At 32.4% G+C, this 144,179-nt stretch overlaps 6 protein-coding genes and 2 long non-coding RNA genes across 8 annotated transcripts; 5 read left to right on the forward strand and 3 right to left on the reverse strand.

Annotated features, from left to right (window-relative positions):
• Positions 1–869: 869 nt before the first annotated feature.
• Positions 870–8,295, forward strand: LOC111986294 (probable inactive purple acid phosphatase 27). The gene is given in 14 exon segments (XM_065769548.1): positions 870–1,508; positions 1,626–1,713; positions 3,246–3,512; positions 3,645–3,756; positions 4,138–4,252; positions 4,438–4,570; positions 5,545–5,698; positions 5,829–5,853; positions 6,080–6,275; positions 6,398–6,468; positions 7,004–7,094; positions 7,189–7,377; positions 7,857–7,937; positions 8,056–8,295. Coding segments are annotated over 14 exon segments (1,917 nt in total). The 5' UTR covers positions 870–1,167; the 3' UTR covers positions 8,110–8,295.
• Positions 8,296–20,975: 12,680 nt separating this feature from the next.
• LOC112034873 (calmodulin-like protein 30) lies at positions 20,976–21,332 on the forward strand. Its single transcript, XM_024067683.2, has one exon. The coding sequence runs from the start codon at positions 20,976–20,978 to the stop codon at positions 21,330–21,332; it is 357 nt and encodes a 118-aa protein (XP_023923451.2).
• Positions 21,333–33,839: 12,507 nt separating this feature from the next.
• LOC111988947 (probable inactive purple acid phosphatase 27) lies at positions 33,840–45,063 on the forward strand. The gene is made up of 13 exons (XM_065769951.1): positions 33,840–34,318; positions 34,438–34,525; positions 39,416–39,682; positions 39,856–39,977; positions 40,187–40,288; positions 40,804–40,936; positions 41,352–41,539; positions 42,100–42,286; positions 42,393–42,460; positions 42,825–42,915; positions 42,996–43,187; positions 43,307–43,387; positions 44,842–45,063. The coding sequence occupies exons 1-13, from the start codon at positions 33,972–33,974 to the stop codon at positions 44,983–44,985; spliced, it is 2,010 nt and encodes a 669-aa protein (XP_065626023.1). The 5' UTR covers positions 33,840–33,971; the 3' UTR covers positions 44,986–45,063.
• Positions 45,064–59,324: 14,261 nt separating this feature from the next.
• LOC111988954 (probable inactive purple acid phosphatase 27) lies at positions 59,325–71,563 on the forward strand. Its single transcript, XM_024020759.2, has 13 exons — positions 59,325–59,918; positions 60,029–60,116; positions 67,292–67,558; positions 67,792–67,900; positions 68,251–68,365; positions 68,821–68,953; positions 69,288–69,475; positions 69,830–70,016; positions 70,144–70,211; positions 70,622–70,712; positions 70,805–70,993; positions 71,173–71,259; positions 71,474–71,563. Exons 1-13 carry the CDS (start codon positions 59,566–59,568, stop codon positions 71,528–71,530), a joined length of 1,932 nt encoding a protein of 643 aa, XP_023876527.2. The 5' UTR covers positions 59,325–59,565; the 3' UTR covers positions 71,531–71,563.
• A 1,138-nt stretch (positions 71,564–72,701) lies between these two features.
• LOC112030433 (crossover junction endonuclease MUS81) lies at positions 72,702–91,063 on the reverse strand. The gene is made up of 15 exons (XM_065769556.1): positions 90,770–91,063; positions 86,873–86,961; positions 86,679–86,757; positions 86,518–86,604; positions 86,296–86,421; positions 85,502–85,730; positions 83,919–84,120; positions 83,724–83,842; positions 78,693–78,841; positions 77,763–77,820; positions 76,661–76,819; positions 75,081–75,160; positions 74,679–74,916; positions 74,079–74,165; positions 72,702–73,841 (listed from the first exon to the last, which is right to left on the reverse strand). The coding sequence occupies exons 1-15, from the start codon at positions 90,964–90,966 to the stop codon at positions 73,737–73,739; spliced, it is 2,004 nt and encodes a 667-aa protein (XP_065625628.1). The 5' UTR covers positions 90,967–91,063; the 3' UTR covers positions 72,702–73,736.
• An 18,058-nt stretch (positions 91,064–109,121) lies between these two features.
• On the reverse strand, positions 109,122–110,975 carry LOC136066101 (uncharacterized). The gene is made up of 3 exons (XR_010627602.1): positions 110,902–110,975; positions 110,220–110,274; positions 109,122–109,289 (listed from the first exon to the last, which is right to left on the reverse strand). It is a non-coding gene; the product is annotated as an uncharacterized LOC136066101 (long non-coding RNA).
• A 10,664-nt stretch (positions 110,976–121,639) lies between these two features.
• LOC136066106 (uncharacterized) lies at positions 121,640–122,595 on the reverse strand. Its single transcript, XR_010627605.1, has 2 exons — positions 122,298–122,595; positions 121,640–122,206 (listed from the first exon to the last, which is right to left on the reverse strand). It is a non-coding gene; the product is annotated as an uncharacterized LOC136066106 (long non-coding RNA).
• A 781-nt stretch (positions 122,596–123,376) lies between these two features.
• LOC112004949 (uncharacterized) lies at positions 123,377–124,694 on the forward strand. Its single transcript, XM_024037188.2, has 2 exons — positions 123,377–123,707; positions 124,657–124,694. The coding sequence occupies exons 1-2, from the start codon at positions 123,377–123,379 to the stop codon at positions 124,692–124,694; spliced, it is 369 nt and encodes a 122-aa protein (XP_023892956.2).
• The last annotated feature ends 19,485 nt before the right edge of the window (positions 124,695–144,179 follow it).

Below are 144,179 nucleotides of genomic sequence, written 5' to 3' on the forward strand. Positions count from 1 at the left end.
TTCTTAATTTATCTTATTTAGCTTAGTATGAAATAGAGTTGTTTTCCATTGATTTTTTTTTTTTTTTTATTTTTTTTAACCAGCGCCTATTACACTGTTTAGGGGACATGAATAGTGCAAATAGGCAAATAAACAGTGCTAAACAGTAGTGAACAGTAGTCAGAAATGATTTTTTTTATTGTTTTTAGTTTTCAGCAAAATAAACGGTATTCAAACACACCCATAATCTTTGTATAAGCTATAATAGACAAGCTCTAGTTGAAAACGATTCCATTCGCAAATGAATATCCACATTAGAAATTTAAAAAAGGAATTTTTTTTTTCATCACCTCCTTCTAGAATGAATATAATTAAACTATGTTATTTGAGGACCAATTAACCATGTAAAAGTTAAAGACAACTCCTTTGATGGCATTAATCTTGCTAACTTGCAACTATAGAAGCGAAAATTATACCATGTTTTGGTTACAAATAGTCTCTCTCTTAGAGTAGGTGGCCCCCACCAATGTGTGGGACCCACTTGTCCTGAAAGAGAGAATACATATAGCTAATACATGATATACCTCCTCCTAAATAAATCATCACTTTTTTTAGTAATTATCCAGTTTTGAAGTCAAATACAAACCCTTAATTAAATGGAATATTACCAATAGATAAACAATCTAAAATGTATTTGTTTAGACAAATAGGAGTCTTGGACAAAACTTTCTATGGATTATATATATATATATATATATATGAGGTGATAATGAAAAAGAAGTCAAAGTAAAGAGGCACACATCAGCACGTGCATCAAGACAATTCATACAAGTAAAAAGAAAAAGAAAAAAAGACTATTTGTCAGAGTTGCCATATCTCAATCATAAATCATTAACACAACCAGCAATATCATGATATGAAGCCAAACTTCCCTAGTACAAATCACCTAGATATGTATGCATTAGCTGTGTTTATGCATTATACATATAGTATCCTAAGCAGCATCATTCTCCAAATTTTGGATCTACCATTCCTTAGTTTCAATACTGACAACGACATAAAAGGAGAGGTAGTAAAACAAATGCAAAGTTAAGAGAACTCAAAAACCATAACAATTTCTTCAACTCTAGACAAGAGCTTTTGAGTTATTCTTAGTCTTTTTTTCTTGGTCCATTGCCGCCTTCTTTAATGGAAAACTCCACCCCTTGGTTGCTTAAAATTTTCTTCTTACTCATTATCATTCTTGGTTATTCATCTTCTTCTTCTTCTTCTTCTTCATCTTCTTCACGGTTGCATCCTTTGGCTAGCATCTCCATGGCTGAGCACCGGAATTACACTGCAATATCGGACTTTCGTGTACTAAATAGAAGGAAGTTGCTCAAGTGTGATGATCCAAACCCTTATCTAAAAATTAGTGTTGATCCAAACTCTTCCCTGTCAAATGAAGAATACCTCACGGTTACTGTTAGTGGAGTTTTGCTTCCTTCTAGTAGTGATTGGGTTGCCATGATTTCACCATCTTCTTCCAAGTAAGAATTATATAGAAACCTTTTACAAAACTTACGCATTTAATTTCATCTATATATTCTTTAGATTATATGTTACTAAGTTTGTTTATTAATTTGTTCTCTAATATATAAATGCAGTGTCACAGATTGTCCATTGAGCGAGGCTTATTATGCACAAACTGGTGACCTTAGTGATCTTCCTTTACTATGCCAATATCCTGTTAAGGTATTACGATTCTAAATTTGAAAGTCAAGCATGCACTAGTAAAGATGCAGATTGTATAGAAGGTTTTTAATTTTTACTTTTTATGAAATCAAGAAAATAAATGAAAAAGGGAATGACTGTCATGTTTTGTTAGATTATAGCAATAGTTGAAGGACACAAAAATTTGAAGTCTTTAACTTTTTGTTGACCTCTTCAAAACTTGTCATATCATTATTTTTTTTAAAATAATAATAATCATAGAAGGGACCGCATAAATTGGTATTTGTATTCTCATTGGTGAAAAAAAAACGTATTTTCAATGGTGAGTTTATGTTAAAGTGAGGTTGCTCAAATGAAATAATGATATGCTTTGTTAAAAAGCAATAATGTTCTGTTTGTTTTGATTGAAAATTTTATATGAATATAATTTTTATTGTTTGCTGATATTTGGTAGTATTATAAAAAAAATAAGTTAAAGGAAAATTATCTCTTAATTTTCATTATTTAATTAGCTTGGTATGAGATAAAGTTATTTCCACTAAATTTTTTTTTGAAAAACAACTCTATATTACATTAGACTAAATAAGAAAAGTTAAGATATAGTTTTCTTTAAGGTTGATACCAAACATAAAAAAATGAGATAATTTCTAAAATATTCTTTTTTTAAAAATGAATTATTCTTCAAAAAATGTTAATGTCGAAACAAATTGAATGATAATAATAATAATTGTTGAGGTGACATGTGTGTTCTCATTGGTGCAAATAAACATAATTCCAATTAAAATTTGTCATGTCAATAATTATAAAACTGATAGTGAAAATTATGAAGGGTAATAATAGAATACTATGGAGGTGCAATAATTGCATACTCCCTTTTACATAATAGCATGTCACACTTATTAAATTTATGGTAAGATCAATTATTATTTATTCATGTGATAGGAATGAACATGCATTTATTTTACTTTCAAAATATTCTATAATTTTTCATAAAAAGGGTGAAGATTATTTTGTAGCATTACTGGCTAAAGAATATTAGCTATAAATTTGTAGTTGACTAGTTGTGCATTGCCACGTCATTTGGGAAGGAAAATCAAGTAAAAATTATATAAGGAGAAGCTATATAATAGGAATGTAGAAAAACATAATAGAGGAAGAAAATACTTCCATATACTTAATGTTTAGGACGGCCGCATATATTTAATACATTCAGGTAGGTAGGTAATATGTCATAATTAACTAAAAAAGTCCGAGCAAGTAATTGAAATTGCATTGGAGTGACTTGAACAATTGACTATAACATTATTATAAACATATGTATCATTCTATCTCATAATAATGTACATTCCTTGTGGTTTTTCACATATGTAGTTGATTGTCCAGGCCATTGAATTACATAATTGATATATATGGTTTCTTTTACTTATAGAGAAGAATATAACTAAACACAAAACATGGATATTCTAGCTACCAAAATAACTTTGAACTTATAAATTTATGCATAAAATTGACTTCTAAAACTATATATTATATATGTTTATGTAAAATCTCAGGCTCAATACGTGAAAAATGATCCAGACTACCTCAATTGCACGAAGAAGGATTGCCAGGAATCTGTGCTTGGTAAATGTGTGGTGGCCACTTGCAGTGGTTCCCTAACATTTCATGTTATTAATATAAGAACCAACATTGAATTTGTGTTCTTTGCTGGTGGCTTCGACACACCTTGCATTCTGACTAGGTCGAACCCTTTGGATTTTACTAATCCAAATATGGCACTATATGGACATCTCTCAAGCATAGATTCAACTGGGAAATCGGTAAGGAGCTTTTAAAATAAAAAATAAAAAATACTTGTTCTTGATTTGGTTTTCAAACAGAGATAGATACAAAGAGAAAAGCCAACATAAGGTCCCTTATTTTGAACATTTACAAATTGGTTATTGGTACAGATGAGATTAACATGGGTTAGTGGGGATGACAAGCCTCAACAAGTGCAATATGGAGATGGCATGTCACAAAATTCTGTAGTTACTACATTTACACAAGATGATATGTGCAGTAGTGAGTTCCCTTCTCCATAGTTTTTATTGTTACCTTCTAATTAGGCAAACAATGGTATGTTAAAGATTTCTTTTATATCATCTTAAGAGGTTGGCTAAGTGGTTCTTATGTTTTCATGATATTTTAAATTCGAAACCTCTTGCCAGCATTTTGGGGAGGGATTCCTCTTAGTAATAACCTAGTGTGTGTGGGACGGGAGGACTGCACATGCTTAAGGAAATAGTCAAATATTTGAAGAGGTCTGAATATCCTTATATATATATAATATTTATTTTATATATTAAGCCAATTTGATTTTCTCTTTTTTTTTTTTTTTCCTCCAATTAATTGTCCATCTTCTACTTAATTAGATTTTTTTTGTGTATGAAACTGAAATTATAGGTTCGACTCTACCAAGTCCAGCCAAAGACTTCGGGTGGCATGATCCAGGCTTCATTCATACAGCAGTGATGACAGGACTTCAGCCTTCAAGCAACTTCTCCTACAAATATGGAAGGTATGGTTAGCATCTCTCAATTTATCACGTAATTTACTATGTCATCAAATGTTCATCTGTCAAATAGTTCTGAACAAAGTTTTTATTTATTTATTATTTATTTTTATTTTTTAAGATTAACTTAATTAATGATCATATATAATAAATGTAAATAGCTAACATATCTGGCATTACGTACAATGCAGTGATTCAGTTAGTTGGAGTAATCAAATCCAATTCAAGACTCCACCAGATGCAGGATCAGATAAACTCTATTTTATTGCATATGGTGATATGGGAAAGGCTCCTCTTGATTCTTCAGTTGAACACTACATTCAGGTAGGATGTGTTCAATATACATAGTACCCTTATCTTATGGTTATAAATTCTAACTATAAATTAAAAGGTTTGAATGTATAGATTAAGAAATATTAAATCTTCGATTATCATACTACAAATTTAGTATTAAAAAAAAAAATTCTCAGTGATTCATGGTGGTGTGCACACAAATTTAAAATTACTTTAAAAAAAAATATTTGCAAATAATTTGACATTCTTTAAGACAAGTAAAAAAATAAAATAAAAAATAATAGAGCATTATATTCACATAATTTTTTTTGTCCTTATGACATTCATTAAAAAAATCCAATAGTAAACTATAAAATTCATTGGTGTTTTAGCATGACAATAAAAAAAATAATCATTGAAGGGACCACATAAATTTTAAATTCTATAATGTATATATTAAAAAAAGGGAAATTCTAACGAGCGCCTTTAGGGCATAGGTTAATAATTCATTTTTGGAAAGTTTTTTATATCACTTTTATGGAAAATGAAAAAAGCTGTCAAAATATTAATTTTTTTTTTTTCATAAAAACTTTTTTCTGAATTGCTAACCAATATTCTAAGGACACTTGTTAGCATGACCCTTAAAAAAATATAGTTAAATGTCAAAACTTTATGTGCATTGATTACACATTTTTCATCTACCAATGTACAATTATCACACCTTCATGAGTGGATTAAGGGTATCAGTTTAACAAAGACTAATATGGGTCTTATAAAAATCTTAGGGAGTTGGCTTAGTAGTTTTTAAGGTCTCATGAAATCTTTGAGGTTTTGGGTTCGAAACATCTAACCCCCATATTAGTGTTACACCTAAATTAAAGGATTTCTCCCTATAATTGAAACTCTTTTTTGCAAAAAGAAAGAAAGTTACATCCTCACCAAAGTGATGAAAGTATAATCTATTAATTATATGTTCTTCATATTTTCATATTTAGGGTGTTCTTAATAATTTCCTGAACTTATAGCCAGGATCGGTCTCAGTGATTAAAGCTGTGACTGATGAAGTGAATTCTGTAAATGTGGACTCCATCTTCCATATTGGAGACATAAGCTACGCTACAGGTTTCTTAGTAGAATGGGACTTTTTCCTTGAGCTTATCAACCCAGTGGCCTCTCAAAGTTAAACAATTTATCAATTATTTATGACATTATTTTTTTTTGTATCATTATTTTGATTTAGTTTTTATGGTATTCTTCAACCTCCAAATGAAGCTCAAAGAATTAATTGAAGCACTTAAATTAGCTTGAGATCCATTTAATTGAGCAATCATTAAAACTTCTATTATGTTTTTGTTACTTATTCACAACAAATGTAATTCTTGAACAACACATTATTTAATCAGTTTTAGTTTCTAAATCTCAAATTGGTTGCTAGGCATATATATGTGACCGGAAATACATATACATACAAACACATACATAATTGCTGCTGTTGTTATTATTACATATGGTAATCCTAAGAACTATTGGGATTGACTAAATTTTTTTTTTTTTTTTTTTTTTGGTTAGGGACTATGTAGACTCAGGATCAGTATATGTAACTCCTGATTCAGGTGGAGAATGTGGAGTTGCTTATGAGACTTATTTTCCAATGCCAACTTCGGCAAAGGATAAGCCTTGGTATTCCATTGAACAAGCTAGTGTTCACTTCACAATAATTTCAACTGAGCATGATTGGTCAGTGAATTCAGAGCAGGTAATTACAAAAAGATAATATCTTGTGTTATTATCATTCATTTTTTCAATGGAGTTCTCCATTATTTGATTTGATGTTGCCTTTTCTCTTACTCATCATTTCATGGACAAAATGTAATACAGTATCTATGGATGGAAGAGGACATGGGTTCAGTGTAATCGATCAAAACTCCATGGTTGATTTTTTGGGGTAGGTATATTTCATATACATTGAAAAAGAGAGGGAGGATGGGTGCACAAAATTACGAATTTATCCTCAAACTATATAGTTTAAGTTCAATTTAATCACTTAACTATTAATTGTGTCGATTTAGTCCCCACGCTTTCAAAACTAAGTCAATGTCATTCTTAAATTTCCTATTTGTTCAATTTTAATGAAATTATATAGTTAATTTAGAAAATGGGGCACAAGTCAAAAACTTATTTTAGAATGTGTACAAAAGTCTATATTAAATTAATTTCAGCTATTAACTCTATTAAAATTTAAAAGGATAGGATCGACCAAATAATCAAAATTCACTTGATTTTGAAAGTTGTGAGACTAAATTGACATGGTTGATAGTTGGAGGATCAAAATTGAACTTTATCCAACAGTTGGATAACCAATTAGTTAATTAACAAAGAAAAAAAAAACCCTTCAACTTTATGGAAGTGCTATATAGGAGTGTATGTCAAAACAATTGGCCTATGTAGTAGCTTAATAAGTGGTGTAAAATTTGCCAATTGCAGGCACCGACCAATGTACACTTCTTCAAACGCTGACACTAGTGTTGATCCACAATTTGTTAATGCTGTGGAACCATTACTGCTCCAGTACAAGGTACATTCCTCGATCGAGCTTGTATGATGAATTATCAAATTGGTCATTTTTTGTTTGTTGCCTTTCTCATTTGCAATGTGGGAATATGAACAAGGTCGACTTGGTCTTGTTCGGTCATGTTCATAATTATGAGAGAACTTGTGCTGTTTACCAAGGAGAATGCAAGGCCATGCCTACAAAAGATGCAAATGGGGTAGATACATATAACAACCGCAATTACAGTGCCCCAGTGCAGGCAGTGATTGGTATGGCTGGTTTTTCCTTAGACAAATTCACAACTGATGTAAGTTGCTCTCTGTCTTCACATGTATACATTGTTAAATTACCAATTCCTCTAAAAGTTTAAACTATTGGAATATGATATATTTAATCATTCAACCAATACTTCTATCCTTCTCAAAAAAAAAAAAAAAAAAAACCAATACTTCTAACACTCCCTTCTTGTGTGGGCTCAAATTCCCTTTTAATAGGTAAGGCTCAATACTTGGGATTTTAAATGAAAGGTAAAGTGAAGTAAACAGAGATCGAATTTAGGATCTCCTACTCTTTTTTTCTTTTATGGGATATGATCTTCTACTTTGATACCATATTAAATTAACGATTTTCCCAAAAGCTATATTAAATTACCGATTGTTACAAAAGTATAAACTATTAAAATATGGTAAATTTTATCATTTAACCAATACTTCTAACATACGTATATTTGTGTATAATTGTATGTTTATGATGAATGAACTTGCAAATTACTTTGTTTATGCACAGTCAAATAGCTGGAGTTTATCTAGGATTTCAGAATTCGGTTATGTAAGAGGGAATGCAACAAAGGATGGGTTATATTTTGAGGTCAGTATGCTCAATTCAACTTTAGGATTTGACTATAGAATTTATAGACACATTTTTTTTTGCTTGTATTCTATGTGTATATATGTTTGTGTCTTATCCTTGTCCTTTGTTTTGGCAGTTTGTGAACGCAAATACAAGAAATGTTGGTGATAGCTTTCGCATTATTAAATAGCAAGGTCCCTCATAATCATCATGTATAGAACCTTATCCATTTCCATTACCCACACATATATGGGCCTCCCAAGGTCTTTACTGTACATCAATTATTTTCAAATAAAAACCCCCATGTCTTCGCAAAAAATACAATGAAATAAACTATTGTTTACGAATATATATAGGACTGGCTTTTATAAACAAATGGAAGAGATTATTTAGGGTTTGGGAATGGCTAGTTTATTATATAGATTGATGTGATTAATTTCTAATTCTTTCTCTCTTTTCTATTTATTTATTTCTTGTATATAAGAGTAATGCTTTATTAAGATTCTATAAAAGAGTTATTTCTGCATGTGTTGAAACAGTAGTTCTATGAATATATCTTTTATCAAATTCAAGCTATATTTTATTAATTAGCTAGAAGTATAGAAATATAACAAAACTTTTTTTTCTTTCTTTTTGAAATGTGTTAGATAGGCAATAGAATTGTGGCTGAATTTCTTAATCTATATGTCCTGCCAGTCCTGGTGTTTCTTGATAGTTTTATTTATTTATTTATTATTATTATTATTATTTTTTAGAGATTCTTGATAGTTATTGTAGAGTAAGATCTACTTAATTAGAAAAAAGGGTTTTTCTAATTCAAGCTAATCCTATAGATGGGGTTTCAAACTAAGGAGCATTAATCCTTTAAATATTTTAGAAGGAACATTTGTATGTGGCTTAGTAGTCAAGAGTTTGATTTTCCTACAATTGGTTCGTCTTAATGGGACAAAAAATGAAAGAGTATATTCCCAATCAAATATTAGTCAATATTGGAAAACTTTTTTTTTATTTTTTTATATACTAATCTTTGCAGTTTAAGGATTTCATCATAATCTCTTTTTATTCACATTTTGTTTATAGTTTGTGAAATATCTAAAGTTAAAGAGCTACATGGTGATAATATGCTTTATTTATTGCTTTCACATTTGATACGACGTTCAATTTTAGTTCTAATAAGTAGTAATATCAAATGAGCCAATCAAAGAATTTTGAGGATCAGCCAAGTTATAGCTATTTTGTGTGTGAGCTTTGTTAAGTTAAGCTCAAGCGTAAAGACATTAATGGGCGGCACCAAATTGTTTTGTGCCTCCAAACCCAATGACGGTTAATCAATGTGGCTTTGTTGGAACTCCAGGGACCAACAAACCTATTGAGGAAGGCTACTCAAAGCCCCACATTTACGTGGACTATTTTGAAGCCTATAATTTTCATCTGGAAGCCCTGACATTTTGTGCGCTAAATCTAAAAACAAATACAGGCAGAATCATCTTGAAGAAAGAATTAATCCTTGTGAGTCGTGCTCAATGGCAAACCTCTAATTTACTAGCCTGCTTGAGGTGTCATGGCCGTTATTGTTTTTATTTAAACTAGTTGCTGAGACTGCATAATGCGGATAATATTTTTAGGGTAGCCTCGTTATTTTTTTTTTTTTTGACTAATTTAATAAATAGTAAAGTAATTTATAATCATATTTTCATTTATTATATAATTTTTCTCAAGAATTCAGAAGGTAAATTATCAAAAATATTAATTTTGCAATAAAATTTATTTATAATATTTTGTGTATCATTAAAAGTATATAAAATTTAGAAATTATTCTTTTAGTTTTAGACAAACTTTCTCAAACTCAATTTTTTGAACCATACAATCAAAAACACCAAGAAAATTATCTAAATATATATATATATATATATATAAAACTCAACAAAACCACAATTCAAAATAAAAAAAGAAAGGGAAAATAAAAATATTGTAACTCTTTTTCCTTTAAAATTTAGACAAACTTTCTCAAACTCAATTTTTTGAACCATACAATCAAAAACACCAAGAAAATTATCTAAATATATATATATATATATATATAAAACTCAACAAAACCACAATTCAAAATAAAAAAAGAAAGGGAAAATAAAAATATTGTAACTCTTTTTCCTTTAAAAAAAAACATTTTTGATCCTTATATTTTGGGTCAATTCTCATTTTGGTCTCTATTTTGATTTTACTACTATTCCAGTTCCAAAAACCAAAAAATCAATTCTATTTTTGTCTTTGCAGTCACAGAAAATGCATACGTGACAAACAGTTTAACATGTTTATGTATAAATATATGCTTATAAAAGGATAGTTCAGCACTTGTACAGCTAAGAACAATCCATTCCAAAAGTCTGAAACTTAACAATTGCTTGCATATCACTAAAACCGATCCAACAACAATTAAAATATAAATAAGACTTAATTTAACTTACACACGCTAAGAAAGTTCCCAAGTCCTCTCCCCCATATGAAAAATCCTAAATTAATGCTTTAGCCCTAGAACTAGCCTTCCCTGTCTTCTAATAAGTCTTCAAACTAGGCTATGCCCAAGTCATTGTATTTCATACTAGCTAGTACCTTGTTTTCCTTGTGAAGATCTTAGTATGAAGATGCAATGCCACTAATACACAAAGGACTAACCATTCATTTCACGTGTCTAAAGCATTTATACATTGTGTTTGTTTCATTATTTGTTAAAATTTGATTTATTATATATGCTAAGTTTGATTCAATTGTTTCCCTAAATGAGAATGCAATGTACGTAGTTATAGTTGTACTGTGTGTGGATTTTTTGTATTGAATATATATTTATTTTGATGTTAGTGTTTTAAGAAATTGTGTTACTTCTTAGCGAATAAAAAAAATTAAAAAAAAGAAGAAGAAAAGAAATTGCATTACAATGTCATTGTCTTCTCAATCATTGTTGTGTTACTTTTATCAAGGCTGTTATCATTTTTATTTAAATTGCAAAAAAAAAAAAAAAAGGGATGGAATAAGAAATTCATCTTTGGGGTTATAGTAAAAACAATATTTCTTTCATCATTTTGGAATGAAAATTTATAAAGAGATTCAATATTAAATTAATGTAGAAAAAAAAGTTAGCACCTATTTAATGTTAACAAAATATAAATAAAACAAAAAGACACAAGGATTTGCAACTAGAGAGAAGGGAGAAGACTCTTTGAAGATGGATTCAATAGGTGAGAACTCAAGGAAGAGGTCGGGAAGTCGATTAACAATGAGGTCAGGAGTAGAAATATCTTGCGTTCCCACTATACCATATGAAGGAAGATCCAAAGTCATGCAACTAGATCATAATAACATCTAGATCTTTTTTGTTAAATGCTATAGCCAAGGAAGTGGTGTTTGAGGTGACAAAACAACTAAGAAATGGAAAAGGGTTTTTCTGGAGTCTAGGCTCTATTACTAGGGTAAAGTCTATAAATTGAATTGTGTAAAATATTGTACAAGGTATTGCCTTTATAGAATAACATTTTAAGTTCTAACACAATGAATTAAGATAGTCTATAGAGAGAGCACAATTGGTTGAGTACTATGTCCAATGAAATATAATCCATTAAAAGCAATATATATATATATATAAGGAAAATGGTAAAGCAACAAACTATTTCACAAACTGTTAACATGGTGAATGGTTATAGGTAAGTAAAAAGTGATGTTTAGTGGCAAGTCCAAATGAGAACCAGTAAGAATCTATCACACCAATAATTTGTAAAAATGCCATAAAATAGTTTTTAACTATAGTATTACTCAATATTTTAACATAAATGCAATATTTGTTAAGGTGTAACACTAAATGAAGAGTATCAAAAAACTTGCCGCATGACAAAAACTTAGGTTATTTCCTTAATATTCTTCTACAAAAAAAGGTTTATTTCCCTAATATCATAATATGTGAATTTACTCAATTGGTGCATTCAAAGATCTACTACTATGATATAAATGCAAATTTTATTAAGGTTGAAGCTTAAATGAAGAGAGTATCAAGGAAAGTTCCATATGGCATAACCTTATACTCTGCCACATGTGGCTGTGGCATTTTTCCAAAATATTAGTTCACTGAACGTTTTAATGAAGTAAATACACAAATTAACTATCAATAGGTGTACATTAATTCCTATATTAAAAAAAGGTGTACATTAATTATTTATATAAAAATTGTTTACACGGTTAATTTTTTTTAAAAGAATTATGTAAGAAAGCATAATCTTATGTAGGAGATCATGAGGTTACATCCAGTGATGCTTTGTTATATAATAATTTTTCATTTAGCTTTCCACCATACATTCTAAAAAAAAAAAAAAAAAAAAAGTTAATCTCTAGTTAGTCTTACTTAAATTAGCTTTGATGAAAGACCATCAAGAAAGAAAGTCCCACATCTAATCATCTTAGAGGTTATTTTCTTAACTCAAGTCCACGAATTGGGCTCCATTGACTTCATTTCTGTTGATGAGTTTCACGTACAATGCAATTATCCATTTCATTCCCTTCATTTCCTTCTTTGACATTGGATATGCCAAGAGGTTAAAGCTTTAGTATTTGGGGTTGTAAACTCCAGAAATACTATTTTTTTAGCATCAAACCACCAAATACATGCATTACCCAGTGTAAACATTGCATTTTTTACCCCTTACAACGTGGGCCCCTATTCCCCAATGATGTAAGAATTCTAAAGCCAGAGGTTAGTTTAGGGCCCGATTAGATGAAATTTGACTTGAGAAAAGTATTTATGGAAAATATAACTATTTTTTGGACCATATAAACTATTTTTGAAAAAGAAAGGCCATGAAAAACCCTAGGGCATACGTACGCATACACGCGTATGTGCATGCATGCTCAAGGTCTGTGTGCACATGCTTCATGCATGTGTACGCATACACGGGCATGCATGCACATGTTAGGGTTTCGAAAACCAAAAAGGAAATGTTTCTACATTAAAATTTGGTTTGGAACAAATCTCACATCGTTTGGGAGCTATCCTAAACCCCTATTTTCAATTATGTAAAGCCATACATGGTAGGATTTTAGAGGGAGAAGAATTCTGGTGGTAAAGCACATAAGATTCACTAGAAAATAGTGAATCAAAGAGGGAGTTTTTTACAAAACATTCTCAAGTCAAATTTTACTTCATTAGGACCTATTCTGATTTTGATCTTTAAGTTCTAAGTTTACTAACTCGTTTTTTAATTAGTTATGACTAGATAGATTAAGGGGAATGGTCGAAATCAAACTCTAGAGAGTTCTTGTGTGGGGGTAAAGGTTCTATCTTTGGCTTTTCACTTTTCTTAGTTTTTTTGTAATTCTTTGGTTTGTTTATATGTTTTAATGCTCTAATATGTTTGTTTAGTCTAGGCTTGCTTTACTTTTATATTTTGAGCATGTTAGGTTGTTAGATTCTTTGTTTTTGTGTTTTTGCTTTGTACTTTTCTGAGTTAGGGTTCTTAGGGTGTGAGTATGCATGCAACTTGCATGCGTGCACATACTCGTAGTATGCGTACACATACAGTTGGGTGGCTGCGCATGCATACCCTATGTATTCGTATGCATATTCTTGCCCAGAAACCCTAATTTCATCTTTTGCTTGTTTTCTTTTGTTTTTATTCACATGTTTATCCTCTTTTAAGCCTAGTTTTCACATCTGTACATATTTGTTTGCTCTGTTTTATCTTGTTTGTTTTGTTTTGGCCTTTTAATTGTTTATCAGGGTTCTAGGTTGTGTGAATACCATGAACATGCATTCACCATGAATATTCATATGCATTCATATGAACATGCATTGGTTTGAATATAAGTTTGTTTTGATTAAATAATATGAATATGCTTGGGTTGAATGCCATGTCTTTGATGTTTGGATGTCATAAACATGCTTGTTTGATTTTGCCATGCGATGCTTTCTATCCTTGGATATGTTTGCTCAATGCCATGATAGATGAATGATTAGGCTTGGGATGATTGATGCCATGTTGTATGCCTTAGATGCATGCTCGAGAGTTTGTGAGTTAGAATGATGTATTAAAGTTGTCTTTAATGAGATTAAGATTTAGAACACAATGAGTGCAAGCTAACCAACGAATCAGATGGGGTTGGGTGCCTAACACCTTTCCATCCCCATATCGAAACTCTGGACACTTGCTTTGGTAAAAGACCAATCCTTCCACAAAGGACGCTATATTTATGATTCCTAGACCTAATCTAAGTGGCGACTCCATTTTTCTTCGTCATGGTCCACCTTAGGCCAAGACGTACTTCCCATAGATTTGGGGAAACCCAAATGCCATACTATTTGATAAAATTTTTACAATCCTACTACAGTACACTTCTAAATATCATTATTTTATTTTGAGACTCTCTTATCTATCTTTTCCTCACTCACTTCTCTTCTCCCTCTTCTCTCTGTTTCTCCCCTTCTCTCTGTTTGTCTTCTCTTCGTTTCTCTCTCTTTTCTATTGCTCTCTCTCTTTCTCTCTGGTTGTAGTCATGGGTGGGTTTGCTACCATGGGTCAGTTTAGGTCATAGGTTGGTGGATTTTAGTCTTAGGTTTTGCTACCATGGGTAATGGGTTTACTGTTCAGCGTGGTGGCGTGGTGAGGTGGGGATCGGCGTGGTGGTGTGGTTGTCAACGAGATTGACATGATGGGTTTCTTTGTGTTTTTTTTTTCTCTCTCTTGGTGGTTCTTGTGGTGGCTGTTTCTTGCGATTGTGTTATTGGTGGTGGTTTTTCATGGTTTCTCTGTGTGTGTGCGTTTGTGTTTGTGTGTGTGTGTGTGTGTGTGTTTTTTTTTTCTTGGTGTTTCTTGCGGTTGTTGTTGGTGGCAATTTTGGTGGCTTTTTAAAAACAGGGAACCAATTGTGGCAGAAGCAACAAGAATTTAATGGGCAGTACAATCGGCAAAGTTGGAACAATCTTAGAGAATCATAGTGGAAGGGGCTGCTAAAATATATATTGATGCTTTAAATGGAGATTCGGTTGATGTGTGTCTAAGGCAATTTTAACCCTTTGTAATGATTCTAGGGAACTTAGTCACCGTCTGATAATTGTTATGGTAGCACATGCTTTAACCAAGTTTGTAGCCCATGCTAGGTTATCTTTATGTTGTAATAATTCCTCTCTATCCCAATTGTTTTGGAAGCTTAGAGGAGAGGTGTTGCTAGTCCTTGATTTCATCTTTTGTGAGACTTATTTTGTGAGAAAGACTGAGAGTCACACCTTGGAAAAATGAAAGAGAATGTAATACTCTCTTTTATAAATACCACACTCAATCATGAATTTCAAACATTGAATATATGAGCTAGCTTCCATTCTTGGGTCCCTCATAAAAAATTACTAAAGTTTATATCAACCTAAAGGGTTTTGGTTCCCTATCAAAGATCTACGAGTCTTAAGTTTATTAGTTTTTCTACATACGTAACTTTTACCCCAACTTGAATATTATTCCAAACCCAACTAAGATTGATGGGGTTCAAGTAGGAGACAAGCTCATGATTTGCAAGGTTGTAACTTGTAAGCACTTTGAAAGCTAAACTTCCCATTTCCAATGTCACCCCAGGATAGGGAATCCTTGCCCTTTGTGTGGATTAGATTGAGAAAATGGCAGTTAACTTTAAATGAATTCAATGAAATTCATATTTGGATCTTGTGCAATAGTTAGAGTTATTGTACCATGCAATTACCACATCTATATGAGATGTAAAAATTAATGATGTAAATTTTAAAAAATAATAATAGAACTTATTTATTTATTTTGCCTTATTGACTATTTGACCCTACATCCATGTGGTAATTGCTAGGTGTATTAGCCTCAATCCGTGAAATCTATGGGGAGAGAGAGGGACCGGGGTCAAAGAGAGGTGCGTTTACCTTAGACAACAATTGATCACTAAAGGGGCTAGCTACTCAAGCTCTAATGGTTCCTAAAGGAGCCCAATCATGACAAGAAATGGGCCGTCCATGAGGTACAGATGGCTCACCCAATTCCTTTGATGACAAATAGGTCAGCCCAATATTAGGGCAATATCTTTCGTACAAAAAATGTCTCTGAGCAGTGAGCACCTAACAAACAATCCGGTTGAGGTTGATTACTAAGAGCATCAGCAGCGGGCCTCCTATATGCCAAATGCAAGGCACAATTGGCATTCAAGCCCAAATACTGATCAGCAACGGAAATGTCATATGCTAAAAGGCTAAATATTTTTGAGATATAGCTACAGTACCATCTCAAATGTAAGATGGTACTGTAGCTGAATGTTATAAAAAAAAATTAATTTTTTAATACTTGAGGCGTTTTTAACCCGGGAATTTCTCTCTCCACTCTCATTTTTTCTGTTCTTTTCTCTCTCTTCCTTCTCTCTTTCTCATCTGCTCTCTTCGGACTCAAGACTCTCTCCGATGCTCCTCTCTCTTCGATAAGTTAGATGCTTCATGGGCATCAGCGTGGAGATCGGCGTGAGGTGAGATCAGATTCGTGTAGATCGGCGTGGAGATCGGATTTGTGGAGATCGACGTGAGGTGAGATCGGATTCGTGGAGATCGGCGTGAGGTGAGATTGGATTCATGGGCATCGGCGTGGAGATCGGACTCGTGGGCATTGGAGGTGAGATCGAATTCGTGGGGTTTGGGTTGCTGCTTTTATGATTTGTGAGGTGAGATCAGATTGTCAGTTTTGTGATTTGTGGCTTGCTGGGTTTTGGTATGGTGGGTGGGTCTCAGGTGGTGTGGCCGTGGGTTTCGTGGGTTTCAGGTGAGGTTTCGTGGGTTGCAGATGGGTGTGGCCGTGGGTCTCAGGTGCGTTTGGAATGGGTCACAAAGGGTGCACGGTGGTTGAGAATTTGTGGGTTTTTTTGCCACCGGTGGTGGTGGCTGGCAGTGGCTAGTTGCAGGTTGCTGGGGTTGGTACTCTTTGCCGGGTTTGGTTGCAGGTTGCTGGGGATGTGGGGTTTTTTTTTTTTTTTTTTTTTTTTTTTTTTTTTTTTTTTTTGTTTTTGGTTGGTTCTGATTTGCAGAATGTGGTTTTTGGTGATTTTGGCAGGACGTTGGAAATAAATAATAAAAAAAGATTAAAAAAATAATATTTTAATAAAATGGTAAAAATAATAGAGTTTTGGGTTGTTAGGATATTGTAAAATGGTATGGTATAATTGATAAAGTAAGTTTTTAGGATGGTAAAATAAGATGGGATAGGAAAACCGGATGCGGATGCTCTAAGGGTCTTATTGTTTTTGTTTAAAATTTCAGTTTATATTTTCTTTTACTTTATTTACAATTTTCAAAATTTTTTTTAAGTGTAATTGTACTCTCTACCGTTTATTTATTTATTTAAAAAATTAATTGATAAAATTAATCTATTTCAAACACCCAAATGACATGTGGAAAGTGGGTCAAATTTATCAGTTGGATAGGTTTTGGGTTGGGTCATAAACGGGTTGGATACAGCATTACCCAATTATCCATTTATTAATAATATAATATAAATTAAATATCTATTACCCACCCAACCCATTTAAGCCAACCTATTTAATCTCCAACCAACCCATTTAACCCATTGGACAATTAGGACTACATTTTCTAAAAAAAAAAAATAATAATAAAAAAGGTCAATTATTTTAAGAGAAAGTTCAAAACATCGTACTTGACTTATATTTTCCAACATTTTCTCTTGAGCCAAACAATACGTTAACTTATATATTCCTCAATTTTCTCGTGAAACAAACAAGATACTGGCCATCATGATAATATCATAGAGGTCATTGAGGGTTGAAAATGGCTCTACAAGTGAACAACCTCTTAACCACAAGATGATTTCAGTGCTAGATTTAGAGTCGGAGACGAGGGATTCGCCGAAGGAGATGATGGAGGAGATGAAGTTGTAAACACAAAATTTCTCAATTACAAAAAATCAAACAATTGAAAAGAAATATGGTTTGCAAATATAAATTTTTATTGATGAATAATGAGTACAATCTCTATTTCAATTTTTTTACAAAAGAATACCCTCTGATTCTATCTTCTTTGAACTTGACTCGAACAAGAAATCTTCTTAACTTTAATCGGAAGATGGATTGATCGGTTTTCACAATAAATTTCTAGCTTTGAGCTTATTAGAGATTTATTGTCCATCAAGTTCTTCAAGCCATTCGAATGTTCTTCAAGTTCTTCAAAGATTCTTGAGACAGAATTTCTCTAGAGCTTAGGCCTCTTGAAAACTTGGTGTTGAAAATGAGAGGGGATGTCCTCTATTTCTAGTGATTTTAGAGGATAAGTTCCATTTCGAATTGATATACTTGAAAGTATGTAGTAGACTTTTGATTTGCCTAAATTCTTCTTAGAGATAATTATCTCTATTTATCTATTTTGATAAAGATCATATTTTGATAAAGATAATGATCAACAAAGATAAATAATTATCTCTATTTATTTTATTTTAATAAAAATAATTATCTATCAATTTTGATTAGAAAATTTATCTTTATTTTATTTATTTATAAAGATAATTATCCAGAAATTTTGAATAGGAAATTTATCTTTATCTTGTGAGGCAAATGACATGTGGCAAATTTCAATATGTCAATATAATATCAATTTGGATGACACATGTCATCATTTGATTTAATTAATTTAATGACATTAATTTAAAATTTGCCACTGAATTTTGATGTGCCATTTTATAATTGGCTTAAAATTTTGCCTCATACAGAAGTCAGCATTGAATTCACTAGAGAATCTCCTGGTGTCAAAACAAACATCCATAGAAAGATCAAAACACACAAATTGTGAGCAAAGAAAGAAGAAAATTCATAATCACAGATCCAAACACAGATCGAGAGCAAAGGATGAAGAAAATGAAGAAAATGAACAACAAGATTGAGATCTAAATCGGAAATAGATGAGAGAGAAGAAATGACCAACCTGAAGCCATTTTGACAAGATCATTGCACAAGAAAGAGAGAGAGACAGGGAGGTTGAGATCTTGGCTAAAGAGAAAGAGAGAGTTAGAGGAACCAGACAATCTTAGGATATGTAAGTGAGAAGAAAATTCAAAAAAATCAATAAGAAAATTTCTCGTTAGGGTTTAATTTTTCTCTTAGGAGACGGAGGGCGCATGGAGTATGGCAGCTATGTTTAGAAATTATTTTTTCTTATTACTTTTTGGGTCACGCTAACGAGTGTCATTAAGGCATTGATTAACAATACATTTTAAGAAAGTTTTAACACAATTTTTATGAAAAATGAAAAAAACTATTAAAACATTAATTGTTTTTTTTTTCCCATAAAAACATTAATTGCTGTCAAAACATAAATAAATAAAGATGGGTTACCAAGAGTACTCAATAGGTTTACCCATTAAAACTCATTTAATTATTTTACCTAATGGGTCTTTACCCATTTAACCCAAATGTTTAATTGGGTTGGGTCAAAGCTTACCCAAATTAGGTGGATAATAGATGGCTTAATGGATATGGATATAGATAAAAAAATTTCCACTCCTACCATCGACAGAGGGTGAGAGACGTAAGTCTAAAAAATAAGGGGGTGTAGTGCATTTATATGGGAGCAAAGAAAAACAAGTATTCTTTCTTCAGCCGGAAGACATGCAAGGAGATTGGGGGTTTCCACTTCCGCTAGAAAGAATTTTTGGTGTGTCCAATCACAGATAGAGGAGTTTATATTAATTCTTAGAGGATTGTTATTTTGTATTTGTTATTCACTCAAGTTTTGGGTATAAAGTTGAAAAGATATCATGATTGATTTTATAGTTGTGAATTTATTTGGGGTTATCACATTTTATTTTTCTTTTTAAGAAGAAAATAGTTTTCACATAAATTTGTTCATTCTTGGATGCGATTGATATTTTTTTAACAAAGTTTGTGGCAACAAACTTTGTTATAGCTAGCGTACGCCTACAACTCCACTCAATATTTTTTAATTAAATGTAAATTTTGAAAAATCTGTCATTAATTTAATTATATTTTTTTTCTTATATCCTCCATAGATCAATAGTTACGTCATTAATCAAATTTAAATTTCAAATTTTTATAGTTTAGAATTATGCATAAAAAATAAGTTTATGAATCTAATAATAAATAACACTTAATTAATACAATATTTAACATGTGTATTTTTTTTTTATATACAAGATAGAAATTCTACTATAGCCTAATCTAAGTGTATATGTGTATGAAACTCCATTCTGGAGACTTGAACCTTGGCTCTTACCCCTCACACTTCACAAGCACTTATAAACATTTATATTTGTAAAGTGACCACCACATCAGGGGTGTGCGGTGGTAACAAGTGTATTAAAAACATTAAAACCATGCAATTTAATAAGTAAAATTTTAAAATATATAACCACATTAATTTTTTAATAACAGTTGTAGTTAGGCTACAATCAAGTTTGTAGCAAAATTTTGTTAATTTTTTTTAATTTTATTAACTTGATAATTTTGGTTATAATACTTTTTTGGGATAATGATTGAAATTTTAAAATCACATATATAATATTAGATTGTAGGCGGTGAACGGTTGAAGATCCTCCTATATACGTAATAGACTCTCTTTCTGCTTTATTCGCCGTGTGGCAAGAGGGGAGAATCAACAAGACGCGTTTCAACTTGTTAGGGAGAATATCTTTTTTTCTGCGTCAACCTCGCACTAATTTAGCCTACTTCTTCTTTATCTCTCTGGTGATAATGTCCACGAACTTAGAATGGAAGTTTTAGGCAAGTGGCAAAATGAAAGTGGTTAACCAAAAAGAAAAAGAAAAAGAAAAAAAAAAAAATGAAAGTGATTGTTTGTACGCGTTCTTACAAATTAATTAGAATGAGAATGAGAATAAACTAGAGCACAATCTTCTTTCTTATAAGATGAAAGGGACGAATATTTCAAAGCTTGTATATATATATATATATATATGAAGGATGAATGGTCTTTGATAGTGTAAAAGTAAACTATCTTTTCTCTGTGTGACTTTTTCTTGCAACACAGCTCCTTTAATCATATTAATAATGTCGAACTTGAGTTTTCTGAATTTCCAATATGGAGTTTCAAGAAAACCTTCACTAAAACCAGCCCAGAGGCCAAGCATCTCCAAGGAAAGACAACGCTCTAGCAAGAGCATGTCATCAAGTGGTAATTTCCAGGCAAACGTGGAAGAGTTAAGATGGGTTTTCAATAAATATGATACCAACAAAGATGGGAAAATCTCCCAGGAGGAGTACAAGTTAGCCCTGAAGGCTTTGGATTCAGGAATTTCTGAAACTGAGGTGGCCAAGGCATTTCAGAGCATTGATTCTGACGGAGATGGCTTCGTTGATAAACATTTCCTCAATTCAGAACTAATTATTCATGATTTTATACTTTAGTATCAATTAAAAGAAAAAGAAAAAAACATAATATAAAAAATAAAAAGCTTAAAAGTTATCATTGCATACTAAGAAAACAAATAGTACTAATAATTTAATACAAATAAGTTATCATTCTGCCCTAAAAAAAATTTAAAAATTACAAAACTTCAAAAAAAAAAAAAAAACTTTTTTCTGTACCGGCTTACCGGCCGGTACCGGCCGGTATTGCTCGAAATTGGCCGGTATGGCCGGTACATGGCCGGTACGGCCGGTATTTAAACCGGTACGAAACGTTGATGTTTCGATACCGGTATGCAGCCAGTACGGTATGTACTGGCCGGTACGGCCGGTACCGGTACGGTATCGACCACCTTGGTTTGAGGTGACAAAACAACTAAGAAATGGAAAAGGGTTTTTCTGGAGTCTAGGCTCTATTACTAGGGTAAAGTCTATAAATTGAATTGTGTAAAATATTGTACAAGGTATTGCCTTTATAGAATAACATTTTAAGTTCTAACACAATGAATTAAGATAGTCTATAGAGAGAGCACAATTGGTTGAGTACTATGTCCAATGAAATATAATCCATTAAAAGCAATATATATATATATATATATATATAAGAAAAATGGTAAAGCGACAAACTATTTCACAAACTGTTAACATGGTGAATAGTTATGGATAAGTAAAAAGTGATGTTTAGTGGCAAGTCCAAATGAGAACCAGTAAGAATCTATCACACCAATAATTTGTAAAAATGTCATAAAATAGTTTTTAACTGTAGTATTACTCAATATTTTAACATAAATGCAATATTTGTTAAGGTGTAACACTAAATGAAGAGTATCAAAAAACTTGCCGCATGACAAAAACTTAGGTTATTTCCTTAATATTCTTCTACAAAAAAAGGTTTATTTCCCTAATATCATAATATGTGAATTTACTCAATTGGTGCATTCAAAGATCTAATAGTATGATATAAATGCAAATTTTATTAAGGTTGAAGCTTAAATGAAGAGAGTATCAAGGAATGTTCCATACGGCATAACCTTATACTCTGCCACATGTGGCTGTGGCATTTTTCCAAAATATTAGTTCACTGAACGTTTTAATGAAGTAAATGCACAGATTAACTATCAATAGGTGTACATTAATTCCTATATTAAAAAAAATGTACATTAATTATTTATATAAAAATTGTTTACGTGGTCAATTTTTTTTAAAAGAATTATGTAAGAAAACATAATCTTATGTAGGAGATCATGAGGTTATGTCCAGTGAAGCTTTGTTATATAATAATTTTTCATTTAGCTTTCCACCATACATTAATTCTAAAAAAAAAAAAAAGTTAATCTCCAGTTAGTCTTACTTAAATTAGCTTTGATGAAAGACCATCAAGAAAGAAAGTCCCACATCTAATCATCTTAGAGGTTATTTTCTTAACTCAAGTCCACGAATTGGGCTCCATTGACTTCATTTGTGTTGATGAGTTTCACGTACAATGCAATTATCCATTTCGTTCCCTTCATTTCCTTCTTTGACATTGGATATGCCAAGAGGTTAAAGCTTTAGTATTTGGGGTTGTAAACTCCAGAAATACTATTTTTTTAGCATCAAACCACCAAATACATGCATTACCTAGTGTAGACATTGCATTTTTTACCCTTTACAACCTGGGCTCCTATTCCCCAATGATGTAAGAATTCTAGAGCCAGAGGTTGGTTTAGGGCCCGATTAAATGAAATTTGACTTGAGGAAAGTATTTATGGAAAATATAACTATTTTTTGGACCATATAAACTATTTTTGAAAAAGAAAGACTATGAAAAATCCTAGGGCATGCATACGCATACACGCGTATGCGCATGCATGCTCAAGGTCTATGTGCACATGCTTCATGCATGTGTACTCATACACAGGCTTGGCCTTTTAATTGTTTATACAGGGTTCTAGGTTATGTGAATACCATGAACATGCATTCACCACGAACATTCATATGCATTATATACATGCATTGGTTTAAATATACAGTTTTTTTTTAATTAAATAATATGAATATGCTTAGGTTGAATGCCATGCCTCTGATGTTTGGATGTCATAAACATGCTTGTTTGATTTGCCATGCAATGCTTTCTGTCCTTGGATATGTTTGCTCAATGCCATGATAGATGAATGATTAGGCTTGGGATAATTGATGCCATGTTGTATGCCTTAGATGCATGCTAAGGAGTTTGTGAGTTAGGATGATGTATTAAAGCTGCCTTTAATAAGATTAAGATTTAGAACACAATGAGTGGAAGCCGACTAATGGTTTAGATGGGGTTGGGTGTCTAACACCTTCCCATCCCTATACCGAAACTTTGGACACTTGCTTTGGTAAAAGCCAGTCCTTCCACAAAGGACGTTATATTTATGATTCCTAGACCTAATCTAAGTGGCGATTTCATTTTTCTCCATCATGGTCCACCCTGGCCAAGACATACTTCCACAGATTTGGGGAAACCCAAATGCCATCCTATTTGATAAAATTTTTACAATCCTGTTACAATACACTTCTAAATATCATTATTTATTTTGACACTCTCTCTTATCTATCTTTTCCTCACTCACTTCTCTTTCCCTCTTCTCTCTGTTTCTCCCCTTCTTTCTGTCTGTCTTCTCTCCGTTTTCTCTCTTCTCTGTTGCTCTCTCTCTCTGGTTGTAGTCGTGGGTGGGTTTGCTACCATGGTCAGTTTAGGTCATAGGTTGGTGGATTTTAGTCTTAGGTTTGCTACCATGGGTAATGGGCTTGCTGATCAACATGGTGGCGTGGTGAGGTGGGGATCGGCGTGGTGGTGTGGTTGTCAACGAGATTGACATGATGGGTTTCTTTGTGTTTTTTTTCTCTCTCTTGGTGGTTCTTATGGTGGCTGTTTCTTGTGATTGTGGTTGTTGGTGGTGGTTTTCATGGTTTCTTGTGCTTGTGTGTGTGTGTGTGGTGTTTTTTTTTTTTTTTTTTTTTTTTTTTTGTGTTGTTATTGGTGGCAATTTTGGTGGTTTTTTAAAATGGGTTTTGGTGGTTGGCATGGTGGTGGCTATTGTGGTATTGTGGTGGTGGTTGTTGGCTGGTGGGTTTGCTAGATGACAATGGTGGTTAGTTTTTTTTTTTTTTTTTTTTTTTTACTTGTTGGCTGGATTATATATATATATATATATATATATATTTTTTTTTTATGGTGGCAGTAATCTTTTAGATACAATGAAATGGAGAGGAAGAGTGGGCTAATGGTGGTGGTTTGGTTGTGTTGATGGCAGTGGTGGTTATTTTTTTTCCTATTGGTGGTTGGATTTTTTTAATTATTTTTTATGAAGAGGAAGAGAGAGAAAGAGTTGGTGAAATTATTATTTTAATGAATAGATGAGATAAATAAGAAATGAGATGTTGGGTGTATTACAAAATAATATAATATAATAGATAATGTAACTTTTAAAATAGTAAAATGATAGTATATTTTTAATTTAGAGACCGATGTTAATGCTCTAATTAGTACCTTTTTGTTTTTTGGCTGAATGCCAAAGAGCTGTAATTGATGTCGCTATATATGTCAAATGTTCCTGTCGTGCACGTAATGGACAGTCTTGTAAATTTGGCTTGTGACTCATTGAGTATGCAAATATTGGTTGTCACATATTATAGATTTAAAAAGAAAAATTTAAATGAATGTCACATATTAGTATTACAATTAATCTTTTTATTATTTAATAATTCAATAGTTGGGAGAAATAAAATTTGAACAACAACAATATATAATTGTGGGGCCCGTGGGCCTGATAACCACAGCCCATCGCATAGTAGGCCCAAGGCTCATGCCAAGGAACACAGACTATCCAAGGCTAAATTGGGGAAAGCCTCTTTTCTCAATCCACGCCGAGGACCTCCTTATCCTCGGCCTGACAAGGATGATTTTTGGGAAAGACTAACCCCGAAGTAAGCTGTCACCCTCGCATTTAATGCATTCAACTAACCCCCCTGGCCGCATTAATGGGGAGGTAACCCCTTGGCAGGGCAACGTCGATCAGAGTGAACCACTTGAGTACTGATAAGGCCTCTGATGGGACGGACGGCCAGAAGAAAGGCAAATGGATGATCAACAGATGGAATAAGGAGATAGGCAGATGAAAACTATATAAGAAAAGCAAGTAAAGTAAAAGGGTGGAGGGGAAAAAAAAAGAAAGAAGAAAAGGGTCTCCTCGGCCACGGGCCGAGGAGCATCCTCCCATTTGTAAAGAAACTCTTAGTATTTTTTATAAAAGAAAGTTCATGCATGGTGATCGACGGCCAGCACCTAAACCTTTAACCCACTCTTTATAAATTTATTGTTTGGGCTGGATTGGGCTAAAAACCCATTCATATTCAGGGTCAATCCAAATTGAGTCCCTACAATAACTTTCGACGCATATTACAGAGTTGGTATTATATTAGAATAATCAAATTGATATATTACTAAACAAAAATATATGTCTACAAATATATATTTATTCACACATAATTACATAGATTATTAAGTTGATAAGTTATTATTGGTGTGTAAAAAATTTGGAAAAATTTCATTTTAAATTCTATAATTTAGGTATATTCTAAATTAAACTTTATAGTCTTAAAATTAATGTACAAATTAAATCTTAAATTTTGAAAGATAACAAATTAATTAAGGGTCATGTTAACAAGTGCCTTTAGGGTATTTGTTAATAGACCATTTAAAATTTTTTTTAATATCACTTATATGAGAAATATAAAAAATTGTAAAAAAATTAGTTATAAAAAATTTTAAAAACTATTTCATAAACTAATATTCTTAAAGTATTCGTTAACTTTTTCTCATTAATTAAACATCCTAGATTGCACGCCAGTCACCCCTTGCCCACACGCTCCGTTGATTGCCGCAAGCTTCCATCCATCACACTCAATTAAGCAATTTTTAAATTTTTTTTTTTTCGTTCTTTATAAAAATGGATTTTGGTATAATGTTGACTATAGGCATAATGTCTTCAAAGAGTAGGGTCTTTTGGTTTTATTTTTACTTCGTTGTTTGAAAAAGTGATCAACGAAGGTTGATTAAAGTTTTTACCTTAGATCTCAAATTGAATTGAAACAGCCCTAACATTATTGGGTGCAAATGTTTATGAAAAATTCCACAATTGGCAATATTGCGCATGAAATCCAAAGTAAAATGAATTTGGACTACCCTGTACAGCTAGTTCCTTCTGGGCGATATGTCCAGCTGCAGATGGGTTGCCCTACAATTGAAGGGCATACTAATTCTCTAAACCCTTTGCAACAGTTCCTGTAATGTTGTTTTGACAAAGTTGAAGAAGATGAAGCTTGGCTTGGTCAGATTTCCAAGTTGATCAATGATAGAAAAAGTTCCTATCGTACTTTCCTAATTAACTTTAGCATGCCATACTGCTGATTTGATCAATAAGGCAATCATGTTCCCATCATAATCCACACCGACCTAACCTAAACATGCCTACTTTTTTTTTTGGTGAACACGTGCCAATAAAAACCGGTTGTTCCCCTACATGCCCAAACATATGTACCATTTTTCAATTAAAAAAAAATGTTAATTGATAAATCATTATCCGGAGGTTAATCAAAAGTAACCTTTTTTTAAATCCAAAAACCACTCATTTGAAATCTCTCAGGCCGTTTGGTTAGAGTATTTTAGTATTATTGTTTAAGTGTTGTAAAAATATGTATGAATTAAAAAATATTGTAAAAATACGTGTAAGTTAATCAATAATGCTCTTTTTTAAAATTCAAAAACCACTCATTTGAAATCTCTCATGCTTGTTTGGTTAGAGATTTTTGTTATTGTTTAAATGTTGTGGAAATAAATATATGTTAAAAAATGTTGTGAAAACACTTACTTCATTGTTTAAATACTAAAAATTATTGTTTAAACAACTGTACCAAACACCCCCAACACGTTTAATACATAAACTTTAGTATCCATCAGTGTATTTATACATTTATAATAATCACCTCCAGTCCTTCGCATCGATGAAAAAAAAAATACAAAATACTAGTAAATAGTACTATCTGCTGGCATTAAAATACTAATTTTCCATGTTTTACAGTACTATTGCTTTTCTCTTAAAACGACATGTCAATTTTTTCCAGCATGCACCAGTTCCTAGGTTTTGTCCTTGGAATATTCTTCCAGCAACAAGCATATCCTAGCGTGTGAAAATTTTTATGTAGCCGATTTTCCCGGTTCTTTTATGACAGAGAGAGAGAGAGAGAGAGAGAGAGAGGCAGCATCTTTTATGAAAGCCTGTCAATTGTCTTAACAAAGTTTTGAATGAGTTGTGTTTACATTGAAGGTTGGACTTTGTAGCTCGTATGGTTGCTTAATTTTGATACCCGAACCATCTTCCATTGAGTAGATCCCAATAAGGCATACAGCACATAAAGGTATATTCTGTTTTGAGTGAATACAACAAATAATTATACTCTACTCAAATTCGAATTTTTTGACAAGAAGAAAATACAGTAGTATTATATGGTGGCACTTCAATTGACCCGATCCGTTTTTAGACGGTATAAATAATAAAATGACTCATTTTGACTTAAATTCGACCCGACTCATTAGCAAAGTTCAAACTTATTTTGGAGAAAATTAAGAGGAGTTTTACGTTCATAATATTTTCACAATAAATTATATGTGTTAAATTGTTATTCATTCTAATTTGAATCCGTAACTTAAATTACTTTTTTACTTATCCATAACAATCAGTAACAACCTGCCATTTAAGATTTGTTGTAAAAGTATTGTGAAAATGTTGTAAATATAGTATTTCTAAAAATTAACTGCAACATATATGTGAATTTAGCATTTTTCAGCAAAAATATAATAATAAAAAAATTACTTGCAGATAGATATTAGCATTTAGGGTATAAAATAAAACCTTTTTGACATTCTGAATGCTAAAGCTCTAAGTAGTGCAATTTCCATACATTTGCTGGCTTCTCAATGCTATAAACTATATGCTTTAACTTGACGACACCTACCTAGATAACCACCAACTTAAATTAAAGGATCATTCTTTAAGAGGTTTAAAAGTTGTGTTTAGAACTAAAACTATACAATTTAGTCACGAAATGTAAACGAAAAAAAGGAATATTAATTATGGTCTTATAATATATATTGATAGTAAGACCTAGAACCACAAGGAAGCATATGCCATTGGACAATAAGATCACAAGACTTTTTAAATGGATGCATTTTAGTATCCAAAATCTTGCTTTTATCACAATTATTGTTCTAATTAAAAAATGTTGTGTCAAGAGTTTAGTTATTTTAATTACTTTGGTTAAAATTCATAATCAAATCATCATTTGAATCTATAACTTAAATTATTTTTTTACCTACACATAACAACTAATAACAACCTATATAATATAATAGATAATGTAACTTTTAAAATAGTAAAATGATAGTATATTTTTAATTTAGAGACCGATGTTAATGCTCTAATTAGTACCTTTTTGTTTTTTGGCTGAATGCCAAAGAGCTGTAATTGATGTCGCTATATATGTCAAATGTTCCTGTCGTGCACGTAATGGACAGTCTTGTAAATTTGGCTTGTGACTCATTGAGTATGCAAATATTGGTTGTCACATATTATAGATTTAAAAAGAAAAATTTAAATGAATGTCACATATTAGTATTACAATTAATCTTTTTATTATTTAATAATTCAATAGTTGGGAGAAATAAAATTTGAACAACAACAATATATAATTGTGGGGCCCGTGGGCCTGATAACCACAGCCCATCGCATAGTAGGCCCAAGGCTCATGCCAAGGAACACAGACTATCCAAGGCTAAATTGGGGAAAGCCTCTTTTCTCAATCCACGCCGAGGACCTCCTTATCCTCGGCCTGACAAGGATGATTTTTGGGAAAGACTAACCCCGAAGTAAGCTGTCACCCTCGCATTTAATGCATTCAACTAACCCCCCTGGCCGCATTAATGGGGAGGTAACCCCTTGGCAGGGCAACGTCGATCAGAGTGAACCACTTGAGTACTGATAAGGCCTCTGATGGGACGGACGGCCAGAAGAAAGGCAAATGGATGATCAACAGATGGAATAAGGAGATAGGCAGATGAAAACTATATAAGAAAAGCAAGTAAAGTAAAAGGGTGGAGGGGAAAAAAAAAGAAAGAAGAAAAGGGTCTCCTCGGCCACGGGCCGAGGAGCATCCTCCCATTTGTAAAGAAACTCTTAGTATTTTTTATAAAAGAAAGTTCATGCATGGTGATCGACGGCCAGCACCTAAACCTTTAACCCACTCTTTATAAATTTATTGTTTGGGCTGGATTGGGCTAAAAACCCATTCATATTCAGGGTCAATCCAAATTGAGTCCCTACAATAACTTTCGACGCATATTACAGAGTTGGTATTATATTAGAATAATCAAATTGATATATTACTAAACAAAAATATATGTCTACAAATATATATTTATTCACACATAATTACATAGATTATTAAGTTGATAAGTTATTATTGGTGTGTAAAAAATTTGGAAAAATTTCATTTTAAATTCTATAATTTAGGTATATTCTAAATTAAACTTTATAGTCTTAAAATTAATGTACAAATTAAATCTTAAATTTTGAAAGATAACAAATTAATTAAGGGTCATGTTAACAAGTGCCTTTAGGGTATTTGTTAATAGACCATTTAAAATTTTTTTTAATATCACTTATATGAGAAATATAAAAAATTGTAAAAAAATTAGTTATAAAAAATTTTAAAAACTATTTCATAAACTAATATTCTTAAAGTATTCGTTAACTTTTTCTCATTAATTAAACATCCTAGATTGCACGCCAGTCACCCCTTGCCCACACGCTCCGTTGATTGCCGCAAGCTTCCATCCATCACACTCAATTAAGCAATTTTTAAATTTTTTTTTTTTCGTTCTTTATAAAAATGGATTTTGGTATAATGTTGACTATAGGCATAATGTCTTCAAAGAGTAGGGTCTTTTGGTTTTATTTTTACTTCGTTGTTTGAAAAAGTGATCAACGAAGGTTGATTAAAGTTTTTACCTTAGATCTCAAATTGAATTGAAACAGCCCTAACATTATTGGGTGCAAATGTTTATGAAAAATTCCACAATTGGCAATATTGCGCATGAAATCCAAAGTAAAATGAATTTGGACTACCCTGTACAGCTAGTTCCTTCTGGGCGATATGTCCAGCTGCAGATGGGTTGCCCTACAATTGAAGGGCATACTAATTCTCTAAACCCTTTGCAACAGTTCCTGTAATGTTGTTTTGACAAAGTTGAAGAAGATGAAGCTTGGCTTGGTCAGATTTCCAAGTTGATCAATGATAGAAAAAGTTCCTATCGTACTTTCCTAATTAACTTTAGCATGCCATACTGCTGATTTGATCAATAAGGCAATCATGTTCCCATCATAATCCACACCGACCTAACCTAAACATGCCTACTTTTTTTTTTGGTGAACACGTGCCAATAAAAACCGGTTGTTCCCCTACATGCCCAAACATATGTACCATTTTTCAATTAAAAAAAAATGTTAATTGATAAATCATTATCCGGAGGTTAATCAAAAGTAACCTTTTTTTAAATCCAAAAACCACTCATTTGAAATCTCTCAGGCCGTTTGGTTAGAGTATTTTAGTATTATTGTTTAAGTGTTGTAAAAATATGTATGAATTAAAAAATATTGTAAAAATACGTGTAAGTTAATCAATAATGCTCTTTTTTAAAATTCAAAAACCACTCATTTGAAATCTCTCATGCTTGTTTGGTTAGAGATTTTTGTTATTGTTTAAATGTTGTGGAAATAAATATATGTTAAAAAATGTTGTGAAAACACTTACTTCATTGTTTAAATACTAAAAATTATTGTTTAAACAACTGTACCAAACACCCCCAACACGTTTAATACATAAACTTTAGTATCCATCAGTGTATTTATACATTTATAATAATCACCTCCAGTCCTTCGCATCGATGAAAAAAAAAATACAAAATACTAGTAAATAGTACTATCTGCTGGCATTAAAATACTAATTTTCCATGTTTTACAGTACTATTGCTTTTCTCTTAAAACGACATGTCAATTTTTTCCAGCATGCACCAGTTCCTAGGTTTTGTCCTTGGAATATTCTTCCAGCAACAAGCATATCCTAGCGTGTGAAAATTTTTATGTAGCCGATTTTCCCGGTTCTTTTATGACAGAGAGAGAGAGAGAGAGAGAGAGAGAGGCAGCATCTTTTATGAAAGCCTGTCAATTGTCTTAACAAAGTTTTGAATGAGTTGTGTTTACATTGAAGGTTGGACTTTGTAGCTCGTATGGTTGCTTAATTTTGATACCCGAACCATCTTCCATTGAGTAGATCCCAATAAGGCATACAGCACATAAAGGTATATTCTGTTTTGAGTGAATACAACAAATAATTATACTCTACTCAAATTCGAATTTTTTGACAAGAAGAAAATACAGTAGTATTATATGGTGGCACTTCAATTGACCCGATCCGTTTTTAGACGGTATAAATAATAAAATGACTCATTTTGACTTAAATTCGACCCGACTCATTAGCAAAGTTCAAACTTATTTTGGAGAAAATTAAGAGGAGTTTTACGTTCATAATATTTTCACAATAAATTATATGTGTTAAATTGTTATTCATTCTAATTTGAATCCGTAACTTAAATTACTTTTTTACTTATCCATAACAATCAGTAACAACCTGCCATTTAAGATTTGTTGTAAAAGTATTGTGAAAATGTTGTAAATATAGTATTTCTAAAAATTAACTGCAACATATATGTGAATTTAGCATTTTTCAGCAAAAATATAATAATAAAAAAATTACTTGCAGATAGATATTAGCATTTAGGGTATAAAATAAAACCTTTTTGACATTCTGAATGCTAAAGCTCTAAGTAGTGCAATTTCCATACATTTGCTGGCTTCTCAATGCTATAAACTATATGCTTTAACTTGACGACACCTACCTAGATAACCACCAACTTAAATTAAAGGATCATTCTTTAAGAGGTTTAAAAGTTGTGTTTAGAACTAAAACTATTCAATTTAGTCACGAAATGTAAACGAAAAAAAGGAATATTAATTATGGTCTTATAATATATATTGATAGTAAGACCTAGAACCACAAGGAAGCATATGCCATTGGACAATAAGATCACAAGACTTTTTAAATGGATGCATTTTAGTATCCAAAATCTTGCTTTTATCACAATTATTGTTCTAATTAAAAAATGTTGTGTCAAGAGTTTAGTTATTTTAATTACTTTGGTTAAAATTCATAATCAAATCATCATTTGAATCTATAACTTAAATTATTTTTTTACCTACACATAACAACTAATAACAACCTGCCATTTAAGATTTGTTATGAAAATATTGTGAAAATATTGTTAACATAGCATTTCTTGAAAATTAACTACGACATGTATGTGAAATTAGCATTTTTCAGCAAAAATATAATAATAAAAAAAAATACTTGCAGATAAATATTAGCATTTAGGGTATAAAATATAACTTTTATGACATTCCAGATGTTAATGCTCTAACTAGTGCAATTTCCGTACATTTGCTGGCTTCTCAATGCTATAAACTATATGCTTTAACTTGACGACACCTACCTAGATAGCCACCAACTTAAATTCAAGGACCATTCTTTAAGAGGTTTAAAAGTTGTGTTTGGAAAAAAAAAAAAAAACTATTCAATTTAGCCACGAAATGTAAACGAAAAAAAGGAATATTAATTATGGTCTTATAATATATATTGATAGTAAGACCTAGAACCACAAGGAAGCATATGCCATTGGACAATAAGATCACAAGACTTTTTCAATGGATTTTAGCATTTTAGTATCCAAAATCTTGCTTTTATCACAATTAATGTTCTAATTAAAAAATTTTGTGTCAAGAGTTTAGTTATTTTAATTACTTTGGTTAAAATTCATAATCAAATCATCATTTGAAATTTCAAAAGGAACTTTTGGATGTTTGATCTTTTAATTCTTAAAATAAATTTTTTTTTTTCAAGATACTATAATGATCACTAACATACAGAATTTTAACTAAATCAGCGTAGAAAAGAAAATTTCACCAAAATTTTGAAAAAAATTTCCTTTTCATTAGTCATGGTGGACTCAAGTGAATTGAAGATAAGAGGGTGTGAAAAATACGATACATTTGTTTTGTGTAGGAGTAGAACTCAAATAAAATGTGAAACACTCAAACACACAAAAGTCAATAAACTAAGTAAGGCCAAAAAATATGGCAAAGACAAGAGTAATCAATAGAACTGTCAATCTTATGTACGCAACTCTAACCCCACATTTAAAACTTTTTTTTTTTGATAGAACACATTTAAAACATTTGGCCAAACATACAAACTCCTATCTTCCACATATATAGGACCCTTACCCACATATTCTTGTACTACCTTAATATCCTCTCACAAAGTTTTCTTATATTCTTTACCAACAAAATCTCTAAAAAAACTCAAAATAACAACATACTCGAATAGACTAGAGAATCAAAAGCCTTGTTTTCTGCTTCAGAAATTCTCTAACCTAGCTACCTAGTGTATATGCACTTTCCTCTTATGGAAACTTCAAGCTCTTCTTGGGTTTTCAAATTTTTCTTTGCCTGTTTACTCATTTTCTTTCTTTCTTCTTCTCCTTGCTTTTCATGGAGGTTGCATCCTTCGATTATCAACTCTACCATTGAACACCAAAATCACACATTTATATCGGAATTCCGGGTAGTAACTAGAAGACTCTTAAACGAGTGTCCTGATCCAAACCCTTATCTCCAAATAGAAGTTACTCCAAATTCCAACCTTGCCGACGAAGAGTATGTCACGGTTACAATTAGCGGAGTTTTGGTTCCTGATGAGCATGATTGGGTTGCCATGATTTCACCTTCTAATTCAGAGTAAGATTAACATATAAGAACCCATTTTCTAACTTTATATATACTTTCTTTGTGTTGTAATTATCTCAACTAAAGGTTGGTGTTCACTTTTTTTTTTTTTTTTTTCAATGAAAATGCAGTATCTCAAAATGTCCATTGAATGAAGTTCTATATATAGAGACCGGAGATCTGACTAAACTTCCATTACTGTGCCATTATCCTATCAAGGTAAGAAAAATATTAGAATGAATAGAGAGACCTCAAATAGTTTTGCTAACATATGTCTTACAATTAAAACCTCAAATAGTTTGCTGGTTGTAATTTTGTAATTATTTAAAATATTTTACCTCTTGGTTTGCATTTCCCACCTGGAAGACCAACTTCTTCCATTTTTTTTTTTTTTTTTCGTGAAAATAAGTATATATAGATTTTCGTAGTAAAATATAACAACATTAGTGATATATGGTTCCTTTTTTATTTTTTTTCCCAAATAAAAGGAGGCATTGTTTGGTTTCATAAGTTTGTTACTAACTTAATTACATGTCATTGTTTTAGCTATTTCTCATGGAACCGGAAAATTTTTCTTTTCCATGTAATCATTTTTCATTTATATTTGGAATGAATATATTCTTTGCTTTTTATTTTTCCACATGATAATTGATAGATGAACGGCCTCTAACCTCCCAAACAGAGATGGAGCCAGGATTTGTAGTTAGGGTGGGCGGCTTTGCTACTAGTTGTATATGGTGGCTTAGCCATTGAGTTTTTTTTTTTTTTTTTTTTCCTCCTGACTTTGATGCGTGTTATTGGGTAAGGCCAATTATTTTGTTTGAAATATTTAAAAGGTCGTGCTATTTGTTTTAGGTAAAATTGGCTTATTAGACTTAATTTTTTTTTTAAAATTTCATTATTGGTAATTTTTGTTGTTGGGCTAATTTTTTTGAGCTTGTATATTTTGTTTTAAATTTTAAATTTATAGATTTTTATGGTCTTTAAAAAGAACAAAATGCTAGAGCTATAATTTTTTATTTTATTTTACAAATTAGTGATGTGGTGAGTGATTATTGATAAGTAAAAAAGTGGTGAGCCTAAATGCGAACCAATAAGAATTTGTTATCTCAAGAGTTTGCAAAAATTTTGTAGAAAATTTTGTAGCTATAATATCACTCTTAAAAAAATTAATGATATTATTAAGGAGGCAAAGTGTAATTTTATAGAATAAAATTACCAAAATTAATACCTAGTATATATTCAAATATTTTTTTAAAAAAAAATAGGTGGGGCAATCCAAAGGCTACCTCCGTCCCTGCTCCCAAATATCACCAATATAAAAGTTTGATCCAAGTTTTCCTACATTGACAACAATAAGAGTCATCACTTTTTTATTGTTTTGTTTTTTGTGATAGTTACAATATGTTGTTAACATCGCAGTTTGAATCCTTCTCCCCTTAGATTCCTAAGTATTTTGTGCACGAGGATATATCAATTAAACTACAAGTTTTTAGACATCAAGAACCATCACTTAACCACATACTTTGGTGCTAATTTTTTCCCTGGTCAATGCTCTATCCTAATTAATTTTAATATTGAATAGAACTTTACTTTAAAATTTGATTCAATGAATCCGTATATGTATACATGTATACGTCTATCATTATTTTTAAGGTTAATTTATTTATGTATTAGAGCTAGCGTCATGATAATCATATATGTGTGTTTAACTCAATTCTTTACACCAATCCAAGAAAAAAAAATCAATTTTTAGACCTACTTAGTTACTCTTCTTCGAATTGTTTCACAACCCTTTGAATGATGTTACTTGTTAACTTGTTATTTACTAATTTATAAAAACTGCATGCAATAATGTGCTCTCACTATCATATATTCCTCTCTTTGTTGTTGTTGTTGTTGTTTTTTTTTTTTTTTTTTTTAAATATCTGTCAGCTAACCCATTTGCATAGGAATATAATCCCTTCCTGTAACCTATTTCAAAAGAGAGAACATTTTTTCATCAAAAAAAAAAAAAAAAAAAAAAAGAGAACATTTTGAAGCGTAGTCTATCTTTTACCATCGCTAACTAAAAAAAAAAAAAGGGAAAAATTATACATTATTTTGGAAATACAATAACGACATATAATATTATAACTTATCATATTAGGAGGACCACATTCAATTTACATTTTTATTTTGGAAGACCATTATAATATTTCACTAGAAATTACCTTGTTCTTGCAATTTGAAAATCTAACTCTGGGAAATTTTAAAAACTTATTTTTTCTGATGGAAAATTTTTAAAACTTTGAAGCCTACGGTCCCCCACCATGTGGTATATATATGTGGTCCCTGCCTGTTGTGCCTACACGATCATATCACTTAAGAGAGGCAAACCAATCAGCTTCATAGTCAAAGGGAAAATAATCTTTTTTACATATGTTTAAGTATGAGATTTGAGGTCCGTTTACTTTAATTTAAAATGTTCTAACTTATCTATAATTACATCTGTAACGTAATTATCAGTCATCAATAGAAGCCAAAAACGTTCACGCAATATGGAAAATGGCTGGTAATGCAGTGGCCTCAAATGGTCTAATGCCTAATTATTTGTGAAAAAAAAAAAAAAAAAAAAAAAAAAAACAGAAAAAAATTATTTGTAAGGAATTATTCCATCATTCCAATGGTTTATTCCTTGTTGGTAATGATGGCATTTCTAGTCATATTCTTTTCTTCCAATTTTTACATGAAAAAGCAAATCATAATAGCTAGGCTACACTTGCAAAATAGGAAACCCTCCACTTGAAACAAGGAAATCTTAAACCTTTTTCAATAGGAATCATACTGCAGGCATAGAGATGATAGAAGATGGATTCATGGGGCAAAGTTTGTACCTTTCTCTTATTAAGTTTGAAATTTCTCTTTTATAATTAATGGACCTTTTATTGAAGCATACGTGCCTCAATTGTCTACTCCATTGTAAAAAAAAAAAAAAAAAAAAAAAAAAAAAAAAAAAAAAAAAAAAAAAAAAAAACTGGCTATCATCATTGAGTATTAATATAATGTTGCTGAGATTAAAGTGATAGTCTAACAGTAATGGTATTTTCTATGTTGCCCCATTATATAGTCCGAAATTCACCTATCCTTCTCCACTATTTACCTATTTCAAAAAGTCAATGTTGCCATACTTAAGCTATTATTTGCCTGCCTCAATTTGTATACAATTTTTCATTAAAGAAGAAGGTAGGCGCCTAATTTATTTATTTTTATACAAGATAAAATTTCTACTTTAGTCTAATCTAAATATATATGTGTGTGAAACTCTTTTATGGAGACTTGAACCTCAACCCTTGCCCCCCACACTCCACAAGCACTTATACTTGTGGAGTGACCACCGCACTAAAGGTGCACGGTGGTGCGCCTAACTTATAATTTGTACCCTAACTATACAAATTTTTATTAAACCTGAAGGTAGGCGGCTAACTTATAATAAATGAGGTTTTATCCAATTATGACTTTTAAGGTTTAACGGTTCTTTTATATATAGGGCCAAAAGATAAATCTCTACACTACTTGTTGGGTTATTGACTCATCCCAATAAGAAATCATAACAAGTGAAAAAATGTGTTGACTTTTTCCTTGCAATATAAAAATAAAAATAATAATTATCAAATTGGTTGGCACCTTCATCTAAGGTTTAAATTTCCTCTCTCCTGTTGTAATATCGAATTATCAAAAAATAAATTGATAAAATATTTAAAATTTAAGTATTTTTTACATTAAAATTATACATGAAATATGAGTTTACAAAGAAAATGGTAAATTGGGGTTGGAAGGATTTGAACCATGAATGTCTATTTTTGAAAACACTAAAATGCACTAATAAGTTAAGCTGCAAGACTCTTAACAAAAACAAGAACCTTTGATCCAATAATAATTACTAAGTGGTGCCACATTAATGAAGATTTGCATTATGTTAGGTGTACCTTGATATGTCCCAATTTATATAAAATCATGATCAAGTTATGTCACTTATTAACTTTTATTTTATTAATTAATATTTAAAAAAAATATTTTATTCATATTAAAAAAATCATGTTCAGGTAACCCTATCAATTAGGTGTAACATTAATAATGATGTGCAAGTTAAGAATAACAAAAACTTGTAATCTAGTTGTAGGATTTTCAAAAAATAAAATAAAATTATTTAAGTTTTTTTTTTTTTAGAATCAAATAAATTATTTTAGTGGTGTAATATTATTGAATAATTATATCAAATAATATTTTTCCTTAACCCATAAAATTTCAAAGAATTATGTCATATATAAAAAAAAATAAAAATTAAGTGGTAATTATTTCTTGTAGAAAGGAGAAAAAATTAAGAACTCTCGGCCATTATAATTTCAACCACGGGCCTGTTAGCAAATTAGAAGGAAGGAAAAAAGAAAAGTATGCATTTAGGTAAGCTCTTTGGAACATGTCAATAAGCTAGAGCCAAAATTACAAAAATGAAAGTGGTTATTTTCCTTTGAACTCAAATGCCAATGATCCATTGGTTCAGTTGTCACCTTCTCCAATGATGATGTTCAGGGTTTCAATCCTCACCCCATATTATGACAATGGTGGTCATATAATTAATGGTATTTGTTTTTCATTTCAAAATGTAGGTAATTGGTTGACACCATTATGAATGCTGATTTATGGGGGTATCATGAATCATCATTTGTTAAAATTCCTTGAAAAAAGAAGGTTCTTTCATTTACAATTTCAAATTCTTCTACATGGGACAATTACATATTAGCAGCTTTTTCCCTGGTCAAAGAAAATAAATAACACCTATAGCTAGCACACTTCTAAGTGAAACTAGGAGTCAATATTTCGTTTGCAAACTTAAAAATAAAATAGAAGAGAATGCTAAGATTATTTTTATGTTTGTAATTTCAGGCACAGTACCTGGGCGTTGATCAAGACTATCTCAAATGCACAAAGAAAGAATGCAAGGAATATGACAAATAACACCTATAGCTAGCACACTTCTAAGTGAAACTAGGAGTCAATATTTCGTTTGCAAACTTAAAAATAAAATAGAAGAGAATGCTAAGATTATTTTTATGTTTGTAATTTCAGGCACAGTACCTGGGCGTTGATCAAGACTATCTCAAATGCACAAAGAAAGAATGCAAGGAATATGACAATGGCAAATGTGTGTTAAACACTTGCAGTGGCTCATTGAAGTTTCATGTCATTAATATTAGAACAGAAATTGAATTTGTGTTCTTCGCTGGTGGATTCGATACACCTTGCATTTTGACAAGGTCAAACCCTGTGAAGTTTGCTAATCCAAAACAACCATTATATGGACATCTCTCAAGCATAGATTCAACTGGAACATCAGTAAGCAACAAATATTTTGCTATGACACTTGTTTATTTTCAGTTACATAGAGCAGACCAAAACAAGTTTATTGTAGTCCATACATCTATGTCTCCAAAAGAAGTAAATAAATTTATATAATAAAAAAATTTGCATGCTTAGAAACTAATTGGAACATTGTTATGGTGGTGCAGATGAGATTAACATGGGTTAGCGGCGATAAGGAGCCTCAGCAAGTACAATATGAGAATAGAAAACAGACATCAGAAGTTACTACATATACACAAGATGATATGTGTAGTGAGTCACTAATCCCATTTCCATTCAATACATATATAATCAATTATTTATGGTAACAATGTGCTTCTCTCTTGCCCAAATTATTAAGTGAAGGATTTTTTGGTACCCTTTGCATCTTGAATTTATTGAAAACAAATAGTTGTTCACATGCTTCTTCTATAATGGCTATCAATCTTCTACTTAGAATTTCTTGGTGACTGTGAAATGGATAGGTTTTCTTGTAACAAGTCCAGCCAAGGACTTTGGGTGGCATGACCCAGGGTTCATTCATTCCACAGTGATGACAGGACTTCAGCCTTCAAGCATCTACTCCTACAAATATGGAAGGTATAGCAATAATAGCATTTAATTTTGTTGGTTGTTGTTTCAGACCTTTTTTCAAGTGAAATATTCCCCTCCCAAAATGATACACAAATTAGTTTAAAGCACAAAAGACATACATGCACTTTTTGCAAAACATTGAGGGAACAAAAGAGATATATACTTCATTTTACAGCTATTGAAGACCATACTCATGGACAAATTTTAATCCATACAACTCACCCAACACTGAACTCAAGTTAACTAAATTTAACTCTTTTTAAAAACTAACTAGGCTTATACTATATTGTGTGAACAGTGTCAATAATGAGATGCATGTTTTTACAGCACATATTGCTGTTGAAAATTATGTATCATGGTATTAAAAATGAAAAAAATTAAGTTAAAAATAACACAAAAAGTTTGCACCAATATAAAAGTTTGATCAATGTGTTCAAATTATGATTCCATGAATCAAGAATGGTATTGGTGGGAATTATATATGGTTCCTGATAACTTTTTTTTTTTTTGTTCATACTAAGTGATTCTGTTGGTTGGAGCAATCAATTCCAATTCCTGACTCCACCTGCAGGAGGATCAAATGAACTTAAATTTCTTGTATATGGTGATATGGGAAAGGCTCCTCATGATGCTTCTATTGAACACTACATTCAGGTATGCATATTATTAAGAATGATCTATTGGTACATCAAAAAGCCAGAATTAAGAGATTATTTGGCAGCTCAATTTTCGCTATTTCCTTGTTTAGGGCATAAGAAATCTAATACTTGAAACTTGAAAGGACATCCACCTGCTTTCAAAAAATCCCACCTCTTTATAGTGAAATTCATTTATCTTTCTAACTATGAGTTTCTCATACATCAATCATAGTTACTTGTTACTTCAATATTGATAAATACAAGTAGCAAGTACAAGAATATCAATTAAAACTCTTAAATTCATAGTATTTCAATTTGCACCTACTACAGGCAGGTGCAATTGAACTAAATTGAAGAAATATATACAAAATGTTTCCACTAAAATGAACCAAAAATGTCATAAATTTTAACTAATTTTATGATACATATAGCCAGGAGCCCTCTCAGTGGTTCAAGCTCTGACTGATGAAGTAGACTCTGGAAATGTTGAATCCATCTTCCATATTGGAGACATTAGTTATGCCACGGGATTCTTAGTAGAATGGGATTTTTTCCTTCAACTTATAAGCCCGGTTGCTTCCCAAGTTTCTTACATGACTGCTATTGGAAACCATGAGAGGTATTTTTTCTTTTTGATTCTCTTCAAATTATTTGCTGTACGTTGTTGATGCAAATACTTGCATACATGAACAAGGTCTTGTTAAAACTATTGGAACATTTTGAAAAATTCACCATCTCTTACAATGCTCAAAAACTTTAGCACATATATATGTTCTTCATCTCTTTATGATGCTCAAAAAATTCTGGAGAAATAACATTTTCCTGACATGTATTTTATTAGTCAACCAAATTAATTGTTGAACAGTTTATGCCAGTTATTTCAAAATTAAGTGGCAAACTTTTTCATTCCATATTATCTGGTTAGCACTTGGGTTGAAAATTAAGACTGGCTTCAAGTAGTGTCTAAATTTCAAATTGGTTGCCAGTTTTAGGCATGCATGATTACAAAACCTGTGTAAATCCACATATGGGAATTAGTTGCTACAAATTATGCACGAATTTGTTTTCCAAGAATTATGTACCATTTGCACGTGGCTAACCTTGACTAATCTATTAAGGATCTATAGTCGATCCCAACATTTTGGGACTAAATATTGGTTGTTGTTGTTGTTGTTGCAGGGATTATCAAGAGTCAGGGTCAGTATACATTACTCCTGATTCAGGAGGAGAATGTGGAGTTCCTTATGAGACTTATTTTCCAATGCCAACTGCAGCAAAGGATAAGCCATGGTATTCAATAGAGCAAGCAAGTGTTCACTTCACAATAATTTCAACCGAGCATAACTGGTCGGAAAATTCTGAGCAGGTTAGATGGAACAAGTACTTCTATTCACTTCGTATTTAACTGGGATTTAATTACTTAATGTTTGTTTATCTCTTACTTGTGCCACTGGCATAATGTACTATCACAGTATGAATGGATGAAAAGGGACATGGCTACTGTTGATAGATCAAAAACTCCTTGGTTAATTTTTATGGGGTATGTAGACATCAATTATTTTTCTTTTTGTTTTATGAAATGTTTCCTTAATAGGCCACTACTCTATGTGCATAGCTTATTTGTCAATGGATTTTGAGTAAAATATTTATTTCTTATATCTAAAAGTGTACGTAATGTCATGTCATTTTATATGGCATGGTACTAAAGACAACTTTAAACTTGAAATATTTATTTGAACCATGAAATGAAAAGGATTTTGTTCCTTGTCAGTGTGCTCGTCTCATTTCACAAATTCCTCCATATATGTGAACTATCATTAAAGTGCAACCGAAAACAAAGTTGTCTAATTTCAATTGCAAACTGAATTTTCTGCTAGAAATAAGTATAAAATTTGCTGATGCAGGCACAGACCCATGTATACTTCAACAGACGGAGTCTTTAGTGTGGATAAGAATTTTGTAAAAGATGTAGAACCATTGCTACTTGACAACAAGGTAAGCTCCCTTGCCTTCTTGAATTCTTATTAAGCCGTTTTTGGTTTCACTAATCTGATAGTGTTAGGACTATAAATTAGGTTGATTTGGCTTTCTTCGGCCATGTTCATAATTACGAGAGAACTTGTGCTGTTTATCAAGAAGAATGCAAGGCCATACCTACAATAGATGAAAATGGCATCAGCACATATGATAACAACAATTACAGTGCTCCAGTGCATGCAGTTATGGGTATGGCTGGCTTCACCTTGGACAAGTTCAAAACTGATGATGTAAGTAGATCTCTCTCTCTTTCCCAATTATCTATGTATGAAATATATATATATGTATGCCTTTGTATGTAGTAGCAAGGAGGGCTTTTAAATTAAATGTTCTTTGGTTTCTTGGACAGGTGGACAGTTGGAGTTTACGCAGGATTTCTAACTTTGGTTATGTAAGAGGGCATGCAACAAAGGAAGAGATACATTTTGAGGTTAGTTTGCTCAAGTTTAATATTCAAACTCAGACTAGATGTATATATTGAGGTTAATTCAAAAAGGAAATCAGATATTTTTGTCTCCACACTTAGGAGTTCTTTTTTTTTTTTTTTTTTTTTCTTGTTCTTCCCTATCTACACTTGGTTTTTTCTTCAAAGAATTTTTCAAGTATAATCAACTCAAACATAATGTTATGTAATTTGAAATGCTCTATTGTGAAATAATCTGATTAAGTAAGATTAAAGAAGAGAAAAGAGATGAATCAACAAGGTGGTTTGGCAACTTGCCTACATCCGCATAAGTGAGCGGCTAATAATCTACTATATGAGAAATTAAATGGAGTTACAACAAGTGTTTATATAATAGAACCCTACCTAATGCAAATTCCAAAATTACCCCTGTTATTCATCTTGACAAACAGACTCTAATTAGATGCTCAAGGCCTTATGGATTTCACTCCATTCCAATCACTCTACTCTACTCTCAATACGCCCATAAGGCCCACAACTCTGGCCCAATATCAAATTTGAGCCTACTACAACATGCACTCGTAGAAAATTAAGAAAAGTTAGATTATTATGTACTTTCATTTATTAGTTTGGTATGAGAGACTCTGAGACTAATCAAGGCATTGATGATGAATCTGGTCAAATTTGCACAACATTCATTCCAAAAGTATTAGAATGATAATCCTTCCCTGCTGCAAGGGCTGCAACATATATATAAAGGTTTTCCATAAGAAATATTATTTGAAAGATAGACAGATACAAATTCATTCATTGCAAAAGTACTATAATGACATCCTAAGCCAAGGTCTGTGGCCTACGTACTATATAAAAGCAAATCATCAATGGGGTATCTTTAAATATTCTTATATGGACTTTTGGATTTAAGTTCTATTCAAGTTAGAACTTAGAACTTAGAAAGCGATGTACCTTCCTATCTATATTGGTGAAATGTACATTTTTGCACATAACCCCCTAATAGTCTACTGGCTTGAATAATTAGGTTTAATTGACAAGCTAGCTAAAGCACCATCCTATTGAATTTAAGATGTGCCTTTGCCAAGAGCATTGTAACTTAATTGGCATTTTTTGGTGTTTTCAATAGAATCATTCAGAGTTCAAATTCTTCCTTCCTCAACTATCGATGTATCAACAAAAAAAACAAATTGCTTTTACAAGCATTGTTTTCTATTTAATGTGAATCAACACAATTTTGACATGTTTTAATAGTAAGAGTTTCCAATCCATTTATGAACCCTATATATAACAACTTACGAACTGTAGAATGGTGGTACACAACACAAACATATATTATGTTCCTTTGTTTGCTGATGACACATACATTATGCTTCTTTGTTTGCTGATGACACATACTTTATGCTTCTTTGTATGTCTATTTGAACATGTCTAAAAGTTGTCTAACCCACTTTCATTGGATTTTTCAGTTTGTAAATGCAAACACAAGGCAAATTGAGGACAGCTTCCGCATAATTAAAAGGCAAAGTTCTGAATTTGTAGATGTCTCACAAATAATGAATCGCTTTGCCGGGATGCCAATGGATGAGCCCAACACACAGAGTCACAAATAGTACCTCTTCTTTCTATCTATAGGATGATCTTCAAAGAATCTCTCATACGAATTCTTTAGGATTTTGTTAAAGAGAGACTAAGGGCACAAATTAATGTGTATTTGATTTAAAAAATAAAAAATAAAGTCAAATTGTATATACAAATATCAAAGAAAAAAACACACACACACACACTCACCTTAATTTTGTGCACCCAATAAACTATTAAAAGGTATAGTTGTTTTATAATTCATAATTTAATGTTAATTATATTTATTTATTTTTATAAATATAATTTCAATTTATGACGTAAACAAAAAAAAAAAAAAAATTGCTTTTACAAGCATTGTTTTCTATTTAATGTGAATCAACACAATTTTGACATGTTTTAATAGTAAGAGTTTCCAATCCATTTATGAACCCTATATATAACAACTTACGAACTGTAGAATGGTGGTACACAACACAAACATATATTATGTTCCTTTGTTTGCTGATGACACATACATTATGCTTCTTTGTTTGCTGATGACACATACTTTATGCTTCTTTGTATGTCTATTTGAACATGTCTAAAAGTTGTCTAACCCACTTTCATTGGATTTTTCAGTTTGTAAATGCAAACACAAGGCAAATTGAGGACAGCTTCCGCATAATTAAAAGGCAAAGTTCTGAATTTGTAGATGTCTCACAAATAATGAATCGCTTTGCCGGGATGCCAATGGATGAGCCCAACACACAGAGTCACAAATAGTACCTCTTCTTTCTATCTATAGGATGATCTTCAAAGAATCTCTCATACGAATTCTTTAGGATTTTGTTAAAGAGAGACTAAGGGCACAAATTAATGTGTATTTGATTTAAAAAAATAAAAATAAAGTCAAATTGTATATACAAATATCAAAGAAAAAAAAAACACACACACACACACTCACCTTAATTTTGTGCACCCAATAAACTATTAAAAGGTATAGTTGTTTTATAATTCATAATTTAATGTTAATTATTTTTATAAATATAATTTCAATTTATGACGTTCGTTTTATGATGATTACTCTTCATCATCAGGTTAAGACATTAATTGATTTTTAGTGTATTTTGGATTCAAACACAAGAGACTTTACAAGTTGAAAATTTTCAATTTGTACTTTTGGCTCCAAACTTGTTTGGAGCTATATTGTTCCAACCCATGATGTGGATTGAAGAAAACATCATGTGTAGTGTTTGTTTGTTTAGACCCCTTGAAAACAAATTAGTTTAACCTAATGAATTAGCCAAGTATTTACTTAGGTTAATTATGAGATCTAGGTTAAACACATGCAAACATATTACTTAGTGCGGAAAGGTAAAGAAGACAGTAAATGATAACCCAAGAAAACTAATGAAATCAACAATTTCAAAGTAAAAATATAGGGAGGATTTAACTTAACTATCCTCAAAGTAAACAAATTCACTATGATAAAATGAAGATTATAATAGATTTAAACTCTAAATCCAAAGTTACCTTATGTAGAACTTACTAATATGACCACATGCAGCTCTAACTTCATAGACACTTCCATCTTGGATTTGCTAAACACAAACTCCCCATTTATGGCTTTAAGATCCCATTCAAAGGTTTCAGATCACCATATATAGTAGATTTTTATGTAGCAACTTATTTCCACCAATTCTTGATTGCAGATCTCATTCTTGTAGAAGCTTGTAGAAATAAAAAGTTATAAATCCTCATAAATCTCACAGGAGTAATTCACAAGACTTCCAAAAGCTTATAAAACGTAAGTAGGGTTTTTTTTTTATACCTTGTAGTGTTGGACTGAAACCCTAAATGTTTTCGTGGGCTTAGGCTTGATTTAAAATCTACAGAGCATGATTTTCGATCGGTTAAACCTATCTTTCGATTAGTCAAACCTATCTTTTGATTGGTCGAGCTTGACAGAAATTGAACTCTTCTTTTGACAGCTTACATGTTTTTGAATTTTGATTTGAACCATCATGAGCAATGTCTAATACCTAATCTAGACATGTTTTGATCTTGGTAGGTCAACATACATAAATTTAGAAATCTAAACATTTAATCCTAAATATTTAGAACCTTACATGTAGTTTTAGTCACATTATTTTTTAAATGAGTCATGTGACTTGCTTAAATAATACATATGGATAGTCTTCTAAATCACCACATAATGGATAAGAAAAAATAACTTCAAACCAATTAAGAGCCAAGCTTTGTCCGATTTACATATACCATTGGTCCTTTGACAAATTGTGGTTTGCAAATACATCTCAACAAATTTGATTAATATTTTACTTTGATTAGAGTGTAAGAGACAATCAGGTTTTACACAAAATAGTCAAATCTGAGTTGGTTTAGAAGAAAACCATGACCATAGGAAAATTGAGTTTAGAGTGTAAGAGATTTGATATTCTATTTCAAGTAGAAGTCAATTGAAAATATAGACACAAAGCAAATTGAGGGTAGCTTGGTTAATAAATTCAACTCAATTTTAAAATTGGATTTTGGCAATGACTGGGTTGTAAAATTTTCCCAACAAATAGCAAAGTTATATGGAAAAGAAGATAGAGTAATTAATGGAGGAGGAGTAATAGTAAGGTGTGAAATTATGAGGGAGAAAAAGAATCGAAAAAGAGAGAATATTAATGGTTGAACAAAGTGCAACAATAATCTAAGACCGAAGTGGAAGGTAGGGTAAGAGTATATGGTAGGTTGTAGAATTATGGGGGAGAAGAAGAATAAAAGAATATGGAGATGAAAAGTTGTATAAAGTGCAACTATATAAATTGGAAAATTAAATTGCGAAAAATTTAAAATAACATAAATCGATATGCTAGTGACACAACAGATGTTGCCAGTGACATGGCGGAACAGAAACTTAACAAAATTAAATACAAAATATCTATTACGATATATTGTACAGACAATTGAATATTGAATATTTTTTTATTGTACTTTAGGACTTCAGTTAAGAAGACCCTAGGTTATTTGATAATTGCATTAACATATACCACTGGTTTTATATGACAAATGGATGTTTGGTTTGCAAATAGATTTCAACAAGTTTGATGGATATTTTACCTAGTTTAATGTGCAAGAGACAATCAGGTTCTACGTAACCAAAATTGTCAAATCTAAGTTGGTTTAGAAGAAAACCATAGGTAGCAAATTTGAGTTGATCAATCCGCAAGAGGATTACTGGAACTCTAGAACTAATTTAAGTATGCATGTGCTATCATAAACAAACTTGGACATGTTTAGTTAAACTCGAGAACAATTTTAGTAGATTTGAGAAAATAAAAGAAGAGTTTGATATCGATGTTGTTCAATAATGGCACACTCATAAATATAGAGAATTGATAAGTAAGCCATATGACAAAAAAAGTTTAATGATCAAAATTAGCAGAAAAACTATTCATTATTCTGGGAAAAATGCTATCTTCTCTTACTTCAATAGTAAATCCCACCCTGAATTTAGTTATTAGCCAGCCACCCTCCTAGTATTAGAACTTCAAAAAATCCAACAAGGCTAGATACGTACTCATGCATTTCTATATATATGAAACCATCAAATCTTCATTATTAATGTAAGCTTCCTATTCCTCCTTCCTTTCCTTCTCTAATGGAGTCCTTCACTATGGTTTCAAAATTTTCTTTTTCTTACTCCTTGTATCTCTTGCTTCTTCTTCTTCTTCTACAAATATCACGGATTGTCCCAACGTGAGCCCTTATCAAATAATTACAGTCACTCCCAGTTCCAACCATGGAGGTGAAGTGTACGTTAATGTAACGGTTAGCGGAATTTTGAATCCTTCAGAGTGTGATTGGGTTGGCATGATTGCAGCTTCTCATACTGTTAAGGTAATACAAATGATTGAATGCTATGTACGCATGTGATAGAGTTCCTTCTATTTAGTTATTTTCAAGTATGCATGTGCTATTATAAACAAACAATTCGCTTGAGCTTGATATCATTAATATTAATTCTTCACTTGGTTTGTGAGTCAAAGTTTATGGTTTGGTGGTATTATCTAGTCTCTCTAGCTCATAGGGAAAACTTGAAATCGATTCCCCCTCGCCTACTTGTTGTAAACAAAAAATAGGGAAGGGGGAAAGGGGGTAAGTAATATTACATTCCTCATTTAGATTAAAGCTCAGCTGAGGTTAAAAAGGCAACCACTTTTTTTTTTTTTTTTTTCCTTAGTCTTTTCTGAGGAATCAAATATATATGGGGTGGAGAATGGAGCTAAGATTCTTTTTGGGCAGGTCAGGTGGATGTTCGGGTTGGGTTCGAGTCTTGTGCTCAGGAATTTTCGGATTTTGGATTGGTCTCGGGTTTAATCCGACCTGCCTAATCCTGAAAATTTTTTTCCCCTCTCTTGAGTTTTTACACCTTTGACGGGTTTCCTCTTATTTCCTAATATAGCGTTCTCCACGAAAAAAAAAAAAAAAAAACCGATTTTTGAAAGTTTTTATTTCTGAATATAAATATAAAACAAATTCCTATTATAGATTTTCCACTTATTTCCTTTTCCAACTTAAAACCTTGACCAAATCTCAACCCAAACATCTTTTATAATTTCCATGTTTATTTCTAATTCAAATTTGAATTAAACCTTAAAAGGAATTCTCTTGGCATTAATGACTTATTTGAGTTAACATATCAGATTTTGGTGCATTAAACTTGAATTAGGAAACTTGCAATTCACTCACCAGTTAAAGCCAATTTGATTTCCTTACACATATGACTGAATTTAAAGGGATTAATTGGTTTCCCTAATTTACTAAACTTTAATTAAAAATACTTACTGTGTGCAATTAGACAAGTAATACACATAAAAATATAAAAGAATACGAATTATACCCTTAAAAAATAGTTTCTTCATGATTCAATTGTGAAGGTGTCTATTCACTAGTACTACTGGGTTAGCATTTTATCATCATTGTTTTTTAAGAGAGAAATAATAATGTGAAACAGTGATATATGATGTATCAATTTCATTTTTTAAATGTATATTTGGTATATCTAATGTTATATACTTATATTCCTAATATAGTGTTCTGAAAAAAAAAATTTATTTCTAATATAGATTTCCTTCTTAACTTATGACATTTATTCAATTTTTTGCCAACCATAACGATCTCTTGAAATTAAAGTTTCTGAATTACATCTTCCTCCATTAAACTTTTATTCAAAGAGAAAAGATTATTCAATCACTCATTAAAAACTTTCATAATATAAATGTCAAATTAAATTTGAAAATAAGAGCCTAATTTCAATGGAAAGATCTTATCTTTAATTACCTCATGTCTGCATTTTCCAAATTGATTTTTAGGATTCAAATATAAAATCCAAACATTGATGACCTGAGTCTATTTGGAAACACGTAATAAAAACTACCATTTTTGGTCATTTCACGTGTCAACATTTTAAAACTACCATTATTTGACAAGCAGTACACATAGAAATGAAAAAAGAGTGGGTTCCAATTAGTTTAGTTGGTAAAATCTCTAATAGTTGAATAAATGATTTGAGGTTCAATTTCTGCCTACACCAAAATCGATTGGTGTCTTGGTCTGATGATAAAAAACTATTATTAAAAGTGGACGTCATAGGTTGAAACTCTCTTTCTCTCTCTCTCTCTCTCTCTCTCTCTATATATATATATATATGAATTACACCCTTTAATTAAAATTGATTTTTATAAAACTAAAAGAAGGACTTGATCCAGGACCCGAAAACCCACCCGAGATCCGACCCAGCCCAACACTTGTAAATTCAGGTGAGCAGATTTCCGAGACACTATTATTGGGTCAGGTTTTGGGACAGGTCTAACCCCGACTCGTGCTCAATCCTAGCAGGTTTGATGCTATCCGGACCCCAATAGAATGGGTTTAGGTTTGAGCTTTAAAACCTAATAGACTTTATATGAATTGAATTATTGATATTGTTTAATTTATGTTTATGATTTAATTAGTGGTCTTACAGTGCTTCATTAATGTCTGAGTGTAACTACTAATAATGTTAGGTTAACTCTATCCAAGAACAAGAAAATTATATCACAAGCAACTTGGGACAGGTCCAGTTGCTTAGGTTTCTTAAATATATATAAGTGAAATGAGTTTTTGGATTGAATTTTGCTAGAGTCTATTTGAGTTTCGGAAGGTCCTCTCATCCTAAAGCCAATCATTGTTGTTTTAGTGAAATGTCCTTATTTTCAGAACTATAGAACAAATTAGGAGGTCTAAATATTCATGAAAAAAATAAAAATGTCTCAACCTATGCTTTGTCATACACTGGTTGATGGGTGAATGTAAGAAGAAGGTATAGTACATCAGGTTTATATATGGTGGTGAAATTCATTTTTTATAGACTTTTCAACTTTGTCATTTTCTCTTTAAGCCTCCATTGTCTTTAATTGATTTGTTAACGTTTTGGACCATAAATGTTAATTTTGATTTTCGATGATCTCCCATGTTAATATTGGTTTTTTTTTTTTTAATTTTTTTTTTAACACAAATTAAGTAAAGAGTAAATGTGTAGTGAATACCTGCAGTGGTACATTAGCATCTATGTATATCAAATATTAACATTATGTATATGTTTACATTAAAATTGCAGGCAATGTACATGAGTAACGATCCTGACTATCTTAGTTGCAACAAGCACGAATGCAAGAATGAATGTATAGTGAGGACTTGCAGTGGTACATTAACATTTCATGTTATTAACATCAGAACAGACATCGAATTTGTGTTGTATAGTGGGGGATTCAAGACGCCTTGCATTCTAGGTAGGGTAGGCCCCTTCAATTTTGCCAATCCAAAGAAACTTATGTACAACAGATCGTCATGGCCTTAATTTTTAGACTCTCAAGCGTGTTTGAAATTACTGCACAAGGCAAAAAGATACTAGTAGAAATCATTTAGGCTTCGAAAATTGCATTTTTGCCGTTTATAGTAATATTTGTTTCCTTAATAACTTTTTGCTCAAAAGTTAGAATAAAGTCTTGCTTGTTTTGGGACAACCCTTAAAGTCAGTAGTTTATGAGTCTGCATTAAACTCAATTTTGCCATTTTTGGTAAATTTTGGTATTTTGTCACCTAATCACATAATTAATGTGAATTAGCGTTTTAGACGTTTTTCTCAGTATTTATATGTTTTGTAGCCATCAGAGACAAGATAGACTATTATTAATAAAATTTCAAAGTTTTTCTTAAATTTCTCTCTGGTGGATTCCAGTTTATCTCCTTGTAAATTTAGGGAACCCCTCATGGATTCAAGATTTACTATCCAAAAATTAATAGTTTCGTTTCTGTCTATCAAAGAGAGCATCCATTGTGCTTTCTTTAGGCTTCCGCCACATCATAACCCTTATATGAACATCTCTCAAGTGTAGATTTAATAGGACGTTCGGTAAGCTAAATTAGCATTATTTGATATATGGATTAGGGAATCTACTTAAAACAAAATAATTAATTAACTAGATTAATAGTTATTATCTTGCAATGAGACTATATTCTTATTTACAAAAGTGAGTTCTAGAAATAATAACAGTTGCTTTAACTTAATTAACAAATTGCCAAATCCTAAGCTAAATGAATCATTATTCTAACTAGTTGCTAACCTAAGTGATGCACTAGATAGTTGAACAAAAGTTATATACATTCATTTTTATTGGTACAATCATTTGAAACCAATCAAATTAGATAATTCTAATTCTAAATAATTGTTGAAAATATGTATAAATAGATTAGTCAAATAGACAACATTCATCTAAAAGCCACAATGATATGGTTCAAGCATGTTCCAATAAAAAACATTTTCAAATAATTACAACATATCAATTTCTGGAAAGAAACCTCATCCTCAAGAAATAATGAGCTATCCACATCAAACATTATATTACTTTCTCTTTTTTAAATTATCCACATAAAAAACATAAAAATAAAAAATAAGCTGACTCCATACAACCTAGATCATTACCAATTATCACAATCAATGATATGACCAAAAATGAAGTTGGATAAATACTAACAAAATTATATAAATCACAACAATGAGCTATTATACATTTATAGGGTTTGAATACCACATGATTTAAAAAGAGGCTGAGCTTAAGAGTAAAATAGTGATCCTAGACCAATTAAATATTTTATTAAGCCAGTCTACCACTCTCTATGTCCTCAAATTACAAAAAAAAAAATGAAGCCCATTAAACACACTCAATTCAAATCCACTAATTCCAAAGAATTTCCAAATATTATTTTCTATACTACAAGCAACATGCAATGCCTTATCTACTTTTGACTTCCATCAAGTGTAACAATTTATATTTTGATAATAAACAAATCCAAGAGAATCAAATTTTACAAAAATATTTCATCTTGATAAATTTATTTTTATTTATTCATTTAGAAAAAAAAAATCTATACTATGGAAAAAACTAATCAATTTATACAATGCAAATGATTGGGCTCTCTTAATTGTTAGACAATATGCCTTACATTTAACTTGTGTAAAGATTCTAATCCCAAACAACATGTGTTTGTTTAATACATAAATTATAGACAACTTTTAGCCTATGAACAATATGTATGTTTGTAGTCTTGGCATATATTACAGAAAAATTTTAGCCTTTGAACACAACATCATCTAATGTTAGTTGGTATGAGAGAAGTCTTTTGCTTCAAGAATTCCATCGACAAAAAAATATTTCCCATAAAAAGCATAAGTCTAGAAATAATCAATTATATGTTGAAGAAACTGCAATTACTCATTTTTCTTATTCTATTGCAACTCTCGCATCCAAGAAATAGACATTGGACGAAATGATCTAGATGAATTTCATATTCCAATTTTCTTTGTCTCTTTGTTTTTCTCTTGTCAACTATCATTTAGCCAATCCTTGCAATTTGAGTTACTTCTCTAGTCACCTCTTTCTATTTTATCGTAGTTTAAATTAAAGAGTATAAAATATTTACAAAGGGAAAAAAAATTAAAGATTATATAATATTTACAAAGGGGAAAAAATCATATAATGAGCCAATGAGGTTTAGGCTTTAGCTCAAATGACCCTTCCTCTTCCTATAAAAGCAAGGTGATGTATAATTTTCCAATTAAAAAAAAATGCAAATGGAAATTAAATAAAGAACTTGAAAAATATTGATTCTTTTTTTTAGGAGAATTTTTTTTATTTATGTTAAATAGAGTTCAATACTATAGTGGTAGTTGGGGTTGTAATAACGGTGGATTGTGACCAATCCAAAAATTCCTATCAACCAAATGAACAAAAAATATAGGTAAAAAATGTGATGCTGCGCTTGCAACTCCATGTTATTCAACCAAGATAAAAACTCTAATTATCAATTCAATAATCAAAGCATGTGAAACATGTTATTATACTAATTCTAGGCATAAACATGTGAAAATTAGACTCAACAAAGACTTAAGTAGAGGATTTAGAACTAAGCAAAACAATCAAAATTGCAAGAACCCTAAATATGTATTTCTGGGCACGAGTATGCGTACGCAAACATGAGTATTCGTATGTGCACGCATATATACCCATAAACATAGTTTTAAAGCAAGCAACAAAATAACAATCAAACCAAACTTAACATGTTTCTAATATAAAACTAAACAATCCTAAACTAACAACAAAGATATCAAAGATAAACAAAACAAAATTTATTCCTAAACATGCATTGGATCTAACAACAAACAAGAGTAACACTTAACACATCAAAACATATTCATCAATATAACAAATCATATTAACTTTCCAATCAAAACATGATGAGACAAAACAAAATAAAATCAAACAAAATAAAACATATTTCTAAGCATGAATAACATATAAATTAACTAAGAACAACAAAAACACATATTTTAAAAGAACCAAATCAAGGAAAAGCCATGAAGAGAGACTCACCTTGCTATGGAATAAAACTTGATTGATATTTAACCGGCCCCTCAGTGCCTACATAACAAGATTCAATGAGATCAAGGTAAAAGAAGATTTCAATAGTTTATAGGTAATTACAACTCAAAAACAAGATTAGTTTTGAAAATGGTTTTGAGAAATCAAATTGGGAAAATAATTTCTGCCTTAGAACTAAGTAAAGAGAGGGTTTTAATTTATAAAAAAATATGCAAAGGTGCTATGTGTGTGTTTTAGAAAAGAAAATTAGAGTTTTAGAGAAGATGAAGGCTAAAAAATGTCTCTCTCTAGCTAGGGTTTTGATTGGAGGCATAAGATGAGTATTTATAAGTTAAAATTAGGGTTTTCAAACTTTTTAATGATCTTTGGACTTTCTTAAGGGTCCATGGGCTAGCCCACATCAAAACATTATGTTTTGGGCCTTTAAAATAAAGTTTTAAAACCCAGAAAATTGGACTACTCAGTTAGCTCAACTTCAAACAGTCATAACTCATTCAAATTAAGATCAAATTTGGCAAAATTTTTATTCAAATTGAGGCCCAGGCTATCTACTTTCCAATGAGACAAATCTTACTAAACAATTCTTTGTGGATCAAAAGTTATGGCCAAAATAGTGAGTAAAATCTTCCTACAATATCATTGTGTGAGAGTGGCTTTTTCTCAGCACAGTGGCCCAAAGATCCTAGGCCAAATAATTATTCTTGGTGGACTGGGCCTGGTTCATTGCAGCTAAAAGCCTGTTTGAGAACTAGGTGGTGCACAAAACAAGCTTCCTACAACACAAATAAACTAACAAACAAAAATAGATGTATTGAATGACAGTTTAACAGCAAAAAAATGCACAGCAAAATAAATATAGTACAAGAAAAAAGTTAAGGGTCCTCGAATTAGTGAGAGACATTTTCTTAATTTTTCCTTAGTTATGATTATAGTGCTCACTAAGACGTAATACAAGGTTCAACCAAGCTCAAAAATTGTAGACTTTGATAGCTATTCAAGCTTCCAAGACTTGCAAAGTTTGAAGTTTTTGAATCTGAGCATGTGCTGTAGTGGCTGTCTCTGGGATACCGGGAGCGGTTCCTCTGTTTTTTTTTTAGTTTTACAGAGCTCTTTCTATAGCTTTTATATCTTTCTTAGAAGCCCATAAAAAAAATAGCGATGAGTGTCTAAATAAAGAAAATAGTCTATCCCCATCTGAATCCTTCAGTATGGATTCCCCTCTCCTTTTATAGCGCAGCTCTAGGGTTCCAGGATACCAGTGATTTCCCTCTTTTGCCCCTCAGAGTTGGTGCTGTGCCAGTCTTGCTCAAGGGCTAGTCGTTTTCCCTTTTCTCATAACTTCTTGCTTTTGGTGCAATCGAGCGGAAAGCCCCTAGCTAGTTTTCTATTTCGAGGTCCCCTTCGTCCCTGATCTTTAGCTATTTGGCCTTTTCTTTCAGCTTTTGGTTGCACTCCATTCTTGTCATTTTCCCTAAATAGTTAGAATCTTCATTGCCGAGTTGAAAGCTCCCCCCAGTTACCCCCTTTTTTGGTTTTCTCATCGTTGGTTCATTGAGATACAACTCCTGCGTATGCTTTGTACTTTCTGATCCCACTATATGTTTGGAGTATGAGACCCGCATGCTCTTTGTCTTTTATCCCTCTTTTGAATCTGTTTCATTCTTACTTTGCGCATCCTAGGAATCCTGGGACCCTAGTGATTTCGGGATCCCGGCCTAGCTCTTCTTGTTGGACTCCATTTGGTTTATTAATCCTAGCTAGCTGGGCTTCTCTCTTGCATTTTTCCCTTTTTTTTTTTTTTTTTCAAGGTCTGCTCTTCCATGGTTTTTTTTTTTATCCCAATTCTTTGGGCCTCTCACCCTTTTCTTCATTTATGTGAGCCCAACCCCTCGTTTTCTTATCTTCTCTAGCTTCATTTTTTTTTATGAAATTAGTCCAACATGATATTTCTTTGAGCCTTGGGCTGTAGTCAACTTTTGAACCTCAACACATTGCTTGCCCAATTATTTGTTGGAAAATATAGTTTTGTATCTCACACAAAAACACGCAGCGAAAATAAATGGATCTACTTCATTCATGTGAGATAACTTGCAACATCTGAATTTTAGAAACAAAGAACAAGAAAGTGTACCCTAATGCAGTGAAATTCAAAACAAACGAATATTGAACTTGGGAAGACTTTCAATCTTTACTCTAATTCCACAATGTGTCCAAGATGTGTGATCTCTCAATTAGTTCTTATACGTACTTGTTCTTAAGAATAAGAGAGTAAGAGAGTGTCTTGAGAAATCTATATGTTTTTCTTTTTCTTTTTTTAATAATCATATGTATATATTTCTACACTTAGCAGTTTATTTATTTAATAATTCTTATTAAATAAATAACTGATTATCTAATTGGGTTAGCCTTTTGAGCCAACCCAATTGACCTTTAGTCCAAGACTTTATTATCTAAACTTTTAACCCCTTCATGAAAATATTCATAGTACTACAAATTCATAACGTGTAACTGTCACTTTGAAAATTATTACCTATTGATCCTTAAGTACCCGGTTTAATCCTTTAAGTTATTCATATATATTTTATGAAATTCAATTTCATAAAATATAAACTTTAGTAACTCTTTATTAAAGTGATTAGGCTTAACACTCTGAGTAACCAAATTCATTAAACTTTTCTTAAGGGGATATTTTATATCTCTATAAAGAGACTATGAATTCCATCTTGAGAATATGTATTCCTTCAATACTACATGTGGTTGCTGAACATATTGAGGTTTTGACCGTTTGTTTAGATCTCCTTCATGATATATTAAAACAACCTATATTTCATGATTGAGTTTACTAATCCCTTAGGATTGAGAGTTTATGTAAATGAAAGTCGCAAGATTTATTATTCATATAACAGTCATTAATAGAATATTAAACTCACAACGATCCAGTTCAATATTTCTTATACACTTAAAACATATTAACAAATCAATTAGAAATCTCCACTTCCATGATCAAGACAAATCATCTTAATTGTAACTTTCGCATATGAAATGCTCAATTTCATCACCGACTATGGACTAAGATTCTGAGTTTACAAAGAACTTGTGATTTATATTTTTTGTAACTAAATCACATACTATGTATCTCAAGGCCTATATATCTTCTGCGAATAAATCACATAAATCACATACTATGTATCTCAAGGCGTATATGATCATGTTCAAATATTCATGTTATCATTATTTTAGACAATAGTAAAACAACTTTATTACTTATAACATGATGTCATACATAGCATACAATAGGATTTTATGGCACTAATCATAACATTATTATAGAGAATTTTATATGAAAAATGCTAAAAATACTAATACAAATTTTTATTATAAAAAGTTTACAAACTAACGTGAAAGCACCTCAATACATAATAATAAATAAAGAATACTGCTAGAGATACAAATTATTTTACAAAAAATTTTACAAACTACTGATGTGATGAGTGATTATTGATAAATAAAAATGTAATATTAATGGTGAGCTTAAATATAAACCAATCAGAGATTGACCACATCAACATTTTATAAAAATATTGTAAAATAGTTTGTGACTGTAATATTATTCATAAATAAATACTTTGTATCTTTCTTTTTTTTTAATACAAGGTAGAATTTTTACTCTAGCCTAATTTAAGTATATATGTATATGAAACTCTCTCCTTGAGACTTGAAATCCAGTCCTTGCCCTCATACCCTATAAACATTTATAATTGTGAAGTAATCACTGCTCCAAGGGTGCGCAGTGGTAATACTCCATATCTTCTAAAAAGGAAAATTATAGACTACTTTGGGAGTATTATAAATGTGTCCTCCATCTCTCATATAATAGTAAATCTCACTAATTAAATTTATGGTAAGACCCACGATTCATGTAAGAATGGAGAATACGCATTTATAGTAATCCTAGAGTAATGACTTATTTAAGACATATTTAATAAAATTTGTAATATTACTAACATCACTTATTTAATAACTATGCTAGAAAGTTAAGACTTAAGAGGTAATCATTATTTAATAAAGTAATTTTACATTAAGAAAGCTAGCATACATTAGCTGCATTTTACTTCTAGATTGGAAACAAATTTTGGGACAATCTATGATGGAAAAGTGAATTTATTTTTTATTTTTGGTAAAAGAGTGAATTTATGATGAACTTGAAATAAGGCAAAAGATGGGGTAACCCCCAAAACAAAACAAAATTCACAAAAGGTGAACAAGACGAAATGGAAGTAGTTTCAAGTATTAACGCAATCAAAGATGTTACGTGAAGAAACCAGTATTATTGAATTGGTGCAATTATATATGCATCGCTTGCTGTATTGGCCCATAAATGTTGCAATTGGACACATACCAACATTTCTCTTCAACCTTAAAATCGGCCATATAATTCTCCATCTCCATTGTTCTTATCTACCAAAAATAAATTTTTATCAAACTTATCAACCAAATTCAGACATTCCAAGTATCAACCTAGAAAGAAACGGTGGCACAAAAAAGAAGGGGAAAAAAATGCTTATCCAATAATCACAATTCACAAGTCATGACCTTTATATTCTCTCTTAGAATTGCAATATTTTTTCTATCCTTCCAAACATGGTTTTTCCTTGCACTTCTCTCATGGAACCTTGTAGTTCTTCTTGGGTTTTCAGAGTATTCTTCACACTACTCATTTTCTTTCTTGGTTCTTCTCCTTCTTTATCTTGGTCATTGCACCCTTCACTTATAAACTCCACAGCCATGCACCATCATTACACTGCCATATCCGAGTTCCGCTTACTAAATAGAAGAACTTTGAGGGAGTGCCCCAATCGAAGCCCTTATCTCCAAGTGAATGTTAGTTTGAGTTCCAACCTTTCAGATGAAGAATATGTCAATGTTACTGTCAATGGAGCTTTGCTTCCTTCAGAGCATGATTGGATAGCCATGATTTCACCTTCTCATTCTAAGTAAGAATAATAGTTAAATAATTTTATTTCATTTATAAATATATATTAGATTGTGTTTAGCTTTTTTTAACCCCTTTCTTTTCTTGGATCTCTTTTCCTTACACATGCAGTGTTGAAAATTGTCTATTAAATGAGATTCTTTATGTACAAACTGGTGATCTTAGCTCACTTCCTCTGCTCTGCCATTATCCTGTTAAGGTAAACACTAAACACAACAGGAGTCTTAAAATAAAATCCAGCTAATGCTACTTGTATCTTTGTTCTTCAAGAGTTAATTTTTATTCCAAGTTTATATATATATATATATATATTACTTTTAAATAATAATAAAAAGCATCAACAGCATGTCTTATCTGTACAATTATACAATGTAGATCCTCAAGTTTTGTGTGATGCTCCAACTAAAGTTTTATTGAAATTTTATTCTTTTCATTACTACCCACGTCTTAATTAAAATTGTATAAATTTGTATTTGTTAGTCTCAAATTTGAGGACACATTTATGATTTATGAAGACAATTTTTTAGATTGAGTCCGATAAATTACTAATTAAATGAAATATCAAATATTTACAAATGTCATCACTAAGCTAGTATTTTGTTACTAAAGATAATTTTCAAGTTTTATATCTACCATTACTTTTTTTTTTTTTTATAAGTAGTAAAACATGAATGAATGTATAGTGAGGACTTGCAGTGGTACATTAACATTTCATGTTATTAACATCAGAACAGACATCGAATTTGTGTTGTATAGTGGGGGATTCAAGACGCCTTGCATTCTAGGTAGGGTAGGCCCCTTCAATTTTGCCAATCCAAAGAAACTTATGTACAACAGATCGTCATGGCCTTAATTTTTAGACTCTCAAGCGTGTTTGAAATTACTGCACAAGGCAAAAAGATACTAGTAGAAATCATTTAGGCTTCGAAAATTGCATTTTTGCCGTTTATAGTAATATTTGTTTCCTTAATAACTTTTTGCTCAAAAGTTAGAATAAAGTCTTGCTTGTTTTGGGACAACCCTTAAAGTCAGTAGTTTATGAGTCTGCATTAAACTCAATTTTGCCATTTTTGGTAAATTTTGGTATTTTGTCACCTAATCACATAATTAATGTGAATTAGCGTTTTAGACGTTTTTCTCAGTATTTATATGTTTTGTAGCCATCAGAGACAAGATAGACTATTATTAATAAAATTTCAAAGTTTTTCTTAAATTTCTCTCTGGTGGATTCCAGTTTATCTCCTTGTAAATTTAGGGAACCCCTCATGGATTCAAGATTTACTATCCAAAAATTAATAGTTTCGTTTCTGTCCATCAAAGAGAGCATCCATTGTGCTTTCTTTAGGCTTCCGCCACATCATAACCCTTATATGACATTCTCAAGTGTAGATTTAACTGGAGTTCGGTAGCAACCATAGCATAATTAGCATTATTTGATATATGGATTAGGGAACCTACTTAAAAAAAAAATAATAATATAAAGTTATTATCTTCAATGAGACTATATTCTTATTACAAAATGAGTTTAGAAATAAAACAGCTTCTTTAACTTAATTAACAAATTCAAATCCTGTTGATCATTATTCTAACTGTGTAACACTTAAGTGATGCACTGGATAGTTGAACAAAAGTTATATACATTCATTTTTATTGGTACAATCATTTGAAACCAATCAAATTAGATAATTCTAATTCTAAATAATTGTTAAAAATATGTATAAATAGATTAGTCAAATAGACAACACTCATCTAAAAGCCACAATGATATGGTTCAAGCATGTTCCAATAAAAAACATTTTCAAATAATTACAACATATCAATTTCTGGAAAGAAACCTCATCCTCAAGAAATAATGAGCTATCCACATCAAACATTATATTACTTTCTCTTTTTAAATTATCCACATAAAAAACATAAAAATAAAAAATAAGCTGACTCCATACAACCTAGATCATTACCAATTATCACAATCAATGATATGACCAAAAATGAAGTTGGATAAATACTAACAAAATTATATAAATCACAACAATGAGCTATTATACATTTATAGGGTTTGAATACCACATGATTTAAAAAGAGGCTGAGCTTAAGAGTAAAATAGTGATCCTAGACCAATTAAATATTTTATTAAGCCAGTCTACCACTCTCTATGTCCTCAAATTACAAAAAAAAAAAAATGAAGCCCATTAAACACAATCAATTCAAATCCACTAATTCCAAAGAATTTCCAAATATTATTTTCTATACTACAAGCAACATGCAATGCCTTATCTACTTTTGACTTCCATCAAGTGTAACAATTTATATTTGATAATAAACAAATCCAAGAGAATCAAATTTACAAAATATTTCTTCTTGATAAATTTATTTTTATTTATTCATTTAGAAAAAAAAAATCTATACTATGGAAAAAACTAATCAATTTATACAATGCAAATGATTGGGCTCTCTTAATTGTTAGACAATATGCCTTACATTTAACTTGTGTAAAGATTCTAATCCCAAACAACATGTGTTTGTTTAATACATAAATTATAGACAACTTTTAGCCTATGAACAATATGTATGTTTGTAGTCTTGGCATATATTACAGAAAAATTTTAGCCTTTGAACACAACATCATCTAATGTTAGTTGGTATGAGAGAAGTCTTTTGCTTCAAGAATTCCATCGACAAAAAAATATTTCCCATAAAAAGCATAAGTCTAGAAATAATCAATTATATGTTGAAGAAAATGCAATTACTCATTTTTCTTATTCTATTGCAACTCTCGCATCCAAGAAATAGACATTGGACGAAATGATCTAGATGAATTTCATATTCAATTTTCTTTATCTCTTTGTTTTTCTCTTGTTAACTATCATTTAGCCAATCCTTGCAATTTGAGTTACTTCTTAGTCACCTCTTTCTATTTTATCGTAGTTTAAATTAAAGAGTATAAAATATTTACAAAGGGAAAAAAAATTAAAGATTATATAATATTTACAAAGGGGAAAAAATCATATAATGAGCCAATGAGGTTTAGGCTTTAGCTCAAATGACCCTTCCTCTTCCTATAAAAGCAAGGTGATGTATAATTTTCCAATTAAAAAAAAATGCAAATGGAAATTAAATAAAGAACTTGAAAAATATTGATCTTTTTTTTAGGAGAATTTTTTTTATTTATGTTAAATAGAGTTCAATACTATAGTGGCAGTTGGGGTTGTAATAACGGTGGATTGTGACCAATCCAAAAATTCCTATCAACCAAATGAACAAAAAATATAGGTAAAAAATGTGATGCTGCGCTTGCAACTCCATGTGATTCAACCAAGATAAAAACTCTAATTATCAATTCAATAATCAAAGCATGTGAAACATGTTATTATACTAATTCTAGGCATAAACATGTGAAAATTAGACTCAACAAAGACTTAAGTAGAGGATTTAGAACTAAGCAAACAATCAAAATTGCAAGAACCCTAAATATGTATTTCTGGGCACAACTATGCGTACGCAAACATGAGTATGCGTATGTGCACGCATATATACCCATAAACATAGTTTTAAAGCAAGCAACAAAATAACAATCAAACCAAACTTAACATGTTTCTAATATAAAACTAAACAATCCTAAACTAACAACAAAGATATCAAAGATAAACAAAACAAAATTTATTCCTAAACATGCATTGGATCTAACAACAAACAAGAGTAACACTTAACACATCAAAACATATTCATCAATATAACAAATCATATTAACTTTCCAATCAAAACATGATGAGACAAAACAAAATAAATCAAACAAAATAAAACATATTTCTAAGCATGAATAACATATAAATTAACTAAGAACAACAAAACACATATTTTAAAAGAACCAAATCAAGGAAAAGCCATGAAGAGAGACTCACCTTGCTATGGAATAAAACTTGATTGATATTTAACCGGCCCCTCAGTGCCTACATAACAAGATTCAATGAGATCAAGGTAAAAGAAGATTTCAATAGTTTATAGGTAATTACAACTCAAAAACAAGATTAGTTTTGAAAATGGTTTTGAGAAATCAAATTGGGAAAATAATTTCTGCCTTAGAACTAAGTAAAGAGAGGGTTTTAATTTATAAAAAATATGCAAAGGTGCTATGTGTGTGTTTTAGAAAAGAAAATTAGAGTTTTAGAGAAGATGAAGGCTAAAAAATGTCTCTCTCTAGCTAGGGTTTTGATTGGAGGCATAAGATGAGTATTTATAAGTTAAAATTAGGGTTTTCAAACTTTTTAATGATCTTTGGACTTTCTTAAGGGTCCATGGGCTAGCCCACATCAAAACATTATGTTTTGGGCCTTTAAAATAAAGTTTTAAAACCCAGAAAATTGGACTACTCAGTTAGCTCAACTTCAAACAGTCATAACTCATTCAAATTAAGATCAAATTTGGCAAAATTTTTATTCAAATTGAGGCCCAGGCTATCTACTTTCCAATGAGACAAATCTTACTAAACAATTCTTTGTGGATCAAAAGTTATGGCCAAAATAGTGAGTAAAATCTTCCTACAATATCATTGTGTGAGAGTGGCTTTTCTCAGCACAGTGGCCCAAAGATCCTAGGCCAAAAATTATTCTTGGTAGACTGGGCCTGGTTCACTGCAGCTAAAAGCCTGTTTGAGAACTAGGTGGTGCACAAAACAAGCTTCCTACAACACAAATAAACTAACAAACAAAAATAGATGTATTGAATGACAGTTTAACAGCAAAAAAATGCACAGCAAAATAAATATAGTACAAGAAAAAAGTTAAGGGTCCTCGAATTAGTGAGAGACATTTTCTTAATTTTTCCTTAGTTATGATTATAGTGCTCACTAAGACGTAATACAAGGTTCAACCAAGCTCAAAAATTGTAGACTTTGATAGCTATTCAAGCTTCCAAGACTTGCAAAGTTTGAAGTTTTTGAATCTGAGCATGTGCTGTAGTGGCTGTCTCTGGATACCGGGAGCGGTTCCTCTGTTTTTTTTTTAGTTTTACAGAGCTCTTTCTATAGCTTTTATATCTTTCTTAGAAGCCCATAAAAAAATAGCGATGAGTGTCTAAATAAAGAAAATAGTCTATCCCATCTGAATCCTTCAGTATGGATTCCCCTCTCCTTTTATAGCGCAGCTCTAGGGTTCCAGGATACCAGTGATTTCCCTCTTTTGCCCCTCAGAGTTGGTGCTGTGCCAGTCTTGCTCAAGGGCTAGTCGTTTTCCCTTTTCTCATAACTTCTTGCTTTTGGTGCAATCGAGCGGAAAGCCCCTAGCTAGTTTTCTATTTCGAGGTCCCCTTCGTCCCTGATCTTTAGCTATTTGGCCTTTTCTTTCAGCTTTTGGTTGCACTCCATTCTTGTCATTTTCCCTAAATAGTTAGAATCTTCATTGCCGAGTTGAAAGCTCCCCCAGTTACCCCTTTTTTGGTTTTCTCATCGTTGGTTCATTGAGATACAACTCCTGCGTATGCTTTGTACTTTCTGATCCCACTATATGTTTGGAGTATGAGACCCGCATGCTCTTTGTCTTTTATCCCTCTTTTGAATCTGTTTCATTCTTACTTTGCGCATCCTAGGAATCCTGGGACCCTAGTGATTTCGGGATCCCGGCCTAGCTCTTCTTGTTGGACTCCATTTGGTTTATTAATCCTAGCTAGCTGGGCTTCTCTCTTGCATTTTTCCCTTTTTTTTTTTTTTTTTCAAGGTCTGCTCTTCCATGGTTTTTTTTGGATCCCAATTCTTTGGGCCTCTCACCCTTTTCTTCATTTATGTGAGCCCAACCCCTCGTTTTCTTATCTTCTCTAGCTTCATTTTTTTTTATGAAATTAGTCCAACATGATATTTCTTTGAGCCTTGGGCTGTAGTCAACTTTTGAACCTCAACACATTGCTTGCCCAATTATTTGTTGGAAAATATAGTTTTGTATCTCACACAAAAACACGCAGCGAAAATAAATGGATCTACTTCATTCATGTGAGATAACTTGCAACATCTGAATTTTAGAAACAAAGAACAAGAAAGTGTACCCTAATGCAGTGAAATTCAAAACAAACGAATATTGAACTTGGAAGACTTTCAATCTTTACTCTAATTCCACAATGTGTCCAAGATGTGTGATCTCTCAATTAGTTCTTATACGTACTTGTTCTTAAGAATAAGAGAGTAAGAGAGTGTCTTGAGAAATCTATATGTTTTCTTTTTCTTTTTTAATAATCATATGTATATATTTCTACACTTAGCAGTTTATTTATTTAATAACTCTTATTAAATAAATAACTGATTATCTAATTGGGTTAGCCTTTTGAGCCAACCCAATTGACCTTTAGTCCAAGACTTTATTATCTAAACTTTTAACCCCTTCATGAAAATATTCATAGTACTACAAATTCATAACGTGTAACTGTCACTTTGAAAATTATTACCTATTGATCCTTAAGTACCCGGTTTAATCCTTTAAGTTATTCATATATATTTTATGAAATTCAATTTCATAAAATATAAACTTTAGTAACTCTTTATTAAAGTGATTAGGCTTAACACTCTGAGTAACCAAATTCATTAAACTTTTCTTAAGGGGATATTTTATATCTCTATAAAGAGACTATGAATTCATCTTGAGAATATGTATTCCTTCAATACTAAATGTGGTTGCTGAACATATTGAGGTTTTGACCGTTTGTTTAGATCTCCTTCATGATATATTAAAAAAACCTATATTTCATGATTGAGTTTACTAATCCCTTAGGATTGAGAGTTATGTAAATGAAAGTCGCAAGATTTATTATTCATATAACAGTCATTAATAGAATATTAAACTCACAACGATCCAGTTCAATATTTCTTATACACTTAAAACATATTAACAAATCAATTAGAAATCTCCACTTCCATGATCAAGACAAATCATCTTAATTGTAACTTTAGCATATGAAATGCTCAATTTCATCACCGACTATGGACTAAGATTCTGAGTTTACAAAGAACTTGTGATTTATATTTTTTGTAACTAAATCACATAAATCACATACTATGTATCTCAAGGCCTATATATCTTCTGCGAATAAAAGAAGTTACAATAGATAGCTAAAAAAATATGGTGGTGAAATTCATTTCTTATAGACTTTTCAACTTTGTCACTTTCTCTTTTAGTCTCCATTGTTGTCTTTAATTGATTTAAATCAATTTGTTTACTTTTTGGTCTTAAATGTTATTAATTAATCTTTGATTTTCTATGATCTCCCATGCTCTTATTGGTTTTTTGCACTCAAATTATGTATAGGGTAAATGTGTAGTGTGGACCTGCAGTGGTACATTAACATTTATGCATATTAAATCCTAACATTATGCATATGTTTATATTAAAATTGCAGGCAATGTACATGAGTAGCGATCCTGACTATCTCAGTTGCAAGAAGCAAGAATGCAAGAAATATGACAAGGGTAAATGTGTAGTGAGGACTTGTGGTGGTACGTTAACATTTCATGTTATTAACATCAGAACCGACATCGAATTCGTGTTGTTTGGTGGGGGATTTGGCACCCCTTGCGTTCTAAATAGGTCAGGCCCTATCAGTTTTGCCAATCCAAAAAAGCCTTTATATGGACATATCTCAAGTGTAGATTCAACTGGAAGTTCGGTAAGCAACCATAGCATAATTAGCATTATTTGATATATGAATTAGGAAACCTACTTAAAAGTTAAAACATAATAATATACAGTTATTATCTTTCAATGAGACTATACTCTTAATTACAAAATTGAGTTTTAGACATAAGAACAGCTTCTTTAACTCAATTAACAAATTTTCATATCCATGTGATCATTATTCTAATTTTAACACTTTAAGTGACTTTTTTTTTGTGCATACAGATGAGATTAACATGGGTGAGTGGGGATAAGGAACCTCAACAAGTTCAATATAAGGATGGAAAAACGAAGTTATCAGAAGTAACTACATTTTCACAAGATAATATGTGTAGTAAGTTCCTCAACCTACTTTTGTTCTTCTTTTCTTCCCTTTCGTCCCCAAAATTAGGATTTCAAGTTTTCAACTCTTTATATCTTATTTTCTATGCATTATTTGTAAACATGATTGCTTCCTTTTAATCTGAAACTAAAATTCCAAAGGCAACAGTACTACTATAGCAATGCTTTAACTTCCATGCAAATGTAGGGAGTCAGAAATGCCCACACAGAAAGTCAGAAATGCACCATGGAAGTTGCATAGAGATTTTCAAATATAAATATGATGGTTGAAAGTCATATTGTACCATTTTCTTACCAACATCTTCTACTGACACTTTGTGTGTAATTTTGTGAAATTAAAAGCTTCAGATTTACCAAGTCCAGCAAAGGACTTTGGATGGCATGACCCTGGATTCATTCATTCCGCAGTGATGACAGAACTCAAACCTTCAAGTACCTTTTGGTACAGATATGGAAGGTTAAGAATACTTTTACTTCAAATAGTTATAATCTTTACTAGGAAAATGCTATTCTTACTTCAAATTATTATTGAATTTAGAAAATGTTATTCCATCACTTGGCTTGTATACTGTAAAATAATGGCTGACATAATTTACATATCATTTTCAAATAAACATGCACACACAGTGCATAGGCCACATTATCAATGGGTCCATAAAATTAAGATCCAATGAGTGCATAGGCCACATTATCAATGGGTCTATAAAATTAAGATCCATTGATGTCTTAGTCAGACGATAATGAATATAAAATATGTGTTATAGGTTAAAATCTTATCATATCTATCTAATTTATATAGCGATTGAGAGAGAAAAAAATTAAGAAAAATCTCATTGAATGGCATTACTACAGCAAAACTAACAAAAAAAGCATATATATAATATGTGTAGTGATCATTTATATTGTATACAGTGATTCAGCCGGTTGGAGTGAACAAATTCAATTTCGAACTCCACCTGCTGGAGGATCCGATGAACTCAAATTTGTAGCATACGGTGATATGGGAAAGGCTCCTCGTGATCCTTCTGTTGAGCACTACATTCAGGTAGGATGCATTTGCTATTGCAAAACACAACACCCCAAAATTTATTTTGAGAATCTTGTCTAGATCAAAGTCCTGTAAATTAACTAAGTTCTCAGAAATTACGTACCTTGCTATACATTGTTCATTCATGTATGATCAAGCTTGCATTAATTCAAATAAAACAACCATGCTTGATAACATGTTCAAACTTTTACTTTGATTTTAACTTGAATTTGAATATTGATACTTCTAGCAACACAAACCTATTGAATATAATACATACTTATTTATATTATTAATATGGCTCATGTAGTCATGAACTAACCCCCTTTTTTTTTTATCTTGTGACACATAGCCAGGATCCCTCTCAGTGATTAATGCCATTGCAGATGAAGTGAATTCAAACAACATAGACTCAGTCTTTCACATTGGAGATATAAGCTATGCCACTGGCTTTTTAGTAGAATGGGACTTTTTTCTTCACCAAATAAGCCATGTGGCATCACGAGTTTCTTACATGACTGCAATTGGAAACCATGAGAGGTATCCTTATCACCAAAATATATACAGCATCTACATATACATACTTGAATAAGCATGTCACTTGTCATTCTTGATAATAATACATGCAAACACTATCAATGGGATTAAAGTTTAAGTAAATTCTACAATCTCTTTAAGGCTCAAAAATTATAGACAAATTGTTAGAAAATGGGCATATTTTTATTTTCAACTCTGCATCTCCAACTCACCATATAGGCCTCATAACTCCCTCAAATGTGAACTACGCACATTAATTTATTATGACATACTATTTTAAAACCCTAAAGAAGTCAGAAACAAAATACATGTAAGGAACGTGCATATTTGCATATAAAATTTTCTTTTCTTTTTCAGGGATTACATATCCTCAGGATCTGTGTATATTACTCCTGACTCAGGAGGAGAATGTGGAGTTCCTTATGAAACTTATTTTCCCATGCCAACCCCAGCAAAGGATAAGCCATGGTATTCCATAGATCAAGGAAGTATTCACTTCACTGTGATTTCTACAGAGCACAATTGGTCACCAAATTCTGAGCAGGTTAGATGAATCAAATGCTTATGTCTTTTATATTCCATGTATAGAGGTTTTTTTTTTTTTTTTTTTTAAATCTAATTTGATATCACCTTCTTTCATATATATGTAATGGACATACTGTATCTTTCAGTATCAATGGATGTCGAAGGACATGGCTTCAGTTGATCGATCAAGAACCCCTTGGTTGATTTTCACAGGGTAAGTGAATCTTACATGTAGCAACAATGTTTTTCAAATTAAATTTTTCATTCTTGAAGGTGTAATTTTAGCATCTGTGCATCTTTGTTTGTTCACTTTTTGTGGCTTGTGCATGTTTGCAATAGGAAATTCCTTTAGATTCAGGCCCAACTTATGTATTTCAATCTGTGATTCTCATTATTTCTACCTGATGATACCAGACTCTGCTGGTCAACAATAGTTTTCTAAGACAACGTAATTTAAAAGAAATTAACAATGACAATATTGCAATGTTCTTGCACTATATGATCAAATATTAGCTTTATTTATGATCAAGTGGTGACAATGATCAAAGAGAGGGATGTTCAACAATGATGGTGGAATATGATTTATTTTTTGTCCTAATAAAATGAAACATTTAAAAATTGCAGGCATAGACCTATGTATTCTTCTGTAAATGCATTCATGGACGTTGATGATAAATTTGTTAAGGAAGTAGAACCATTACTATTAGCAAACAAGGTAAGCTCCTTTGGCCTATCTATTAATCCTTTGTTAGCTTAACTAGCTAGGTCAAGGTATGAAAATGGGTATATTTGGTTGCTTTGAACCAGGTTGATTTGGCATTCTTTGGCCATATTCATAATTATGAGAGAACTTGCTCGATTTACAAACAAGAATGCAAGGCCATGCCTACAAAAGATAGAAATGGGATTGACACATATGACCACAGCAATTATAGTGCCCCTGTGCATGCAGTGATTGGTATGGCTGGCTTTTCCTTGGATAAGTTCACAAATGATGTAAGTAGATATCAATCTCTTTCTCCATTTTCTATTATGTGTGTCCTCTTTTTTCCGGGTCTGGGTTTGAGACCATCTATAAACAAAATATATGATATTAATAACAAACACAAACATTATATGTGCGTGCGCGCACGCACATGCACATGATAGCTAAGTGAATGTATTTTTACCCATAGGTACCGGCAAATAAATGGAGTTTATCAAGGATTTCTGAGTATGGTTATCTAAGAGCGCATGCAACAAAGAAAGAGATAAAATTAGAGGTAAGCTTGCATGAACAATTCTGAAATCCACCTGAAAATGGTAAAAGAGAGTTATATTATTTGAAAAGAGAGAACATTAGTTAAGAATTTTGGACAGCTACCCATGTGAGTATGAACTTTTTCTTCTTTACCAACTAGTAATTGTGTATATTCTGCTTTTTTCTTTGGGTTAGATTTATTAAAGTTGCCTCACTCAACTCTTGTAATTTTGCAGTTTGTAAATTCAAATACAAAGAAAGTTGGGGATACTTTTCGCATCATTAAAAAATGAAGGTAACTCATGAGAGAGAGAGAGAGAGAGAGAGAGAGAGAGACGCGCACGCACATGCACATGATAGCTAAGTGAATGTATTTTTACCCATAGGTACCGGCAAATAAATGGAGTTTATCAAGGATTTCTGAGTATGGTTATCTAAGAGCGCATGCAACAAAGAAAGAGATAAAATTAGAGGTAAGCTTGCATGAACAATTCTGAAATCCACCTGAAAATGGTAAAAGAGAGTTATATTATTTGAAAAGAGAGAACATTAGTTAAGAATTTTGGACAGCTACCCATGTGAGTATGAACTTTTTCTTCTTTACCAACTAGTAATTGTGTATATTCTGCTTTTTTCTTTGGGTTAGATTTATTAAAGTTGCCTCACTCAACTCTTGTAATTTTGCAGTTTGTAAATTCAAATACAAAGAAAGTTGGGGATACTTTTCGCATCATTAAAAAATGAAGGTAACTCATGAGAGAGAGAGAGAGAGAGAGAGAGAGAGAGAGAAGGACCTCCTCCCTCCACAAAGAATCGTTGGATGATTTCTTTTTACAGTTATTCACAAATGTCACTTGATGGGTAGAAGGTTTTACATCAAAAAATAAAAGATGTATAGAAGGTCAAGAGAAAATAGTAGTGGCTACTCTGTTTTTTATTTTTTGGCTGAATAATAGTAGTCGCTACTTTGAGGATTATTCTTTGTTCTTATCTTATCACTTGTTTTTTGATGTTACTTATATTTCTCAGTAATGAAAATTTTAACATTTTCCCTTCAAAAAATATAGTAGTCACTACTTGATTACATTGACTTCCAACATAATAGAAATCCAGACATTAACTCAAATTCAATATGAAGAAGCTATTATTCTGAGAGCTAACGTTGAGATGACATATTAGAGGAAAAATATACAGAGGATGAACCCAATCCATCTTAATCTTAGAGAAAGAGAGAAGATGGCGATGGGCCCATCCCAGTTACAACTAACAGCCCAACGGGCCAAGTTATGGGGCAAAAAGTTTACACCTCTCCAAAAAAAAAAAAAAAAAAAAAAAAATTGTTTTTTGATGTTACTTATATTTCTCAGTAATGAAAATTTTAACATTTTCCCTTCAAAAAATATAGTAGTCACTACTTGATTACATTGACTTCCAACATAATAGAAATCCAGACATTAACTCAAATTCAATATGAAGAAGCTTTTATTCTGAGAGCTAACGTTGAGATGACATATTAGAGGAAAAATATACAGAGGATGAACCCAATCCATCTTAATCTTAGAGAAAGAGAGAAGATGGCGATGGGCCCATCCCAGTTACAACTAACAGCCCAACGGGCCAAGTTATTGGGCAAAAAGTTTACACCTCTCAAAAAAAAAAAAAAAAAAATCCAACAAGACAGAATTAAGGGCAGTCTTTAACTCTGGAAGAAGGGGAGCAATAAACCACGGAGGTCTTGAAGAGCATCAATGACACCTTATGTGTGTAAGCATTTAAATACTGGAATTGAAGAATCTAGCATCGTCTTAAACGGTTGAACAGCATGCTTTCCTAATTTGGCAGTGTTTCACTGAAGAAAATAACTCAACTTCGAACAACTTCCAAAGATTAACAAAGCAAATAGTGGACTAAGTTTCCTCTTCTGCAACAAAAATTAATTGCCACCTCAGTGGGAAAAATGAGGTCAACCAAGCAATTATTTCCTAGTTGACCATGATGGAGTCAAAAAATTAATCAGAAGGCTTGATTACCATCGAAATGCCTCTTAATATGAAAACAGAACTATTTGCCACAAACGAATAACTCTCACTTGAACTACCTCTAAGAGACATTGGAGTTCCAACTGGTTAAGGCAAAACTGGCCCAAAATGAAAACAGAACTAGTTAAGTTAAATCCATCAATGTGCAGCTGTAACTATACTAATTGTATGCTAAACGATATGAACAAGATTGATTTGCTTATAAAAAAATTCTAAACGTCCAAGTCCTATCATCAAAGGCTTTTCTATGGTACTACATCAATATGCAGTTGTAGCATTGACTATACTAGTTGAAAAGAACACTGGTTAGCATCAAAAGCTTTTCTACATGCATACACAAGCTGTGCATCTCATTTACATTGCAAAACATGAAGGTTAACTTCAACCAATGAAGCAGATTGCTTTTGCTTTCATCGAATCAAGCTTCATCCTCATTTAACTTCAAGGAAACTTAAATTAGTTAGTTGCCCCAAACTAACTGAAATATATTCCTACTAGCAACTGCATTGATCACATTGTTACTCTGCCTCCTAAGCATCTCCTCTTGTGCACCTGTGTTGCCCTCCTAGTGAAATACAGATAGTTGAACCCAAAGTGAGATGAATTATGGAAAAATTACCAAATAAAGCTATCTTCTTGGCAAACACAGTCCTTGAGCACAAATAACTGAAGCAAAGTTGAGACAGGTAAAAAACAGTTATTGTGGTTTTACCCTTTTCACTATCCCAAATGCCAAATGCTTTCAAATAAGCAATCATTGACTTCCTAATATAAATTTCAAACCAAGGAAAAGAGAACTCACAAGAAGAGAGTAGGCACGGGCAAGAGATAGAAGGGTCGGGTACAAATCTAAAACAGCAACAGCAATCTCCTCTGTAACTTGTGGGACCTGTATTCAAATTTTTGAAGGATATAACCATCACAGTTATTCACCTGATCAAGACAGACAATTCTTTATTTAAATTCAAGTAAATTACTTGAAGTATGTGCTCAGGGTTTTAGACTTGTAGGTAAAAGAACCCAGGTGTGCAACAGGTGTAAACCACATTCACCATTTTCTACAGTTCTAAATTGCTAAAAAAATTCAGAACAAACTTAAAAGTTCCAATACATCAAGGACAAGAATGCTTCCAGGAATAAAAAGACCAAAATTAAAGGGCGGTTTTATATCTCTAAGTAAAAGTGCGAAATTTTTGTGTAGGCATGGAGCCAGATGTTTCTACAAATGCAACAGAAGATATAACTAGAAAATCATGGGCTTAATGTTCATTAAAACCATTGATAACAGTATTAAGATGTTGTATATGTAATTTATCCCCCCAAAAAAACCCAATGTATTGGCTCAAATGACTGCAAGATTTTCACAAGACAAATATTTCCTTCACATGGAAGCAAATCATACCTGCATGAGCTGAATGGCAAATACATCGCTGACCGTCATTTTATCCAGGTCTTGACACCTTTTGACAAATTCATCAAAAGGAGGACATACTCCAGTGCATTTAGAATGATCCTCAGGCAGCACTGATTTGTAGTATTGCAATATTGCTTGGGTAAGATGACCATACTTCTTTAAAGTATCAGCCAAACCACTTGTTCTCTGCACATCAAATCCCTCCAGAATCTCTGTTGTAAAACAACTGCCCAGTGCAGGATTAAAAGGTTGAAAAGACAAAAAATAAAGTAATTCTCTAAATTCATTAACACAAAATAAAGGCATTCGAAGGGGGGTGATTTGCCTGAACTGATGCCTCAAAGTTTTCTTGTCAACTTAGATGAAACAGATTTTTAGAAAAATGCTTACGCTGTTTTGATACTTTCAGCAGCTTCAGAAGAATTTGGGTCGCCCTCCACAACATAAATCAGCTTCTTAAGTCCACACCTCTTACAGTATGCAATTTCATGTCCAAAAATATTAGGATGATATATAATCAATGGCATAGAAAATAAGAAGATGATAATGAGGCAGAACAGCATATTTGCATCATTTCTATAATTCTAACAAAAGTCAACTTCTTCCTAAACAATGACAGAAAATTCTTCCACAGGGAAACGAAACCTACATATACAATTATCTGGACCAGGATCCTCTGCATTTCAAATTAAATGTAGAGAGTCCATTTCATGATACACATTTATGATTTAACTTTACAAATCTAAAGATACATGCGGTACCATGTCATTTAAATTTTTAAATGAGGTGATACCATGTACAATATTTGATACAAAAAGCAAAATCTTGACCAAGAAATATTACCCTCCAGTTCACAAAATATATGCATATCTACACAAAATCACATGTGTATGTGTGTGTGTGTGTGTGTGTGGGGTTTAATATAGATGATGCCATGGCTACCTTTCTATTTCTCAAGGCTTTTAGAATCTCTTCAGCCCTTAAATACATAATTTATGACTCTTACATCGTTTTCATCCTTAAAAATTTTTATTAGTAATAACTTGCGCAGCCACAAAAATGGGAGTCTTGTGCACTGAGTACAACCAATAAGCCATGCACCCAATGGATCGTGACAACATCATCCTCCCTGCTCTTATAAGGGAAGGGGGTGCCTCTTTTATATAAATAAATATTTCATGGAAAAAATGCAAAAAAGGGTTGTGCTAAGATGAGCAGAAAAGTAAAAATCTAAAATTCAACTCTCATGACTTCTAAGAACTAGGGAAGGATGTTCCATTTCATCGGTAACTTTCATTTCCTTAATAAAACCAGTTCTTTATCCTCCAATCACATTCCAAACAGTAATTCATCTAACTAAGATGTAACATATTCAGAGTTTAATCAATCCAATGGAATGGAATGCATTAGATTATATCTCTATATTCTGATACAAATTTCAAATATTTTGGAAGAACCCTAAATAATTTGATTTTCATTAGCTAAGGGGCGAAAGTGAAATGCTTTCTAACTGATATAGATTAAAGTAGGAACTCTTACATTTAAAAAGAAAAAAAAGTGTGTGTGTGTGGGGGGTTGGAGGTAGCCAATAAAAAATAAGGGGAAAGATTTTATCACTATTTTAGCTCATTTTGAGACATATCTTTCTAATAATTTGTGCTTTATCTTATAAATTTACCCCCCCCCCCACCCCCAAAAAAAAAAAAAAAACTCTTCCTATACTGACTGATACAGACTAAACTAGGAAAAATCCTAATTCTCACATAACTTAACAAAAGAACTTAAATGGGCTAGTATTTTTAAGAATGCCCGCAACAAATCACAACAGCAAAATTTGTGACAGTAAAAAGAGGAACAACAATACATGTATATATAAGTATGCTACCAAAAAACAAAAACAATATCCTAACTGCTGAGAAACTTCAACAATGAAAGACAAAGCACTAAGTTATTTGAATATGAATTAGTACCCGAAGCCTTAATTTTTGATCCTTATAGCGATTATCCCTGATTGAGCTGCGTAAATCATCAACTTTTTTCCTCTCAACAATAAAATCAAGTACATATTCACTATCAAGATATTTATGGTGAGCTATCCAGATCCCATCACCAACTGGTAACCGCCTAACCTGCGAAGAGAAAATATTTATATCATTGATAGTATTTAGTTGAACAAAAGAAACCTGTCAAAATCTGGAGAACCGATTAACAAATCTCAAAAATAGATGCAGGCTAAGAATATATATATAACAGATTCATATGGTTACAAAAAACCTCAAATGTATGTGTAGATAAGCAAACTTTATATCCTAAATGTACATATGTAAGCGTATCAGTGCATGTATTATCGAAAACCTTTATAATCACCAACACAAAGCCATAGGTCAAAGGCACTTGTAAACTAATGTGCTCTACATTTAATCACATATTTTGGGCAGAAACTGAGATAGGATTGGGGGAGGTCTGTCAAAGGAGATCATAGGTTTAGGAAAAAATCCCAAGACTTTAATTCATTTTCTAAAGTGAGATAGTTCTCCAAGACTGTTTAATAAAGCATTCTTTGACATCATGTTGATGCTAATATCGCCTTAGATGAGGTTTCAAGCCATAACAATGGATAATTGCTTAGAAATCACGTCACCTAACCTAATGACTACAATATCATGTGAAAGTTCTAACTGAGAAATTACTCTCCATTGAAAGTCGGCAAATAACTACAAAGACCTCCACTAAGCCATTGAATCATGAAAGCACTCCTACTAGTGTTGGTCTAGAATCACTACCAATTTTTTAATGAACTCAATTACGACAAAGCAAATGTATCAAAAAAAGATAAAATATTAGTTAAAAAGGTATTATAAATTAATTATATTCATAGATGTGTGTGCATGTGTATGTGTACATATGTATATATGGTTGTGCATATGTATATAGGTTCACTAAAAGGTGATGTGTTTTTAACATTATTTTCCATTATACACATCAAACAATGACAAGGGAAACAGTATCAATGCCCTTGAATATTAAAAGAATAATTGAGAGCTAATAGACAGAAGATTCATGAGAACTCACCTCTATTTTGATTTTGTATTGACTACAAATATTCTCAATAATTCTCCTAGACCGCGATCTAAAAGCATCCAAAATATATTATCTTCATTAGAGTCAATCATTTTTTTTTTTTTGATAGGTAAGATAAGAATCAGAGTCAATCATTACAAACAACGTAAGACAATACAATAAGAACAAAAGACAACAATACCACAAATTACAAAGTTATGGTAAACAACATCACAAATTACAAATTTATGGTAACAAACCCTCCCCCACTCCAAAAAAAAAAATAGAATTGTTTTTTTTTTGGACCTAACGGCATCTCCTCCTCTATAAAGAAGGTGTAGAAGGTAAGGTCATGGGTTCAATCATGTATTTTCATGAAATAAGTTTTCTCCAACTACATTTACAGGGCAACTTTGATAAATTACTTGCATTACCCCAGATTAGTGAGTAAATCAGTAAAGAAAATGATAAATATTTACAAAGATTTCCAAGTTAAAATTTAAGCAAATGGATTTTCAAGCCTTTATATGAGGGTCTAATTTATTCTCAATATATTGTATTCCAGTCTATAAATGAGAAAAAAAAAAAAAAAAAAGTTAATTGTTTAATAGAAAACAATGGTAGAAGAAAATGAAATTGCCTACAAGGAATAGTAGTAACTATTGAAAAAAGTGAGCAAACATATATCACTCACCCGCATGCAAACAAACCTCACTCATCTTATGTCTAAAAAAATTTTTTTTTATAAGTGAATTTTCGCCCCCATGGGAGGGCCAAGGTGAGATTCAAATTAGTAACCTCCACTTCATGAGGCATGCTCCCCAATCAATTATGCAACCCCTTGAAGTATAAATAAATAAATAATATTTAATGCCTTAGGAAATACAATAACCAATTCCGAGACCGCATAACAGATATCCTCAAAACATCAAGTTCACTGACCCCTGAGTGGCAAATTGTTCTCGATCATCCAATATCAAGACCACTTCATATGCATCCTCAAATCTCTCCCCAAAGCTTAAAGGTGGCATGCTTAAAGCATTCATATTTACTTTCAAACCATCTGTCCTTGACTTTTGCACAGGTTGATCCTAAACTCAGCAAGACAATGAGCATTATGTTATTAATAATTTGCACAATCTATAAGTAAATAAGTTCAACAATACTGCAAAGTTAAAACTTGGGCAGTCTGTTTCTTAAAGCACACTATGTTCTGCACATGCAGATTGCATATCTAAACAGAAATCATCACTGTCTAACCATAGTTCCTCTCATAGTGTAACTTGGAACCGACAAAATGGGAAAATTTGATTTCACAATCCTATTTTAACATGTGATATAAAGATTTGAAAAAATTTCTAAGAGATGGTTCAAATCATTGAACCAAAACATCTCAACACCCATGCATTGGCATCTCAAAAGCAAGAAGTAGGCTCTAAGCTGAAGAGGATCCTCAACTGCCTTTTCTTTTTTGAAAAAAAAAAGGGGGGTTTTGAGACAAAGAAGAGAGAAATTGCAAAAGAAAGCATCATTTTCTCAAGCATATGCACACTTACTGATGATGAGCAAGCTCTCAAGGTAAAAGAGTTCGGTGCATTAACAGAAGAATAGAACTCTGGCATATGTCCACCATCAAGAGAAGACTCTATCAGACTACCCTCACCTTGACCTGGGAATTTATAAAGTTCTTTATCAAGATAGAATACTCACTATCATCCATTAACATATAAGATGAAGTTTATCACCATTTGAATTAGTGTAAGCATTTGACATTGCATGACAATCCTCTCTTACAGATTGGGACCCAGAATGCAAACCATAAACTTGATCCTCTCGAAGACAACATAAAACTGCTGGCCAGAGTGATGAGATCTCCTTCTGAGAACTCTCTGAAACTTCAGCAAAAGCAGCAAGAACTTGTTCCTTAGAGTAACCCATGCGCATAAACTATAGTGTTGGAAATTTGAACAAGAAAAAATATATTAAAAAAACTAATAATAATACAAGTCAACAGAAAAATGACGTTACCACAAGAGGAATATATTGACCTTTCATATTTATAACTATTGCATAAATATCATGTCCAATGTGATGTTTAAAAATGAAAGGGAAAAAAAGGTTAAACAAAAAAGAACAGAACAAGAAGCAACAAACTGAAGCAGGTGTTTGTCTTTGCAAAAATACACACACACAAGCAGATTACAAACCAACTAACAGGAAGAAAGATATTACATAGACTTTTCTCGCTAAAATACATATATAAGGCGTGAGTTGATATTATGCTCTAAAACAAATAATTTTACATACATATATGCCTACAGAATTTACACTCAAAGCAACAAAAGAATGTATAACACCCATCTAGAGCTCAAACCCACCAACAAAGGGGTTCATCTTAATTTTGTTCTTCTAGTTAGGAAATGAATGTTCCACTTGATCTATAATTAGACTGATAGGAAACTAAAATTTTGTCGTGTTTATTCTAGTTACTAGTGATTAATTGATCGAATTTAACTACAGATGACAACATCATGAACAAAGGAGAGCAATTAACACACTAGTGGAGAATAGTAAATTTATTCAAGCCAAGGGTACGAAAAAAGGTAGAGGAGGACATAAAACAACATTAGTAGTAGTAAAAGATGATATGTCAGTTAAATAGGTGACAAAGAGTATGACTTTAGATAGAAAAGAATATATGTGGCTGACCCTAACTAGTCTATTTTCCATAGCCAACCCCCAAAATTTTGGGACAGTTGTTATTGTTGTAACTATGGATAACATGTTGGCCCTTCAAATTATAAGTCTTCATTACTCTTCTAATAAATAGAAATATAAGTCCATTCTAGCAATCTTAATTCTTTTTCGCAATCAAAGATGACAATTTCCTGATTGCTGTCCTGAAAAAATGAGTCCCAAGGTTACTGGTTTATTGGCTAACTTGTATGGTCTGTCTAGTGCAGATCAAGCAAATCATAACCTTATCTAGCAGAAGTAACAATATCTTTGACTAAATAACAGCAGTTAAATAAAATTCTGACTCTTATAAACTCAAAAAAGATATCCGTTCTCATTAATGACATGTAGGATATCATGGGCTATAAAATCTCAACCAGATTGAAAGTAATGACTGGCAGTCAAAAGAGACTGAGGGCAGAGGCTTCAGGGAAAAGTTTAGGAAGAGTGTTTTCATATATATATATATATATATATAATTTAAACCAAACATGGGAGGAAAAAGGAAAATAAAAAAAAAAAAAACTATTCCTATACTGACTGATACAGACTAAACTAGGAAAAATCCTAATTCTCACATAACTTAACAAAAGAACTTAAATGGTCTAGTATTTTTAAGAATGCCCGCAACAAATCACAACAGCAAAATTTGTGACAGTAAAAAGAGGAACAACAATACATGTATGTATAAGTATGCTACCAAAAAACAAAAACAATATCCTAACTGCTGAGAAACTTCAACAATGAAAGACATAGCGCTAAGTTATTTGAATATGAATTAGTACCCGAAGCCTTAATTTTTGATCCTTATAGCGATTATCCCTGATTGAGCTGCGTAAATCATCAACTTTCTTCCTCTCAACAATAAAATCAAGTACATATTCACTATCAAGATATTTATGGTGAGCTATCCAGATCCCATCACCAACTGGTAACCGCCTAACCTGCAAAGAGAAAATATTTATATCATTGATAGTATTTAGTTGAACAATAGAAACCTATCAAAATCTGGAGAACTGATTAACAAATCTCAAAAATTGATGCAGGCTAAGAATATATATATCTATATATATATAACAGATTCATATGGTTACAAAAAACCTCAAATGTATGTGTAGATAAGCAAACTTTATATCCTACATGTACATATGTAAGCGTATCAGTGTATGTATTATCAAAAACCTTTATAATCACCAACAAGAAGCCATAGGTCAAAGGCACTTGTAAACTAATGTGCTCTACATTTTAATCACATATTTTGGGCAGACACTGAGATAGGATTGGAGGATGTCTGTCAAAGGAGATCATAGGTTTAGGGAAAAATCCCAAAACTTTAATTCATTTTCTGAAGATAGTTCTCCAAGACTGTTTAATAAAGCATTCTTTGACATCATGTTGATGCTAATATTGCCTTAGATGAGGTTTCAAGCCATAACAATGGATAATTGCTTAGAAATCACGTCACCTAATGACTACAATATCATGTGAAAGTTCTAACTGAGAAATTACTCTCCATTGAAAGTCGGCAAATAACTACAAAGACCTCCACTAAGCCATTGAATCATGAAAGCGCTCCTTACTAGTGTTGGTCTAGAATCACTACCAATTTTTTAATGAACTCAATTATGACAAAGCAAATGTATCAAAAAAAGATAAAATATTAGTTAAAAAGGTATTATAAATGAATCATATTCATAGATGTGTGTGCATGTGTATGTGTACATACGTATATATGGTTCTGCATATGTATATAGGTTCACTAAAAGGTGATGTGTTTTTAACATTATTTTCCATTATACACATCAAACAATGACAAGGGAAACAGTATCAATGCCCTTGAATATTAAAAGAATAATTGAGAGCTAATAGATAGAAGATTCGTGAGAACTCACCTCTATTTTGATTTTGTATTGACTACAAATATTCTCAATAATTCTCCTAGACCGCGATCTAAAAGCATCCAAAATATATTATCTTCATTAGAGTCAATCATTTTTTTTTTTTTATGTGATTCAGCTCATATGAAAATTCAAGTAGAGAGTTCAAATCATTGAACCAAAACATCTCGACACCCGTGCATTGGCATCTCATAAGCAAGAAGTAGGCCCTAAGCTGACGAGGATCCTCAGCTGCCTTTTCTTTTTTGAGAAAAAAGAGAGGGGGGGGGGGGGGGGGGGGGAAGAGGGGGGTTTGAGACCAAGAAGAGAGAAATTGCAAAAGAAAGCATCATTTTCTCAAGCATATGCACACTTACTGATGATGAGCAAGCTCTCAAGGTAAAAGAGTTCGGTGCATTAACAGAAGAATAGAACTCTGGCATATGTCCACCATCAAGAGAAGACTCTATCAGACTACCCTCACCTTGACCTGGGAATTTATAAAGTTCTTTATCAAGATAGAATACTCACTATCATCCATTAACATATAAGATGAAGTTTATCACCATTTGAATTAGTGTAAGCATTTGACATTGCATGACAATCCTCTCTTACAGATTGGGACCCAGAATGCAAACCATAAACTTGATCCTCTCGAAGACAACATAAAACTGCTGGCCAGAGTGATGAGATCTCCTTCTGAGAACTCTCTGAAACTTCAGCAAAAGCAGCAAGAACTTGTTCCTTAGAGTAACCCATGCGCATAAACTATAGTGTTGGAAATTTGAACAAGAAAAAATATATTAAAAAAACTAATAATAATACAAGTCAACAGAAAAATGACGTTACCACAAGAGGAATATATTGACCTTTCATATTTATAACTATTGCATAAATATCATGTCCAATGTGATGTTTAAAAATGAAAGGGAAAAAAAGGTTAAACAAAAAAGAACAGAACAAGAAGCAACAAACTGAAGCAGGTGTTTGTCTTTGCAAAAATACACANGATTGCATATCTAAACAGAAATCATCACTGTCTAACCATAGTTCCTCTCATAGTGTAACTTGGAACCAACAAAATGGGAAAATTTGATTTCACAATCCTATTTTAACATGTGATATCAAGATTTGAAAAATTTCTAAGAGATGGTTCAAATCATTGAACCAAAACATCTCGACACCCGTGCATTGGCATCTCATAAGCAAGAAGTAGGCCCTAAGCTGACGAGGATCCTCAGCTGCCTTTTCTTTTTTGAGAAAAAAGAGAGGGGGGGGGGGGGTGGGGGGGAAGAGGGGGGTTTGAGACAAAGAAGAGAGAAATTGCAAAAGAAAGCATCATTTTCTCAAGCATATGCACACTTACTGATGATGAGCAAGCTCTCAAGGTAAAAGAGTTCGGTGCAGTAACAGAGGAATAGAACTCTGGCATATGTCCACCATCATGAGAAGACTCTATCAGACTACCCTCACCTTGACCTGGGAATTTATAAAGTTCTTTATCAAGATAGAATACTCAGTATCATCCATTAACATATAATATGAAGTTTATTACCATTTGAATTAGTGTAAGCATTTGACATTGCATGACAATCCTCTCTTACAGATTGGGACCCAGAATGCAAACCATAAACTTGATCCTCTCGAAGACAACATAAAACTGCTGGCCAGAGTGATGAGATCTCCTTCTGAGAACTCTCTGAAACTTCAGCAAAAGCAGCAAGAACTTGTTCCTTAGAGTAACCCATGCGCGTAAACTATAGTGTTGGAAATTTGAACAAGAAAAAATATATTAAAAAAACTAATAATAATACAAGTCAACAGAAAAATGACGTTACCACAAGAGGAATATATTGACCTTTCATATTTATAACTATTGCATAAATATCATGTCCAATGTGATGTTTAAAAATGAAAGGGAAAAAAAGGTTAAACAAAAAAGAACAGAACAAGAAGCAACAAACTGAAGCAGGTGTTTGTCTTTGCAAAAATACACAGACAAGCAGATTACAAACCAAATAACAGGAAGAAAGATATTATATAGACTTTTCTTGCTAAAATGCATATATAAGGTGTGAGTTGATACTATGCTCTAAAACAAATAATTTTACATACATATGCCTACAGAATTTACACTCAAAGCAACAAATGAATGTATAACACCCATATAGAGCTCAAACCCACCAACAAAGGGGTTCATCTTAATTTTGTTCTTCTAGTTAGGAAATGAATGTTCCACTTGATCTATAATTAGACTGATAGGAAACTAAAATTTTGTTGTGTTTATTCTAGTTACTAGTGATTAATTGATCAAATTTAACTACGGATGACAGCATCATGAACAAAGGAGAGCAATTAACACAATAGTGGAGAATAGTAAATTTATTCAAGCCAAGGGTACGAAAAAAGGTAGAGGAGGACATAAAACAACATTAGTAGTAGTAAAAAATGACATGTCAATTAAATAGGTGACAAAGAGTATGACTTTAGATAGAAAAGAATACATGTGGCTGACCCTAACTAGTCTATTTTCCATAGCCAACCCCCAAAATTTTGGGACAGTTGTTATTGTTGTAACTATGGATAACATGTTGGCCCTTCAAAATATAAGTCTCCGTTACTCTTCTAATAAATAGAAATATAAGTCCATTCTAGCAAACTTAATTCTTTTTCGCAATCAAAGATGACAATTTCCTGATTGCTGTCCTGAAAAAATGAGTCCCAAGGTTACTGGTTTATTGGCTAACTTGTATAGTCTGTCTAGTGCAGATCAAGCAAATCATAACCATATCTAGCAGAAGTAACAATATCTTTGACTAAATAACAGCAGTTAAATGAAATTCTGACTCTTATAAACTCAAAAAAGATATCCGTTCTCATTAATGACATGTAGGATATCATGGGCTATAAAATCTCAACCAGATTGAAAGTAATGACTGGCAGTCAAAAGAGACTGAGGGCGGAGGCTTCAGGGAAAAGTTTAGGAAGAGTGTTTTCATATATATATATATATATATATATAAAATTTAAACCAAACATGGGAGGAAAAAGGAAAATTGAAGGTGGGGATAACTTCTTAGCATACAATTATTTAACCTCACAGTACAAGTAACAATTTAAAAAGTAATTTGAATATACCCTCTCAAGTGATTCAAGTGGAACATCCATTGATTTCCTACGCCTACTCAAACCAGTAGATGTGGATGTCACTTCTTTCTCAGGGGGAGTAAAATCAATATCTGGTGTACTATGTGCACCCTGATCGGAATAAACTTCTGCATTAGCCAAGTTCTCTGCTGGATTAACCAAACCAGATCTCATGAGACATTCACGTGCTGCTTCCTGACCTTCTTGTGTTAGCATGTACCTACAAATCAACAAGGTCACGACTCACCAGTGTCTGCTAAAAACAGCACGTAGAGAATTCACATCTGCAGAATTCCCAACTAAGATTGTGATTCAGGAGTTAAATGACATTTTTTTGGGTTGACAAAATAACTGCTTGCATATATAATATTTATATGATTTGAAACAATTTAAGTTATACAATAACTCTCATCTTGAATTAACACAAGTCAAACTGGTAACAATTATCTTCCACCTTAAGATAGAATCATAATCGTTGTGCTAGTAGACAGGAAGCACTGGGGGAAAATTTTCTACTAATGCAGCAACAAGAAAGTTTTAAGAGCCACTGGACAAATCCAATAATATAACACATAATACGTAGCATGCATAAATTCATTGATGAGTGCTACCATTAAATAAAAATATCTCTATGCCCTACTAAATTGCTTCTAAACAAACAACAGAGGAGAATGCTTTTACATAAGACATGTCATTCAATAAGGAATAATGAAATCCACATACAATAACTAATGAAAGATACACATATTAAAAAGAGATACGAAATGAGCAAATGATGATCTTACTTTGCAGGGCAACTTGATTTTGCAACTAATCCCTTGGTTATCAATGACTTCATGCAGCTCCATCCCGTATACCAATCTCTTGTGGAACTTCCAAATTGTGCAGGTTTCCCTTTTCCCTTTTCTGGCCTAAGAACAAGACCAGTCCCGTAAACATCAATTGCACCCTCCAAAACCACCTAAACACAACTATTTAACAAAATCAGAAAACAACTATGAACATACCCAATTGGCACCCGAGAAAGCCCACTAGCTTCAGCCGCATCAATAAGCTCCTGTTTACGCATAAATTCATTCCCATTTGTAGTACCCCTAACAAAAAATTACACATTTCAAAAATTATGTATCAAGGGGACCCAAAAAAACCAAAATATTATCCAGTTTACCTGTAAAGGGTAATCAACAACGCATATGCCACAGAATTCTTTTGTGGTACATAGCGTTTCATTCCTTTCTTTTTCTTGCCTAAATGAGAATTGAATAGGAGTATCAATTAACTTTTCCAAGTACATCAATAAAATAACATAAAATAAAAAATAAATAAAAAATTCTGAAATTCCAAGCATCAGCCAAAAACTACCTTTTCCTGCCAAGTCTTCCGGTTCAGAACTGCCTGAACCAGTCTCAAAGAACCCTTGCATAAGTTTTAGGATCCATTTTCCCACACCCCTATAGCACAATTTGAATCATTCCATAAAATTACAAATTACAAATTTTAATAAAAAAATAAAATAAAATGAAACAAGCTTTTGAAACATTATATCATTCTTTAAGTTCATAATAAAAAATCAAAATGTGATTGTACAAATACTATAGGACTTTCTTAAGTGGAGGTATTTCTTTCTATCTTTTTCCCCAAACATTCCAAGACAAAAAATTTCTGCCTTTTCCATTTCTCACATTTTCTCAGCAACCAAAGTCAAAGAAAATTCAGAACTAAACAGAAACTTTTGTAGTAAAAATCTAAGCCCTTCATGTCATTTTCGTTTTAAAGAGGAAAAACAAAACCCTGACAAATACTCCCAACAAAAATGTAATTCTATTTCAATTTAGCAATGGACACAACTATTTCCACAACTTATTGATATGGCAAATTGTGAGTGGTGAACAATCAATTTCACATGAACCCAACACTTACATCACTATATTTTTCCACTACTCACAACCTACCACCTAAACAAGTTGTGGACAAAATTGTGTCCCTAGATTTATTCATTCTATTTACTTATGAATCCAATGGCCTAATTGACATTACGATCAATCATGTATCTTCAATTGGCTCTGGGAAATTATAAGCAAAGCTAAAAATAAAAATAAAAACCAGCAAAAGTTAACTTCTTCGCCGGAAAATTTTACTGTTGGAAAAAAGAAACCTTACTGCCATTAATTTCCCAAATTTGTACTCAATAAAGAAAATTTTACTTAATTTCCATTGCTTGATATTGAGCAATCAAAAACAAATAATTCCCACATTCTTAATTTACCCAAAGAAAAAAAGAAACCGAAGTCAAGCTAAAATTTTTCCTATAAAACTTAATACAAATTCCCATGACAGCATGATTTGGGCATTCAAAAACAAACACAGTATTAACAAATTAAATCCCCAATTCTCAATTTTACCCAAATGAATAAAAAGAAAAAATCAAGCATAAAATTTTCCTAGAAAAGCCAATACAAACTTTCCACGAATACACACACACAAACTTCAAACAGAAACACAACCTTATCAAATTAAATCCCCCAATTCTCAATTTACTCACCTAAAGAAATGCCATTTCAAGATCAGAACTTTCCTGGAAAACTCGAGAGCTACATTCAGCGGAAACAAACAGAAATTCATTTCAAGCAAAAGAAACCAAATTCAAACTTAAGTTTTTCTAGAAAACCCAATACAAATTGTCATGAATGCACACCAAAAAACAAACTAAATCCCCCAATTCTCACTTTACTCACAACAGCAACCAAAAAAAAAAAAAAAAAGGAAATCAAGCGCAAACTTTCCTAGAAACTTGAGATCTACATTCTGTGTACAAACAAACAGAAATTCATTCTATATACTTATGAATCCAACACTCTGATCAACACTATAATTCATAATGTGTCTTCAATTGGGTCTAGGAATTTTTTTTTTTTTTTTTTAAAAAACATCTGCAATAGTTAACTTCTTCGCCAGGAAAAACTCACTATTCAGCAAAAAAAAAAAATTCCACATTCTTGGGTCCGTTTTGTTATGCATTTTGGACGCTTAAAAGAGCATTTTTAAAACCCAAAACTCTATTTTGCAACTGCAACTCCTCTCATTTTAAACTCAAAACACATTTCAAACTCAACCGCAACTCCTCTTATTTTCGCATTTTAAAGAAGAGAGAAAAAAGAAAATGCCATTTCAAACACAACCTTATCAAATTAAATCCCCCAATTCTCAATTTATTCACCTAAAACAATGCCATTTCAAGCTCAGAACTTTCTGGGAAACTCAAGAGCTACATTCAGTGGAAACAAACAGAATTTCATTTGAAGCAAAAGAAACCAAAATTTCAAACTTAAAGTCTTTTTTCTAGAAAACCCAATACAAATTAAACCCAATACAGTTGAATACAATCACGGCCTTATCAAATTAAATCCCCCAATTTTCACTCTACTCACAACAGGAAACAAAAAAGGAAATGCCATTTCAAGCACAGAACTTCCCTGGAAACTCAAGAGCTACATTCCAACATCAATCCAACATCCTCATCAACACTATAATCCATAATGTGTCTTTAATTAGTCCTCGGAAATTGAAAGCAAAAAAAAAAAAAAAAAAAAAAAAAAAAAAACATCTGCAATAGTTAACTTCTTTGCAAGGAAAAACTCACCATTCAGCAATTAAAAAACAAAAAATAAAAATAAAAAATAAAAAATAAAAATCCACATTCTTAGGTCTATTTTGTTATGCATTTTGGAAGCTTAAAAGAGCGTTTTTAAAACCCAAAACTCTGTTTTGCAACCACAACTCCTCTCATTTTAAACTCAAAACACATTTCAAACACAACCTTATCAAATTTTCTCATTTTCTCATTTTAAACTCAACCGCAACTCCTCTCATTTTCTCATTTTAAAGAAGAGAGAAAAAAGAAAATGCCATTTCAAACACAACCTTATCAAATTAAATCCCCCAATTCTCAATTTATTCACCTAAAACAATGCCATTTCAAGCTCAGAACTTTCCGGTAAACTCGAGAGCTACATTCAGTGGAAACAAACAGAATTTCATTTGAAGCAAAAGAAACCAAAATTTCAAACTTAAAAAGTCTTTTTTTCTAGAAAACCCAATACAAATTAAACCCAATACCGTTGAATACAATCACAGCCTTATCAAATTAAATCCCCCAATTCTCACTTTACTCACAACAGGAAACAAAAAAGGAAATGCCATTTCAAGCACAGAACTTCCCTGGAAACTCAAGAGCTACATTCCAACATCAATCCAACATCCTCATCAACACTATAATCCATAATGTGTCTTTAATTAGTCCTCGGAAATTGAAAGCAAAAAAAAAAAAAAACACACCTGCAAAAGTTAACTTCTTTGCCTGGAAAAACTAACTATTCAGCAATCAAAAACAAATATTTTCCACATTCTTGGGTCCGTTTGGTTAGCCATTTTGGGAGCTTAAAAGAGCATTTTTAAAACCCAAAACTCTGTTTTAAACTTAAAACACAGTTTTCCAACCGCTTATACAAACCGAATTTCAATATCAAAATTTTCTTAGAAAACCCATTACAAATTCCCATGAAAGTGTACACACAACAACAACAACAACAATTCTTAATTTACCCACACAAAAAAAATAAATAAATAAAACATAAATCCCCAAATTCTCAATTTACTCACAGAAAAAGAAAATGCGATTTCAAGATCAAAACTTTCGTGGAAGTGGAGAGAGAGAGAGAGAGAGAGAGAGAGAGAGAGAGAGAGAGAGAAAGCGTACTTGACTTGAGACAAGTCTTTGAGGGTTTGGATATGGGAAAAAAAAAAAAAAAAAAACACCTGCAAAAGTTAACTTCTTTGCCAGGAAAAACTAACTATTCAGCAATCAAAAACAAATATTTTCCACATTCTTGGGTCTGTTTGGTTAGCCGTTTTGGGAGCTTAAAAGAGCGTTTTTAAAACCCAAAACTCTGTTTTACAACCACAACTCCTCATAGCTTTTTTAAACGCAAAACACAGTTTTCCAACAGCTTATACAAACCGAATTTCAATATCAAAATTTTCTTAGAAAACCCAATACAAATTCCCATGAATGTGTACGCACAACAACAACAACAACAACAACAATTCTTAATTTACCCACACAAAAATAAATAAATAAATCCCCAAATTCTCAATTTACTCACAGAAAAAGAAAATGCGATTTCAAGATCAAAACTTTCGTGGAAGTGGAGAGAGAGAGAGAGAGAGAGAGAGAGAGAGAGAGAGAGAGAGAAAGCGTACTTGACTTGAGACAAGTCTTTGAGGGTTTGGATATGGGTTTTGGAGTTGCAGATATTGGAGTAAGCTTTGGAGAGTGTAGCGTCGACGTTCTCCGTGATCCCTTTGGGTTTATCGGCGAGTTCTTGCCTTTTGCTCAATAGGTACGCCGCCAGCTCCGAATTTTCTAAGCACAACACGCGCCTATCTTGATTCTCCATTTTCGAATTTCTTTTGATCGACTGATTGATTGAATTTGTGCGAGAGAGAGAATTTGGGGAAATTGGTTGGTTTTTTAGGGTTTTTGTATTGAAGAAGAAGAGTGGAATTTATGGCGCCATGTTTTTCTTTTTGATTTTGGGAGAGTTGTGAGTCAAAATGACGATTTTGACCTTCTTCTCTTTTTTTCGTTGGATGATGTGGCAGGAGCTGGTTGGGTGGTCGATTATTTTTAGGTAAAATTCTATTTCAACCCTTAAAATGAGAAAATTTAATACTACAACTTCTCTTACTTCTTTGCTACAATTGTGTAAAAGAGCATAAGTAGTGAAGAAAAAATTGTAAATCTATATGTAAGTAATAGACAATCACTTACAATCTGTCACATTAAAGTTATAAAATAATTTGTGCTCTTAGAAGGCTAGAACTACTCCTCTAAACTTTACCAAAAGATTGTTTTCAGTTCTTAAACTTAAAAAAGTTCTTTTTATTTCATGCTTAAACTTTGTAATGAGTTTTTTTTTAATAATTTAAACTTAAGACAAAAATAAGAATGAAAATGTAACTTTCTTTCAAAGTTTAGAGACAAAAAATAAATTTTGGGTAAAGTTTAAGAAAGTAAAACATTTGTAATTGTTTACAAAAAAATGAACTTTACATCATTTAGGGACAAAAAATAAACTTTTTAAAATTAAAGGATAAAAACAATTATTTTGTAAAATTTAGAGACAAAAATAGTATATTACTCTTTGTTTTTTACTTTTCTTTGTCCCATTTTCAGTGCAATTTTTTTCATGTGTAAATCTTAAAAAATGTATGTGCAACGAGCTGTGTGTAACAAGCATTTCCCCAACAACAACAAATGGATAAATCATGTTCCCTGTTATCCCATTGAGCCAATTGTCATTAGATCAAAAAATTCAGGTGAATTCCAACCAGTGTCTTTTGAGTTTTGATGCTTGGTGAATTCCAACCTGTGATTTCCAGATAGAGAACATAGCTTTCTTCGAGTGCAGACATTTTTGTTTATAGTCAAATTGGTCTTAAAAACGGACATGCCTAAATATGGCTCCAATACATCTGACCTTTTGTTGGACATGCCTCATTAGCCATTAGTGTCTAAAATGTCAATTAAAACTTTCTGATGTTGGACATCATAAATGGGCCAAGAGATGTTTAAATGGTTTTTTTAGCCAATTGGCGACCAAGAAAGCCCACTAGCTTCAGCTGCATAAATAAGCTCTTGTTTACACATAAATTCATTCCCATTTGTAGTCCCCCTAACCAAAAAATTATATATTTAAAAAATTCTGCATCTAGGGGAACAAAATAGACCCAAGAAACCAAAATATTATCCAGTTTACCTGTAAAGGGAAATCAACAATGCATATGCCACAGAATTCTTTTGTGGTACATAGCGTTTCATTCCTTCCCTTTTCTTGCCTAAATGATAATTGAATTGGAGGATCAATGAACTTTTCCATGTACATCAATAAACAAAAATTGTGAAATTCCGAGCATCACTATGGCACAATGTAAGTCATTCCATAAGTTTTAGGATCCATTTTCCCACACCCCTATGGCACAATGCAAGTCATTCCATAGAAAAAAAAAAATATATATATATATATTATACACATAAAATAACAGAAAGAAAATGAAACAAGCTTTTGAAACATTATATCATTCTTAAAGTTCATAATTTTTATAATTAAAAAAATAAAAAATTAAGTGGGCGAATTTCTTCCTATCTTTACTTTTTTCATTTGGCAATTTTGGTCAGAGACCAAAGTCAAAGGAAACTCAGAATATTGACTCAAAATAGAAACTTTTACAGTAAAAACTCAAGCCCTTTCATAAACCTCAAGCCCTTCATGTCAATCCAACATCCTGACCAACACCATAATCCATAACATGTCCTCAAATGGTTCTGGGAAATTAAAAGCAAAAAATAAAAAAACTGCGAAATTTATTCTTTGCCTGGAAAAACTTACTAATTTCTATAGGAACAAATAAACCCTACTGTACTGGTATTAATTTTCAAATTTTACAAATACAAAAAAACCCACAAACACAACCCAAAAAAAAAAAAACAAAATTGACTTTACATTGATGGATATTCAGCAATCAAAAACAAATATTTCCCACATTCTTAAGTTGCAAAAAGAAAAAAGAAACCAAATTTGAAGCAAACTTTTCCTAGAAAACCAGTTTAGAATTCTCACTAACACACACCGTTCTCACACAATTAAAAAGTAGTTCTAGGACCACAAATTATTCTACAATTTTTTTATCACAATTCTGATGTAGCAAACTGTGAATGGTTAAACATTACTTGCACATAGACCCATCATTTTTCTTCACTAATCGCAATCTGTCACATCATAATTGTAACAAGAAGTTGTGAAAAATTTTGTTGTCTCCACTTTTTCCACTATTAAATCCCTCAATTCTCAATTTCTTCACAACAAAAATAGGAAATGTCATTTCAAGCTCAACATTTTCCAGCTAACTAGAAAGTTACATTCCCTGGAAACAAGACAGAAACTCATTCGAATTTCTTTCATTGATTGTTTGGAATTTCTGTGGGCTTATTTGTTTAGGGTTCTTGATTTTGGTGCCAGGTGAGTGAGTCACTCTGAGTTGTGAATGAAATGATGATTTTGACCTTTTATGTGGGATGATGTAGTAGAAGTTTTTTTTTTTTTTTTTTTTTTTGATGAGAAGACTTTGACTTTTATTCATTAAATGAAAAGAGGAGGAATCATTATTACAAGCAAATTGGGTGGTTGTTATGTTTATTACTTTTAAAAGGAAATAGATCTTGTTAAAACAAAGACTTGTGAATGACGACGTTTCCAATCGGCAACACAAAAGTGTAGACCAAAATGCTATCTTCTCACTTAAAAAACGAACGTGTTAGTCACACGTGTGATCACTGATTCATTCGGTGCCGTTTCACTAGCTCATTTCAAGTTATTAAGCCTAAAGACTAAACGTTGTCGTATGCCTCTTAGCCATTGAGTTCAGCTTCCCATATTCTATATTTTCTTTTGTCAGAAAAATTGCAATTTTGATCCCTAAACTTTTCTAAAATTTTGTTTTTTATTTCTAAACTTTTAAAAGTCCATTTTTATCCTTACTTACTATTGAAAGTTCATTTTTAGTGCATCTTTAAACTATTATAATGTTTATTTTATATTTTTAAATTTTATCAAAAGTTTGTGTTTGGTTCCCAAATTTATGAAAAAGTTTTTTTTTTTTTTTAATCCTTTTATATATGTGAGAAATCTGATTATGGTGATCCAAACAAGTATTATGTTCACCAATCATCATGATATCATCATTTCAGCAAACCCACTTTGCACTGATTGTCCACTTAAAGGTGGAGAAAAAGGTGTGATGTAGACTGATTTTGCTTTTGTTTTTTCAAGCATGCATGCTCATCCAAAGGCACTGATGCACTTGAATTTCACTCTTGTATTTCATCTACTTTGTTTTGCTAATTCCTTCCTATTCTAATAAACACATAGCTATCGCGTTCAATGGGGTTGGTCAGGATTCAAATTCGATAATAATTCATATCCAATGTTTGTATTTAGACTTGAGCAGATTCAAATCTCATCTCTTTTCGCTGTTCTGTAATTACTAATTACACAAGTATTTGCATGGTATAATAAGAAGTCTCCAAATCCCATGCCACACTATTGTTTCTTTTTTTAATCCGAACTTGGTTGGGTCCATCAAATATAGAAATGTGTTTTAATTCCAGTTATATATTTAATCAGTTTTGGACTAAATTATATCTAATCCAGATTCCAGGCTTCTTGACAGCCCTTACATAGGGCACAAAAAAAAGAATTTCAGAAATCTTCGAAAATGTTTCCCAATACTTGTTCTAATAAATTATAAAAATAATATGACTGATCCGAAGAGAAAACTATTACAAACAATGCAGCATATCATTTTTTTTTTCCCTTAACATTAGCTTTCTTTTGGATGAAGTTAATCATTCACATCATAAACGATGGTCTTATAGCAACATATTTTACACTGGAAGTGTCACACTCCAAACTCCAAAAAAGGTCCAAAGCTTGTGGAAACTACAACCCAAAAGTACTTGTAAATTTTTTTACAATTCAATCCAAAGAATTTCCACCAACATCAAGAAATTTTGATAACAATTTCGTTAAGAGTGCTTCCAAAGTAAGTCAAAGTTCAATGAATAATTATGAGAACCACTGACCACAAAAGAATGGAAGCCTAAAAATTATAATTAGACATCAATAACTTGTCCCATTAGGGATAAAAGTCCTCACTACTTTTAGTTACAAAAGAATGTGTCAAGTATCCTCTAGAATGTACAAAACCTAAGAATCATTGCCACAAAAGTCCAACCTCCATTAGTAGTTGTCTAACTATTGTCGGCCACAAAAACCTATTACAAAAGTCGCTGCCTACTCTAAAAAAGTTGGTAAAAGAATGGGATGAGATATAGCCCAGTAAATAGCATAATTAATAGGGGTGGGAGAAATGCAAGTTCCATTATGATGACTAAAGCCACAAAGACGTCATCATAAAGATAAGTTAATCACACATCACAAAGAAGACGTTACACAACACACAAAAGCTGTCACAAAGATGGGGCAATCACCAATATCATTGTACAATGGAAAAATCATATCAAAAGCTCACAAGTATTCAAAACACATAGTTTACTTCTAGTATTTTGATAAAATTGTCCAATAACCAAGACATCCATAAAATTTTCAAGGTCTTTAAAACTGTTCATTGTCAATAATATTTTCTACTAATTTCCCAAATATTACTAGTCAAGGTAAAAGCATCTTTAGAAATTGCAACAATATAATAATTTCATGAAATCTATTATCAAAAGAATTTAAAGATGCTTGTCTTTGTCATGCCAAATATTCATGCATTTTCTCATACGCAATATTAAACATGATGTGTTTTTCATATATAATCATATATAGTAGGCTCACAACACGACACCTTTTAGAAAAACATAATTCCACAAATAACTTTCTAAAATATATTACCAAAAACCAAAGTTTTATGCAATATGATTATTTTTATAAAAAAATTCTCATTAAGAAGCCATTTATCTTGTAATCTGCAAAAAACCTTACTTCCAAAGCTTCAAAAAGGGGTCAACTAAGACCTAAACAATGTCAAGCAAATCTATCATGATAAGTATCAAGCTTGATAATACGTCTAGCTATGAAATGGAAAGTTACTAACTAAGCAACTAAATAAGCAAACCTAAATATTTAAATTCTTGGATTCCATCCTACTCACTCCTTTTATAACAAAGTCCTAATACTTTATAAGTTGCTCCCTTAAGATTTACCGAACATAACTAATACAGATCCATGAAACATAGAGACTCATGAAACAAGATAATCACAAAATCCACCATTACAAGCCAAATCTAAACTTTCAACTAGCTCCAAATTAAACTCAATAGAAATAAAAATTAGATTTACCAATTATTTCACATTAAAGGCCAAAGTCAAATTTACCATCGGCAAACCTCAACTGGCCATCATTTTTCAAAAAAAATATCCACAACCATTCACAAAAAAATACACAAAATCAAAATCCTAAATTTAATCACATAGATATCACCCAAGAAGCTCATATTAGAAAGAAATCTAACCACAACATGAAAATCCACCAAAACGTTAAGATTACCTTAAAAAAAAAGATAGTGGCGCCTAAGAGCTTCCTATATATGGTGTTTTCGAGTGAATCCCGTCAGAAAAACAATGGTGGAGTGAGCACCGGCGAGAGAGTGAGAGAGAGGTGTGAGGAGTGTGTTTGTGTTTATGCTTAGTAGGCCAGCCAAGAGAGAGAGATATGAGCCACAGGGGCTAGTGGCTTTGCCACAGGACTTTGGTACAAAGACCACTTTGTCTATGTCAATCGTCTTGCAGGCGCTAACTTGCACGCGCATGAAATGTTCGCTTAATAGACAACAACATAGCATTGTGGATATGGATTTATCTTTTGGCGTTGAGTATGAATCAACAACTTTTGTCTAAGATTGCAATAATCAACAGTTTTTGGTTGCAATCTTAGACAGAGTTGCTGATTCTTAACTCAACGCCATGTCTTCAATAATATATTGTTTCTCTTTTTGAGATTCCAATATTGTTTCTTAAAGCTCATTGGCTAGCTCTATGAATAATATGGATATTGTCTAATAATGTATATAGCGAGAGACAAACGAAGAGAATGCGGCTATTATTTATAGGGCAGAGAGGAGCTGGAAACAGAGAAAAGTCCATTTCAAACTTCAAATACTTGGAAAAAAACGAAGACTAAGAAAATAAAAAGGTAGAGTAGGAGAGTTTTTAAGTATTCGTATTGGTGACAAGCGTGATTGGTTGCGCACACTCATGATTGCGATTGTATTGGCAATCTGTGAAGTTTCCACGAAGTGCCTTACTCTGGGCCATTTTTCAGACTAAATCAAACTTATGATTTTCACATCAAGTAAGTGAAAAACAAAAGTATTACGTATATAATTAAATTCTCCCTAACCAAATCAAACAGGCAATGCTATTTGTAAGTAGTTTAGAGTTCAACATTTAAGCATATATCTTATTCACATCTCCATATAGTTGAGCCTATATTTTCTTTCATGCATGAAAGAATTTGATGATGTAACTAAATTAGGAGACTCTTGACTAATAAATATATTATCTTAGCACAACTGATCTATTTAATGTCGAGTACATTTAGAAGTAAATCTACATAAATTTAAAATAAAGAAAATTTATATCAACTCCAACTAGAGAAGGTATCACTCATATATGTATCATCACTCTTCCCGTGTGTAGGCCCTTTAAAGCTAACAAAAAGTAATGTGCCCTGCTAACAAATATATTATTTTTCTTGCATTTTTCAACATAAAACATTTTATATGAGAAAAAACTGAAAAAATAAATTAGATTACTATTATATTGTGACAAACTTTGTCATTGTTACAACTTACATAAAGGAATGAAATGAGTAAATTATTAAACTGGCCATAGTTGTGAAACGCCCCAAAATCATAAATAATAAATGTCTATTCAATCTAAATAATCTATAAAAATATTAAATAAATGTAACCAATAACCTAAACTCTCATCACAATTGTCAAAACTCTAATTCCACCAAAAATAAAATATCCTCAAAATAATTCTTCAGTACAATATTCAATACCATAAAAATAATAATGAAATCCTCAGTTTCATAATATAATTTGTAACTGTTGTCCTTTAAGAATCTCTACTCCAATGATCCCTCTAATGTATCTGTAAGGGAGACTAAAAGGGGGTGGGATAACTCAATAAGTGAAATTCACTAACATTGGGGTGTGGGAACAAACATTTCCAATAAATAATTCTTACAACAAATTCATAACTTATAACTCATCAACATTTTATCATCAAATATTTCATATAAAAAAAATATCTTTATATTGTGAGCCATCATAATATATATATATATATATATCAATACCATCATATGAACAATTTCCTAGACTTTTCTCGTAGTCAACATTTATGCCTCGTTGACAAGGTTGTGATGTCCCCTTTAGAACTGGAACCCCTTTTTCATCCCCTTTCTTAAGGGTGGCTCTTTTGGAAACTAAAAGTGCACTCCCTTGCTAAGGAGCTTTCTTTTTGGATCCTCAATAGTATACTCCCTTGCTAATTGGTTAACTTAAATAATATATAAGTTCTTATTCCTACGTTATAGGGGCTAACAAGATATTCTACGCTTGAAAAGCATTGCTGCCTTCTACAATAATTTAGAGCTGAATCCACGTCACTTCTACAATAATTTAGAGCTAAATCCACATCAGTAGAAGGATGATAAGAAGATAAACATCAACCATAAAGCAACCTTTTTCCTTTCACATGGTGACAAAGTTGAATTGATAAGGTCTAAGCTTATTACTCTATTAGGTACGATTTCGAAGCATGTGGAGTACCCTTTCCTGACATATAGCCAAATTAACCATTCCTAATCTAATATAATAACAATTATAGGAGCCCTTTTTCTATTAATATAATGATAGTCTAGGTTCATGACAATTGCTAGCTATTAAATATTCAAACTTCTTAAATTTAGAGCATGAGAAAATCATACCTGCAGGTTTCCATGCACAGTTGCATAGAAGAAAAGAAAATCTTAATCAAGTGTTGCGGCTGAAACAGTGGCGGAGCCAAGATTTTAGTTTAGGGGGGGCAAGGTTACAAGATAAGATTGAAAACAAAATTAATCTAAAAAATATTAGTTTGCATCGATAAAAATAAATAAATAACTAAATAATAAATAAATATAATCCATTCATATTAAATAAAATTTAATTGAAGACATTAATCAATGTATTTATTTACAATTCAAGAAATTAGTAAATGTACTCAAAATAAACTGTGTGATTAACTCAATGAAAAAGTGTAAAAAATATAACAATATATTTGAAAAGTTGTATAACTACTTTGAGCTGAAGTGGTGAGAAATTTTAAACTTAGTATGGTAGAAGATTATTATTTTAATAATAAAAAGACTTAAGAAATGTAGTGATATGAGAAAAATCAATTTCAATTATTGTGAAATATCAAGCATAGTGAGTCAATTTTTATGTATCTATTATCTTTTATATATAAAAGACATTTTTAATTTTTTAATAGATAATAGACAATAGTGTTTTTTTTAATCTGAAAATTTTCACTTCACTATTAACTTAAAAATAATGCTACAATAATATATGAATTAGTAAGAACCATTTCAACGTGGCCACATTCATCCCATTGCATGTTAACTTTGAACTGACATATGGTGTACTCCTTGATTACTGGCATTACGAGTGTTGGACATATTAACTTAAAACTAAATTCATTAACCTCAGAGGAATATCATCTAACAAAACCCTCTCTCTAGTCCTCACCCTCACCTAATGAAAATTTGGCTGACTTAAAAAACACTCTGTTTCTGGACCAAAAAACAGAGCACAGCCACCAGCCGAGGGTAAAATTTGTAAATAAACTAAAACCCTTCCTCTCTTACTCACTAACATGTTATGCTTTTATCTTTGTAGGGGGAAAATATAACAATATATTTGAAAAGTTGTATAACTACTTTGAGCTGAAGTGGTGAGAAATTTTAAACTTAGTATGGTAGAAGATTATTATTTTAATAATAAAAAGACTTAAGAAATGTAGTGATATGAGAAAAATCAATTTCAATTATTGTGAAATATCAAGCATAGTGAGTCAATTTTTATGTATCTATTATCTCATATATATATATATATATATAACATTTTTACTTTTTTAATAGATAATAGACAATAGTGTTTTTTTTAATTTGAAAATTTTCACTTCACTGTTAACTTAAAAATAATGCTACAATAAATATATGAATTAGTAAGAACCATTTCAACGTGGCCACAATCATCCCATTGCATGTTAACTTTGAACTGACATATGGTGTACTCCTTGATTACTGGCATTACGAGTGTTGGACATATTAACTTAAACTAAATTCATTAACCTCAGAGAAATATCATCTAACAAAACCCTCTCTCTAGTCCTCACCCTCACCTAATGAAAATTTGGCTGACTTAAAAAACACTCTGTTTCTGGACCAAAAAACAAAGCACAGCCACCAGCCGAGGGTAAAATTTGTAAATAAACTAAAACCCTTCCTCTCTTACTCACTAACATGTTGTGCTTTTATCTTTGTAGGGGGACAAAAAAAATCTAAATATCCAATAGTAAAGGAGTTTTTTTAGAGGTCAGGGGGGGCAGTTGCCCCCCCTCACCCCCCCTTGGCTCCGCCCCTGGGCTGAAACAAAAGGAACCAGAGGTAAAAGGCTAGGGTTTTTAAAAGTTTATCAAGGTCTATATATTTACTTATGCTACCTTACTTGGGCTTCATATACCATAGTATATATCTTATTTTTAATATCTTAGGCCCAAAATCAATTAAATTCATTTAATTATGGGACTCCTCTTTAATTTATGCATATGAAATAAATTTATTTAAAATTATGGGGTGTTACAGGTTGATCTAAGTTGAGAACAAGTTTCCTTAATAATTACTTTAGGTTTAAAACAAGTATGATCTTGAAAGCAAAAGTTAAGGATAATTGCGTACCATCTTTCTATGATTTGAGCTCTATCACAATTTAGAACACAAAATCACAAATATTTATATTACATTTGATCCCTAAGATTTAGACTAAAATGAAATTGTTAGAGTTTTCTCCAAATTATCCCTAACAGTTTCATTTCAATCCAAACTTTAGGGTCAAGAATCATGTAACTTAGTAGCATAGCACATTCTTCTTTATTAAGAGAAGTACGATTTGAATCTCTCCTCTTCATTATTGTAACTATTGAATATATATATATATATATAATCAAACTTTAGGGAGTCAACATGTAGTAATTAATTGAGAAAACTTGTGAGGCTAGATTGTATTAGGCCATACCAAAAGGGGAAATTTTTATCCACAACTACAAAATCTAATAATTTGGAAAAAACCCAAACAATTTATATTTTAATTCTAACTTTTGAGAGGTCAAATATAACAATTAAAAGTTCAAATATTTATTAAATTATGATAAACCCAAACTAAAAGGGTATAATTTGTAAATTTTCCTAAAAGTTATTGTAAAAGAAACATTTGGCAAAAACTACATAATAATAGAATAAGATCGTCAGATCTATTACATGTGATCGTGATCTCATAACTTATAAATATATTATTTTTCTTTTGTCTTTTTTAATAATTCAATTCAGGGACGGGACCAGGAGATTGATTGAGGGTGGGGGAAGGGGGGTGAAGTATTAAAAAAATTTATGAAAGAAAGAGTCTTAAAAGCTACAATGATGATTTGTTTGTCTGATTTTTTTTGAATGTTGTAAGAGGAGGTTAGTATGGACCAAATCTAATGTAATCTTGTTGAATTTCGTCACGTTGAACAACATGATACTATATATATATGCATATGCAATTTGAGATGCTGGTTCAATGAACTAATATTATTTGAATTATTTTTATAAAAAAAGTCAAATATTGTAGTTATTTTTCCCCAAATCTACAAATCCAATAAAAGTTTCAATAATGTTCTAACAAAAGTATTAATTATACTACTAAGATTAATTAATTATAAAGTATGTCAGGACAAATCACAAATAAATAAACAAAAGGAGGACAAACAAACAAACAAACAAGATACCCACTCCAAGTCCAACACTACGCAGTGTGCACGGCACTACAATCCACACGGACCACATAGGGCCGTGCTTTAGACTTATTGAAAATTTGAGCTGTACACCTCAAAATCTCAATAAGTCTAATGCACAACAATACTTTCAGCAACAAACCAGTCAAAACCTTCAAACTTAATCAACTTTACATTAAATGTCTTCTCAAAAAACTTTACAATAACTAACTGTAAAGTCTTTACTTTCAAATAATTAAATAATCATGCATTCAAAGCAATTGAAGTAAAGCATCAACCCAAACAAAACAAAAAACAAAACAAGTTAGACTTTAACAGTACAAATAAGAACGGAAAACAAATTAGTGAAATTACTCAAACCTTAGCTAAATATAGGTAAGAACGAAAAAAAAAAAACCTATATATATTAGCTATATATAGGTAATTTAGTTGTTACCTATATATACTCTTCAGTCCCTGATTCAATTGTTACAATAAGAACGGAAAAAATTATTCAAACCTTTTTTTTTTTTAATGAAATAGATCGGGTAATATTACTTAGCTAGCTGTAAGGATGTAAATTTTAAATATGTTTGTACCTCTTATAAATTCTTCTTATACATCAATTTTATATATTCCTCATTTCCTTTTACAAAATAATGAGTTTCTATCATGTTCTTTTTCAGTCCAAAAAAATAAAAAGGAAACAAACAAGTTTAAGCTAGCTTTTTACACATCATCGACAGAGAGTTTGAACGTTATGCATGCATTGCGTGCGAAAGGCTTCTACTTCAAACAAAGGTAACAAACAAGTAAGCTTTTTGCTTGTATTTTAGTGTGAAGAAATAAGTTTGTTCACATGAAATCAACCCATTTGCACCGCCAAAGCCGCAAGTAACGCATGGTTCTGCATAAAATGATGAGCCCAATTTCAAGGCTCAAAAGCTAAGTTTTTCATCTTAATCTTTCCCTCAAAACTACTATAAAAACCATCGCTCACCTGTGGCAGGCCAGTGGCCCCTGGGACCACCTGTGGAAGTAAGAAACTCCTAAAACTCTCTATATATATATATATATATATATATAGAGAGAGAGAGAGAGAGAGAGAGAGAGAGAGAGAGAGAGAGAGAGAGAGAGAGAGAGGGTTGTATTAATGGGCACAGTAAATTAATAACTTTTTTGAAATTTTTTTGACAATTTTTTTTTTACAACTTTATTTTTATTATTTTTCAGCTTTATAAGTTCTATTTGGTGTATTTTTTTGACTTTTCTTAACATTTTTTTTGTCTTTTTTGCACCTTAATAAGCATCGGTCGGTACTTGTTATCATTTCTCATATATAGATATATATATATATATATATATGAACCTATTCTCCACAATTTATGTGTTCCTTTTATTCCATATGGTAATTGGAAATGAATGTTGTGTGTATATGTTTTTTGCTTGGTGATGAGTTGGTAAATTAGCATAAGTTTGGATTAGTTTTTTATTTTGGTTATTTGGTTATGTACAACTTTTTAAAGTTTTTAACATCTTTTATAATGTTTTTTATTTTTATTTTTTTGGGATTAGTATATCATAGTTTAGCATTAAAAAAATAGAGCGTGGCTACTTAAATTTAAAAAAATGATAAGAGATAAGGAGGAAAATAGGGTGTATCTGTTTAAATTTCAAAAATAATAAGAGATAAGAAGATTGTAAACTACTAACAACGTGGGTTAGTAAGAGGTTTTAAATTGTGAGCTTTTATTTTACAAATTTGTCTCCTTTAATTGAAAACCTATAAGCAAGCAAAGAGGGGATATTTTAAAATATTCAAGACAGAGTTCACAGCTTATGTAGCTTAAAAGTCTTTTAAATAATAGTATAGATAACTAAATAATTGAAATAAACAAATAGATAATAAGTTAATTCAAATACACATATTCGAACTTATTTTGACTTAGGTAAAAATGAAATTATTCCTTTTGTATTTTCTTTGATCTATGGCTTGAGTTGCTTTACTTTTCTGGAGTAGAAAAAAACGAAAAAGGGTTACTTTACTTATTCGTTTATGGAATCGAAATTTGGGTTTATACATGTTTTGCTTAACTCTTGTTATATCCATTGCAGGTTACACTGTTCCATCACCACCACCAATAGCACGAAGTTAAATAAAGTGACTGCTGGCAAATTTAGGAGCTATGACTTATGTAATATCAGAGATGAAAAAATGACATAAATTCGGAAATCATATGCTTCTATATTTTATTACTAAAAATATCTCTCATTACTTGTGTGAATTTAAGTTTGCCAATGGAATGAATCTGTTAGATTAAATTTTTAAATCCAGCATTACCTGACCATTGGGACAATGTTAACTTAACATGGGGAATCTTCATAGCTTTGGAATAATCGAAAATTTAATATAATTAATTGTTATGAACAAATCAATGACATTATTTAGAAGTCTTTGGTTTTTTAGGGTTTTTGTTTAGAAGAAGAAGAGTGGAATTATGGCGCCATGTTTTTCTTTTTGATTTTGGGAGAGTCAGTTATGAGTCAAAATGACGATTTTGACTTTCTTTTTTTTTCTTTTGGTTGGATGATGTGGTAGGATCTGGTTGGGTGGTCATTTACATTTTGATAAAATACCATTTTAATCCTTAAAATGAGAAAATCTGGTATCACAAATTTTCTTACAACTTCTTTGTCACATTTGTGACATGGTAGAGCGTGAGTCATGAAGAAAAAATGGTAAGTTTATATGTAAGTGATAAATAACCACTCACAATCTACCACATCAAAGTTATGATTTAAAGTTGTGAAATAATTTGTGATCCTATAAAACTAAAACTACTCACTTAAACTTTACCAAAAGGTTTTTTTTTTTTTTTCTTCTTATTTCTTAAACTTTAAAAGTTTTTTTTTTTTTNCAAAATTTTAAAAGGAAAACGTAAGGAACATCACCTAAGTACTGTACCTAAGCCTTGCCCTTTTATTATAGTCATGTTGGTCTTAAACTTTGACATGCCTAAATATTGCTCCAATACATCTGATCTTTTTTTTGACATGCCTCATTAATCATTAGTGTCTAAAATGTCAATTAAAATTTTCTTATGTTGGACATCATAAATGTGCCAAGCGACGTTTAAATGGTTTTTTTATTAGCCAATTGGCGACCAAGAAAGCCCACTAGCTTCAGCTGCATCAATAAGCTCCTGTTTACACATAAATTCATTCCCATTTGTAGTCCCCCTAACAAAAAAAGTATATATTTCAAAAGTTCTGCATCAAGGGGGACAAAATTGACCCAAGAGACCAAAATATTATCCAGTTTACTTGTAAAGGGAAATCAACAACGCATTTGCCACAGAATTCTTTTGTGGTACATAGCGTTTCATTCCTTCCCTTTACTTGCCTAAATGAGAATTGAATTGGAGTATCAATGAACTTTTCCATGTACATCAATAAACAAAAATTGTGAAATTCCAAGCATCACAATGGCACAATGTAAGTCATTAAGTTTTAGGATCCATTTTCCCACACCCCTATGGTACAATGCAAGTCATTCCATATATAGAAAAAAAAAAAAATATATATATATATATATATGTGTGTGTGTGTGTGTGTATTATACACACAAAACAACAGAAAGGAAATGAAACAAGATTTTGAAACATTATATGATTCTTAAAGTTCATAATTAAAAACAAATAAACAAAAAACAAAATGTAATTGGACAGACACTATAGGAACTTTCTCTCTATCTTTACCTTTTCAATAATTTGGCAAATTTTCTCAGAAACCAAAGTCAAAGGAAACTCAGAACTGTTACTACACTTTGACTCAAAACAGAAACTTCTACAGTAAAAGCTTAAGCCCTTCATGTCACTTTGTTTTAAAGAGGGTTCCCATAAAAAAATTTAAATAATTAAAAAAAGAGGCAAAAATATACTTTTAGTCCCTACATTTTGGGCCAATTCTCATTTTGGTCCCAATTTTGATTTTGCTACTATTCTAGTCCCTAAAAATTGAAAATCAATTATATTTTGATCTATGCCGTTAACTCACTAACAGAAAACTCCTACGTGGCAGATGGAGTGCCCAGTTGACACATTAAATGCTGATGTGGATATTAAAATAATAAAAAAAATTATTTGGCATCTAAAAATGCCACATTAGCATATAAATTATTAAAAAAAAAATTAATTTCTTAATTTTAATTTAACACAAAAATAATTTTCTTGCATTATATTTTTTCTAAACTAAACACAAAAATACAAAAGGTTTGGTTTTCTCTATCTCTACCTCACGATCTCACTCTCTCTAATCCTTCGATACTCACAAATCGGCAAAGCCTTTATGGTCAAGTGGAGAAAGTAGAGGAGGTGGAGGTGGTGGAGGTTACGATCAAAATTTTATTCACTAGTCGAAGAGTTTCTGCAGTGGTTTGTCGACTTCGTTATCTTTGTCTGCGTCGAGGTGGGAGTTTTTGAAGGGTTTTAGATTGCAGTGGCATCTTAGGGTTCCGATCGATTGTGTCACGCCCCAAACCCAAAAGGGTCTAAAGCATGAGAAAAACATCTCAAAGGTACCTATAGATTTTGTTCTTTTTGGAAATCCAATCCAAATAAAATCATATCAAGTACCAACATTAAGAGTTATCATAATAATTCTATTAAATATACTCCCTGTGGTGGGCCTTTTGTGATTTTGGGCTGAACTGCCTTTTATTGTACTGAGACCCAAGTATTCAGGATAAGAGAGTTGAGATCAGTCCAATTGCAACTCACCTTAGTCTAGCTTGTGCACAAACTATGCCTCGTTTGTCAAAACTCTGGTCACATGCCCATGGCAAGCAAAGCTACTACAGAAGAGTTTTGGCAAACACATACAGTATGACAATAACAAAAGCAATACACTTGCTGTTAGACAAAATGAAACTATTACAAGAGAGTTACGGCAAATAAATGCGATAAAACAATGATGAAGGAAATACGTTTACTGTCAGGTAAAAACAAGTAAGAGATCCTTAATTAAAATAAGGAAAAGAACGATATAGCAACAAGAAACATATTATAGGTGAAATTGCAAAGACAAGAGAAGAAACAATAGCAGTAAGCGATAAAATCAAAGAATGAAAAGATTAGTCTGCCATGTTCAGTTGTGTTGCGGGACTAAGGCCAAGGAGGGAACCACTTCCTCAACATGGATAACCTTGCAGGAGGATCCTACTTTAGAAATTATCAACTTTGAGGGAACAGGCCTGAATAGCTTGTGCCCAAATGAATTCTTTATCCTCAATGGAGGGTACGCTTTTAGAGGGAGAGAAGGGATTAACCTATTGGTGCATGCCTGCCATTCTACACTCTCTATTTCTCTTCTTTCTCTTTTCTCTCCGTTTTGTTATTTTGATTCTTTTCTCCCTCCTTTTGTTTCTTTCTTAGTGCTTACTTGTGTAGTGTTATGGTGATGGTGGTGCTGTGATTCTCTCCTAGTGATTGCTACTGTTGTGATGATCTTACTGTGCACAGCAAGGACCCTTTATATACTACCTGCCGTGACTGGTTTTTACCATTTTAGCTTTTAACTATTTTTGTCTGGTTTAGGGTGTTTTTCCCTACCACCCATTGGTTTGTCAGCTACCAGCCACCACCACTTACCTATGCTGGCTGTGTCACTCCCCATTACCAAGGAAAGAAGATTGTTTTGTTTGCTTGTTCATAGTGGCATTCTTCTCCATCATAGTGTAGGTATTCTTTCTTGCTATCCCTCATGGCATGCACCTAACGGTTCCAACTCATCCTTCCTTCTTTTGGGTGGTATGTCATCCCAACAAGACATCTTTCCCAAAAGAATCTGAGTGGGAACCCCAAAATAGGCTTCCCTTCTCTCCACCGCTAGACCATACCCTCTTTTACTTTTGACCCATGACCCACCACTCCTGTATTGGCTGGGTACAGGTTGGTGGTGCTTGGACCTTGCGTGTGCTCCACTTCCGTGTACGTCCAAAGCTTGTCTACTGCTCATGCGTTTGCCATGGCATAGAGGTTCATCTGTGCATTATGTTGCTCATCCTTGACCTCTTATAGCGTGAACTGTTTTCTGATTCTTTATTGGCTTGCTCCTTTCAAGGGCTGGGCCTTGCTTGATTGTGGGTTTTCCTTTCTTTAGCCCACTCTTTGCTCCTTCTGTAATCTTACTACCATTCCTACCTTGCCACTCTGCCATTTCTGCTGTGGTGTTATTTGACCCATGTTTGCTGGGTCTTTTTTAGGCCAGCTGCATATTCTTCTTTCAATAGGTTACAATGACCCAGCATGGTCATCGGATTTATACTCATGCTACTTTGGGCTTTCTTGGCCCATTACATTGCTTGTGGGCTCCTTTGTCCCACTTCTTTCTTCTTGGGCATCCTTGGCCCATTTGCTTTCCTTGGGCATCTTTGGTCTATTTTCTAATTCTGTATTCCCATGGGCTTTTACTAACTCTTTGGAGCTTCCTTGACTCAATTGCCGTATCCTTCATCCTTGGGGTTTATGGGCTTTTCATCAATCCTTTACTTTCTTACTTTATTACCTCAGGCTTGTTATGGCCCAATCTTACTTTTCTACATCACATAATGCTCGTGGGTTTACTACTTCTCTTTCTGGGCTTCTTTATGCCCATTTGTTTTCCTCAAGGCCCATTTATTTACTTTATGGGCTTATGATCTATTGTTTTTGCCATTCGGGTTTAATGGTTTTTCTATCAATCCACTAACTCTTCTCTGCCCATATTGTTGGGCTACTTCTTACTGCAGGGCTTCCAAAATGAGCATCAACACTCTCAAATTAAGTCAGAGCTCTATGCAATAAATACAATGACCAATGGTCACAAAAGAATAGAGGTCTGAATAAATAATTACATATCATCAACTTGTTCCATTAGTGGAAATAAAGGCATAACCACTATTAGATACAAAAGAATTGAGTTAAGCCTACTCTAAGTTATACATTATCAATTATCTTCATCACAAAAGTCAGCCTCCATCAATAGTTAGTCTAACTACTGCTAGCCACCAAAAAGCTATCTCATAGTTGCCTACTCTGAAAAAGTTTGTAAAATAATGAAATGAAACAGAGCTTAGTAAGTAGCATAATTAATGGGAGTGGGGGAAATGCAATTTCATGATGATAACAATTTACAAATCATGTTTTAATTAGGGAATTTCCAAATAATTTCTACAAAACCATTTCCAAAAATAATATGACAAGAATTAATAAAATGACATGGCACAAAACTTCTCAAAATGCTCTCATGAAACTACATACTATAATTTTCTCAAAATATCTCAACATGAAACTACATACTATACGTTGTGAACAATAACAACTCTTTCCAAACCAAAAAATCTAACCCAAGGCCACATGACAATTACTGATACAAAGCTAGAACTCATTTGCCGACACAAAATCGGAACTCATAACCAGTACAAAGACGGGTGCTAAGATACCAATGTCACACAGACTATAGTATCTAGCTAGGTAATCACTGGATAATCACATGTCATAACTCAAGGGTAAAAACATGAAGAGCTCATAGATTACAAGAATTCAAAACACAATTTATTTCCAAGTAGTTTCACAAAAACCTTTTAAGTATCCAATACAACACGAGGTTCTCAAATTTTCCAAAATCATTTCTTGTCAATAAGATTTTCTGTCAATTTCCCAACTATCATAAGTCAAAATAAAACATCTTTAGAATTTGCAAATAATGCAATAAATCCATAAAATCCATTCCCAAGAATTTTATAAAAGATGCTTATCATTTCCAATCTAACAAATCATGCATTTCCCCATTCGCATTACCAAATATGATGCATGTTTCATAAATAGTCATATACAATAAGGTCATAACACAATACATTTTAAGAAAACATAATCCCACAAATAATTTTCCAAAATGTGTTTGACCCAAAAATAATGTTTATGCAATATGGTTATCTTCCAAAAATCCCATTAAAAGTTACTTACCTTGCAACCCGCAAGAAGCCTAATCCTTCAAGTTCCAAAGGAGATTAGCTAGAACCTAAAAATATCAAGCAAACCTATCCCAATAAGCATAAACTTGAAATTGTATTTAGCTACAAATTAGGAATTGCCAAATAAGTACTTAATTAGGCAAGCCTAGTATTTAGCTTCACAAATAATATTTTCCACTTCCAAACTTTCTCAACCAATTCATTCACAAGGCATAGGCTCCAATTTATAAAATTAACCCATTCAATATCGTCTCCCTAATACTAAAATCTTAACAATTTATGAGTAGCTTTCATAAGATTTACACAACATCATCAAGAGACTCATGAAACCAAAATCACAATATTCTCCAACACAAACCATTTAAATCTTTTAATAGCTTCAAATAACTCAATAAAAATTATATTCAACTTTTATCTCACATTAAAGAGCCAAAACCCCCAATCTTCACCACTTAGATAGCCACCATTGTAAAAACTATAAACCCACCCATCAAATAATTCCACCAACACAAAACTCATACATATAAACACATGAATATCATTTCTAAAACTCATAAATCACATGCGTATCATTATCAAAGCTTAGATAAGGAAAGCCTCTAGCAAAAACATATAAACCCACCAAAAATATTAGAATTTTTTTACCTCAAATAATAGAGATATGTGAGCTTTACCTTTTTCCTTTGGAGTTTTCCGGTGATCTTGTCAAAAAATGGTGGTGGAAGTGGTGAGGAGTGGTACCGGCGGGAGAGAAAGGGAGTGTGAGAGAGGAGTGTTTGTGAGGAAAATGAAAAGAAAAGAAAGATGTGAAAGACCCTTGGTTGACCGGCCAAATAAGGAGGGATATTTGTGAGTGTGTGGTGTGTGGTGGGGAAATAAGAGGTAGGTGGGTCACGTTTGGCTCCTTAAAAATCTAATCCCTTTTATTTATTTTTTTATTTATTTAAGTGGGTTGGGGCGTTACAGGTTGTGTGTGTTATCATGGCGTTGGTTCGACAACAATGGGAATAATGATTTGATGGTGCTATGTTGTTGTGAAGCCTAGATTGGTGGGTGTGTTGTGAATCCTAGATTAGTTAAGGTGGTGGTTGGTCCCTATGGTGAAGCCTCAGGCAATGGCTCTCAAACCACTCTCTACCTCACCCTTGCTCTTTTCCTCTCTTAGGCCCAATCCCAACCTTTGATAGGCGGTTGTTAGGGTGATTTGGGTTGTGGGTCTACCTCTTAGGCTTCTTCCTCGACCAACGACGAGCATATCAACATCTATGGGGGTCTTGATATTTGAGGTTTTGATCATGGAAGCCACATTTGTACCTTATTCATGGGTTATATTTGAGGTTTTGATCATGGAAGCCATGGGGTCTTGATGTGAAGAAAACAATGAGCAACATTTGGGTTTTTTGGATTTTTTTTAAAAAAAAAAAAATCAATTTCAAATGCAGATCTGCCTTTGGGGTTTGTTGAGATCTGTGGTTTGTGGTTTGATGAATTTGGTTGGAATTTATGGAAGCATAGAGGTTTGGCTTTGTTGGTCTGATCGGTGATATGCTGTTTTGTTGTTGATTTTGGATGATTTAGATGTTTTGTTGTTGATTTGGTTGGGTTTTGATTTACTGGTTTTAGAGATATGTTTGGGATGAAATTCTATGTATTTAGTTGAATTTGTGATATGAGAAATATTGGAAAAGAAAATCTTTGAGTACTATGTTCTTGTGATCTGGGTTTGTGTTCTTGTAACCTAGGTTTATGTTCTTGTTTATTCATGTTCTTCAACATGATTTGAATTTATGTGTTTTTACATTTTTAATTTTGTTTTTACATTTTTTTAATTTTGTTAAAATTGATAAATTAATTTTTCAAAATAAGATGCTAACATGGATGTTGATGTGGTATTTTTTTAATATTATTTTAATAGTCACATCAGTATTTTCTATGCCAACTAGGCTTCTGTCTGCCTCGTAGGAGTTTTCAGTTAGTGAGTTGACAGTAGAAACCAAAATAGAATTGATTTTCTATTTTTAGGGACTAGAATAGTAGCAAAATGAGAATAGGCCCAAAATGTAGGGACCAAAAGTGTATTTTTGCCAAAAAAAAAAAATGTAAATCTATTTACTTATGAATCCAACATCCTGACCAACACTATAATCCATAACATGCCCTCAAATGGTTCTGGGAAATTAAAAGCAAAAAAATAAAGAAATAAATAAAAAAACCTGCAAATGTTAACTTCTTTACCAGGAAAAACTTACTAATTACTAGGAACAAATAAACCCTACTGTACTGGTATTAATTTCCAAATTTTACCAATTCAAAAAACCCACAAACACAACATAAAAAAACAAAATTGAACTTACATTGATGGATATTCACCAATCAAAAACAAATATTTCTCACATTCTTAAGTTGCAAAAAGAAAAAAGAAACCAAATTTGAAGTTCAAATTTTTCCTAGAAAACCCAGTTCAAAATTCCCACTAACACACACTGTTCACACACAATTAAAGAGTAGTTCCAGGACTACAAATTATTCCACAACTTTTTTGTCACAACTCTGATGTGATAGACTGTATGTGGTTAAATATTATTTACACATGAACCCATAATATTTTCTTCACCAATCACACTCTACCACATCACAATTATGGCAAGAAGTTGTGAAAAAATTTGTGATCTAGACTTTTTCCACAATTAAATCCCCTAATTCTAAATTTCTTTGCAACGAAAAAGGAAATGTAGTTTCAAGCTTAACATTTTTTAGCTAACTCAAAAGCTACATTCCATGGAAAAAAAAAAAAAAAAAAAACGTAAACTCATTTGAATTTCTTCGATTAATTGTTTGAAATTTCTATGTGCTTATTTGTTTAGGGTTCTTGATTTTGGTGCTAGGTGAGTGAAGGGATGTTTGGTTTAGCTGTTTTGTTTAGTTTTTGTTTTCAATTCTCATAACTCATTACTCAAGAAAATGAGTTAGAGTTATAGAAATTGAAAACAACCTTTTTGTGTTTTCAGATTATGAGAATTGAGTTACAATGGAAATTTTGTAAACATAATAAATGAGTGGGGCCTACATGGCTGAGTTGTCTCTATCAACAACAAACGATTTCTCATTCCTAAGCTTTCTCCCTCTTATCTCTTAGTCTAGAACACTCTCATCTCTCTTATCTCTCTCTCTTGTTGTATATATAGGTATATACAAGGATAGGTTGTAATAATGTTGTTTGAGTTTGGAGAATATTGTTTCATAAAGTCTTTAAAGTGAAAATTCAAGTTCTAGAATTTTCTAAGTGAAAATTCGAAATTCATCATTTTCGATTGGTCGAATATTTGGCCTGATCGATCGAAATGATGAGGCAAATAATCATGGAGTCTTTGGATGGTTCGATTGCTATTTGATTCTTGTTCGATCGATTGAAAAGATCACTTGATTGATCGAGAGGAACTTTCGACCGATCAAAAGTCGTAAAACAAGATTTTCTACAAAATTTTCAGGTGACTGTTCAGAGAGTTTGAAGAGGATTCAAGCCTTGTGAATGGTTTTATGAAACATTTTAATTCTCTACAAAATAGTAAGTTAGAGAGAAACACAAGAAATCCTGTGGTCATTTTCTAGAATTGCTATCTGTAGAACCTAACATCTTGATTGTATCTTGGGGACAAATTTGCGATAACCCTTTAGCAACAATAGTGTGGGGGACAAATATTATGTAAGAAAAATGATATTATGCCTCCAAGTTATCCATTTTTTATTTGTCTTTTGTATTAACCTTATTCTTCCATTATTACTTTGTATAATATCCCCAACATCTCTCTCTCTCTCTCTGCTCTTACGTGATTTGCATCTCCTCCAGTTCACCTCCATCGCTCCAACTCAACAAATCCTCTAGCATGAGACTGATTAACAAAGAAGCAAGTTAGATGCAGAGTGGGTTGTGGGTTCCAATGGTAAGGGGTTGGGTACTGTGAGTTGGGTTTTTAGGGGTTGGGATTGGTGGGTTTTTATGGGTTGCAGTTGTGTCAGTGGTGGTAGGAGGTAGAGTGGAATTTTTGGCCAAGGTTGTGGTGGAGGAGGCAGAGTCAAGTGGGACAAGGGTTGTGCTTTGTGTGGTGGTTGGGTGCTATAAGTTGGGTTTTTAAGGGGGTTGGGATTGGTGGGTTTTTGTGGGTTGCAATGGTTGTTGGTGGTGGTAGGTGGTGGAGTGGAAGAGGATCTTGGCAGTGTGACATAGCTTGACATGTTTTTGAGGGAAGGAGGATGAGTAATGGTGGCTGAGGGGAGGAGGAGAATTGTGACTTGTCTATTGTTACCATTTTGACTAGTCAAACTTGTGGGACCCATTATGTTGAGTTAAAAATGAGTACTTTTAGTAGAAAACTAAAGCCAAACACGTTGGGAGCAAGTTAAGAGAAAAAGAGAATAAAATATGAGATATGGGAATCAGTATTGAGTAATGAAAATTGAGATATGAGAAGTGAGATATGAGTGATATGAGAACCAAACAGGCCCTGAGTCACTCCGAGTTGTGAACGAAATTACAATTTTGAACTTTTATGTGGGATGATGTGGCAGAAGCTGATTGGGTGGTTGTTATGTTTATATATATTTTTTTTTTGAAAAGGAAATTGATCTTGTTAAAACAAAGGCTTGTGAACGAAAACGTTTCCAATCAACAACACAAAAGTGAGGACCAAAACCCTGTCATCTCACTTGAAGAAGGAACACATGTGATCAGTGATTCCTATAGTGCTGTTTCACTGGCTCATTAACAGTTGTTAAGCCTAAAGACTAAATGTTGTCATATGGCTCTTAGCCATTGAGTTCAACTTCTAATATTCTGTATTTTTTTTATCAGTAAAAATATAATTTTGATCCCTAAACTTTTCTAATTTTTTAAAAAATTTTAAACTTTAAAATGTTCATTTTTCATCCTTATTTACTGTTGACAATTTTTTTTTTAATCCCTAAACTATTATAATGTTTTACTTTTTGCACTTAAATTTTACCAAAAATTTGTTTTTAGTCCCCCAAACTATTGAAAAAGAAAGTTATTTTTTCATCCTTTGGATATATGAGGGATTTGATTATGGTGATCCAAACAAGTATATGTTCACTAATCACCATGACATCATCATTTCAGCAAATCCACTTTGTACTGATTGTCCACTTAGAGGTGGAGAAAAAGGCGTGATGTAGACTGATTTTGCTTTTGTTTTTCAAGTATGCATGTTCATCCAAAAGAACTGATGAATTTCACTCTTGTATTTCATTTACTTTGTCTTCCTAATTCCTCCTATTCTAATAAACAAACAGCTATCGCATTCAATGGGGTTGGCCAGGATTCAAACTAGATAAAAATTCATACCCAATGTTTGTATTTAGACTTGGGCAGATTCAAATCTCATCTCCTTTTGCTGTTCTGTAGTTACTAATTACACAAGTACGTGCATGGTATAAGAAGAAGTCTAAGGGAGGGTTTGAATAGCGTGGTTAGTTGCGTTGCGTTTCTGCCTTTTTTTTTTTTCGCCAGCTTTTGTTGACTTTGTGGGACAAAAATTACTGTGCACTGTTCACGCACTGTTCATGCACTTTTTACCCATTAAAAAATATTAAAAATAGGTCCCACGATACTATTCACATATTTAAAAATTATTTTGTTACAATGTTTTCAGCAATTTTCAGCAACAATAAGTTGTATCCAAATGGACCCTAAATCCCATGCCACAATACTGTTTCTCTTTTTAATCTGAACTTGGTTGGGGGTATCAAATATAGATTTGAATTTGAATTCCAGTTATTTAATCTGTTCTGGACTCAATTATATCTAATTCAGACTTCTTGACAGCCCTTGCTTTGGGCACAAAAAAGAATTTCAGAAATCTTTGAAAATGTTTCCCAATACTTGTTCTAATAAATTATAAAAATAATATGATTGATCCTAAGAGAAAACTATTGCAAACAATGCAGCATATAATTTTTTTTTTCTTAACCATTAGATTTCTTTTGGATGAAGTTAATCATTCACCTCATAAACGATGGTCTTATAGCAACATATTTTACACTCGAAGTGTCATGCCTGAAACCCAAAAAATGGTCCAAAGCATGAGGAAACTACAACCCAAAAGTACTTGTTAATTTGTTTGCAATTCAATCCAAAGAATTTCCACCAACATCAAGAAATTTTGATGACAATTTCGTTAAGGGTGCTTCCAAAGTAAGTCAGAGTTCTATGAATAATTATAAGGACCATTGACCACAAAAGAATGGAAGTCTGAAAATTTATAATTACATATCAATAACTTGTCCCATTAGGGATAAAAGTCATCATTATTATTAGTTACAAAAGAATGCGTCAAGTATCCTCTAGAATGTACAATACCTAAGGATCCTTACCACAAAAGTCCAACCTCCATCAGTAGTTGTCTAACTATTGCTAGTCACAAAAACTTATTACAAAAGGGTTCCTGCCTACTCTGAAAAAGTTTGGTGAAAGAATGGGATGAGGTAGAACCCAGTAAATAGCATAATTAATAGGGGTGGGGAAATGCAAGTTCCACTATGATAATCATTTATAGCCACAAAGATGTCATCACAAAGACAAGTTAATCACACGTCACAAAGACAACATTACAAAAGCAAGGCAATCACACGTCACACAGAAGTTGTCACAAAGATGGGGCAATCACCAATATCATCGTATAGTGGCAAAATCACATAAAAAACTTACAAGTTAAATGTATTCAAAACACATTGTTTAGTTCAAGTATTTTCAAAAAATTGTCCAATAACCAAGACATCCATAAAATTCTCAAGGACTTTAAAACCATTCATTGTCAATAATATTTTCTATCAATTTCCCAAATATTACTAGTCAAGGTAAAAGCATCTTTAGAAATTGAACAATACAATAATTTCATGAAATCTATTATCAAAAGAATTCAAAGATGATTGTTTTTGCCATGCCTAATATTCATACATTTCCCCATATACAATATTAAACATGATACGTTTTTCATATATAGCAGGGTCACAACATAACACTTTTAGGAAAACATAGTTCCACAAATAATTTTCCAAAATATGTTACCCAAAACCAACGTTTTATGCAATATGATTATTTTTCTAAAAAAATTTCATTAAAAAGCCACTTATATTGTAATCCGCAAAAAACCTAACTTCCAAAGCTTCAAAAAGGGGTCAACTAAGGCCTAAACAATGTCAAACAAACCTATCACGATAAATATCAAGCTTGATAATACGTCTAGCTATGAAATGGAAAGTTGCTAACTAAGCAACTAAATAAGCAAACCCAAATATTTAAAACGTCTTGTATTCCATCCTACTCACTCTTATAATAAAATCCTAATACTTTACAAGTTGCTCCCTTAAGATTTACCAAACATAACTAATAGAGACCCATGAAACAAGATATATCACAAAATCCACCATTACAAGCCAAATCTAAACTTTCAACTAGCTCCAAAATAAACTCAATAGAAATAAAAATTAGATTTACCAATTATTTCACATTAGAAGGCCAAAGTCCAATTTACCGTCGGTAAACCTCAACTGGCCATGATTTTTCAAAAAATATCCACAACAATTCACAAAAAAGTACACAAAATCAAAGTCCTAAATTTAGTCACATAGATATCACCCAAGAAGATCATATTAGAAAGAAATCTAACCACAACATGAAAATCCACCAAAACGTTAAGAGTTTACCTTAAAAAAAATGAGATAGTGGAGCCTAAGAGCTTCCTATATATGGTATTTTCGGGTGAATCCCGTCAGAAAAACAATGGTGGAGTGAGATATGAGATGATAGGTGTGAGGAGTGTGTTTGTGTTTATGCTTAGTTGGCCAGCCAGGAAAGAGATATGAGATGATATTTGGGTGGTGGCGGGGAAATAGTCAAATAGATGGGATTGGTGGGTCTCCAAAAAAAATCTGATGCTTTTTTTTCAAAGGTTGGTGCTAAAAGCTGTTTGCTCAATGGAACCTTCTATCGAAATATGGGATCTTGACATTGTATGTGTGGATTATTGATATTAATCCAACTAGAATATTGATCTTTCCAATTACCATATGAAGTAAAAGGGACACATAAATTATGGAGGAAAGACTTTTAATTTATAAAGAGTTTTATGGCTCAAAGAATTTCTTACCTCCACAGGGGCTAGTGGCTTTGCCACAGGACTTTGGTACAAAGACCACTTTGTCTATGTCAATCGTCTTGCAGGCACTAACTTGCACACGCATGAAATGTTCGCTTTCTAGACAACAACATGGCTTTGTGGATATGGATTTATCTTTTGGCGTTGAGTATGAATCAACAACTTTTGTCTAAGGTTGCAATAATCAACAGTTTTTGGTTGCAATCTTAGACAGAAAGTTGCTGATTCTTAACTCAACGCCATGTCTTCAATAATATATTGTTTCTCTTTTTGAGATTCCAATATTGTTTCTTAAAGCTCATTGGCTAGCTCTATGAATAATATGGCTATTGTCTAATAATGTATATAGTGAGATACAAACGAAGAGAATGCGGCTATTATTTATAGGGCAGAGAGGAGCTGGAAACAGAGAAAAGTCCCTTTCAAACTTCAAATACTTGAAAAAAAACGAAAACTAAGAAAATAAAAAGGTAAGAGTACGTAGGAGAGTTTTTAAGCATTCGTATTGGTCAGCAAGCGTAATTGCTTGCGAAAACTCATGATTGCGTTCGTATTGGCAATCTGAAGTTTCCACCAAGTGCCTTATTCTGGGCGATTTTTTAGACTAAATCATACTTATGATTTTCACATCAAGTAAGTGAAAAACAAAAGTGTTACGTATACAATTAAATTCTCCCTAACCAAACAAACAGGCAATGCTATTTGTAAGTAGTTTAGACTTTAGAGTTCAACATTTAAGCATATATCTTATTCAACATATCCATATAGTTGAGCCTATATTTTCTTTCATGCATGGAAGAATTTGACAATGTTACTAAATTACGAGACTCTTGATTAATAAATATATTATATTAGCAGATCTATTTAATGTTGAGTACATTTAGAAATAAATCTACATAATTTTAAAATAAAGAAATTAATATGAACTCCAACTAGAGAAGGTATCAACTCATAAATGTTCATCACTCTTCCAGTGTGTAGGTCCTTTAAAGCTAACAAAAAGTAATGTGCCTGCTAGTAAATATATTATTTTTCTTGCATTTTTCAACATAAAACATTTTATATCAGAAAAAACTGAAAATAAAATATTAGATTACTATATTGTGACAAACTTGGTCGTACGTTGTTACAACCTTTTTTTTTTTTTTTTGAGAAACAAACACACACACACAATGGAAAGAGAAAAGGGTTCTAACACAAAGACATATCACAACTCCACTCAAAAGCTATGGTAACTTTCAAGGGAGGGTAGGGCAAGTTATCGTTGTTACAACTTATATAAAGGAATGGAATAAGTAAATTATTAGACTAGTTGATCTAAGTTGTGAACAAGTTGCCTCAATAATTACTTTAGGTTTGAATCAAGTATGATCTTGAAACTAAAAGTTAAGGATAATTATGTACCATCTTTCTATGATTTGCGCTCTATCACAATTTAGAACACAAAATCACAAATATTTATATTACATTTAATCCCTAAGATTTAGACTAAAATGAAATTGTTAGAGTTTTCTCCAAATTATCCCTAATAGTTTCATTTCAATCCAAACTTTAGGGTCAAGAATCACATAACTTAGTAGCATCGTACATTCTTCTTTATTAAGAGAAGTACAATTTGAATCTCTCCTCCTCATTATTGTAACTATTGAATATAAAATAAATAAAAAATTAAAAATAAAAATCAAACTTTAGGGAGTCAACATGTAGTAATTAATTGAGAAAACTTGTGAGGCTAGATTGTACTAGGCCATACCAAAAGGGGATATTTTTATCCACAACTACAAAATCTAATAATTTGGAAAAAAAAAAAAAACCAAACAATTTATATTTTAATTCAAACTTTTGAGAGGCCAAATATAACAATTGAGAGTTCAAATATTTATTAAATTATGACAAAACCAAACTAAAAGGGAGTAATTTGTAATTTTTCCTAAAAGTTATTGTAAAAGAAACATTTGGCTAAAACTACATAATAAAAGAATAAGATCGTCAGATTGATTACATGTGATCATGATCTCTTAACTTATAAATATATATATTTTTTCTTTTGTCTTTTTTAATAATTCAATTTAGGGATGGGGCCAGGAGATTGATTGAGGGTGGGGGAAGTGGGGTGAAGTATTAAAAAAATTTGTGAAAGAAAGTCTTAAAAGCTACAATGATGATTTGGTTGTCGGAGTTTTTTGAATGTTGTAAGAGGAGGCTAGTGTGGACCAAATTTAATGTAATCTTGTTGAATTTCGTCACGTTGAACAACATGATACTCACATATATGCATACACAATTTGAGATGCTGGTTCAATGAACTAATATTATTTGAATTATTTTTATAAAAAAGTCAAATATTGTAGTTTTTTTCCCCAAATCTACAAATCCAATAAAAGTTTCAATAATGTTCTAACAAATATATTAATTATACTACTAAGATTAATTAATTAAAAAGTATGTCAGGACAAATCACAAATAAATAAACAAAAGGAGGACAAACAAACAAACAAGATTCCCACTCCAACACTACGCAGTGTGCACGGCACTACAATCCACACAGACCACACAGGGCCTTGCTTTAGACTAATTGAAAATTTGAGCTGTACACCTCAAAATCTCAATAAGTCTAATGCACACCAAAACTTTGAGCAACAAACCTGTCAAAATTTTCAAACTCAATCAACTTTACAGTAAATATCTTCTCAAAAAACTTTACAATAACTAAACGTAAAGTTTTTACTTTTAAATAATTAATGCTATATTTGTTTTGATGTAAAATATTTATAAAAATAAAATATTTTACATATAAAATATTTTCAGGAAAATATTTTTATTTTATAGTGTTTGACAGTCTACATGAAAATATTGTGTAAAATATTTTTCAATGTTTGACACAATGTAAAATGTGGAAAAAAAAACAGGTAAAAATTTAAATCATTTTTTTATTAACTTCCAAAAAATACATAAAGACAGGAGAATGGCTAAAAATGCTGAATCTGCTTATACAAGTTCAAGATAATGAATATGCATTGATCATGATCATTTAAGAGATACTAGGATAAATTGTACTGAGATATCACCAATGGTTAAAAAGGTTAATCTACTTATAGTACCACTTCTTAAAGCTTTAGCTGAAACTTGTTAATTATCTTGTAAACTTCTTTTGTTATAGAAAGCTGTGCAGAGAAAGTGTGTAATTAGCTAGTGCACAGAATTTTGTGCAATAAGTAATTGATCAAAACAAGGAGACACGTACACAATTATATTAAGCATATCACTAATTAAACCTTTCAAAAAAATTATTCCAAAAATAATGTAGTTACAAATTTTCCAATTTAACTGAGAAACTAAAATAAAAATAAAACTACTAAAAAGTTAAAAACTCTTGAGCCAGGGAAAAAAAAAAAAAAAAAAAAAAAAAAACAGCACAAAAGGTAGCCATGGCCCATCCAGCAGGCACTCAAAGACTCCAGACTCTAATCACATAAAATAACCGAATCCATGAGACAAAAACACATAAGTTACTTGACTTCACAACATTAAGTTAACATGCGTACGACACTTATCCACAAAGTAAGAAAAGTTAATCACGACAGCCATACAAAAAACAGAGGATGAAGTTTTGTAATGAAGCTTAGACTGTACAATGGTAGTTTAGAGAGGTAAGTTATTGTTGATTAAAAGGTTAATCCCCAATATACAAGATAACAACAAATTAGGTGGCGAAGAATATAAAACAGAAAAGTCAATACCTCAATAGCACTTTGCATCAAACTGGCAAATTCAAATTCCACAAAACTAAAACATGTCCCCCCTATTGCTGGATGGAAGATAGCAAAATAAAAAACATGTGAACATCATTATAAATAAGAAATCTAAATGGAGTTAACCAAGTTAAATATGAACCATACCTTGCTACTTCCAACTTGAATACCATTATGCTTAATAGGCCCAAAATTGTTGAAAACCGCTTCAAGTTGTTCAACAGTTGCGTTCATAGGCAGATTTGGTACAAATATGGCACTCATACTCCCATCTCTATGAAATTCAACTCCTTAACAATAACCAATCAAATATAGAAATAAAAGTTTTGAAAGAGAACTCACAAGTAGATCAATTTAGGAATATTAGCAAGTCCAATTGGTACAGCTCCAGAAATTTTATTGTAGGAGAGGTAACTGTGAGTACCAAAATAATCAACAATCAGAACCTCATGCATTCAAAGCAACTGAAATAAAGCATCAACCCAAAAACAAAACAAGTCAGACTTTAACAGTACAAATAAGAACGGAAAAAACAAATTACTCAAACTTTAGCTTTATATAGGTAAGAACGGAAAAAGCAAATTACCTATATATATTAGCTATATATAGGTAATTTAGTTGTTACCTATATATAATCTTCAGTCCCTGATTCAATTGTTACAATAAGAACCGAAAAAATTATTCAAACTTTTTTTTTTTTTAATGAAATAGATCAGGTAATATTACTTAGCTAGCTGTAAGGATGTAAATTTTAAATATGTTTGTACCTCTTATAAATTCTTCTTATATATCAATTTTATATATTCCTCATTTCCTTTTACAAAATAATGGAGTTTCTATCATGTTCTTTTTCAGTCCAAAAAAAATAAAAAGGAAACAAACAAGTTTAAGCTAGCTTTTTACACATCATCGACACAGAGTTTTAACGTTATGCATGCATTGCATGCGAAAGGCTCCTACTTCCAAAAAAAGGTAACAAACAAGTAAGCTTTTTGCCTGTATTTTAGTGTGAAGAAATAAGTTTGTTCACATGAATATCAACCCATTTGCACCACCAAAACCGCAAGTAACGCATGGTTCTGCATAAAATTAGCCCAATTTCAAGGCTCAAAAGCTAAGTTTTTCATCCTAATCTTTCCCTTAAAACCCCTATAAAAACCAATTCTCACCACCCCATTAATGAACCAACCAACACACACACACACATACAATATCGTAAGAGAGATATGGCAATGTACTTCAATACTAACATCTTGCTCTTGGCTTTCTTCGCCGTTACTGGGATTCTGTTCTCCGGTAAGAACAACAACATGGTTGTTGGCGACGACTGCCAAGGTGACATGCAGGGTTTGGCAGCTCAATGTGCTATGTACGTTCAAAAGGGTATGCCAAAGATGAACCCATCTCAACAATGCTGCAGTGTTATCCAGAAGGTGGACATGCCATGCTTGTGCCAGCACATGACCGCGGATGTTGAGAAGATGATTGACATGGACAAAGTGATCTTTGTAGCAAAGTACTGTGGCAGGCCAGTGGCCCCTGGGACCACCTGTGGAAGTAAGAAACTCCTAAAACTCTTTTATATATATATATATATATATATATATATAGGGTTGTATTAATCGGGCAAGTTAGCAACTTTTTTGGAATATTTTTGTTTTTTTTACACAACTTTATCTCATTTTTTTCAGCTTTATAAGTACTGCTTAGTGTATTTTTTTGACTTTTTTTAACATTTTTTTTTGTCCTTTTTGCACCTTAACAAGCACCAGTAAATACTTGTTAACATTTCCCATATATATGAACCTATTCTCCACAATTTATGTGTTCCTTTTATTCCATATGGTAAGTGGAAATGAATGTTGTGTGTGTGTATGTTTTTTGTTTGGTGATGAGTTGGTAAATTAGCATAAGTTTGGATTAGTTTTTTATTTTGGTTATGTACAACTTTTTAAAGTTTTTAACATCTTTTATAATGTTTAGCATTAAAAAATAGAGTGTGGCTGTTTAAATTTAAAAAAATGATAAGAGATAAGGAGGAAAATAGGGTGCATCTATTTAAATTTCAAAAATAATAAGAGATAAGAAGATTGTAAACTACTAAGAAAGTGGGTTAGTGAGAGGTTTTAAATTGTGAGCTTTTATTTTTCAAATTTGTCTCCCTTAATTGAAAACCTATAAGCAGGCAAAGATGGGATATTTTGAAATATTCAAGACAGAGCTCACAGTTTAAGTAGCTTAAAAGCCCTTTAAATGGTAATATAGATAACTAAATAATTGAAATAAACAAATGGATGATAAGTTAATTCAAATACACATATTCGAACTTATTTTGACTTAGGTAAAAATGAAATTATTCCTTTTGTATTTTCTTTGATCTATGGCTTGAGTTGCTTTACTTTTCTGAAGTAGAAAAAACAAAAAAGGTTTGCTTTACTTAGTCGTTTATGGAATCGCAATTTGGGTTTATACATGTTTCGCTTAACTCTTGTTATATCCATTGCAGGTTACACTGTTCCATCACCACCACCACCAATAGCATGAAGTTAAATAAAGTGACTGCTTGCAAATGTAGGAGCTATGACTTATGTAATATCAGAGACGAAAAAAATGACGTAAATTTGGAAATCATATGCTTCTATTTTATTACTAAAAATATCTATCATTACTTGTGTGAATTTAAGTTTGCCAATGGAATGAATTTATTAGATTAAATTTTTAAATCCATCATTTCTAGACCATTGGGACAATGTTAACTTAACATGGAGAATCTTCATAGCTTTTGGAATAATCGAAAATTTAATATAATTAATTGTTAAGAACAAATCAATGACATTATTTAAAATTCTATGGTTTTTTCGGGTTTTTGTTTAGAAGAAGAAGATCAGTGGAATTATGGCGCCATGTTTTTCTTTTTGATTTTGGGAAAGTCAGTTATGAGTCAAAATGATGATTTTGACCTTTTTTTTTTTTTTTTGGTTGGATGATGTGGTAGGATTTGGTTGGGTGGTCATTTATAATTTGATAAAATACCATTTTAATCTTTAAAATTAGAAAATCTAGTATCACAAATTTTCTTACAACTTCTTTGTCACAATTGTGACATAGAAGAGCGTGAGTCATGAAGAAAAAATAGTAGATTTATATGTAAGTGATAGACAACCACTCACAATCTATCACAACAAAATTATAATATAAAGTTGTAAAATAATTTATGATCTTAGAAAACTAGAACTACTCACCTAAACTTTACCAAAAGTAAGTGTGTGTGTGTGTGTGTGTGTTTTATTTTATTTTATTATTTTTTTTATTTTTATTTTTCAGTTCTTAAACTATAAAAAGTTCTTTCTTTTCATACTTAATTTTTTTTTTTAATAATTTAGACTTAAGTTAAAAATAAGGATGAAAATATAAGGTTATGTCTGGTAACAGTTTTTGTTTTCTATTTTCAAAAACTTGTTTTGGGGAATATAAAGGAAAAACAATTTTCTTGTATTTTTGAAATTAAAAAGATGGTTTTTTGAAGAAAAAAATAGAAAATATTAAAATATGTTGTTACTAGGATTTGAACTCTAATGTTAACTCATTAAATGAGATAGATTCATTAAATTAAATGCGTATTTTCATTGACTTTTGAAAATTAGAAATTGAAAACAGTCATTTGCCTGTTTTCAGTTTCCTTTACAAATTAAGTTTTGATAATAGTTTTTGTTTTCTTTCTATGTTGGGCTGTTAAACAAGTTTTTTAGTCCAAAAAATAGGAATTTATTTTTGGAAATAGAAAATAAATAGAAAAAACAGTTACCAAACATACCCTAACTTTTTTTCAAAGTTTAGGAATTAAAAATAAATTTTTAGTAAAGTTTAAGAAAGTAAAACATTTGTAATTGTTGAACTTTACATAATTTATGGACGAAAAATGAACTTTTTAAAATTAAGGGATAAAAACAAACTTTTTATAAAGTTTAAAAACCAAAATAGTTTTTTGACTTTTGCTTTTTGTCCCATTTTCGGTGCAATTTTCATGTGTGTAAATCTTAAAAAATGTATGTGCGACAAGGTGTGTATAACAAATATTTCCCCAATAACAACAGATGGATAAATGATATTCCCCGTTATCCTATCGTGCTAATTGTCATTGGATTAAAAAATTCATGTGATTTCCAACCGGTATCTTTTGAGTTTTGATGTTTGGTGAATTCCAACCTGTGATTTCGAGATTGAGAACATGGATTTCTTGGGGTGCAGACATTTTTATTATATTCATGTTGGTCTTAAACATGGACATGCCTAAATATTGCTCCAATAGATCTGATCTTTTGTTTGACATGCCTCGTTAATCATTAGTGTCTAAAATGTCAATTAAAACTTTCTTATGTTGGACATCATAAATGATAAATGTGCCAAGAGATGTTTAAATGGTTTTTTTAGCCAATTAGTGACCAAGAAAGCCCACTAGCTTCAGCTACATCAATAAGCTCCTGTTTACACATAAATTCATTCCCATTTGTAATTTTGTAGTCCCCTAACAAAAAAAGTATATATTTCAAAAGTGCTGCATCAAGGGGAACAAAATTGACCCAAGAGACCAAAATATTATCCAGTTTACCTGTAAAGGGAAATCAGCAACGCATTTGCCACAGAATTCTTTTATGGTACATAGCGTTTCATTCCTTCCCTTTACTTGCCTAAATGAGAATTGAATTGGAGTATCAATGAACTTTTCCATGTACATGCATCAATAAACAAATATTGTGAAATTCCAAGCATCACTATGGCACAATGTAAGTCATTAAGTTTAGGATCCATTTTCCCACACCCCTATGGCACAATGCAAGTCATTCCATATATAGAAAAAAAAAAATTTATATATTTATATATATATATATATATATATATACACACAAAACAACAGAAAGAAAATGAAACAAGCTTTTGAAACATTATATCATTCTTAATTTCTTAATTAATTAAAAAAAAAAAACGAAATGTAATTTGACAGATACTATAGGAACTTTCTCTCTATCTTTATCTTTTCAATTTGGCAAATTTTCTCAGAAACCAAAGTCCAAGGAAACTCAGAACTGTTACTACACTTTGACTCAAAACAGAAACTTTTACAGTAAAAGCTTAAGCCCTTCATGTCACTTTGTTTTAAAGAGTGTTCCCATTAAAAAATAAATAAAAATAAAAATAAAAAGAGGCAAAAAAACACTTTTTGTCCCTATATTTTGGGCCGATTCTCATTTTGGTCCCAATTTTTATTTTGCTACTATTTTAGTCCATAAAAACAGAAAATCAATTTTATTTTGGTCTTTGCTGTTAATTCACTCACAGAAAAATCCTACGTGGTAGGCAGAGTGCCCAGTTGACACATTAAATGCTGACGTGGCTATTAAAATAATAATATAAAAATTTATTTGGCATTTAAAAATGCCACGTCAGCATATAAATTATTTTAAAAAATTAATTTCTTAATTTTAATTTAAACTGAAAATTAAAATTTTATTTGAATTAAAATTTAAATTTCTCAATTCTCATATTTTCTTGCATTATATTTTTTCTGAACTAAACACAAAAATACAAAAGGTTAGGTTTTCTCTATCTCTACCTCATGATCTCACTTGCTCTAATCCTTCGATACTCACAAATTAGCAAGGCCTTTATGGTCAAGTGGAGAAAGTAGAGGAGGTGGAGGTGGAGGTGGTGGAGGTTACAATCAGAATTTTATTCATTGGTCGAAGAGTTTCTGCAGTGGTTTGTCAACTTCGTTATCTTTGTCTTCATCGAGGTGGGAGTTTCTAAAGGGGTTTAGATTGCAGTGGCGTCTTAGGGTTTAGATCGATTGAGCGTGTTGTCGTGGCGATGGTTTGACAACAATGGGAATAAGGATTTCATGGTGCTTTGTTGTTGTCAAGCCTAGATTGGTGGTGTGTTGTGATGTTGTGAAGCCTGATCAGTTAAGGTGGTGGTCGGTCCCTACAGCGAAGCCTCAGGTAGTGGCTCTCAAACCTCTCTCTACCTCACCCTTGCTCTTTTCCTCTCTTAATCCTAATCCCAGCTGTTGATAGGCAATTGTTTGGGTTATTTAGGTTGTGGGTCTACCTCTTAGGCATCTCCCTTGACCAATGACAAGCATATATCAACATCTGTGGGGGGTCTTGATATTTGAGGTTTTGATCGTGGAAGCCACATTTGGACCTTATTCATGGGTTATATTTGAGGTTTTGATATGGAAGCCATGGGGTCTTGATGCAAAGAAAACGATGAGCAACATTTGGGCTTTTTGGATTTTTTTTTTTTAAAAAAAAAATCAATTTCAAATGCAGATCTGCCTCTGGGGTTTGTTGAGATCTATGGTTTATGGTTTAATGATTTTGGCTGGAATTTGTGGAAGCACAAAGGTAGGGTTTTGTTGGTCTGATCGGTGATATGTTATTTTGTTGTTGATTTGGTTGGGTTTTGATTTACTGGTTTTAGAGATATATTTGGGATGAAATTCTATGTATTTAGTTGAATTTGTGATATGAGAAATGTTGGAAAAGAAAATCTTTGAGTACCATGTTCTTGTGATTTGGGTTTGTGTTCTTGTAATCTGGGTTTGAGTTCTTGTTTATTCATGTTCTTCAACATGATTTGAATTTACATTTTTAATTTTGTTTTTACATTTTTTTTAATTTTGTTAAAATTGATAAATTAATTTTTAAAAATAAGATGCCGACGTGGATGTTGATGTGGAAGCTGATGTGGTATTTTTTTAATATTATTTTAATAGCCATGTCAGGATTTTCAGTGCCAACTGGGCTTTCGTTTGCCACGTAGGAGTTTTGAGTTAGTGAGTTGACAGCAGAGACCAAAATAGAATTGATTTTCTGTTTTTTAGGGACTAGAATAGTAGCAAAATCAAAATTGGGACCAAAATGAGAATTGGCCCAAAATGTAGGGACCAAAAGTGTATTTTTGCCAAAAAAAATGTAAATCTATTTACTTATGAATCCAACATCCAAACAACACTATAATCCATAACATGTCCTCAAATGGTTCTGGGAAATTAAAAGCAAAAAATAAAAAATAAAAAACCAGAAAATGTTAACTTCTTTACTAGGAAAAAATTACTAATTACTATAGGAACAAATAAACCCTACTGTACTAGTATTAATTTCCAAATTTTAACAATACAAAAAACCCAAAAAAACAAAATTGAACTTACATTGATGGATATTTAGCAATCAAATACAAATATTTCCCACATTCTTAAGTTGCAAAAGGAAAAAAGAAACCAAATTTGAAGCTCAAATTCTTCCTAGAAAACCTAGTTCAAAATTCCCACTAACACACACCATTCACACACAACTAAAGAGTAGTTTTAAGACCACAAATTATTCCACAAATTTGTTGTCACAACTTTGATGTGACAGACTGTAAGTGGTTAAACATTATTAATTTACATATGAACCCACCATATTTTCTTCACCAATCACACTCTACCACATCACAATTATGGCAAGAAGTTGTGAAAAATTTTGCGATCTAGACTTTTTCCACAATTAAATCCCCTAATTCCCAATTTCTTCACAACAAAAAAAGGAAATGTCATTTCAAGCTCAAAATTTTTTAGCTAACTCAAAAGCTACATTTCATTGAAACAAAACGGAAACTCATTCGAATTTCTTCTATTAATTGTTTGAAATTTCTTTGTGCTTATTTGTTTAGGGTTCTTGATTTTGGCACTAGGTGAGTGAAGGGGTGTTTGGTTTAGCTATTTTGTTTAGGTTTTGTTTTCAATTCTCATAACTCATTACTTAAAAAAATGAGTAAGAGTTATAGAAACTGAAAACAACTTTTTTGTGTTTTCAGATTATGAGAATTGAGTTACAATGGCAATTTTGTAAATGTATTCAATGAGTGGGGCCCACATGGCTGAGTTGTCTCTATTAGCAAGAAGTGATTTCTCTTTCCTAAGCTTTCTCTTTCTTATCTCTTAGTCTTGAACACTCATCTCTCGTCTCTCTCTCTTGTTGTATATATAGGTATATAAAAGAATATGTTGTAATAATGTTGTTTGAGTATGGAGAATATTGTTTCATAAAGTTGTTAAAGTGAAAATTCAAGTTCTCAAATTTTCTAAGTGAAAATTCAAAATTTAGCATCTTCAATCAATCGAATCTTTGGCCCGATCGATCCAAATGATAAGGAAAATAATCCTAGAGTCTCTGGATGGTTCGATCGCTATTCGATTCCTATTTGATTAATCGAAAAGATCACTTGATCAATCGAGAGGAACTTTCGGTCGATTGAAAGTTGTAAAACAGGATTTTCTATAGAATTTTTAGGAGACTGTTTAGAGAGTTTGAAGAGGTAGCCTTGTGAATAGTTTAAGGAAATATTTTAACTCTCCACAAAATAATAAGTTAGAGAGAAACAAAAGAAATCCTGTAGTTATTCTTTAGAATCACTATCAGTAGAACCCAACTGCATCTTGGTTGTATCCTGGGGACAAATTTGCGATAACCATTTAGCAACAATAGTGTGGGGGGCAAATATTGTCTAAGGAAAACGATATTGTGCCTCCAAGTTATCTATTTTCTGTTTGTCTTTTGTGTTAACCTTGTTCTTCCATTATTACTTTGTGTAATATCCCCAACATGTCTCTCTCTCTCTCTCTGCTCTTACATGATTTGCATCTTCTCCAGTTCACCTCCATTGTTCCAACTCAATAGATCCTCCACCATGAGACCAATCAACAAAGAAGCAAGTTAGATGCGGAGTGGGTTGTGGGTTCTGATGGTGAAGGGTTGGGTGTTGTGAGTTGGGTTTTTAGGGGTGGTGATTGGTGGGTTTTTGTGGGTTGCAGTTGTTGTCAGTGGTGGTAGGAGGCAGAGTGGAATTTTTGGCCAAGGTCGTGGTGGAGGAGGCGGAGTTAGGTGGGACAAGGGTTGTGTTTTGTGTGGTGGTTAGGTGCTATGAGTTAGGTTTAGGGGTTGGGATTGGTGGGCTTTTGTGGTTGTTGGTGGTGGTAGGTGGTGGTAGGTGGCGGTAGGTGGCGGAGTGGAAGAGGATCTTGGTAGTGTGACACAACTTGACATGTTTTCGAGGGAAGGAGGAGGAGCAGTGGTGGCTGAGGGAAGAATGAGGAGGAGAATTGTGACTTGTGTATTGTTACCATTCTAACTAGTCAAACTTGTGGGACCCATTATGTTGAATTAAATATGAGTATTTTTAGTAGAAACTAAAGCCAAACAAGTTGGGAGCAAGTTAAGAGAAAAAGAGAATAAAATATGAGATATGGGAATGAATATTGAGTAATGAAAATTGAGATATGAGTGATGTGATATATCATTCTTAAAATTCTTAATTAATTAAAAAAAAAAAAAAAACGAAATGTAATTTGACAGATACTATAGGAACTCTCTCTCTATCTTTATCTTTTCAATTTGGCAAACTCAGAAACCAAAGTCAAAGGAAACTCAGAACTGTTACTACACTTTGACTCAAAACAGAAACTTTTACAGTAAAAGCTTAAGCCCTCCATGTCACTTTGTTTTAAAGAGTGTTCCCATTAAAAAATAAATAAAAATAAAAAAAAAAAGAGGCAAAAAAACACTTTTTGTCCCTATATTTTGGGCCAATTCTCATTTTGGTCCAAATTTTTATTTTGCTACTATTTTAGTTCATAAAAACAGAAAATCAATTTTATTTTGGTCCTCGCCGTTAATTCACTCACAGAAAAATCCTACGTGGTAGGCAGAGTGCCCAGTTGACACATTAAATGCTGACGTGGCTATTAAAATAATAATATAAAAATTTATTTGGCATTTAAAAATGCCATGTCAACATATAAATTATTTTAAAAAATTAATTTCTTAATTTTAATTTAAACTGAAAATTAAAATTTTATTTGAATTAAAATTAAAATTTCTCAATTCTCATATTTTCTTGCATTATATTTTTTCTGAACTAAACACAAAAATACAAAAGGTTAGGTTTTCTCTATCTCTACCTCATGATCTCACTTGCTCTAATCCTTCGATACTCACAAATCAGCAAGGCCTTTATGGTCAAGTGGAGAAAGTAGAGGAGGTGGAGGTGGAGGTGGTGGAGGTTACAATCAGAATTTTATTCATTGGTCGAAGAGTTTCTGCAGTGGTTTGTCAACTTCGTTATCTTTGTCTTCATCGAGGTGGGAGTTTCTAAAGGGGTTTAGATCGCAGTGGCGTCTTAGGGTTCAGATCGATTGAGCGTGTTGTCGTGGCGATGGTTCGACAACAATGGGAATAAGGATTTCATGGTGCTATGTTGTTATGAAGCCTAGATTGGTGGTGTGTTGTGATGTTGTGAAGCCTGATCAGTTAAGGTGGTGGTCGGTCCCTACGGCGAAGCCTCAGGCAGTGGCTCTCAAACCTCTCTCTGCCTCACCCTTGCTCTTTTCCTCTCTCAATCCTAATCCCAGTTGTTGATAGGCAATTGTTTGGGTTATTTAGGTTATGGGTCTACCTCTTAGGCATCTCCCTTGACCAATGACAAGCATATATCAACATCTGTGGGGGGTCTTGATATTTGAGGTTTTGATCGTGGAAGCCACATTTGGACCTTATTCGTGGGTTATATTTGAGGTTTTGATATGGAAGCCATGGGGTCTTGATGCAAAGAAAACGATGAGCAACATTTGGGCTTTTTGGATTTAAAAAAAAAAAAAAAAATCAATTTCAAATGCAAATCTGCCTCTGGGGTTTGTTGAGATCTATGGTTTATGGTTTAATGATTTTGGCTGGAATTTGTGGAAGCACAAAGGTAGGGTTTTGTTGGTCTGATCGGTGATATGTTATTTTGTTGTTAATTTGGTTGGGTTTTGATTTACTGGTTTTAGAGATATATTTGGGATTAAATTCTATGTATTTAGTTGAATTTGTGATATGAGAAATGTTGGAAAAGAAAATCTTTGTGTACCATGTTCTTGTGATTTGGGTTTGTGTTCTTGTAATATGGGTTTGAGTTCTTGTTTATTCATGTTCTTCAACATGATTTGAATTTACATTTTTAATTTTGCTTTTACATTTTTTTTAATTTTGTTAAAATTGATAAATTAATTTTTAAAAATAAGATGCCGACGTGGATGTTGATGTGGATGCTGATGTTGTATTTTTTTAATATTATTTTAATAGCCATGTCAGGATTTTCAGTGCCAACTGGGCTTCCGTTTGCCATGTAGGAGTTTTGAGTTAGTGAGTTGACAGCAGAGACTAAAATAGAATTGATTTTTTGTTTTTTAGGGACTAGAATAGTAGCAAAATCAAAATTGGGACCAAAATGAGAATCGGCCCAAAATGTAGGGACCAAAAGTGTATTTTTGCCAAAAAAAAATGTAAATCTATTTACTTATGAATCCAACATCCAAACAACACTATAATCCATAACATGTCCTCAAATGGTTCTGGGAAATTAAAAGCAAAAAATAAAAAATAAAAAACCAGAAAATGTTAACTTCTTTACTAGGAAAAAATTACTAATTACTATAGGAACAAATAAACCCTACTGTACTAGTATTAATTTCCAAATTTTAACAATACAAAAAACCCTAAAAAACAAAATTGAACTTACATTGATGGATATTTAGCAATCAAATACAAATATTTCCCACATTCTTAAGTTGCAAAAGGAAAAAAGAAACCAAATTTGAAGCTCAAATTTTTCCTAGAAAACCTAGTTCAAAATTCCCAATAAGGTTCCGTTTGGTTTGGCTTCAAACCACTTTTGGAAAAGCATTTCCGGAAAATTAGTGCGTTTGATTGGTTTGTAAAATTCGGTCAACTGTAATTCATTTCCCCTTTGATCGTAAAATAGAGACATGAAGGTGGAAAATGAATTCAGTTCTCATTTTCACTTCAAACAAATTCCGAAAAACAGCTCTCTCATCTCTCACACGCACTCTTCGACCAACTGCCTCCAAGCTCCAAGCTCACACCGACGATCCACACACCGACGAGCTCCAAGCTCCAAGCTCCGATCTACTCTCCGACGAGCTCCAAGCTCCAAGCTCCGATCCACACCAAGCACCGCGTCGCCTTCGCTCGAGCTCGTCGCCTTCGCTCGATCTCGCCTTTGATCGCCTCCACTCGAGCTCGCCTTTGCCGGCGACCCACGAACCCAAAGCCTAAAGTGTTCGACCCAAACCCAGGCATTCGATCCATCGCCTTCGACCTTCAACCGATGACCCAGACCTTCGACCTAGACCGGTGATGGCCGTGGTGGCTGTGGTAGAGGTTGTTGGTGTCGGCGGCAGAGGGTAGGACCGATTATACTGGCCTGATTCCCAGTGGAGATAAAAGACGGCGATGGCGAGATGGGTGGGAAAAGCTGCAGCGGCGGATTGGACGGTGTAAAGCCTTAGATCAGAGGACAACGGCGGCGTGATGGACAGCGATTCGAAGGTAGGTTGATCGACAAGGGAGAGAGAGTGAGGTCTGATTTTTTTTTCGTGACTGAGTCGACCCATTGCCGAGACCCAGACCTAGACCCATCTTAGTTTTGTTTGTTTAAAGTTTGATTGTTGTTGTTGTCGCAGGAATCAATTTGTTGTTGTTGTTGTGTTGTTGTCACCGGAATCAATTTGTTGTTGTTGTTGTTGTTGCCAGAATCAATGTGAAAAAATGGTAGGAAAATAGCATTTTCCTAATAGAACCAAACACATGAACTCAATTTTCCACAACAATTTTCATAATTCAACCAAACACTTAAAAATATTTTCCTTTTCCGGAAAATAGCATTTTCGGAAAATATGTATTTTTCGGAAAATGTTTTACACGAAACAAACACAGCCTAACACACACTATTCAAACACAACTAAAGAGTAGTTTTAAGACCACAAATTATTCCACAAATTTGTTGTCATAACTTTGATGTGACAAACTGTATGTGGTTAAACATTATTAATTTACATATGAACCCACCATATTTTCTTCACCAATCACACTCTATCACATCACAATTATGGCAAGAAGTTGTGAAAAATTTTGCGATCTAGACTTTTTCCACAATTAAATCCCCTAATTCCCAATTTCTTCACAACGAAAAAAGGAAATGTCGTTTCAAGCTCAAAATTTTTTAGCTAACTCAAAAGCTACATTCCATTGAAACAAAACAGAAACTCATTCGAATTTCTTCTATTAATTGTTTGAAATTTCTTTGTGCTTATTTGTTTAGGGTTCTTGATTTTGGCACTAGGTGAGTGAAGGGGTGTTTGGTTTAGCTATTTTGTTTAGGTTTTGTTTTCAATTCTCATAAATCATTACTTAAAAAAATGAGTAAGAGTTATAGAAACTGAAAACAACTTTTTTGTGTTTTCAGATTATGAGAATTGAGTTACAATGGCAATTTTGTAAATGTATTCAATGAGTGGGGCCCACATGGCTGAGTTGTCTCTATCAGTAACAAGTGATTTTTCTTTCCTAAGCTTTCTCTCTCTTATCTCTTAGTCTTGAACACTCATCTCTCATCTCTCTCTCTTGTTGTATTTATAGGTATATAAAAGAATATGTTGTAATAATGTTGTTTGAGTTTGGAGAATATTGTTTCATAAAGTTGTTAAAGTGAAAATTCAAGTTCTCAAATTTTCTAAGTGAAAATTCAAAATTTAGCATCTTCAATCAGTCGAATCTTTGGCCCGATCGATCAAAATGATGAGGAAAATAATCCTGGAGTCTCTGGATGGTTCGATTGCTATTCGATTCCTATTCGATTGATCGAAAAGATCACTCGATCGATTGAGAGGAACTTTCGGTCGATCGAAAGTTGTAAAACAGGATTTTCTATAGAATTTTTAGGTGACTGTTTAGAGAGTTTGAAGAGATAGCCTTGTGAACAGTTTTAGGAAACATTTTAACTCTCCACAAAATAGTAAGTTAGAAAGAAACAAAAGAAATCCTGTAGTTATTCTTTAGAATCGCTATCAGTAGAACCCAACTGCATCTTGGTTGTATCCTAGGGACAAATTTGCGATAACCCTTTAGCAACAATAGTGTGGGGGGCAAATATTGTCTAAGGAAAACAATATTGTGCCTCCAAGTTATCTATTTTCTGTTTGTCTTTTGTGTTAACCTTGTTCTTCCATTATTACTTTGTGTAATACCCCCAACATGTCTCTCTCTCTCTCTGCTCTTACATGATTTGCATCTCCTCCAGTTCACCTCCATTGCTCCAACTCAATAGATCCTCCACCATGAGACCAATCAACAAAGAAGCAAGTTAGATGTGGAGTGGGTTGTGGGTTTTGATGGTGAGGGGTTGGGTGTTGTGAGTTGGGTTTTTAGTGGTTGTGATTGGTGGGTTTTTGTGGGTTGCAGTTGTTGTCAGTGGTGGTAGGAGGCAGAGTGGAATTTTTGGCCAAGGTCGTGGTGGAGGAGGCGGAGTTAGGTGGGACAAGGGTTGTGTTTTGTGTGGTGGTTAGGTGCTATGAGTTAGGTTTAGGGGTTGGGATTGGTGGGCTTTTGTGGTTGTTGGTGGTGGTAGGTGGTGGTAGGTGGCGGTAGGTGGCGGAGTGGAAGAGGATCTTGGTAGTGTGACACAACTTGACATGTTTTCGAGGGAAGGAGGAGGAGCAGTGGTGGCTGAGGGAAGAATGAGGAGGAGAATTGTGACTTGTGTATTGTTACCATTCTAACTGGTCAAACTTGTGGGACCCATTATGTTGAATTAAATATGAGTATTTTTAGTAGAAACTAAAGCCAAACAAGTTGGGAGCAAGTTAAGAGAAAAAGAGAATAAAATATGAGATATGGGAATGAATATTGAGTAATGAAAATTGAGATATGAGTGATGTGAAAACCAAACAGGCCCTGAGTCACTCCGAGTTGTGAACGAAATTACAATTTTGAACTTTTATGTGGGATGATGTGGCAGAAGCTAATTGGGTGGTTGTTATGTTTAACTTTTTTTAAAGGAAATTGATCTTGTTAAAACAAAGGCTTGTGAACGATGACGTTTCCAATTAGCAACACAAAAGTGAGGACCAAAACCCTGTCATCTCACTTGAAGAAGGAACACATGTGATCAGTGATTCATACAGTGCCGTTTCACTGGCTCTTTAATAGTTATTAAGCCTAAAGACTAAACATTGTCATATGGCTCTTAGCCATTGAGTTCAACTTCTAATATTCTGTATTTTTTTGCCAGTAAAAATATAATATTTTGATCCCTAAACTTTTCTAATTTTTTTAAAATTTTTAAACTTTAAAATGTTCATTTTTCATCCTTATTTACTGTTGAAAATTTTGTTTTTAATCCCTAAACTATTATAATGTTTTACTTTTTGTACTTAAATTTTACCAAAAAATTGTTTTTAGTCCCCCAAACTATTGAAAAAAAATGTTATTTTTTCATCCTTTGGATATATGAGGGATCTGATTATGGTGATCCAAACAAGTATATGTTCACCAATCACCATGATATCATCATTTCAGTAAATCCACTTTGTACTGATTGTCCACTTAGAGGTGGAGAAAAAGGTGTGATGTAGACTGATTTTGTTTTGGTTTTTCAAGTATGCATCAAAAACTCACAAGTTATATGTATTCAAAACCAAGAAATCCATAAAATTCTCAAGGTCTTTAAAACTATTCATTGTCAATAATATTTTCTATCAATTTCCCAAATATTACTAGTCAAGGTAAAAGCATATGCATCTTTAGAAATTGCAACAATACAATAATTTCATGAAATCCATTATCAAAAGAATTCATTAAAAAACCACTTAACTTGTAATCAACAAAAAGCCTAACTTCCAAAGCTCCAAAAAGGGGTCAACTAAGACCTAAACAATGTCATACAAACTTACCACGATAAGTATCAAGCTTGATAATACGTCTAGCTATGAAATGGAAAGTTACAAACTAAGCAACTAATAAGCAAACCTCAATATTTAAAACGTCCTTCTTTTTTTTTCCTTTTTTTTTTTTTTTTTTTAAATTTTATATTATTAATTATTTATGAACGTTTAAAACGAACAAAAGAGTGGAAAGTGTCATGCACACCTCAATGAGGTTAAACCACGCCCTACACCAATAAGGATTTATGTAGAGAATTGCAACAATTCCCAACAACATTATTATTTAAGCCACCACAAAGCTTATGTAGAAGAAACCCATGTCCATGAAACTACCACCTTCTTCTACCTCATGATCTGCATTTTGGTGCAACTGTTATGCAATGGAGGACCACACCAGAGTGGGGTCCCCTTATAACTACTTTCCTCAAAAGTTCAAAATTGATTTTTTCTGTTTGGTGTTGTACCAGATAAATTGTTGTGTGCCACATTGAAGGTTCCTAAAGAAGTCATTTCGGTCAACTCAAGGGGGATTTTACCACACAAATTGTTGTAGGAAATATCCAAAATCTTTGTGAGCTTTAGCTTCAAGAATGTTATAGGGATTGGTCCAAAGAGATTGTTGTGTGAAAAGTTTAATGCATGGATGTTGTTTATCCTTCCAAGTTTAGGTGGGTTATCTCCAACTAATTTATTGGAAGAAAGGTCAATTCCAAATTTTAGGGATGTATTTTATGTAATTGGCTAACCTTCTGACAAAATGCATTTTACTTGTAATTGAGTAGATCTAGGATGGATTTAAGACTTTAAGAAACATGTCGTTCACATCAAGTATTAAAACCATGATGATCTGACCAAGAAACAAGTGAAGAAGAGATGTTCATTAAAGCTCGACAGAAGTCTCGACAAAATCCTTTCTATCAAGATTTACTGTTAAAGCTCGATAGAAGCTCGATAGAAGCTCGACAGAAGCTGTTTCTGTTGAGACTTATGAAATCAGAATTTTCGGATCTGATTTTTGGCCCATGTTGAAATATTTGTCTAGGATTTCTTTTCTCACAACCTTAGACATATATAAGGCTTATTTTAAAAGGCTGTCTTACAAGGAGAGCATTTGTCTAGGGTTTCCTGATCTTCATCATTGATGAACTGAAGAACTTTGCAGCTAACATCTTCTTCAAATTGCTGGTGTTAGTCATGTACTTAGATTCGTGCATCATTGAATTGGAAGATTGCCACTACAATACAAATCCAATTAGGTATTGGGGTAAGGGTTCAACTATAGGTTGGTATTTCGGGATATGCTAAAGGGTTTCGTAAGATTCCTTATACTTGTAATCGCTTGTGATTGATAATAGTGGATTATTAGAAATGGTGACCTGAAATTCACTCCGGTGGGGTTTTGCCTTGGTGGTTTTCTCCATTCGTAAACAAATTATCTTGTCAAATTTATTTTCCGCTGCATTTAGAAAATTTGGAGATTTGTTTATGATGCCATGCTATTACATATAATTTGATCTAATTAATTAACTTGGGTAATTAATTAATTTGCAAGGGGTCAATTCATTTTGCCCACACATATGGTATCAGAGCGGGCACACTCTGATTAGGTTTTAATCTTTGTTGTGTGATCCATTGACCCTTATTGTCATGGCTACAAGCAGCATGGAAAGATCTTTTATTTCAAATACATCTTACTTTTCTAATCTCTATTTGATTGAGTGTTTCAGAAAATGTAAGTCTAAAAGTTATTTGAAAGCTATCTTGATGATTATTGAAAAAGTTCTCAGTGTGACAAAGATGAGACTAGACTGTCTCAAAATGAAAATGTGCAAAGGAGTTCATCTGAGAAGGGTGAAAATTAAAGGTTTCACTCACAAATGGTAGTTGAGAGAGAAAACCATTCCTACTAATTTGTCAAGCAAGCGTGAAGTGTGCTTTATGATGAAGTCAGCGTTTAAAGTAATGGACACATGTTTGTGGTACCTTAACAGTGGACGCTCGAGACACATGACTGGAGACCGTTCTCTTTTTAAGGTTTTCGAGTCCAAGAAAGGTGGAAATGTCGCTTTTGGTGATGGGATCAAATCACAAATAAAATGGAAGGGAACCATCACTCTACCTGAACAGCTAGACATCACAAATGTATTGTATGTAGAAGGTCTGAGAGTGAACTTGTTGAGCATAAGTCAGATCTATGATCAAGACTTCATGGTGCTATTCTCAAAAGGAAAATGTCTCGTTTTGAATGAATCTAGAAAGAAATTTATAAGCGGAGTCCATACTTTGGATAATTGTTATGGATTGGTACCTGATGCTAACATTTCGTGCAATAGTATTCGTTAGGCAAATGAAGACTTATGGCACCAAAAGATGGGACATGCGAGCTACAAATATCTGTCAATTGTATCTAAGCATGAATCGGTGTTAGGAATACCAAAGCTCAGTAAGGTTAGCAATGTTGTGTGTGGATCATGTCAGTTTGGGAAACAGACAAAAGCAAAACATCTAGACACTCAGACATCAGCTACATCTAGACTTTGAAGCTACTACATCTAGATCTCATGGGTCCAACTAGAACCGAATCTATTGGAGGAAAGAGATACATCATGGTTGTAGTAGATAATTTCACCAGATACACCTGGGTCATTCTTCTCAAATCCAAGTCAAATGCTCCTAAGCACATTGAAGTTTTATGTACAAGACTGCAAAATGAGAAGAACAAGAAGATTGATCAAACTCGCAGTGATTATTGTAAAGAATTCAAGAAATCATACATGAAATCTTTTTGCACTAGATCTGGTATATATCAAGAGTTCTCTACTCCTATTACTCCTCAACAAAATGGTGTAGTAGAAAGAAAGAACATAGTCATTTAGGAGATGGCTAGAGCTATGTTACACAATAAAGATATGACCAGAAATTTATGGGGAGAAGCAGTCACACTGCATGTCATTTGGTTAACAGGGTATATTTCAGACCTGATACAAAGAAGACTCCCTATGAATTGTGGAAGGGAAGAAAGCTAAATGTAAAGAATTTCAGAATTTTTGGAAGTACTTGTTTCATCCTTAAGGATAGAGAAAATATGTGAAAGTGTTAGAATGGCTTGAATTGTGAAATAGAATGGCTTGAATTGTCAAAATTGGTGGCTTGACAATTAAACATCAAACCATTTGGAAGTTGCAAGAAATTGCATGATTGTTGTACATGAAGAAATGCAAAGAAGTTTCAAGAAATATTGCATGGACTCATGGCCGAAATTATTGACTTCTTTGATAGAAGTCTTAAATGTTCTACAAACTTCACCTTTTGGCCGAAACATATGACTTCATGACATTCATGAATCATCAAGAAACCAACTTGATCAATATTTATCATTCTTTGTTCCAGCCGAAACGTATGACTTCTTTGGCATTCATGAATGGTCTAGGAAGGCACTTGAGCAAACAAATACATGGTAGCCGAAATATATGATTCAATTGGCAATAAATGCTAGCCATTGTTGTTGACTTAATATGTTTCATGACAATGATATTTTGGTTGAAGGTTTGCCTATAAATACAATATGTGTGGAGCAAATGAAAGCATGCAAGGGTGAGCTAGGGAGATAGCAAAATAACTTCTTCTGTGTGTGTGCACCAGAGATAGGAAGTTAAGGTCTTGCAATTTGCCTAAATACAAAAGGAAGTTCTCTATTTGTTTGTGAGAGAACCAAGGGTGTATTTGGGGTTTGGGTTTGTGTGAGAGTGCTTACAAGTCATTGTTGTAATCTCCAAAGTTATAGTGAAAATTATTCTGTTGCCTCCCGTGGACGTAAGCATATTGCCGAACCACGTAAATTCCTTGTGTCATATTATCTTCTCTCTCTCTTCTTTAACCTTGTGTAAACAGATTTATTACACCCAATACGCACAACAACTGGTATCAGAGCTCCAGGTTGATTTATTCAATGGAGATCAACGCTTCTATTGCCAAGGTAGACGCAGTTAAGTTCGACGGAACTGGTAACTTCTGGTTATGGCAAAGAAGGGTGAAAGATCTGTTGGTACAACAAGGTTTGGTGAAGGCTTTGTACGGGAAAGCAAAGAAACCAGAGACGATGACGGATGACGAATAGGAAGAACTCGATATGAAGGAGGTCAGTACAATTCGACTATGTCTGGTGGACAAGCTTATGTACGATGTCTTGGATGACGTGTCTACTGCAGCTATATGGTTGAAGTTGGAGAGCCAGTATATGTCCAAATCCCTCACAAATAAACTTAATCTTAAGCGAAAACTGTATGAGCTTAAGATGGCAAAGGGTGCGGATTTGGCTTAACACGTCCACACGTTCAATAAAATCATTAGTGACTTGTTGCGGATCGATATAAAATTCGATAATGAAAACAAGGCGATGATGCTTCTGTCCTCCCTCCCAGCATCCTATGAACACTTGGTTACAACCTTGCTTTGGGGGAAAGAGACTTTAGAATTTGAAGAGATCTCAGGAGCCTTGTTGGATTACTACCAACGGAAGTAGAATTTGGGAGAAAGTTCTGGTGAAGGGCTTATGGTAAAGGGTAATCAAGATCGTGGAAGGAAGAAAGACAGAGATCACAGTTCTGCTAGGGGACATAGCTGATCCAAATCCAAAGGCAAGACGGTGAAATGCTTTAAATGCCAAAAGAAAGGGCATATTAAGCGAGATTGTCCAGAGTGGAAAAGAGACAAGGATAAAGACAAGGAAGGATCATCAAGATCTGCAAACATTGTGGCAGCAGATTCAGATTCAGATGGAGATATGCTTTCTGTTTCATCCAGTGCCAACAGACTGATCGATTCTTGGGTTCTGGATTCGGAATGTTCTTTCCACGTGACTCCTCACAGAGATTGGTTCGACACTTACAAGTCGATTAATTGTGGTTCTGTTCTAATGGGCAACGATGCTACTTGCAAAGTTGTTGGAACAGGAACAATTAAGATAAAGATGTTCGATAATGTGGTGAGGACGTTAGGAGGGGTATGACATGTTCCAAAGTTGAAAAAGAATTTAATTTCATTGGGAACCCTAGACTCTAATGGCTATTGCTATAAGTCTGAGAATGGGTTAATGAAGGTGTTAAAGGGCACTATGATTGTGATGAAGGGGCAGAAAGTAGAAGGTAATATCTACAAGCTACTCGGCAATACCATTGTAGGTGGAGTTGTTGCAGTGACTGAATCTGAGGAGGATGATACACTCTTATGGCATATGCGACTAGGGCATATGAGTGAGCGTGGTATGAGGGAATTGTAGAAGAGAAATCTGTTAGCTGGAGTTAAGTCATGTAAGTTAGATTTCTGCAAATACTGTGTCATGGGAAAGCAGTGTAGGATGCGATTCAAAACAGCCACGCATAAGACAGAGGGTATATTGGATTATGTACACTCTGATATTTGGGGGCCGGTGCAAGTGGTCTCTAAAGGTGGAGCTTGGTATTTTATGAGTTTCATTGATGATTATTCTAGAAAGTTTTGGGTTTACTTCTTGAAGAACAAGTCTGAGGCATTTGCAAAGTTCAAGAAGTGGAAAGCCGAAGTGGAAAACCAGACTGGAAGGAAGATCAAGTGCCTAAGATCTGATAATGGCACTGAGTACAAGGATGGGGAGTTCTTGAAGTTTTGTGAAGAGCATGGTATCAAAAGGCACTTTACAGTATGAAGGACACCTCAACAGAATGGGATGGCTGAGAGACTTAACCGGACAATTGGTGAAATAGCTAGATGCATAAGACTAAATGCTAGGCTTCCTAAAGTCTTCTGGGCTGAAGTAGTGAACATGGGTTGTTACATTCTTAACCGATCACCTAGAGTTGCACTTGATGGGAAAGTTGCTGAAGAGGTATGGACAGGGAGAGAAGTTGATTACTCATTGATGAGGATATTCTGGTGTCCAGCCTATGTTCATATTCCTATCGAAGAAAGGTCAAAGCTTGATTCAAAATCCAAGAAGTGTATTTTTCTCGGGTCCAAGAAATGAGTAAAAGGGTACAAGTTTTGGGATCCAGTGGCACAAAAGGTGGTGATTAGCGGGGATGTGGTGTTTGACGAGAAGTCCATGATAAAAGATTTCAGAAAGGAAGAAGAATCTCAAGAAAATGGAAGCAGTAGTGACAGCAATAGATCAATGGTACAGGTAGAGCTAGATGAAGTGGAGTCTCAGCCAGAGAAGCAACCTTACAACAGTG

This window comes from Quercus suber, unplaced genomic scaffold, assembly GCF_002906115.3.
Source record: "Quercus suber isolate HL8 unplaced genomic scaffold, Cork oak 2.0 scaffold_28, whole genome shotgun sequence".
Taxonomy (NCBI): domain Eukaryota; kingdom Viridiplantae; phylum Streptophyta; class Magnoliopsida; order Fagales; family Fagaceae; genus Quercus; species Quercus suber.

Bases quoted from the DNA above. Each gene is read 5' to 3' on its own strand.
- LOC112004949 (XM_024037188.2), top strand. From the start codon at position 123,377: ATGGCAATGTACTTCAATACTAACATCTTGCTCTTGGCTTTCTTCGCC. The intron at 123,708-124,656 runs GTAAGAAACTCC...TATCCATTGCAG, and splicing joins CCCTGGGACCACCTGTGGAA to GTTACACTGTTCCATCACCA.
- LOC112034873 (XM_024067683.2), top strand. From the start codon at position 20,976: ATGTCGAACTTGAGTTTTCTGAATTTCCAATATGGAGTTTCAAGAAAA.
- LOC111988954 (XM_024020759.2), top strand. From the start codon at position 59,566: ATGGTTTTTCCTTGCACTTCTCTCATGGAACCTTGTAGTTCTTCTTGG. The intron at 60,117-67,291 runs GTAAACACTAAA...TTAAAATTGCAG, and splicing joins TCTGCCATTATCCTGTTAAG to GCAATGTACATGAGTAGCGA. The intron at 70,713-70,804 runs GTAAGCTCCTTT...GCTTTGAACCAG, and splicing joins CATTACTATTAGCAAACAAG to GTTGATTTGGCATTCTTTGG.
- LOC111988947 (XM_065769951.1), top strand. From the start codon at position 33,972: ATGCACTTTCCTCTTATGGAAACTTCAAGCTCTTCTTGGGTTTTCAAA. The intron at 41,540-42,099 runs GTATTTTTTCTT...TTGTTGTTGCAG, and splicing joins GCTATTGGAAACCATGAGAG to GGATTATCAAGAGTCAGGGT. The intron at 42,916-42,995 runs GTAAGCTCCCTT...ACTATAAATTAG, and splicing joins CATTGCTACTTGACAACAAG to GTTGATTTGGCTTTCTTCGG.
- LOC112030433 (XM_065769556.1), bottom strand. From the start codon at position 90,966: ATGGAGAATCAAGATAGGCGCGTGTTGTGCTTAGAAAATTCGGAGCTG. The intron at 75,161-76,660 runs GTACTAATTCAT...GCATACTGTAAG, and splicing joins ATCAAAAATTAAGGCTTCGG to AGGTGTGGACTTAAGAAGCT. The intron at 74,917-75,080 runs GTAAGCATTTTT...TGCACTGGGCAG, and splicing joins GCTGAAAGTATCAAAACAGC to TTGTTTTACAACAGAGATTC.